This window comes from Ambystoma mexicanum, chromosome 4p, assembly GCF_040938575.1.
Source record: "Ambystoma mexicanum isolate Mex_15411 chromosome 4p, UKY_AmexF1_1, whole genome shotgun sequence".
Taxonomy (NCBI): Eukaryota; Metazoa; Chordata; class Amphibia; order Caudata; family Ambystomatidae; genus Ambystoma; species Ambystoma mexicanum.
In genome coordinates this window covers 724,457,825-724,602,003 of record NC_090927.1, presented here as the reverse complement: position 1 = coordinate 724,602,003, position 144,179 = coordinate 724,457,825, and positions in this window count along the sequence as shown.

Genomic DNA, 144,179 nt, shown 5'->3' with positions numbered 1-144,179 from the left:
AGTCCGCCAACCACCATGGCGTAAACGTAGTTTACGCCATGGTGGTAAAGTCACGGCCCAGGCGGTAACTTACCGCCTGGGTCGTAATGAGGCCCAATGTGGAAGTTTCTCCAAAAATGTGCAACAACTATTACAGGCACACATACAAGCACCTACAAGGGGGAGAAGTTGGCCAGTCATATGGTGATAGTTGAGCTCTGGCGAATGTTCTAGGAGGACGAGGGGGAGGTAGCAAGGTGTCAATGGATGCTAAGCCAGCAGGAGACACCGGGGGTAGCCCCTCTGCCCGCGCTCCCCCACCTTCTCCTGAGAACAAGAAAGAATGAGCTGCAGCAGAAGCACAGGGGTTATACCCTATACAGGAGCTAAAGGCAGTGGTAGGGTACAAAAATCCAACATTTCAGCCTCCACCATATACCAAGGAGAGGAGCAGAAAGGGGTCAGACAGACAGACAGACAGACAGACAGACAAACAGAGAGTGGAAAGGGAGAATGGGGCAAGACACAGACTAGCACCAAGGAGGGACTAGAGGGCATAGCATCAAACAAATGGGTAGGAGGGCAGATACTTTGGAAATTAGATGGGAAGACAACGGGAGAATCAGCAGGGGTGACTAAAGAAATGGAGGGTCATAAGGAGAGCAGCAACGCAAAAGACTGGGCATAAATAATGGAAGAAGTAGAAAGAAAGGTGAAGGAAGAAGAGGAGGGATGTGAGAGATCACGTACGGACAAGCAAAGGGAAGAGAAGAAGCAACAAGAGCAGCGAGAGATGAGGAGAAGGAGAGAGCTCGAAGAGATAGAGAGGCGAAGGGAAGAAGACGAGAAGGAAAAGCACATTTTAGTGAGAAGGGAATGAAGAAAGTGGGAAATAGATTGACTCGTAAGAGAGCGCAAACGCAAAGGGGAGAAGGAGAGCACAATAAGAGATATAGGAACAAAGTGGGCAATGGGCACGGGAGACGACAAAGTGGGAGGAAGTAGGCGAACGGAGCCAGACAGCAGTACCATACAGGACAGGACTGGTACTCTATCGGACAGGACAGACATGGGGTCCTTCGGGAGAAGGGGTAGTGGGGACCTGATTGACTTTGAAGAGAAGCTCAGCAAAGGCACGACCTCTATGAGGCTGACCTCTGCGGACAATTTCAACAGTGATATGTACACTGACTCAGAAAGGGGCAAAGAGGGAAGTGGCGATGAGGGAAGGGGGGCGACCCAAGAATCGGTTGATGGGGAAATGCCAGAGAGAAGCATGACCTGGGAAGCATGGACAGACACAGGGCGATTTAGGGGTGACAAGGGCGATCGATCACACCAGTCCAGAGACACATCATGTCGTATGGACGATCTGATCCCATACATGCAGAGGCTTAGAGATCTTCCAGGGTGAAGGAAGGGGGAGCCAGCAAAGGCATGCACTGACATTAAAGACACTGAGAGGCCTGATAGGAAGATCAGGCTGACATGAGGGGCGAATGGGGAGATCAGGTTCACACAGTTGCCCTTACTGGAAAAGGGAGGGGGCGACTTCAATACATATCATGGAAACACATAGACAAGGAAGACTTGAGGTGTAGGCTACTCTCGTTAACCACGGGTGTGAGGAAATGGATATATGAAATGGAAAGGATGACATTGGGACAGAAATTAGCAGTGGGGGACGTAAAGGGGGTACTTGTGGCAATCCTTGGGGATGCCGCTGATGACAAATAGAAAAGAGCGGGGTACCCAGGAGTAATAGCCAGGACACAGCGCACAATGGCGTGCCATTTTCTAACTGCCGAGCGGCCGTATGGAACGTTCTATGGACACAGCACCCAGACACATCAGACATTAGTGCGATTATGGCACTCAAAATGGAGGAAGACGAAGACCCCTTACACTACATTCAGACGATTCAAGAGCTTTGGCGCCTTGAAACACGAGAACGATGGGACAAAACAGTAGCATTATTCTACCACATATTATGCCAAGGGTTGACAGAGCAGGTGCAAAGGCAACTGAAGAAATTGGTGGGGATGGAGGCAAAGCCCTAGTCTGAAAAAGAGCTCACAATAGTAAACTACTATAGGCTAATGCAAGAGAAAGTGAGGAAAAAGTGAAAGGAAATAAAGCAGGAGGAGGCAAAGTTAGTACAGAAGAAGCCATGCAAGGGGCAGTACTGACGGAAATGGGAGGACAAGGGGCACCACAGATGCAGTACGCACCACCGCCCGCGGGAGGTGGGTTCATGAGGTTGGGGAATGCACAGCATGGGTTTTGAGGAAGATGGGGCCACCTAGAGGAAGTGGGTATGGACATCAGATGCAGTAGAATCATGGGGGATTCCCAGGGGGGTTTCGAGGATATGGGCAACACATGCAACAAGGGCCAGAGTGATTTTTAGGGGGGTTCCAGAGGCAGGAGAAAGAGCCATCCCAAGGCTGGGTGTGTGGACAGATGGGGCAAACCTCGAGGGTGTGCAGAAGCAGGGGAGGGATGTTACAGAAAGGGGGAATGCAATACCAGCCAGCATACCAAGGGGAACAGAATGAGTATTACACGCAGGACCAAACACCACAAGAATGACAGGCACAGAACGCATATCTTCAGACACACCAGCCCATGACTCAGGCACCACAAATGCAAGTACCTATGCAGCAGTATTTGCAGGCACCACAGATGCCACAGATGCAAGGTAACACACAGCACGCATACACGGCACAGCAAATACCACAGACGCAGAACAGCACACAACCAAATGACGGGACAATGGCACGCACAGACTCCGTGACAACGACTCCCATTAAGAAACAGGGGGAGCTCACTGTAGTGGGGGCAAACCAATTCTTGGGGAATGGGATGTCCTTGTACCCTCATTAGGACAGCCCACAGACAGACTTGAATGTGTTCCATCCTATAGATTACACCCAACCCTGCGGAGGAACCACGTATAGGGGTGACGATAGGTGACAAGACTTTTTCCTTTCTTGTTGACACAGGCGCGACCAAATCCTGCATCTGGAAAGGGAAATATAGTATGTCAGGCGATGCCATGAATGCTCAAGGATTCTCTGGGGTGACTGAAATGATTCCTTTTACAAATGATATTGCACTTTCTATAGGGGAGCACAACCTATCTTTTCCCCTACTCTATATTCGACAGACACCTGTAAATATATGGTGGAGAGACATCATGAGCAGACTTAACATGATAATTTCATACACCAACAAGGGGATAGTGTGCTCCACACTGGGGACACACCTTCTAAATGTGAGGAAAATCATTCCATCTTATTGTGGATGAAGGGTACAGAGGAGGGTGTCAGTGGACGAGGAGCTGTTCCTATATGGGACTGAAATGATAATAGCCTGGATTACAGGTATTCAGGGAAAAATGTGGTGCCATCTAAATGAGTACTTATTCAGGCCAGAGATACCATTAGATGGGAAAGAAGGGACGGTAGTCCTACTAGAATTAGAGGCAGTAATCGTGGGGGACAACTGGATAGCAGTGCACGGGACAGATAACACAGGGCGGCCATGACGAGCAGTGATTACCATAGCTGAAGGGTAAAGGTTGACTACAGAGACAGATGACGAGCTATTCAAAGACAACAGATCACATGATGGTATTTGAAATGAGCATCACATATTGGGTGAAAATACATTTTAAGGAAGTAGCACAGAGAATGACGATGGCGCTGAAGGTACTGCCAACCTTTCTAGAGGAGGATTTGGCAAAGGTCTGCATCATCTTATGGACAAGTCCCTATGATGTGGGGCTTCTGAAAGGGATAGGAGCAGTGAAAATAAAGCTGAAGCCAGGAGCAGTTTTACCACGAGTAAAACAATACCTACTATCAAGAGAGGCAAACAAAGGTATCTATGAGACAATTGCAGCACTAGTGAAGCAGGGCACCCTAGTGCCATCAGAATCACCATGCAACACGGCTGTGTACCCTGTCAAAAAGGCTATGGGGGGTCATGGCATTTTATGCAGGACTTGCGCCCCTTAACCATATTGTAGAACCAGAATATCCTTTTCTTCTGAATCCAGAAACAATTTTGTGAAGCTGCCTACTTCACCGTTTTAGATTTGAAGAATATATTCTTCTCTCTACCATTCCACCCAGACACACAGACTTAACTTCATTTCCATTTATTTATTTATGTGTTTGTATCGCGCTGTAAGCTTTCAAGCATCTGGGTGCCAACATATAGACAGATGGACAAAAACACAAAGTCACGAGACAGTGTAACTGATACGTAGGGTGACAAGGACCCTGAAACTGATAGAAGGGATATATTTGAATAGGTAGGTCTTGAGTGTTTTTTCAGAAGCATGCATATTTCTGTTCTAGCCTGATTTGTAGGGAGAAGCTGTTCCACAAAGCGGCTGCTTTGACGTGGATTGCTTTGCCCAATCCGTTTGCTTTCTTGTGTCTGGCTATCTCTATTTGACTTTTGGATTCTGATCTTAGTGCTCGTTTTGTTATGTAGGTCACCAGTTTACTTTTTAGGTAGGCATGAGCCTCCTAACAAATGCAGGTTCTTTCTATCTTCAGTAATGTGTTCCTTTTTTGTTTTCCTCTTTATTTCTATATAGAAATAAGCAGTGGAAACATAGAAGACTTCCTCAAGGATACTGGAAATCACCTTCCATATTCAATAGGGTCCTCCAAATGGACCTAGGCAACGCACAGATGGAAAGCACAGCTATACAGTACGTAGATGACATGCTGATTTGCAGCAAGACAGAAGAACAGTGTAGAAATGATTTAATACATATGCTGACAGTACTAGCAGAAAAGGAATACAAGGCAGACAAGGCCAAACTACAATATTGCTAGACAGAAGTGTTATATATTGGACAGATCATCTCTCAAATTGGCCAACGAGTGACGCCAGAAAAGGCAGAGGCAATACACAGGACAGCAAAACCCACAACAGTCAAAGAGATGCAGCACTACTTGGGGCTCTGCAATTACTTCAGGGCATGGATATTCGATTACAACACTTACATTAGGCCCTTATTAAGTACACTGAAGGAAGCACAGAGAGGGGAGAAGACAATACAATGGACAATGATGACTTAGTCAAATTGATAGCACCCAGGTTGACCACGAATTCAGGGTTGGTCATACTGGGTGACTTCAACCTCTGGAAAAATGATAAAACAGACAAGAAAGCACTCCAACTTCGGAACCAATGCATAATAAAGGACATATCCTTGATTGGATCGGAGGGGGAAACATCCAGTTTGGGCCTATCCTTACTTCTCCATGTATCTGGTCGGATCATTACTTCCTGACATGGCGTCTTGGATTACCAGCTAAATCCGTAAGAGTGCATGCCAAAGCACATACGGTTAAATCACGGAATTTTAAGAATATCACATTTGGTATCTTAAAAACTAGCATGGAGTTACTCTTAAGCACAACAGATGATCGAGACGATCCTGAGAGACTCATTAAAGTTTATAATGATGTCATGTCAGACATGCTAAATAAACATGCACCCATGAAAGACACAACAGTTCAAGATCTGCCCAATCGTCATAAGTGGTTTTCGCCCGCATTAACTGAACTCAAAATCGCTAAGAGGCAAGCTGAACACACTTGGCACAAAAACAAAACAGATGACAATCTGCTAGCTTGGAAACATATTGAAAAGCGTTATAGAGCGATGACTATGGAAGCTAAGAAATGATTCTATGACACGCAAATAAACCAAGCTCGAAGATAAAACTAAAGAGCTCTTTCGTCTCTTTAGGTCATGGGAAAAACCCACTGTTTGTAATCCCTTGATCAGACCCACTACAGATGACTGTAGTAGAGTCCAGAAGGCTTTTGCAGACAAACTGCTGAAGGCACACAAGAAAATTGAACAGGAATTACTTATTTCCCCTCTGCCCAATCCCCTGCTAGCCCCAAAAATATCTAAATTAGGTATCCCTATTAGTACCTCAGGTAATTTCAATTTTGCAGAACCAAATTTAGCTGAAACATTGTTGCTATTGAAAGATATGCATCCTAGAAATTGCCCAGGTGAAATTTTTCCATCAAGATACATACTGGAACATCAAGAACTATTCGCTCCTTTTCTTTGTAGGTTTATAAAGTCTTCTTTCCGTACAGGCTCCATCCCCCACCATATTAAAAATGTGGCTGTCACTCCTTTGATAAAAAAAGCAGGTCTGGATCATTCAGACGCAACTAATTTAAGACCTATTACTAATACACTATTCTTCCTTAAACTCATAGATAAGGCAGCGACCATCCAGCTACAATCCCATGTGCTTAACTCTGGTATATTACATGTGAAGCAATCAGGTTTTCGAAGTTTCCATGGAGCGGAGACAGGTTTATTGGATCTTCAAACACATATGCTGGACAAATTGGAACATAGCAAGTCGGGGCTGCTGATGTTATTAGATCTATCAGCAGCCTTCGACTTGCCAGACCATAACATTCTGCTCAACAGAATGGCATCGGTCGGTGGACTCTCTAAAAATGCCATATCCTGGCTTAGATCTTTTTTTGAGGGTCGTCAATCTCGTGTCCACTGGGGTGACTGTGCTTCTGAGCCACAGGTTATTGCATGTGGAGTCCCCCAGGGAGCATGTCTTTCTCCCCTGTTGTTCAATATTTACATCCTTCCCTTATGTATTGAGTTGGAATCCTTAGGAATCTTTTTCTGTAATTATGCAGAGGATTTCCAACTAGTATTGAATATAACTGGGAATTATGAGGCTGACCAGCAAACGGTAGTCGAAGCATATGAAGTCATAAAGCAATGGATGTCAAATAATTGGCTCTGTTTGAATGCTGCTAAAACTGAGCTGATGCTTTTCGGCTCCCAGCATGCCCAATCCAAACTAAGCCAAGACTACAATTGTTTCATGATAGAAGGTGCTAAACTTAAAACCATAAAGAAAGTTAAGACTATGGGTACCTATATGGAGGAAAGCTTGGATAGCGAGGCACATGTAACAGCCATCTCTACCAATATAAACTATCACCTAAAGGTCCTGAGAAAAGTAGCCCCGTTGATCTCAGTAGAAAACCGCATAAAACTTGTGAGAGCAGTAATATTGCCTTGCGTAGACTATTGCAACGCATTGCTGGGGGGAGCTAATAAAACTGACATCCAACAGCTGCAGAAGATACAAAACGCAGCCGTCAGTATCATCTTTCAGATGAAAAGTTCAGAACACACCAGTGCAGCCAGGAGAAAACTTCACCGGCTTCCAGTGGCAGCTCGGATCCAATTCAAAATACTCACCATGTGTCATAAATGTCTTTTTGGAAATGCTCCCGCATATTTGAAGGAGAAAATCAACGTCTACCAACCTACAAGAAGTTTACGCTCTTCAGCTGGATCTCTGTTAGTTTTGCCCCGGATAAAATGGTCCCGTGGTTTAGGTCAGGCCTTTTGTGTCCGAGGCGCGCAAGCTTGGAACTCTCTTCCGACTCAGATGCGCACGACAGAGAACCTTCTTGCCTTCCGTAAAACAGTTAAAGACCATACTGTTTAATTAGATTAATACCAGCCTAGCTAGTCTTTTACCTCTATCTTTCGGCGCCTGGATGCCCAAGGGCTTTGGCGCCTTATAAGTGCAATTAACATAACATAACATAACATAACATAACAACAGAAATGACTGAGGCACTCAACGAGCTGAAGGAAGCAATATGCACAGCTCCAGTGTTAGGGATCCTATACTATCAAAAGGAATTCTTTATGTTCTCACACTCGGATGGAGTAGTGATGACCACAGTACTGACACAAAAGACCAGCTTGGGGAACAAGCCACTAGCTTATTACATCGGAAAGTAGCCCCAGTAATGAGAGGACACTATCCATGTGAACAAGCATTGGCTGCAACCTCATTTGCAGTGGAAAAATCAGCGAGTATAATCATGTGATGCAGCACCACTCTCTACGTGGAGCATGCTCTCTCTGCAATACTGGAAAGACCAAAGATCACACTGACAACAAAGAGATCCTCGGGGTGTACGGTGTTACTATGTGACCCAGCTCTCAAGATAGTGACTATGCACATGACTGTACAGTGAACCTAGAAGAGTTCAGTGACACTCACAAAGTACAGGAGGACGCACTTGAGGGGGACAGACATACTGGGACAGCAGTCATGAGAATGACAGAGGATGGGACAAGTGAGGGAGTGACAAGTACATGCCTGCCATCACATTATTCAGCACAAGCAGCAGAATTAGTAGCCTTATTATTGGCATTGGAGCATAGCAGGAAGAAGGAAGTGACGACTTATTCAGATTCAACCTACGTGACATCCACAGTACAATCTGGGCTGTCATGTTGGATGAGGAAGGGCTTCAGACATGCTGATGGGTCACCGGTGCAGCACACACTCCTATTGGGCAGATTGCTTGACGTCATAGATCTCCCAGAGTTGATAGCAATGGTGGAATGCCAAGCACGCACAAAAGAGGAGGATCTGAAGGGGTAACGAAGCAGCAGGCGCAGAGGCCAAACACACCATCTACTTTGGGACATTTTAAAAATTGAGACTTTGGCCCCTATTTGCGCTATGGCTGCCTCCAATACCGGGTCCGGCACCGGTGTGGTTGAATGGGGACTTACCGGGTCATTCTGACCCTGGAGGACCCGGTAAGTCCCCATTCAACCAACCATTCCCCATTCCCATTGAGCCCCCACAGGGCTCAATGGGAATGGGGAAGGCACTGTGAATAGCAGGCTGTTATTAGCGCCCTGGTCCCTTAGCGGGACCCGTAAAGGACGTGTGGTCAGACCACACGTCCTTTACGGTTCCCACTAAGGGACCTCGGAATTGGGCGGTAAGGGATTACCGGCACCGGTCTCCTTACCGGTGCCCAGTATCCCTTACCGCACAACTCATAATGACCCCCTTTGTCACACACGCGCAATTATGCAAGAACTATGATACTGAAAGAGGGGTACAACATATTACTAATGACACACATTATGGAGCTGCAGGGATCTGCAACCCGGGAGGAAAAGGAACTGTGGCTTAGGAAGGGAAGGAACAGTATCTCCAAAATATGACCCATTGTGGCAAAACTACACAGGGAAGGTGGTTATGCCACTTGCATTACTGCACACAGCACTGACACAACTACACTATCCAATCCATACAGGGAAGGAGGTGCTTGCTGCTTATACTGGAGAAACATGGTTCTATCCTAACTTGGCAGAAAACATGGTCGAATTCATGATTCATTGTTTGGTGTGTAAACAATATACTGCAGGTCATACGTTAAGAGTAGTGAGAGGAGCCATACCTTGCCCAGTGGGTTCATTCAAACACTTCCACATCAACTATGTTGACATGATCCAAGTCTGCCAAGGGTACGACTACATGATAGTTTTTGTGTGTCCATTTTCCCTTTGGATCGAGGCCGGTCCTTGTTCTCATCCTGATGCCCTTAGAGCAGCGAAATTCCTATTCCGGGAGATATTCCCATGATGGGGCGTGAGTGAGGTCCTGTGGTCTGACAGTGGCCCTCACTTCACCAATGAGATATTCCAGCATATCACAACCCTGCTGAAAATCCAACACAAATTCTCCTGTGCCTATTGTGAGAAGCCTGAGGGTATTCCCCCATGTAGACCTCAAGAATCCCTAATTCAGGTGGCCAGGGAAGGGCTGGCACTCTCAGATCCCAACCCTGGGCGTGCACGAGCGAGGGAGGATCACGTAGGTAGGGGAGCCTGGGGTTGTGCTCGGGGAAAAACCCCAGGTGATACACAGTATTCCATTGAGGAAGAGGACAGATATGGCAAAGTCCTTGAGGCCTTTATAGGCTGTTCCAACTCAACCTCCTTCCTACCCATAGAATCTCCCTTACCCGAATTCAGAAACCCCTCTGCATCTCATTAATCCAATAGGAACTCAAACCACGCTGCTCTAGGAAACTTCATCTCCTAGAATCACTGTTTTCCCGTCATTTACCCGAATACTCCCAGTAATTTTTCCTCACGTCCCTCTGATAATTATTTCCTGAATTCCCAGTCTACCCTGACAAAACACCACCGCCCCCCTATTCATTTCACAAACCCTACCCAATAGAATACTTAGAAACTCTACCCGCCTCCTTTTCCGACACAAACACTTTCTTACACCACGAAAGATAACAGACTAACACTGGAGCCGTTTACCTGACATGTCCCAAAACAAGGGTCAGTCAGAGTCAGGCAATTGACCCGAACCATACACACCTGAAGGCCCTTTCCCTTCCCCACAGGGACAAAAGGTGGAGTACGAGAGAACAATACGAGCAAGGCAGACCGCACAATGAGACAGCTGTCCCAGTACGGCATTCAAGAGAAGGAGAAAGGTGGCGAGAACCAAAGGGGCAACAAGAAGTGTAGCGACCTAGCCCTTTCTGACCCAGACCCTCAAAGCCTCCGTGAAAAGAATCGTAAGACCGCGAACAATAGCTAGCGTGTGTTGAAGCAGATGTTAACGGTACACAAAGCCCTCCTACAATGATAATCAGGACAGGGAGAGACGCTTGCTGCCTTGGTACTGTGCTTGACTCCAGAGACAAGAAAAGCCAATCGGTTCATCACAGCCGGTGAGTCGAGGGAAGAACCGATAAGAAACCAAATTGTGTTGAACGAAAGTTGCAAATGGCAAATTGAGGGAAAATCAAAGAACTGTTAAGACCTAAGGGGAATACCAGCTGCAGAGGGGTCCAGCACCACGTGGGTGCTCATGAGACTCTGGTTAATTCCCCCCCTGTTGAAACTACCAATACCAGATGGCCCTAGGAGAGCCGCGAGGAAAATGTCAAAGTGGTCATACAGGGGTCTAGCAAAACCCCCTCTACAGTTGAAAGTCTTTGATTGACACGTAATTGGAAAGCTAAGGGAGATGAATCCTGCATAGTTAGAAAGTAGAAGGAGGGATGTCCACAGTGGATTGTTTAAAAATACATTAAGACTAGTGAACGGAAAAGGAGAAATCTTGTGAATAAAAACCGCAGTGAACCCAAAAGAGGGAGGCTGCTATTCGAGAAGGGTATGAGCCCAGAAGAGGGAGATCCAAGGCTGAAAAGCCATCACCCAACAACTTGGGAATTCCACATTCGAGAAGGGTCTCAGCCCGGAAGAAGGGGACTCAGAGTTGAAAAGCCATCACCCACAGACATGTGAATGTAACAGATAAAATCATTTGAATACAAGCCATAGTGAACCCGATGGAGGGAGGATGATATTCAAGAGAGGCCTTTGTAGGCTGTTCCAACTCAACCTCCTTTCCACCCAAAGAATCTCCATTACTCGAATCCAGAAACCCCTCTGCATTTGGTAAATCCAATAGGAAGTCAAGCCCTGCTGCTCTAGGACACTACATCTCCCAGAATCCCTGTTTTTCTGTCATGTATCCGAATACTCCCAGTCATTTTTCCTCACATCCCTCTGTTTATTATTTCCCGAATTCCCAGTCTACTTTTACAAAACACCACTGTACCCCCTATTTATTTCACAAACTCTATCCAGTAGGATACTTATAAACTCTACCCCTCTCCTTTTCCCACATGAACACTTTCTTACACCACGAAAGACAACAGACTAACACTAGAGCTGTTTAGCTGACATGCTCCAATTGAAGGCTCAGGCAGAGTCAGGCAATTGACCCGAACCACACCCACCTGACAGACCTTCCCTTCCCTACAGGGATAAATGTTGGAGTACGAGAGCAAGGCAAACCGCACGATGCGACACCTATCCCAGTATAGCAATTTAAGAAAAGGAGAAAGGTGGTGAGAACCGAAGGGGCGACAAGGAGTGAAGTGACCTTGGCCCTCATTACGACCCTGGCGGTTTTTTTCCGCCATCGGCGGACTTTTCCGCCATGGCGCAAAGTCCCTTTACGCCATGGCGGATGGCGGACTTACCGCCCCATTCCGAGGTCGGCGGGGCGGTAAGTCCCCATTGACCCATTTACCCTTCCCCATTCCCATTTCGGCCCCATAGGGTATAATGGGAGTGGGGAAGGAGTTAATTACGCCACCGTAAATTACGGTGGCGTAATTAACACCAAGGTCCCAGAGCGCCATGGATTTTTACGCCCGCAAAAAGCGGGCGGAAAAATGACCATGGCGCTCCGGGAACTCGTAGTTGGCGGTAAGGGGTCGGCGCAGCTAACGCTGGCGCAGACCCCTTAGCGCCAGGGTCGTAATGAGGCCCCTTGTCCTTTCTGATCCAGACCCGCGAAGCCTCTGTGAAAGGAATCGTTAGGCTGCAAACAATAGCCAGCCTTTGTTGTAGCAGATGTCAATGGTACACAAACTCTCCTACACTGATAATCAGGACAGGGAGAGGCGCTTGCTGCTGTAGTACCGTCCTTGACTCCAAAGACAAGAAAAGCCAAGCGGTTCATCACAGCCAGTGAGTCGAGGGGAGAACCGATAAGAAACCGAACTGTGTTGAACGAACGTTGCAAATGGCAAATTCAGGCAAAATCAAAGAACTGTTAACACCTAAGGGGAAAACCAGCTGTAGAGGGGTCCAGCACCACGTGGGTACACATGCGAAAGACTCTGGTTAATTCCCCTTGTTGAAACTACCGATATCAGAAGGCCGTAGGAGAGCCGTGAGGAAAAGGTCAAAGTGGTCATAAAAGAGTCTAGCAAAACCCCATGTACAGTTCAAAGTCTTTGACCGACATGTAATTGGAAAGCTAAGGGAGATGAATCCTGCATAGTGAGAAAGGCGAAGCAACCGTGTGGTTGGCAAGAGTGAACCCGATGGAGGGATGCCGACCAAAAGGGGGAGAAGCATGATGATCCAATGAACGAACATTGTGTTGACAAGAGTGAACCCGATGAAGGGATGTCCACAGTGGATTCTTTAAAAATACATTTAAACTTGTGAACAGAAAAGGAGAAATCTAGTGAATAAAATCCATAGTGAACCCGACAGAGGGAGGCTGCTATTCGAGAAGGGTCTGAGCCTGGAAGAGGGGGATCCAAGGGTGAAAAACCATTACCCAATGACTTGGGAATATCACATTCGAGAAGGGCCTGAGCCCGGAACAGGTGGAACCAGGGGTGAAAAGTCATCACCCACTGACATGTGAATGTAACAGATAAAATCTTTTGAATACAAGCCATAGTGAAACCGATGGAGGGAGGCTGATATTCGAGAGGGGTCTGAGCCGGAAGAGGGGACCCAGGGGTGAAGAACCATCACCCAAGTGCAATCAGAAAGGAACTTTTGTTTGTTATTTTTAACCTATCAGGCACTCAGAAGTAAGAAACGTAACCACTGAAGGTCCTGATATCACTTGGAACTTTTGTGGATGTGAGCCCGGAAGAGGGGTCAAGGGGTGAAAAGTCATCACTCAAAGTACATGCAGAACTTTTTGTTTGTTATTTTGAGCATATCAGGTCCTCGGAAGCAAGAGACTTTTTGTAGAAAAGAGTCTTAGCCACTGTAGGTCCTGATAGTTGAGAACGGAACTGTCACCTCATGCTTGGAATGCTTGAGAGTGTGCTGTGCTCAGCAGTCCCGTCTTGTACTGTGTTCAAAACATGGGGAAGGGAGACGCCCGGCTACCACATCCTGACCCATCATTTGTAAACACGTGTGTCTTTCTTGTGAACTCTATCACACACATTAGTTGTAAGGATTGGCAATTGTTTTTTTTAGTGTAGGCCCTTTTATTTGACTAGACGTCACTAGGACTGCCTTATTATTATTTGATGGTCGTAGCTTGCTCCCATCTTAGATTTAGGTTTACATTAGTCATTTTTCCAACCTGCATATACGATTTAATAAACATCCTTGAACTGTGATGACTTGTGTCTGTCTTTACTGTTGCCACCATGAGTTCCTTACACTATCACCCACAAGCAAATGGGATGTGTGAACGCCTCAACGGCTTGCTTAAAGAAGCTATAGCCAAAACTTAAAAGAGTTTGAACAAGCCTTGGCTGCATTTCCTCCCCTTAGCCCTGTTCTCACTGCGCAATAAGCCGGGTTCGAACACAATTTAACCCCACACGAGGTGGTGAAAGGACAGCGCATCTGATGTCTCCAGGCTCCTCCCACTAGAGCAATAAGGGATGCTGAGAATGTGGCTAGTGTATTAGGTAAGGAAATGTACGAATATACAACTTCCTTGATTGCAAGTCCCTCTTTTATTTCTCACCAGCTGCAAAAAAAACAGGAGAGGCCTGAAGCCGGAGAAGAGAGCGACAACCTTGAAAACCACAAGAACTTACTTAATCAGCCACCCTTATACCCAGCAGACCAGGTTCTCCTACAGAATTTTTCCCAAAGGTGGGATATGCCAAGGTTCACAAGTCCGCACACTGTGGAAGCAGCGACTGAAAGAGCCGTTAAACTGATTGGGAAGAATGTTTGGAATCTCCTAGGCGACATCAAACCCTACAAAGCAGCGGCCTCACCTGGCACCAACATCGACAGGGCCAACGGTCCTAAGCAAGAAGAGCAAAGGGATAAGTCGGAAGCAGCACCACTGCTGAGCAGAGGACATCCAATGGTTACTCACTCACGGGCAGCAGAGTTCGGGCAAGGACTTCTTGCACATCCAGAGTGAGGGTACACTACCTGTTTGTTAATTTTTTTCTGCACACATTTCATCGTGAAAGTGCAACTGTTTTTATTGCTTTTTTCATGCTTCCCACTGATTCCCAACCTGATACCTTCCAAGGCCAATTTGTCCAATTCAGTAGAAGGTCCAACAGGTCTTGAGTGTGCCACCCTAATGTCTATTTCCATGTCTTCATAGCATACCTGTCTCAAGTTTACCCACAACTTGAAAGATAAAACCCATCCATTCTTACAGTCCTCACAGATCCTAGAATTAAGGCTATGTTAGAACAACTAATCATTTTTGCCATGAAAGACTATATGGTCCACGGGGCTTGAACTAATATAACACTAATACATTAATGCTCATTATTGCGCATTTCAGGTGGGAAACTGGTAACTTCAAACTGCACAAGGATCCAAGCAGCACAGGTAATGGAAATGGTTATAAAAAAAATGCTAATCTTGTCTTGTCTCTTATTTCTAAGCAGTGTTTTTGCTTTTCTTTTTTGGCAAATATCCCTTGTATTTAGTGCTTCTGCTGTATCCTCTACTAACATTACCTCAACTCCAGCAAGTGGAGCGACCATGTCAGGGTAACAGGGGAGCACTGTAAGCACAGTAAGGAGAGGTAAGTGCAGTGCTGATACAGATATGGGAGGGGTGGACCTATATCTCACTGACACTGCTCAAGTGTCTAACAATATGTGGTACAAGCACATGACCAAAGTAGGTAAAGAAAAGAAACCACTGGGGAGAGATACTATGTCTACTCACTTATCCCCTATGCCATGAGTGCCTCCAGAACGTTTATAGCAACTGAAATACCAGCAGCAAGAGCAAAAGGCCTTATGTAGCTATCCATGGTTACAACCCGAGGAAGATCCTAAGGGAAAACAGCAACATTCAGATGGATGTCAAGGTCAACGTTCCTGTTAAGACTTGCTGCTTGCGTGGAGTATGTATACCTCCGGCCCTAAGCAAACAACAGCAAGATGTCAATCATTTGCTGTTCGGAGATTAGGGCCTCAGGTGGCAGGAACAGGAACCCGGATCCTCGAAGTGGCTGCTGCAAAAGAATTAGCAGATTAAGTGAATACGGAACAGAATTTGAATAAAGACAAGAAACTTGTTCAAAAATAGAATGCGCCTACCAATGAGTACGAAGCCTTGAGAGCACCTCTCGTACGTGAACCACATATTTGTAACGCTCACCTGATTCTCGCAGAGGCGCCGGTCTTGACTGGGCGACTACCGTATCTTCAAAGGTGATGTGTAGCACCCGGTTGGCTCTTTGGGCTGGACCTCTGTGCACTGTATGCCTGACTTCAAGAGTAAGATGTCTGCAGATAGAAAATATGGGATTAATGAGCTGGGGTTATTGGGGTGTCCCTATCTCTTTCCTTTTCTCCTCTCCTGTAGACCCCCAAAGGTTAACGCTCTCACCTTAGGTAAGTGAATGCCGAGCTCTCCATCTGCCTCGGGGCAGGGTGCTGTAACCAGTTTCTTCACTGGATAGGTAGCGCAGGCCTCTTGACTTCAGAGGACTGCTGTCCGTCGTTTACTGCACGAACGGTAAGTTTCGAGAAATTCTACTGTCTTTAAAGTCTTTAGTAATGATGTCTCTTGTTTTGCAGGGTTCCGGCGATGGCGGATGACGGGCTGAAGTGAGTTGAAGATGGAGCCCGTGTGATGAATAGAAGCGCCTGGAAGCACGTAAGTAAGCGCTTGTTGCCTGCTTCACGATGCGCTCTAACTGTCTTTTTATTTTGCAGGTACAAGTTCGGAGCAGCTGCAGGGTGCCGGAATACCCACTGGGTTAGATGTGGAAAGGAGTAATGGCACGTGAGTATTAAAGTTCCCCAATGTCTTTAAACGCACCTTGTTTTGTCTTTCAGATGCGGGATGCAGCGCCGAAGGCCTCCGGAGCGTGCGAAGAGTTGGTAAGCTTTTGTCTTTCAGATGCCGGAATGCAGTGTGAAGACCTCCGGAGCGCACGAAGAGTAGGTAAGCCTTTGTCTTTCAGATGCCGGAATGCTAACCTGTTCTTTCTTGTCTTTATAGGTGTTGCTGAAGACTGGATTCAGGATGGTAAGCCTTTTTCCTTAGGCCCAGGATCCGATGCAGAAGACACGATGAGCGTTCTGCTGCAGAGGATGCAGAATAACGCAAAGCAAGATTCATCCACCGGGTGTGGTTTAAATAGCCTCCTGTAGTGCTTAGGTGTCTCCTTCCACAGCCACGCCTAGGTAAGAAAAGAGTTCCTGCTTTCCAGAAGAGTTCCAGTGTTCTGAATCTAGGGAGTGGCTCCTGCCCCACCCAACAGGAAAAGTAGTTCCAAACAGAAGAGGATCAGAGGCTCAACTGGCAGGCAAGTAAGCAGCATGGTCTGCTTCAGGTAAGTCCACCCAAGCATTATGAGCCCGGCGCTTCCAGCACTGGGACTGGGCATATTTATGAGCCTGGTGCCACTGGCGCCAGGACTGGGTCCAAAAGGTCCCAATTGGGACTGGTTGGCACTCGGAACCTGGGTTATGGATCTGCTTCCAAGGGAGTTGGGAAAACCCTGACCTTTTGGAAGCAGAGATCATGACAGTACCCCCCCTCAAGGCCCATCCCAAACCGGGCTTCTCCGGGGGTTTTGGCTTGTCAGGAAATGTTCGGTGAAATCTTTTGATTAGGCGAGGAGCGTGGACATATTCAGCAGGTTCCCAGGATCTCTCTTGGGGGCCGTAGCCTTTCCAGTCAATTAGGTAAAATAGTTTAGATTTGGAGATCTTGGAGTCCAGAATGCTTTTGACTTCAAACTCGAGTTCTCCATCAACTAGGATGGGTTTTGGAGATTTAGTTAGTCGGGTTTGAGGTTGCACGGGTTTTAATAGAGAGACGTGGAAGACCGGATGTATCTTCATGTGCGGGGGCAAGTCCAACTTGACCGCTACTGGGTTTACTATGGTAGTGATGGAATAGGGACCAAGGTATCTTGGGTTGAATGTGCGTGGCCCTTTTAGAGGTAGATATTTGGTGGATAACCAGACTTGATCCCCTACTTGATATTGAGGGGCTTCCTTCCGATGTTGATCTGCTCCTTTCTTGTATTGTTCTTTAGCCCTTTGAAGGTGAGAAACAGCTTCCTTAAAGGCTTGGGTGATTGTAGAATGCAGGTAGTCTACTGCTGGTGTTTCAAGATCTTGGAGGGGATCCAACTCCGAGGTTCGAGGGTGACTGCCGTACAAAAGAAAAAACGGTGTTTTCCCAGTTCCCGAATGGACAGAGTTATTGTAGGCATATTCGGCTATCCAAAGGATGTCTTTCCAAGTTTTTTCAGTTTGTTGCAGCATGCAGCGTAAATACTGTTCCAGAGTTTGATTGGTCCTCTCGGTTTGTCCGTCGGTCTGAGGGTGGTGACTGGTCGATAGTCTCACATCAATTTGAGCCGACCGACAGCAACTTCGCCAAAAATGAGAAATAAATTGACTACCTCGGTCCGAAATTAGAACCGAAGGAAAACCGTGTAGTCGGACGATGTTTTCGAGAAATTCTCGGGCCAGAGTTGCTGCTGTTGGCAAGCCTTTGAGCGGAATGAAATGCGCCATCTTGGAGAATAAGTCCACGATTACTAGAATCGTATTGTATCCGGAGCATGGAGGTAGATCGGTGATGAAGTCATAGAAAGCGTATGCCAAGGGCGAGGTGGGATGTCAATAGGGCGTAAGAGGCCTGCTGGTCTTTCCTTTTGACTCTTGTTTTGGGCGCATACTCCACAGGACATTATAAAGTCTCTGATATCTTTTTTCCAAGACGGCCACCAGAAGTAGCGCTTGATCTTTTCTGAGGTCTTGGCCATACCGGGATGACCTTCCATTAAAGAATCGTGATAACAAGAGATTACTTTTTTCTGTAAATCTGTGCTGGGTAGGTATAATCGTTCTTGGAAATACAATAAGTTGTCCTTTACTGCAAAGTCCTTTCCCTGCAGATGCCAATTCTGTATGTCTGCTGGAGTTACAAGTTGCCTGGCTTTATCCTTAACTTCCTCTATGGATTCTGTGGCGATTACACCCAGAATTCTTTGTTCGGGAATGATTGGTACAGGTTTAGGGTTGATCAAGTGTTCTTCCACTCCCATCCGAGAAAGGGCATCAGCTTTACCGTTCTTTGTACCAGGTCGATAGGTAATTATGAAGTCAAACTCGGCAAAGAATAATGCCCAACGGAGTTGTCTAGAGGATTGGGCCTTCGCGGTTTTCAAATATTGCAGGTTTCGGTGATCCGTAATCACAGTAACGGTGTGTCGGGCCCCCAGCAGATAATGCCGCCAAGCCTTAAAGGCAGACTTGATAGCCAGAAGTTCCTTGTCAGTAATCGTGTAATTGATTTCAGGAGGCGAGAATTTGCGGGACCAAAATGCCACGGGATGCAACATATTGGTTACCGGGTCCTTTTGTGATAGAACTGCCCCCATGGCAAGGCTTGAAGCATCAGTTTCCACGATGTAGGGGAGTTCGGGGCGAGGGTGTTTTAAGATTGGTGCAGAGATAAATTTTGTCTTCAAATCCTGGAAAGCTTGTTCCGCCTCGGTAGACCATTCAAAACGTTTGTTTTTCTTTAACAAGGCAGTGATGGGCTGGACTATTCGAGAAAATTCGGGGATAAACCTGCGGTAGAAGTTAGCGAAGCCTAACATGCTTTGCACACCTTTTACGGAGGATGGTGATGGCCATTTGAGAACTGCATCGACCTTCTTTGAATCCATACGTACTCCGCCAGGTGATAATATGAATCCCAAGAATTCAACTTCAGTCACGTTGAAAACACATTTTTCCAACTTAGCGAAAAGTTTGTGTTGACGCAATCTTTCGAGGACCATTTTCACGTGTTTCCGATGTTCAGATTCCGATGAAGAATAAACGAGGATGTCGTCAATGTAAACAACAACACACACATCTATGAGCTCTCTGAGGACATCGTTCATAAAATATTGAAAGGCGGCCGGGGCATTGCAAAGTCCGAAGGGCATGACCTGATATTCAAATAGCCCATACTTGGTGCGGAAGGCCGTCTTCCATTCATCGCCCTCTTTTACTCGTACCAAGTGGTAAGCTCCTCTAAGATCCAGCTTTGTATATATGCATGCTTTTCTGACTTGGTCCAGGAGTTCAGGGATCAAAGGTAACGGATATCTATTCTTAACGGTGATCTGGTTCAGGGAGCGATAATCGATACAAGTTCTAAGGTCTCCTTCCTTTTTTGGAACGAAGAACAAAGCTGAAGAAGCAGGGGACTTGGAAGGACGAATAAACCCATTCGCCAGGTATTGATCCAGGTATTGTCGAAGGTGAAGGTTCTCAGGCTCGGTGAGGGCATAAATTCTACTACAAGGAGGAGTAGATCCAGGTATCAGGTCTATCTGGCAGTCATAAGACCTATGAGGAGGTAGAGAGTTAGCCTGATCCTTCCGGAAAACATCTTGGTATTCTAGGTATTCGGGAGGTAACTGGGGAGTCTCTGAAGAAATTGCTGCCAGTGCAACACCAGGTGGAGGGTGACAAGTAGAGACACATTCTGGAAACTGGACCGTTCTTGCTCGCCAATCGATCAGAGGGTTGTGTTTCTCTAACCAAGGTATTCCTAGAATAATCTGAAACTGAGGGGCCTTGATCACATCGAACACGATCTTCTCATGGTGTCCATCTTGACTTACTAGCGTCACCTCTTGAGTGGTATGTGTTACTGGCCCGGAGGCTATCTCCGTACCATCCACTGTAGTAATGACGTCCTTTACAGCCTTGGGACAAAGAGTTAGATTCATCCTCAAAACCATTTCATGATCCACATAATTGCCGATGGCACCGCTGTCGACGTAAGCTTCAATTGCATGTAATCGATCCGGATTATCAGGGCTAATGAGGACCATAGGTATCACGAAATGCGAGGTCACGGAACTGGTTTTCACGCTCGGCAAGAGGACCTCTATTCTTGTCGGGCGAGGTCGTTTCCCTGCTCAGAGTTTGTAACTTTGGTAACTGCAGCTCCTACTGCCTTCTTGGCAGGTTTCACCGGACAGTCTCGAAGAAAGTGCCCTGAGTTTCCGCAATATAGGCATAATTGCAACTGTTTTCTCCTTTCCCGCTCCTTTTGTGTTAGAGGACCTTTCAGACCCCCTATTTGCATGGGTTCCCCGGAGTCTACTCCTTTGGAAGGAGTTGGCGGTTTGGAAAAAACTCGAGCATCAAACTTGGAATGGTCGGCCTTCCTGTTCTGCAGTCTATGATCTATTTGAACGACCAAGTCTATATAATCCGAACAGTCTTGTGGGGGATTCACTACTTGGGCTAAAACGTCTTTGAGCTCTCCACGTAGACCTCTATAAAACAGCGTAATCCTTTTGTCCTCAGGCCATTGAGTTTCCACTATTAGTCTATTGAAAGATGCAATATAAGCCAAAAGGTCTTGATTACCCTGTCGCAACGAAAGAAGCTCATTGTCCAAGGCCTGCCCCTGCGAATGTCTTGCGAACAGTTTTTCCATACTAAGCTGAAAGGCTTGAAAATCATGGAGAACCGGATCATCTTGATTAACTAGAGGGATCGACCAGTCTGCCGCATTGCCACTAAGGTACGAAAGTACAAAAGCTACTTTAGCTTGATCAGTTGGAAAGGCTGCTGGCCGGCATAAGAAGTGCAACCGGCACTGATTGATAAATACTGCAAACCTCTTTGGGTCACCAGAAAATCGTTCGGGCTGAGCCAGAGGTACATTCCCAGGTAGGTTGATCTGCACTGGATTCATAGAGGATGTTGAAGGAAGATTTGCCCCTGATGCGGTTAACGGGGTCTGTCCGGCTTGTGACTGTAGCAATTGTCTTGCAAGACCGTCTGTTCTCTCCTTGGAAATAATTAGTTCCCTTCTTAGAGCATTTGTTTCCTGACGAGCTGCATGCACTTCTGCCCTTAGTTCCCCAAGTAACCGGGCTAGGTGGTCAGTATCCGAGGTTTCCATAGCGCCTGGGCGAGAGTTTTGCGGTAGGCTTTGCGTTCTGTAACGCTCACCTGATTCTCGCAGAGGCGCCGGTCTTGACTGGGCGACTACCGTATCTTCAAAGGTGATGTGTAGCACCCGGTTGGCTCTTTGAGCTGGACCTCTGTGCACTGTATGCCTGACTTCAAGTGTAAGATGTCTGCAGATAGAAAATATGGGATTAATGAGCTGGTGTTATTGGGGTGTCCCTATCTCTTTCCTTTTCTCCTCTCCTGTAGACCCCCAAAGGTTAACGCTCTCACCTTAGGTAAGTGAATGCCGAGCTCTCCATCTGCCTCGGGGCAGGGTGCTGTAACCAGTTTCTTCACTGGATAGGTAGCGCAGGCCTCTTGACTTCAGAGGACTGCTGTCCGTCGTTTACTGCACGAACGGTAAGTTTCGAGTAATTCTACTGTCTTTAAAGTCTTTAGTAATGATGTCTCTTGTTTTGCAGGGTTCCGGCGATGGCGGATGACGGGCTGAAGTGAGTTGAAGATGGAGCCCGTGTGATGAATAGAAGCGCCTGGAAGCACGTAAGTAAGCGCTTGTTGCCTGCTTCACGATGCGCTCTAACTGTCTTTTTATTTTGCAGGTACAAGTTCGGAGCGGCTGCAGGGTGCCGGAATACCCACTGGGTTAGATGTGGAAAGGAGTAATGGCACTTGAGTATTAAAGTTCCCCAATGTCTTTAAACGCACCTTGTTTTGTCTTTCAGATGCGGGATGCAGCGCCGAAGGCCTCCGGAGCGTGCGAAGAGTTGGTAAGCTTTTGTCTTTCAGATGCCGGAATGCAGTGTGAAGACCTCCGGAGCGCACAAAGAGTAGGTAAGCCTTTGTCTTTCAGATGCCGGAATGCTAACCTGTTCTTTCTTGTCTTTATAGGTGTTGCTGAAGACTGGATTCAGGATGGTAAGCCTTTTTCCTTAGGCCCAGGATCCGATGCAGAAGACACGATGAGCGTTCTGCTGCAGAGGATGCAGAATAACGCAAAGCAAGATTCATCCACCGGGTGTGGTTTAAATAGCCTCCTGTAGTGCTTAGGTGTCTCCTTCCACAGCCACGCCTAGGTAAGAAAAGAGTTCCTGCTTTCCAGAAGAGTTCCAGTGTTCTGAATCTAGGGAGTGGCTCCTGCCCCACCCAACAGGAAAAGTAGTTCCAAACAGAAGAGGATCAGAGGCTCAACTGGCAGGCAAGTAAGCAGCATGGTCTGCTGCAGGTAAGTCCACCCAAGCATTATGAGCCCGGCGCTTCCAGCACTGGGACTGGGCATATTTATGAGCCTGGTGCCACTGGCGCCAGGACTGGGTCCAAAAGGTCCCAATTGGGACTGGTTGGCACTCGGAACCTGGTTTATGGATCTGCTTCCAAGGGAGTTGGGAAAACCCTGACCTTTTGGAAGCAGAGATCATGACAATATTCTTGTAAAGAGGGTGAGAACACTAATATGTTGTCTAAATAAACAATAACAAAGGTATCAGGATGTCGCTGAAGATATCATTCATGAACCGCTGAAACGTGGTAGGTGCATTGCACAAGCCAAAAGGCATAACCAAGTATTCGTAAAGGCCATACCGTGCGCAAAACGCTGTTTACCATTCATCACCCGTGCGTATCCGCACGAGATTGTAGGCGCCTCTGAGATCTAACTTGGTGTATATGAAGGCGTGGGTCAATCGATCCAGCAAAGGACTGATGAGCGGTATGGGGTAACGATTCTTGATGGTTGTAGAGTTCAATCGCCTGCAATCGACACAGGGACGTAGGTACCCTTCCCGCTTTGGAACATACAAAATGGGTCTGGCAGCAGGTGATGTTGAATGCCGAATGTGTCCTAGACTCAGAGCGGTCTTCATGTATTCCTTGAGCGTTTGGTCTTCTGGTGGAGACAAAGAGTAAATCCTCCCTGTGGGTATACTTGTGTTGGTTATGAGATCAATAGGGCAGTCGTAAGACCTATATGGAGGAAGAGTCTCTGCACATCCTTTATCAAAAACCTCACAGAAATCCTGGCATACGGAAGGGATACCTGGTGCTATGACACTCACTACATGTTGGGGTGGACCGACATCAATGGGAGGAGAGTTGTTCAATGTAAACTGAGCGACTGCCCCCAACAGCTGTGATGGCGTCTCTAGAACGTCAGAGTGTGTTAGACAAGTGGATTGGCAAAACGCTGATTCGAAGTATAAATGACCGGTTTCCCAATTAACCACAGGATTGTGCAAGCATAGCCATGGAATCCCAAGAATAAGACCAAATTGAGGGGCAGTGATCAGATCGAAGGTGATGTTTTCCCTATGGGTATCCTGAATTACCAAAGTCAATGAAGCGGTTTGTTGTTTAATAGGGCCAGATATTAAAGAGGTCCCATCTACAGCTTGCACTAGTTCAGGTCTGTTCTTGTTCTGCAACGGTAGGGCCAGATTTGAAAGAAGCCCCATCTACAGCTTGCACTAGTTCAGGTCTGTTCTTGTTCTGCAACGATAAATTCAGTGTGGCTGCTAATGAAATGTCTATATAATTACCTGTGGCACCGGAATCAATAATTAGATGGACAGTGTCTTGTGTCATGGGAAAAAGACATGGTGGCCTGTACCGATATAGGTTTCATTCCTAGTAAAGTGGGCATGGTTACAGAGGGAGACTAGTCTAGGCTCGCCCGTGTCCCCATGGTTAAGGACAAGCCTTCTGAAAACCGGGTGTCTTGAGTTTTGGTCGGCGAGGACATTCCTTGACATAGTGTCCATTAAGGCCAAAATAGAAACATGCATTAACAGACCTTCTACATTCTCTCTCTGTGGCTGTAATGGGACTGTGGACCTCCCCTATCTGCATGGGCTCGCCCTGTGTTTTAGTAACCAGTGTGAACCGGGAAGGAGCAAAACCAGACTCTAATCTTCTTTCCACCCGTCTGGCATCGACCTGTAAGGCTAGGTCTACCAGTTCATTGTATTGAGTGGGTAACGAAGGGACCACTGCTAGTGCGTCTTTGATGGTATCACTCAATCCTTTGTAAAAAACAACGGCCTTCTTATCTTCGGGCCAGGCCGTTTTAACAGCTGGTTGGTTGTATCTGGTGATGTATTCGACGAGAGGATTTTTGCCGTGAGAAAGGTTGAGTAACTCCATGTCTTGTGATTGTGCTTTGTGTCGTATGTCGAATACCTTGGTCATCTCTGTTACCAGAAGGTCAAAGTCAGACAAAGCAGGACTATTGCCTTCTAGTAAAGGATTAGCCCAGGTAGCGGCAATACCACCCAGATGGGACAATGTGAAGGCTGCCTTGGTAGTAGCATCCGGGAATGCCTGTGGTTTACACAAGAAATGTAACTCGCACTGGTTTAGAAAGGTCTGTAATTTGCGTGGGTCTCCCTGAAATTTTTTGGGTGCGGCCAGAGGGAAGGGAGCAGGTACAATAACCTGAGTAGTAACAGAAGGGGCCACCTGGGGAGCACTGGGTTGTGGTGCAGGGTCCCCTAATTCAGGATTAGCGGTTAAAGCATGTCGCTCGCTTTGAATGGTGTCGAGACGCTGATGAATAGCTGCTATAGCAGCCACCATATCGGAGAGTAACACTGATATGGCCTGAACTACCACAGCCACTGGGTCCCCGGCGGAGGGATCCATACTCCAAACAAGAGAAACGGCTTCTCAGTCTGTTAAGACTTGCTGCTTGCGTGGAGCATGTATACCTCCATCCCTAAGCAACCAACAGCAAGATGTGATGACTTGCTGTTCGGAGATTAGGGCCACAGGTGGCAGGAACAGGAACCCGGATCCTCCAAGTGGCTGCTGCAAAGGAATTAGCAGGATAAGTGAATACGGAACAGAATCTGAATAAAGACAAGAAACTAGTTCAAAAATAGAATGCACCTTCCAAGATGTGTACTGCAGGAGAGTTAAATGGGACGCCATGTGGGAGAGTGTTTCAGGAGTAAACCTGTTCCCTCAGTGAGCCCAAGCAGCAACTGACTGGATAAGCAACAGGAAGGATGGTCAGTCACTGAAGTGAGCACCCTGGAAGCACCAGCTTTAGTAGAATGAAGGTTCAGGCAAGAGTCACTTGAGTTTTTCCATAAGTTTGTGAATAAACATGAGCTGGTGAAGAAGTGAAGTCCGTGTATCTCAAAAACAAGGATAATCCAAAAACAATCCGTGGTCCAAGTCTGAGGTCAAAACAAGGAGGAAACTGCAGTTCCGAGGCGAAGTGCCGACAAGGGGAGGGCAGGGGAATCCAATAAACGAAGTCTGAGGTCGAAGAATTCTCTAATCCGGAGCCAGAAGTCACGTAATGCCAAACTGCTGAGTCAAACAGCTGAGAAGCAGTGTGTAGTGGAAGAACCGCAGTTTTAAACGTGTTGCTATGGAATCCCGGATCACATGTTTCCAGACGTGTGCATCGCGTGTCGGGTTACGCAGTTCTCAGACCAGGAGGCGTTGAGGTGACGTGATGAAGGGTTGCTGTAGAAACTGTGTCACGTGATTGCTGTGACCGTCAATCCCTCCTACTCCGAGATCCCATAGACAAGGAAATGCGTGTTCTCGTATGATCATACATATGCCATGGTAATTGCCATTTGTGATACAGAAATGTTCTTCTTTGCTAACGGCGCTGTGGGATAACAGTATGTTTACTCCTGAGAGAGGTGTGTGAATTGGGGGTAATTACTGATTGCGCTAGTGACTGAGATGGGACGTGCATGACAGTTCCCCTATGAAGACAGTTATATAAAGACTCTTGACATGATGAACATTTACTGGAAATTAGACCAAGCTATACAATACATAACTGATGGCCCACAGAAAGGAGAAACAACAACAATAACACTGAAAGAATTACCGTGACTGAAGAGGGGGACCAAGGAAGTAGGTGGAGAACCAGGATGCTGGGAAGGACCACAGATGCTTGTGTATGACCAAGTAAATACAGAAGAAGAATGGAAAGAGGAGTAGTAGGAAGCAAAGCACACACGCTAGTACAAGCACCGGTAAACACAGTGCAAGGGGAAAATGACAAGTGCCTGAAAGAATGGGATGCGAGCACCAAGTTGCTTACCTGGGTAAACAATGAACCTGGACCAGTGCCCATAACACCACTGAAGAAACCAGCATTATGTTACCAGAATGACGGTGCAGTAAAGGTTGGCGATAAACAGAGTGTAGGTAGACAGAAAAGCATCCAGCGATGAAGATTGGTACAGCAGTATTAATGGACCACTATTGGGCGTTTGGTTCCATGGCATGGGAGAAGCTGCCACCCAACTGGTGAGGAGTTTGCTTGTTGGTGCACACCAATATGCCAGCACTGTTAGTGGCACAGAAGGATGTGAAGATAGACAACTTCCCTAAAATGGAAACTCACAAGAGAAAGAAGAAATCCATAGAACTGGGAGAAAAGGGAAGAAGGAAATGGTCAGTAGAAGTGAGTAGAGTGAAAAGAGACAATTATTTCTCATCAGAATCAGAAGCATCACTAGATGATGTACTACCTGAACATCGGTTGTTCAGCGGGACAGAAATATTTTTCGCTACAGTAGTTCCAGCTGTCCTGACGTACACACATGCAAAATTGTTGCAGATAACAAGATGGGAGCTGATGCAGACAATAAACTCTAGAGTGAATGGCTTCAATGCGAAAAAAGAAGAGCACCGAGCAGTACGATTAATGACACTTCAAAACAGATATGTTCTAGACCTTCTCACAGCAATGGAAGGACAAGTTTGTGCCAAGATCAGGAGTTCCTGTTGCACGTTTGTGCCAGAGAATGACTTAGAGAATGGCACACTGACAGAAGCAGTCACAAGATTATCAAAGATGAAAACCAAGATGGAGGAGGAAGCCAAAGGGACAGGAAAGGACCAGAGCTCATGGATGCCAACATGGCTAGTAGACGGACTGAAAGTATTACAAGGTGCACTAATACTAGTACTAGTGGAACTACGTGTGGTCAAGATCCGCATTACAAAATGTTGAAAAACCAATAAGAAGACAATAAGGATAAAAGCGTTAGTGGATGTGAACATGGAAGAAGAAAAGGACAACACAGTAGAAGAAAGAAATAACCTGAGGGAAAAGATAAAAGAATGCCCACTATTCCCAATTGAAATGATTATATTTGACTATCCACTCGACAATAACAGATACTGGGGGAAATGGGTATGGTGCAACCCAGCGGGAGACTGTAGCTATATGACCTGGAGTTTTGATGGCTATGCACATTAGTATGGACATCTTGGATGAGAATCTAAGATATGGCTAACAAAAGGAAGAGTGACAAAGTATGGAGGTTTGGTCGACATGTCAACCAGAGGGGAGACTGTGGAGAGGGTCCCTGGAATGCCCCTCTTCGCCCCCATGAACACACAAAGCCACTCACTATTCAGCCAGGCCCCAGGAGGACCAGTGACTGACACATATGCAGAGATAATTCTCTCAGACAGCCATTCAAACCTTATCCAGTCAATGGGCCTCATTACACGGTAGGCGGTGGACCAAGGTGCTAATAGCACCTTGGTCCATGCCAGTAAAATACCAGCACCGCCTTGGTGGAAAGGGGAATTACCGACCTATTCCAAGGTTGGTGGGGCGGTAATTCCCCCTTCCCCAATGCCCTTCCCCATTCCCATTTTTGCCCCATGGGGCATAATGGGAATGGGGAAGGTGCTAATTACGGCACCGCACATTTGCGGCGCCGTAATTAGCACCAAGGTACCTTAACGGGTTGGTTTTTAACACCTGCCGAAAGCAGGCGTTAAATTCTCCAACCGGCTAAGGGACCTCGTAGTAAGGCGGTAAGGGTTAACGGTCACTGGTACCATTACTGGTGACCGTTAACCCTTACCGCCTACCGTGTAATGAGGCCCAATGTATTTATGGATACAGGTGCTTCAACATTGGTCATGGACCCAAATGCCTCGATGGATGACATTGACTAATGCTGAGAAACCACTGTGCTGACGTCATTAGTGACACCACGACACAGCCACGTTAGTCATGAAGCACACTCGCAACCATGCACCACGTTACACAAACACATAGGGCTTCATCACGACTTTGGCGGTAACCCTTAAATCCGGCGGTCGCGCTATTACTGCTGGATTTAAGGGTCTGCCAAATCAGGACTTCGGCGGATTTCGCCACAGCTCTAATACTGCCGGCGGTAACGCCCAAGTCGTGATGAGGCCCATACTCTTGTACATGAAGAACATGCTTACACATTTCTGTAGATTGAAGACATATACATACTTCCAAAAGCTTTCATTATTTTTCACATTAGCTAAGTGCAGAAACGCTGTACGCAAGGCAACGAAGAGATGCAGAGCCAGCTTGCAGATACTTATGGCAACTAACCCTATGGAACTACAGGATCACATAAGGAGCCTGGCAGGGCCAAAAACGACTAACCTATAGGAAATATAGCACAATATAGATATGCAGAAATCTTAGTATAAGTATAATGAGGATCACATATGGCCACAATCCACAGGACGAGAGACGAGGGGAAGCAGAACCAGGCTGCACAGAAAAGGAAGGCCTGGGCTCACAGCCAAGGTCAGAAACAAGCAGCACATTCCAAACCTAAAACAACAAGGTGCCATCTGCAGAAAAACAGAATAAATTCTCATAAATTACAGACGAGAAGAGCTCAATTTCCTAGTCCTCAACCACGTGATGCGGCCAAGCTAGACAATGCTTATTCACCCACGGTAGGAAGACAAACAGTTCTAAGCACCACAGGCAAGAAGTGAAACATGAACAAGTTAACATCATTGCAACATGGAGAGCACTCTCAGAGGCAAAAGTGATAATGCTAACAGATGCATTGGGAACACATAGTCATTCTCATTACCTTGAAGAGGTGCACAGAGCGCTGAGGACAGAGCTGGGTCCCAGGCCTGGGGAGACCAGTTCCAGCCAATCAGGCGACAGAACCCCAGGGGTGTATGGCAGGGGGCAAGGGCCAATGGTTATCCTGCGACCCTGCAACTATGTTATAGATAGTTTCATGTGGAAGGGGCAGGTCAGTCACCTGACATGGAAGGGCCAATTAGTTAAGATCCATAGGGGAAATACATACTGTATACCACTCTGATCACCCAACCACAAAGTGTGATAGATTTTTGTGGAGGGGCCTATGTTGTGACGAGACTCTGCAACAAAAAAGATTGACACAGGTCTGGGAGCGATGGGTCTGGAGAGTTTTTAATGTCCTATATGGTCCCTGTCGGTTTTTGGAATAAATGACGGTTCTAACTTGCCCTTGGCTGAGTCCTCCGTTTGTTCTGTGGACAGGCTTGTTGGGCCCTTGGAAGCTGAATGCGTGAGCTCGTAGTAACCCCCAGACCTCTGGCATAGCAGACCTCACCAACAGATCAATTCTAGTAAGATCCAATAAACCAAATCGTTCCCATAATCTAACCAATGTATGTGGGCTTGTCCGAGTTTAGGTTGAAGTTTGGGCTATACTTAAATGCAATTAAATAAGAAGGGTTCTAAAAGGCACCCCGCCTTAAAGCCATACTTAGTACTATGAAGCTCGAGCCCTTCCCTTTCATATTTCAACCTACCACAGGTACATATCTTTGAGTGCAGCACGTTAAACAATTGTAATAGGCCCAGGTCTATGCCCCAGTCACATAACATTTTCAGATGTAGGTTTCTATCAATGTGGTAAAAGCCACACTATAGTCAAAACAGACCACATATAGTGGCAATTCACCTAGGATCAATGCACAAGCACTCAGGATAAATAATATAAAGAGATTTTATATTGTTGGCATACCCTCCTCTCTGTAGTTGGGACAGAAAAATCTCCTTAGCTTCAACCCACAAGCTAAGATCGTGAAGAACAGGGCAGCAGAAATTGTGCTGTTGGTGTCCAGCAAGGCAATTCTGTGATCATATTGTGAGTGTTTCTTTCTACTCTTGTTATACATTTGTATAAGATAGCTCTGTACACAAATACAAGGAAGCACTCCAATGTATATTTGTTTAAAAAGCACATACAAGTATCCATGCACATTGCTGAAGTTTATTTTTGTCTACCACATTAGCTGTGTCATCAGGGCCCAGTGTCCAAGAGGGATTACAATGACCAGTGATGCTACAAATGTCTGACCTATTGAAATTGTAAGACCATCTTGAAAGGTTTAGAAATCGAGATAATTACTAGTAATCGGTAGATCAGATTATCTTTCTTATACACACTTCCAAAAACTGTTCTTCATTTGAGGTAAAGTGAACCACTTCCAGGTTAGCATCTTTGTTCTTAATCATACCCCACAAATTGTTTTGTGTCAGAAGAAGCCAATAATAGTCAGCATCTACTGCCACTAATGGTTTATTTTAATTATATTACAGTGCAAGAGACAGTTCTTATAGGAATCTGCTTTTCTGCAAACTATTTGGTGATGTTCAAGCCATGATCATGAGAAATATTCCAGAATTGTTTATTAAGATTTCTCTTGTTTGCATGAAACAATGTATGACTTTGATATTTTACCATGCCATCTAAAGCAGTTTCCTTTCTTATTAATCATTGTTCCACCAAAGTATTTTACCTACAGGTCTTATACTTAGCTTCAGGCATAGAGTTGCACAAGTCCTACTACCATTGGAAACTGTGCACAGTGTTGTTCGACAAGCTAGCACAGATAAAGAATTCTCTAACATGGAACCATTTGAGATCGTTTATCTGGTAAATTCACTTGGAATATCACCAGTGGATCATAATAAACATCCAAACAGTAAGATGTTTCATCAGAGTATTCCAGTTTTATTAAAATTCTTTGTCAAAAAACCTGGGAGTGTCTTCCGTACCATCATTTCATGGCTAGTGCACATTGGGCGTTAAAGTTCACAGCCACGATTATGGGGTGTGACAGGGCTGCTGTCACTGCCTTGTCAGGAGAGGGAGAGGACCTGCAAGTTTGCATGGAGAAGAGAGTGGGTTTTATAAGCCCTTTTAAAGTCCCTAGGCACTACCCCAGTCACACCCCCTGGAAGTCGTTGGACAGGTTAAGTAACCAATCCTGGGAGAAGGTGGGGTATTTAAGTAAGTGTGTGTGAGTGGTTTAGGTTGGGTTATTTGGGTGAGGACACGAAGCAAAGTAGGATGTCCCAGAGAACAGAGAAGGAGAATATGACATGAGTTTGGAAGTTGTTGGAGAGAGGGTGTCTGTGGAGTGATTGTATGTGATTGTGTGTGAGAGTAACAGGTAAGTGTAGTAGGAGTAGTGTAGTAGAATAGTGGTGGGAAGTAGTAGTGGAAGTAGGAGCAGTGGGTGATAGTAGTGGCAGAGGAATAGTAGAGGCAAAGAGGTAATGTAGGAGGAAGGGGGGAAGAGTAGGAACTGTCAAAGGTAGTAGACGGAACAGATAGTCATGAGTGGAGGAATTGAGAGGAAGAAGGAAACGTAATATCTACGTGTGGGTGTAGGAAGGTGGATTGTATTTTGTATTTTTGTATTTATTGTTTTATATAGCGCCTTAATCCAAGGCGCTTTACAGTTAACAACAAAAACACATCCAACATGGAACAGTAGAAGCAATAACAATATACATGAATGAAACCAGAAAATCGGCATGTAGAACAATTTTCATATGAGAAAGAAGACGAGAGGAGGGGGTGGGGAAGGAAGGAAGAGGGAGAGAGAGTAGTGAGTAAAGTGAGTAGTGTGTGAGAGTAACAACTAAGTGTAGTAGGAGTAGTGTAGTAGAAAAGTGGTGGGAAGTAGTATTGTAATTAGGAGCAGTGGGTGATAGTAGTGGCAGAGGAATAGTAGAGGCAAAGAGGTAATGTAGGAGGAAGGGGGGGAGAGTAGGAACTGTCAAAGGTAGTAGACGGTACAGATAGTCATGAGTGGAGGAATTGAGAGGAAGGAGGAAACGTAAAATCTAAGTGTGGGTGTAGGAAGGTGGATTGTATTTTGTATTTTTGTATTTAATAACTATTAAATTCTTTAATGTGGTTTAGTTTACATAATAAACTTTACACATAATAACATATATAAAAGAGTAGAAGAATATAAAAATATAGAACATAAAATGTACAATAAATGGAAAGAGCAAAAAGCAAACACAAAACAAACAATACCGACCAAAACTATGGTAATATAACAATCACAATACTACCATCGTTTAAGTTCAGGATAAAACTTAATCACTTAATTTTCTATCTACAGTTTAGATCACATCTTTATATATTTTCAACAAACCACATTACAGTATTAGAGTCTACACACCCTGCAGGATTTTTTATAAATAGTACATGTGTAACTTCAGAAGTCTCTTAATGGCCTATTCATAGATTGGAGATGCCCCCAATGTTTACAGTGATATGCCCAGTTTTGTTTCTACTTTCAACCAGATTTTATAGAGGGCAGTTAACAAACGCATGTTCTCAGTATTAGTACAATGTATCCAAAAGGGACTCTCCCCAATCGTATCTTTGTTATCTACATATTTGCCAACATGGTTTTTAATTACCTCCGCCATGGTGTGACATTCAATCAGCACATGTTTGGCCGTCTCAAGGATTTCCTGGGTGTTACAAAGACGGCAATACCGTTGTTCCAATGGGACTTTGTCTATCACCCCCATGTTTAATTTAGTGGGGAGCTGTTCCAACCTTAGAGGAAGTATACATCTTCTTAGTTTCTTAGAGGGACATACGTTCAGTTATTTCTGCAGGCTCTTAAATGTATAAAGCCTGAACTGTATAAATTGGTACTTTTTTAATCTATGGAGGTGATCGAAATTCTCCAGCCAGTCCCATAGATCTACCCGTCTCCCTAAGGCATTCAGCATTATCTCTGAGTAGTACCCTGCTCGTTGGTTCCAACCTATCTCTTTCAAAAGAATTTCCATATGTCTATTCAATAGGCAGGTGGTACTTTCTTTACTCAATTCTTGGTGGACTGTAGTAAGTAGTGCATTATCTAATCCAGAAGTCATCTTTAGATATAGCCCAGCCCGCTTTTGCATAACAAGTGCCTTAAGGGAGATCAATCCTAGTTCAATCCTTATGAGGGCCATAGGAATGCAAGCTGGGAGGCCTACCATCCTCCGCCAGAATTTCTCCTCAATACCCTGCAGCCAATTCAGGTCAATTTGACTTAACGCTTCCAGGCCGTGTATCATTATGGGGGAAAATACTTGAATATAAAGTTGGCGGGTTCCCCACAGTGTGTAGCCTCCCTGCTTTATAGTAAAACTTTTAAATAATTCAGTAAACTGTGCTGCTTTGATGGCGCAATTTCACTTACATATGGTAAAATTACCACTAGGTTCAAAATCAATTTCAAGGTATCTATAACACGGTGCATACAGGATTTCAACATTACCAACAAATAGCTTAACACGCACCGTTTTTTTACTGGTATATTTTATGGCTTGAGTTTTCTCCAAATTAATAGTGAGACCATTTCTTTAGGAGTACTCCCAGCGTGCAAGAGCAGATCTACGTAGCCCACTGATGGTATGATCAAATATAACTAGATCGTCTGCATAAGCTAGAACCAAACAGGGAGCTTTGCCGATACTTGGGGGACAATTGTTAGCTAAAAATATTGCAGCAGTTATGTCGTGGACATATAGATTGTACACCAGTGGGGAAGTAACGCACCCCTGTTTTCACCCCTCTAGTCTGCGGGACCTCTTCAGTCATATGGCCTTCCTAATCTAACTTCAATCTCGCTGTGGTATTGTGATGTAACAATCTAAGATAAAATAGAAGGTCATCAGGACAACCCATCAATTTTAGCTTCAGCCAGAGTTTAGATCTTGGGATGGAATCAAATGCGGCCTTAAAATCAATGTACATTGCATTTAAAGGAGGATACCCGCTTTTACGAGCTCTGGTTTGCATGATGTCCATAACTAAAAGGTTATGTACAGTAGAATAACCCTTTCTAAATCCACATTGGAACTCAGAGAGGATATTAGTCTGGTCCACCCATACCTGCAGTTTTTTAAGAATTAGAGAAGCGAATAACTTTCCTGTTGTGTCAAGCATAGAAAGAAGCCTGTAATTATTTGGATCGAGGCGATTTCCCTTTTTAAATACCGGGATTAAAATCGCTGTTTGCCTGGTGTACGGGATTTTACCTTCGGATAAGATTTTTTTAAACAGGATGGTAAGCAATGAAGCCCAAAATTCAGGCTGGCATTTCATAACAATGTTAGCCAGCCCATTGGGTCCAGGAGCTCTAGAGGATTTCAATAATTTGGTCTCGGTCAAAAGTATAGCGAGTGATATATCAATAGAGGTCTTAAGTGGGACCTTCCCTATTGGTATAGTTTCCTCTAGGGAAGTAGTAGCATTACAATGTTCGAGAAACCTTACCCATTCTTCCTTAGAAATAGGGTTCACTAACTGTCCTGTCTTGGACCCCCTTGCCTCACTAAGAAGCGACCAGATATCCCGAGACTTTCTGGAGCAGATGGTCTGAACTTGCTTTTGCCAAGATCTAATTCGTTCATCACTTCTCTTGGCCTTAATCATAGCCCGATATCTATTCTTAATTTCCCTGATCGTCATCAGATAAGACCCTAATGGCATGCAAAGCTTCTTGGCCTGTCGAAGCTCGGCCCTCATTACTCTCTTAGCATCTCGTAATTGTCTATCAAAAGGAGGTTGTTTCCCCCAGTCACAGATCATGGCTTTAACTCGGGTGATTGCATGATTACCCGCAAATGCAAGAATCCAATTTTCAATCGCATTTATTGACATCAAGTGGAATTCTGAGAAATCAGCGTATTCATGCAGTGACAGCGCCTCCTTCGCTAACTGCGCACTCTTACCCGACCAACAAATTCTTGTACCTGCATGATTCACATTTATGTTTCCTATACCTCCCGATTCCTTGTTCCCAACTGAAACAGGAAATGTGCATGCTAAGGTGGCATGATCAATCCATTTATTAAATGCAATGCTCATGTCTTCGACGAGCTGCACCATTGTTGGACAGACAAACATGCAGGTGGTCACTTCTCGTTCTTCCATTAATCATTTCAAACTCCCAATTTTTGCAAAATTGTGACCATCCCAGTCCCTCAATGCCAAACTTTCCATGAACCATCACACATTTAGATTTTAGTTTCAGGTTGTTTACGCTCCCCCCCCCACCATATGGCAGATGAAATCGCCAACAATGCATACTGCTACATTATTTTGGAACATCCACCAGTTTGCCAATAGATCATGCAAGGCATCCTGAATAGTATCTCTCGGTACCGCCCTAGGGGGGTTATAGAGGTTCACTAACAGCAATCTTTCACGGCTTCCGTTGCATACATACTCTATTTCAACTGCTATTATATTATCTTCCTGAAGCAAATTAATTCACCTGGAACTCAAGGCATTTGCTACCCCTATTTGTAATCCCCCATAGGGTCGGCTTCTTTCTCCTGTCTTGGCAAAGGCCTGATACACCTTAAATCCATCAATAAACAAATTGTCCAAAGCCAATGGGCCTCATTACAAGTTTCCTGGTCTGGAATGCAGTGATTCCGCTGCGACAGTAATAAAGTTTCCGCGTCCGCAAGGTTGCGGAAAGATCAGCTGATTACGTGCGGTCGGTCGCGCGCACCACACGGACATGGAAACGGTGTCACCGTCACCTGGGAAACACCCACGGAAATGGACATAACGGTGCCACAAGTAGTGTAAAAACCATGTCAACCGCCGTCATCACGGACACGGAAGTGGAAATACCTTGATCGCGAAAACCGGAAACAGAGAGGCGGCCATCATATAAAGCACAATCCACTTCCATCCAGAGTCAGCACAAGCTAAATCTACACAGTGAGAAGGCTAAAAGGACCACCAGCATGTCTGCCAGGATTCCTGCCCTGAGGAAACGCAAACAGCGCTTCAGTGAGGCGGAGCTCACTGTTTTGGTCGACCATATAGTGCAGCATGCTGAGATGCTGTTTAGTGCAGACCAAAGGCGTGCTACACAGCAGTGCAGGAAGGAAGTGTGGGCGGAAGCTGCACGCAAGTGCACCGCTGTGGGCGTGACTACGAGGAGCGTCAAGGACTGCCACAAGAGGTGGGATGACCTCAGACTGAGGGTGCGGAACCTCATCTCAACACACGGGCAACGCAGCAGTGGGACAGGTGGAGGGCCCCCTTCCCCACTGAGGCTGCAAACATGGGATGAGCGCTGTTAGGGAGAATTCTCATTTTATGGCTAATTTACCTCACCTAGTTAGTCCCCCAGCAGCTTTGCTGGACGTCTGGAGTTTATTTTTTTCACTTGGTAAGAGTGTGAGCTTTTCCCCCACTTTTACCCATGTTTTGCCATGTGTCTTTTACCTGTTTTTATGATTGTGGACTCTGAAGTACACTTCAGGAGTCCCCTTCTTTTGTGTGTTACACAGCACCTTCAGTGCAGTGACACAGAGTTATCTTTTAGACTTTCCACCGACTCCATTTCTGGGGCTGACTACAGTCCCCCAAAAAAGGGTAAAGTTGTGTCATGATGCCTACCCCCGGGGACCCAGACCAGGTCCAGCAACCCCGGAAGCAGGCATCAAGTTATCTTGAGCAAGCCCAAAAACCCCTGCCAGGGGCTGTTTGGGTGCGGTCCTGGCACCTATGGCGCCAGGCTCATATGGAGAATCAGTCCTGGCGCCTATGGCGCCAGGCTCATAGAGTAGAACTTATCTGATGCAGACCATGCTGCAAGCTTACATGTTGCAGACCATGCTGCAAGAGCTCCAAGCCAAATGAGGCTTGGAAGGGACTATTTTACCTAGGGACTATTTTTTACTCGGCCGGGGCTGGGGAGGAATACTTACCTGGGACTACTTTGGAGGCTATTTAAACCACGCCCGAAGAGCAGCACACACTTCGCGTTATTCTGCATCCAGCAGCGTAACGCTCACCGTGCCTTCAAGTCTGCATCCAGTCTTCTGCCACGCCCGCCTCGAGTTTGGATCTCCTAGAAAAAGGGAGAAAGAAGGAGAAAAGGTTAGACCAAGAGCAATACCTTTGATCCTTACCTGAATTCCTGATCCATCGCGCCTTCGAGCTGGAAGAAAGAAGTTATTTTATGCGCATCGCCTCGCCTGCTGCAGCGCCGCGCTGAACTCACCGGCCTTCGCAGCTTCTTCACATTCCACTGCATCCTCCTGCATGTTCCTGCCGCATTCCGGCACCTAAGGAGTAGACAAGAACAGCAAGGTGAGCCAAGGGAATACACAGAGGAATATTAGTTACCCCCCCATAGACTTACCTGATTTTACCACCAAGGGTACTATTCCTCTTCACGGGTCGGCACAGCTTCCACTGCATCTTCGCTGAACCCCGGCCCCTAAGGGGAAACAAAAGGACAGCAAGGTGAAACAAAGGGACTATCAAGGGGAACCCTCCTCACCACAATAGACTTATCTGATTTTTACCGCCGGAGGTATTATTCCCCGAGGCTTCATACTTTCTCTCAGCGCCTGAATAAGGGAGAAAGCAACAGGTTACATATTGACATTATTTATCCAACTGTGTTGGAAATACAAATCCTTACCAGAATATTACCGGTTGCCACGAGGAACTCTTCACTAGGGTCAAGCTGCAATCTGCAAGGAATCTGACAAGAGTGAAAGTCAGGCATTTGAACTCTTACGAACTACATACTTTTCGGAGTCAATATTGTTCTGGAACTCACCAATTCCTTCGAGCCAGTGAAGCAACTGGTTATCAACGCGCCCCTGCGCTCATTGCAGGATGGAGAGCTCATCTTTTCAAACCATCAGCTGAGACTGTAAGAAGAGACATCAAAGGTGATCCGTGGGGAGAACAGCGGAGGTGGGGGGATTTACACTCAACTCCACGGGTGGTTAATTCCCTTTCTCCATTTGCAGAAGAATATTCCTACGGGCCAAGCAAACGAAGCTAGGAGGGCCAGTCCAGTCCGTCATCTCGGCCCTACGCGTCACATTGGTGGAGACCGCAGCTGTCCAGTTCAGATCGACGCCTCTGTGGGAGCCAGGTGAGCGTAACAAGTTGCCATTAACTTTACTTAGTCAATTTACCACAGATCCACTACACCCCATCTTACATGGAGTACTGGAAAGGGTTACTTTGTATCCCTTTTGTATCTGTACCTCCTAGAGCATTGTTTCGCTCTTTTAACATTTAGACTTGGCTGGTGGCAGTGGTATCTACCCTAACTTTTCTACCGCGATTATACTATATAAACGTGGTATTGTTTTAGGCTATTATATTAGCCTCGAACTTAAACCCTCTTGACCAAATACTTTTTCTTTTGGCTCTGGTCGGGCTTATTTGACATTTCTTTTTGTTAAAGTCCTTCTTGTGTTTTACTTTGCGCGGCAAACCAGGTTTGCCTTCTTTGTTCACCGTCCTTTGGCAGGCTTCTGCTCAGAAGCCCTCCTCCAGGCGCCTGGGTGTCTAGGTGGGCTGAATGTGAGGTAGGGGTGTAGTCACCCCCTGTACAGGGTATCCAAGGAAACCCAAGTCACACTTTGCCATGATTGGCTGAGGTGGTTGTCTGGGCCGGACAACCCCCCTGCTGCGTGATTGACAGCCAGGCTGTGTGAATGGGGGATTTTCACATAAAAGGCAGGTCTCTTGAAGAGGCGCAGAGTCGCCACTGGAACTACAAGGAACCGAACAGAAGTGGAGAAGAAGACGGCTGCTGCAACTACCCCGTCCCGGTGAAGCCCTGCTGCAGGTCCGAGCTATCTACCACATCTTCCACAGCCAGAGGATCCTCTTCTTGGTCAAAATCGCTGCACACTGCTGCAGTGGTCCGGATAGCCATATGAAGAGCCTCTCCTGTTTTTAAGGAGCGCACCTTTTATTCATCGTCGCTGCTGCTGGCTTCGTCCCTGGGTGGTGCAGACCCCTCCAGACGTCCTCCTTCACCTTGAAGCTCCAGGAACCGTGGGTCTGCAGGAAACCAACAGGAACAACTGCCAGGGCACCAGCTTCTCCATTGAATAAAGTACTGTGTTCTGCTTGAGGAATTAGGGTGAATCCCTTTTCTTCATCTCCAAGGCTTGCCCTTGTCTTCCCTCCTTCTTATAACTTTTGCTTCCTCTGTTGACAATATCTAAGTACTCCTGGCAACGTTGAATCACGAGCTATCCGACTGTATGATCCTCGACAACAGGAACCCGGTTCCACTTGACACTGGCTCCGGCCTATTGACTCTTGAATTTCGGTCTATGAGTGTTCTCTGATTCTGTCTGCCTTGACAAAAGTATTGCCTGTGATTTTTGCCCCCAACTCTCTCTGGTTAACCCAGGTGCTAAGTGTGTTTTTGCCCTGGGAACAATTCTTGCCACGGATACGCATTTCTTTAGTAAGACCAAACTGTCATTACTGTCAAAAAGTGATCGCAAGAGTATTCCCGGTAACGTCTTTTGTGTCATAACACCGATCCATTGAAACATAGGGTACTTACATTCAGTTAGAGTTGTAGTATATTTTACGTGTGGTTTTGAATTAATAGAAGTGTTGTGTTCATAAGGAATGGTCTAAAAAATAAATGTACTTATATTTTTTACCTGAAACCATGAGTCGGTGTTTGCTTGAATCACAGTAATTGTGGTCCCTTTGTGTAATCTCTGCTACTGCTCATATACTCTTGAGATAAGCCTGGCTGCTCTGCTACTGCTACCACTTTAACATAGTCGTACAGGCTTGTACAAAGGTAAAACTTGTATTGCCACATGTGGTCTTAATTGTGTGTAGTGGTCCCTAAGGGCACTGCACAGGATTCTGCCTAACAAGCGCTGCACCAGTGTCCTCCACCTTGAGGGCATCCATGAGATTGGAGATGCTGAGGCAGGAGCGAGCCCACCTGCAGATGCTGGTAAGTGCAAAAATATGAATGCCATATGAGTACATGTTGAGGCTAGGAGTGCCCCAAAGGACCCATTAACAACCCCCACCCCAGCCAGTGCATGAGTGCCCCAAAGGACCCATTAACAACCCCCCCTCCCAGCCAGTGCATGAGTGCCCCAAAGGACCAATTAACAACCCCACCCACCCCCATCCAGTGCACGAGTGCCCCAAAGGACACAATCATGATCCAGAGGCGATGTCCATCACTACAATACATGACCCTCGACAAGCATATGCGTGTAAAGGCAACTGTTCACTGATAAACCTGTCTGATGCATGTGATGCACCCTTCAGGCACCACCACACAACTAATTGCATGCCCTCTGTGTCCCCACAGCCATATCAAGTGACAGTGACACCGCACAACATCCCAGACAATCAGCTCCTGCACGTGTGCAAGCCAGCTCCCCTGCCCAGGAGGATGCTGCCAGCAGTTCTGCAACTCTGCCCCCAGTAGCATCTGGTACACATGTGCCTGCCACCAGCACCACCATCTCCACCATCTCCACGCTGCCTACTGCAACACAGGTGCCACGGGCACCCATCATGCCTATGCAGCCCACCCCAGAAAGTATCTGCACTGCAGAGGAGGCAGCAGGTAGCGACAATAGTGCCCCAGCACTGCAGTCTGATTTAGGGCCACAGGGGGGGTGCCCAACCTGGATGACTTGGCATTGTTCCATGACCTGGAGTTCAGCCCCACATCACTCTGCAGTCCAATGAGGTCACCTACCACCTCATTGGCTGAGCTCAATGCCCGCATGCAGCAGATGGAGGAGCAGCAGGCTACCCTCACCCAGCTGGTGGAAAGACAGCATGAGGAATACAGGCTGCAGAGGGAGAGCTACAGCACATCTGTACGTCGGCTCTCAAGGTCCATTGGACGCTTCGCCACCACAGTAGTGACCCTGGCACGTCATGTGCGGGAGGGCAACAACAACACTTCGAGTATTGCCGAGTCCATGTTGCTAGCCCACTAGGCATATCTTGCACATTTTCCACCAATGCCAGCAACAGTGCCATCCACTAGTACCACCCCATCCAGCTCCACCTCTGCCAGTCCACGGAGGCACTCAAGTCGCCTAACAAGGCCCTCGGGGAAGGATGCACAAGTGCCGAAGCGCACACGCAAATGATAGCATGTGTGTTTGGCACTGCAGGACACATGGGGACTAGAATGGTGTAAGACACATGGGGACTAGAATGGTGTAAGGGGGTGGGTACGTTTGGGTGGTGGGGGAGGTCCATTAGGGGGTTAGTGTATTGGGGCCTGGTTGGGGGTGGGTACATTTGGGTGGTGGGTGGGCACGGGTGTACAGCTTCCCTAACCATTTCACCTCCTTCCCTGTTGTAACGTTTTCAACATATCATCATTGAAAAAAACATTCATGAGTGGACATCCATCATTTCATTTGCAGTACATCAATTTATTTACTGGCATCGTCATATCCATGCAATGCTGTTAATGTGCAGTATCTCAAAAGTAAATGTGAATCAGTGCATCCCGTGCTCGTTGTCCATCTAGTGCACCCCCAGGAGGAGGTGGAGCCATCCCATCCTCATCCCCATCTCCATCCCCAACCCCATCCCTGTCTCCATCTCCATCCCCATCTTCATCATCTGCGTCTGGGGCATTGGAATGTTCCTGCGCCGCACAGATTGTGCAGCATGGCACAAACGAGCGTAATTTCACCCGTCTTCACTGGGCTGTACAGCAGTGATCCGCCAGATCTGCTGAAACAGCAGAACCGGGCCATCAGTAGTCCAAATGTCTTCTCAATCATGCCTCGTGTGTGGACGTGTGCCCTGTTGTACACCTCTTCATGCCTGTTCCTTGGCCTCCGTACAGGCGTCATCAGCCATGGCATGAGTGCATATCCAGCGTCATCTACATGGGATGTAGATGTGGGGGACATGTCAGTGTTTGTTGTATCATGTCTTCATCAGATGCAGTGCAATCATGTGTTATTGTTCATTCATGCAAATATGGCATGCAGTGGTTGGACCGGTGGGTGATTTCAATTCCTTGGTCATTGTAGTGGATGTTGGCATATGGTCATTGACCAACGCATTGGTGTGCATGTGTACTTTGCCCTGCGGGTGACATTGGTTGGTAAGTATGGCATTGTGCAGTGATGTGCACACATGGCAGAGTCAATCAGTCGACTGTGATGATATTGTTGATGCAGGATGTCTCATGTGCAGACATCATGTGCATTGGGAGGGCAGTGCTGCATATTGTGGATGGAGGTATGCAGTGGCCCCAGGTACATGGGCCAGTGGCAGTATTGGCTTTGTGTGTCATGTGGCAGGGTGTGTACAGGCACACTGTGGCAACCTGTCATGTGTTGCTTTGTGATGTTTGGGTTGTGCTGTATATTCAGTGAATGGGCGGGGGGGTGATGCATGGGCAGTCGCAGCAGCCCACTCACATTGGTCATTGTCCTGGACACACACCCCCCTTTCCACAGGGCCGGGGCATTGGCAGCTGTACTCACCCAATAGCCATGTGCTTTGTCCAGCATAGCGTTCCATGTACCGTGGCAATGTCGAATTCTGCAGTACCATTGAGTCATGTGTTGAGCCCGGGAAACGTGTGCAGCAATGTGTTATCAGTTGTGTGGCATCACATACCATCTGTACATTCAGTGAGTGGTACAGTTTCCTATTGCGGAACACCATCTCAATAGCACATGGTACTGTCAGCTCGATGTGGGTGCAGTCGACTGCACCTATGCAATTTGGCATGCCTGCAATGGCATGGAAGGCCAACTTTGTGGCAATGACCTGGGGAAGGGTACGGGGTAGGGCGATCTGTTCAGACACATGGCGCAAGAGGGCACCCAGTACATGTACCAAGATTTTAGAGAAACAGGGTTGTGATAGCCCGTGCAGCTCACCAACTGTGTGTTGATTGGTTCCGGGGCCAAGAAAATGCAGTACAGACACAATCTTTAGGAGGGCGGGGATGGCGGTGGGGATGTCAATGTGGCTGCTGATGTCGTCCTCTATCATGGTGGTGATGTACAGGATTGTTGGACGGTCCAGCCGGTATAATGTGTGGATCTGTCCTGGGGTAAGGTTCCAGGGTGAGGCCCTGATGTGTGGTATTGCAGGATTGCAGGCTGCCTGTGGGGTGGTGCCGGATGGACAATGGGGTTTGCCATGGCTACAGGGTTAACTAGTTGCCACCTGCACCTCCTACGCCTCCGCCTCCTCCTCTGCACCATTACTGCCATCATGTGCAGTGCTGCCTGTTGGTTGAGTAGGCCCAGTCTCAATGCTACTAGAGCTGCTGCATGCATGGTTCTGTTTGTAGTTGGCCTGGGTGTGGCCCTTTTGTAGGCTCCCAGTGGCCTGCTGGGTGCAGCTGGGCTTATTTGGTGCACCTGTGGCCTGATTCAGGTCACCAGGCACTGTTTAATGTCATGTATGCCGTGGCAGCGATACCACCACCGTGGTCACGGTTTTAGTGCCATTTTTGTGGCGGTGTTTCCATGTCCATGCTTCTTGTGATGCTCGCGGTGTTTAGTATTGCCGGTAATGGAGGGGTTACCGTGCAGGCGAAGTTTACGGGTGCTTTCACTCCGCGGTGGCGGTTTATGGTGGTGCTATTTCCGGGTCCGCAGATCATGATTCGGTGATTGCAGAAACGGTGCCGGTATGGTGATACCGGCAGCGTTGAGCCCGGACCGGAGTACTTGTAATGAGGCCCAATGTCTCTTGTAGACATATACAGCTAGGTGTCCGGTTATTTGGTTGAAAATAAAAGATCGAATGACCATTTGATCGAATCAAAATGGTCGAAAAAAAGGTCGAATTTTTTTATTTATTTATTTATATATATATTTTTAGTTTTGGTTGCTTAAAAAATATTTTTAATAAAGAAAAAAGGGGGTTGGGGGGTGAACCCCCCATAAAATAAAAAACAAAATAAAAAAAATTCAACCTTTTTTTTTCTACCATTTTACTTCGATCAAATGGTCATTCAACCATTTGGTTTTCGACCAAATGACTGGTAACCGCTGCTATACATGGCTATTTGGTCTATAGATCCCTCAGGTGATAATAAATGGGTAATGCCTCGAGAGTTCCATGACAAAATGGAAAAATCAATTTGCTTTGAGATCATCATGGGCAATGAATCCGCCAGCCACTTTAAGACCTGTTGAATATCTGTTATTTCCACCTTCTTGTCAGTAGGTAGACTGTGACAAGATGTACTAATGGCTGGTGCCGTGGTTTCCGTCTCTACGCAATTAGGGTCTACTTGATTCAAGTCAGCATCTACCTCCACATCTACTGCTAACATTTCATCTTTGTAGGTCCTCAACATTGGAGCCGTAGACAGAAATTTACAATGCAATGCTGAAACCTTTGGGTTAGGTCCTCTTAATTGAAAGTTGTCCGATTGCAGTACTCGTAATTGCGGAACTGAGTACAGTCTTGTCATAAATTCTGATCGTGGTCACCATTGAAGATCACTGCTTTGGTATAGGTTTTTGATCAAGCAGATACGATTATCCCAGACTTCTTCCTTATCTTCGCTTGGGGATAATATTGCAGCTGCTCGGGCGTTCGATACTTCGTGAGGTCTGGTGACATTGGACACTCTTGAGGGAGTAAGATCGTCATCTATCCGAGGTACCTCATGGGGACTGGGAGCATTAAACTCTCTAAACAGAGTAGGATCGTCATCTATCCCAGACTTTATGATCGAAGCGTCCAGGTCTTCAGCGAAACTCCTGGATAGTCTCCTGTTCAGGTATCAACCAACTAGTCAGTCGACCCTCACGCAATACATTCTTTTTCTTAGCTCTTGCCGCTCTTTTTTTGGCTTTTTTAGAGCGAGAGGGAACTGCCCCAGAGTCTGCTAATGGGGAAGCCAGAGTGTTAGGTCTCTTGCTCATGGCCACTCTTCTGGCCATTCTTCGTTGCTTACGGAAAATAGTGCCTCGGTATCCTCTGAGTTTTCAGGTTCCTGGGATAAGTCCTGCAGCTTTTGTATCTCATCTGCAATCTGGATAGCTTCCGACAAATTACAATCCGAATCATCATCGGCTTTGCTTCTTTGTACCTTTTCTGTTGCCAATAGATTTGTATTTGCCAGGATACGTCCTGAAATTTGAAGCAATATTCTAAGAGCAAATTGTAAGGAGGCCACTGATGATTGGAGCTCAGCAATTTCCACCGCGCCAGGGTAAGCACCCCCAGCTCTTTCCATTTCAGTATCAAGAGTAGTGTCTATGACTAAATTGGGGGAGGTCGATAATCTATCCATGCCCACCACAGGGCTAATTGGTACTACTAGATCTTTTAACAGACTCTCAGTCAGCGGGATACTCGTGGTCCCCAGGGTCGCTGGAATTTGTGGTGTCATGCCCCTCTGGATATTCAGGCATAATTCCAGTAATGAATTATTGTCAATGTCTTCAAAATTCATGGAATTCACCAAACATGGAGCTTTGTCCTCTAGGGCAGTAGTTTCCTCCATGGCCGTAGAATTAATTTCCACTAAGGGAAAAAAGCTGGTGATTACACCCTGATCTGACGGAACAGTCCTCTTAGGATTCTTTTTTACGTTAATTCTCTCTCCTTTAGGTTCCTCCGCAGAGAGTTCTTTAGCTTGTGCTTTCTTTTTTCTTAAATTATATTTAGACTGGGTGATCTTCTTCGTTGATGGCATTTCGTATTACACAACTCAAAGTTTCAAAGAAGATTTCCTTTAGCTGATTCCTTTAGCTGATTATAAATCAAACACAATTCAGGGTGTAGATCAGTATGGAGTACTTGCACCACTGGGAGCTAGTAGGTGCCAAATGGGAACACACTCAGACAAAAAGAAGTAAAGTCTGCAGTTCACAGTTCCAAAGATTTAGGGACGTTACTGTCCTACCACACTGCAGCCTTTAAATTATCTTTTACCCAGTGTCTCTAGCAAAAGGACTCATGAAGGATATCACTCAGAGGGAGTCCTAAGGCCACTGCCCCTTAGTACCCCAGGAATCCCCCTATCTTACAAGCTGCTATGTATCCTAGCAAACCGTATTTGAATGAAGCGAGCAGGATCAAAGGGTAACTCTCCCCGCAGTCTCCTGCTCACTTCAGTAGTGTTGTGTGTGTTCTACAGATGCTCTTGATGTTACTAGCTCAGAGCAAATACAGAAACACGGATAAACACTACAGGGTGCCAGCCAAACGGTCTGACACTGGTGCACCAGGCAGACTCTCAGCCCGGTGTCAAAGACAAATAACGCATGGCTCACCTGCTCCGCATATAAAGCTATATGCCAGATGTAAAATAACGGTAATGGCGGGGCCGTATTTCCACCAAAGGACGTAATAACACAGCGCACTACAGTGGTTGCTGTCAATCGCCTCCGCGCCCTACCGGCAACACCAAAGATGGGACGTTGCCACTCCAGCCACCCCGACACCCCCTCACGCCTCACACTGTAGCCGCTCGGCTCTTTCAGCACAGCTCAGCTCAGGGATCAAAGAATCAGAGGAACGGACCCTCAGTCAGCGTAACGCAGCACAGCGTAACCAGTGGAAGTACATGTGTCAAGCCGCACCTCGATTGTCTCCTACGAACAGGGAGAGAGGCCACCTCCGACACCGTCTCAAAGAATGACAAGATGAACTATGGGGGCTGGTTTTTTATAGCGCCTTAATCCAAGGCGCTTTACAGTTAACAACAAAAACACATCAAACATGGAACAGTAGAAGCAATAACAATATACATGACTCAAACCAGAAAATCGGCATGTAGAACAATTTGCATATGAGAAAGAAGAGGAGAGCAGGGGGTGGGGAAGGAAGGAAGAGGGAGAGAGAGTAGTGAGTAAAGTGAGTAGTAGGAAGAAAGGACATTTTAGGAGAGAAGGGGAAAGATAAAGAGAACAAAGAGAAGGGTACTAGAAGGAAGGAGAGAAGGATGAGAGGGGGAAAGGTGTCATGGAGCGGAATGAAGGAGAGATTTCAATGAGGAGCGGAAGGAGGAATGGGTGGGGGTGAACGGATAGAAAATGGTAGGGAGTTCCAGTGTCAGGGGGCAAGGAGCTGAAAGGAGCAGAAACGAGAAGAGGCATGGTGTTAGGAGAACATCCTAAGATCGATAGTAGGAGAGGGATAGGTGAGATCAGGCGCATGAGGGGAGTTGGTGAAACCAGGTGAAAGAAGGCACCATTTCCTAACTCGTATAATACTAAGCAGGCTAGGATAGATAAAGTTAGAAGGCCCATCAGGAGTTAGACAGCCATCGATTTAGGGAAAGCCACCTTCAGTCAGTGTCAGATAACAGACAGTAGGGATTACCTTGCACTAGATCTAACCGCAATAAGGACACCTGGGTTAGAGCAGGAGCAATTCTATATCATCACTGCGCTGCCCATAACTGCACCGATGAAAATATCGACTCTAATTACAGTGCGGCGCATTGATCAGATAGATCACCTTTCTCCTGCAATTCTCCAACCCCCGCCCCCCACCCAACTTACCTTTACAGACTCCCTTCTACCCCTGCAGCATCAGTTTCCCACTTACGTGGGGCGGTGCGGACGCCCCTGGGTCCTTTTTGTATTGTTTATTTTTCTTTTTCCTGTCCCCATTTACTGTAAAGGTAAGCGGGGGCCAGTCCCGCATCCCCGGACCTCCATTACTGCGACCAAGGAGAGTGGGGGACACCCCCACAACCCCTGCTCCACTTGGGCACAGTAATGGGAGTCGGAATTCTTTAAAATGCTGACAGCGCAGTAAAAACGCAGTCAGTCTTTTAGAGGCGCAGTGACGGTACAATTTTGCGGAAGCCCAAGGGAAAGTAGAGAGATATGGATGGCCCTAGCGCCTACTCAGCAGGCCCTGTGACTAACCAAGAATCCCTCAGCTGAACACATTTTAAATCCAAATAAAGACCCTTGGAACTTATTGGAGCATCTAGAGTGGTTATTTGTAACACCCTGTCACATGGTCAGTATGGTTTCAAGGCGACCATTTATCCAGGATATGCCTAATGTAAGCAAACCTCAAGCATTCTTTTCCGGTGATCTGGCAGACCATGGATATTAACAATCAGAAGCTTTTCATGTTAACCACCCTCTTATGAACTTTCACTTGTGTAGCTGAACATGATGTGGAATGACCCTATTGCTCTAAGTTGTCATGCTTGTTCTTTGTACCCCTCTATTTGCTCTTCTCTCCCCCTATTCCCGTTCACCCTATCTTCTCCAATTTCTTCTTCTATGAATAACAAAAATACAAAACATTGCATACTCAATCGAGACCCAACTTGAGTCATAGATGCATATTACAAATGAAGAGAGAATCGCTGGAAGTCTTTGGAAGCTCTCAGGCACCTACAGTGCCTTAACAGAAAGGACCACGTTGATGGGTAACATTCAGCTGAAGAAAAGTCCTAGGCAGTGCCCTAACTGGAAATATACAAGTAATGAGCATTTGCAATGCTCTAGCTTTTATTCCTCCACACAGAGCACAGCGAACCAGCAGCCAGGTGAACTCCATCAGGAAACATTAACTATTTTAGGAGAACAGTGATTCTATTTTGAAAGTTATTTTAGCAACAAAGCTCTTATATAATACATGTCATTGTGCAATACCTGTATACAAGCCTGTAAAAAAAGTTCTTATTAAAGACTAGTTGTGAGATTACTGCTGACCTCTAGTTGGAAAATGACATTACTACTGTAACTGTTGAACTGGAGCTCCGAGCCCTTTAAGATGACGTAGCAATACCCTTGAGATGGATCGGGATGCAGAAATTGTTCAAACATCAATAATCGAAACAACTCAGGTAGTTGGCAAAAGGATAACTGTTTTAATATCAATGATCTAAAACAGGGAATAAAACGAAGATCAACGTACCCGCACGATCTTCACACTCGCTACATTTGAAAAAAAGCTTGTTTTTATAACAAAAAATCGTCATAGGTGACGTTAACCCACGTACTACTTACGTCATCCTACGTGGCAACTTACAAAACAAATTGAAGAAAGTGATAGGGCCTAAGGAAACATCTAAATATATGATCCATACTTGTCTAAGTGGGTGAAAGAAGTTGATAGGACTCTTAACATCAGGTGGAGCAATTAAGCCCTTCGCTTAAAACATGTCACTATGAACGTCACTAAATATATGACGTCTCATTGGTTACACAACTATAGGACCCTTGATCATGCGGTCCCCTATTATTGGTTAGTTTCTAACCTCTGTCAGTACTTTCCTACATACATATAGCAGCACTCAGTCTGAGTGTCCAGGTGCGGGTGAGCTCGCTTTAACCATAGCTTGCCACCAATTAGCATATTCATCCATCATCATTTCAGTGGTCTGCTGTCAATTAGGGCTTTGAACTCGGCCTTGAAAATTTTCCATGCTTTGGGAAATTCAGGGAAGTGAACGCAGGCTATACCCTTGTGCGTTGGTGTGACTATCATGCTCGTCCAACTTCTTCTCCCCACGTGACTGAAGACCATGAAATCGGGCTCTTGGTACATTAAATTACTATTTTCTAATAGACCTCTGATGTCTTCTTGTTTTTTTGTCCATGCCTCCTGAACAGGAGCTTCGTTCTTTCACACGATTTGTATCCCACTTGTTTTCTAACTGCGACACACTGGAAAATCGGGCCTTCCTTCGTTTGCTCAGCTCTGCTATTGTACCTAGTGGAAACATCCTTTCTTTATTGACTCCAATATATATGTACATGTTGGCGCATGCTGCAATCTATTCACTAAAAAGCTAGCCTCAAGAGTACTTTGTCTGCTCGCGTTTCTTTGCATATTTACATGTGCAGAACAGCTTGATATTTTCATAATTGTCATAGCATAAGTTTCTTCGTCTTGAGCCTGAAATGTTACTTATCTTCGATATGTTCTTGTTGACTTATAGAGTTGCCTGCATTCTCTAGTCTGCATCTCTTCTATGTAGGTCAGCTCTGCTCTGTGTGATGTCATCATCCTTCTTCGTCATTCAATTGTCCTGTTTTCTTCCTGAATTTCATTCCGACAGCCATCATATTGTTTCATAGGTAGGTATTGTTGTCTCAATGGGAACCTGGCTTCCAGGATTCTCCTTGGTATCTGTAGTTTCAATGGCTCGGTACGTGTCTCATGTTCTGGCTCCCAACATATAGGCAATATGGGCGAAGTCATTGTGGTGGAGGTGCTTCGCTCCTTCTCTACACTATAGTCAATTATCACAGTGGGATTGTGATGTCACAATGTCTGCTCCTTGAGTCAGCACACGGCAGAACTCCAGTTGCCACTGGATCATTTATTTAAAGCCCTGGCCAGCTTTTCAAATTACTTTATTCCAAAATAACTCTCTGTGACACTTTACAGCCATTAATTAACTGTTTATGGCAGTTTCTTTATTTTGAGCACTGCTGTAGTATAACACAGTAGAGCAAGAATCAATGCGCACGTTATTATTTATTTTATACCACAGGCAGCTTTAGATGTATTTAATTATACTGCTCAAACAATTTTTCTGCAAAACATTACAAGCTGCCTACTAGTGTTGTTTTAAATCCAAATGGATTACACAATGATTGTATGTATCAGCAACTGCACGATCTCTTGAATTAGATTAAGCAAGATGCTTTGTATAAAGAGGATAACACTGTTCTGTCATTTATTATAAGGAATAATATGCCTCCTACCATACATAAAAAAAAGATATTCCGAGCCATCTCAGAGTTCTGTGACCTAATACATATAATCAACCTTTGGTTTTGTTTCTCTGTTTGGTTAAAGAATTCCTTGATGACTTGCAGTATCCTAATAACATATGGTAGCGAGTACTGCATACCACCTTACTCCAGCTGCCGATTTTCTTCTGAAGCACCTGGACCATCAGCCCTGTAGCCTACCCTACGAGCAAGACCATCTGCCTTCCAGCCTCCACAGGGTGAGTTTCTGGGTTCTGTGTACTTGGCCCAGTTGTTTCCACCTACCAGCTGAAGCCGCCACCCATTGTCCCACAAGGCCATGTATCCCCTAAGGTTTATCACTTGTGTCGGGTGGAGTGCAGGTCACTTGACCTGCCTTCTTTTCCATATAGTGTGAGGCTTTAGGGTGACTAAGCCTGGTTTACTCAGCAATGGGCAACAGACACAAGGGCACTATCTGGCATAGTCTTAGCTTCCTGTTTGCCTAGGTTGCCATTGAACCTGCTCTCTGCTTTCCTGAAACACAAGTATTGCCTCTCCACCATACTCAGTTTCTTTTGCACCACTCACTTTTGAACTCTAGCAATTCTCTCTGCCACCATGATCATCACTTCCCTTCTCATCCTGTCATCTCCATGGTCTTTCTCTCTACTTCACACCACAGCAATATTTCCTGTCATTCCAATAACTCCAGCTACACCTAATCCATCAAATCCATGTGTACAAAAACATTTTCATCACTTATTCCATCTCTCTCATAACCTAAAAATCAACAAAATAGCGCTTACAGAAACTTGGATCAACCCTCATGACCGCCACTCTTAGGGCTCTTTAAGACTTCTGTGTTTCTTTTATTCAATCCCACAGTTTCTTTGGTAAAGGATGGACAGCCTTTCTGCTTTCCTACGAACTCCTTCTCTCGTCTTCGTCTCCATCGTCTGAATTTCCATTCACTTTTGAGTATATCTCAATGAAAATCTCCTCTTTCGCTACTCATGTTTGAAACTTCTTGATGCTCTTCCACCTGTAAAACACATCATCATTTTAGGTGATTTTACCCAATCGAATCTCTCTTGATCCCAATCTACTGAGATATATTTCTTACTGACTGACCACTCTCTCTCCTCCATCCACAACCACCCTACACACACAAATCTGGCATTTGACTTGATCTGATTCTTATATCTTATGTTTTATCAAACTCTAAACAGACTATCCTACCATCTGCCTCTTATCACTCTATTTTCACATTTGCAAATCATAATCCCTCCACATGTTCAACCGCCTAATTTACTATAACCGATCTAATAGTATATTCTCTCCAACAGCTCTAGATTCATACCTGTTACTCACCGGACGGGAAGTAAACCAATCGGTGGCCGGAAGACACAGGACTGCACTATTGATTGAAGAGCTAGGTCGGGGCCTCCAACCTAGCCTCCTCTCTGTGAGGGCACAAGACCTTTTTAACGATATGACCCTCTGCTGGGTAGGACCAGGCAGATGGACTGATCGCTCAAAAGGGCGGGGAGGACACGCCGCCAAGAACCCAGCTGTAAAGGAAAAAACAAGAGGTGAGCAATTGGAACTTTAAGAAGAATCCTTTCCCTTGATACTTCTTTCTAGTAGTACCTGAGCTATGCCCTCCCCTTGTTTAAGGCAACCGGAACCACCTATAAGTAAGAAAGGAGAATGTAACCTATACTAATGATAGTTGTCGCTAGGCTACGAGGTATAGAATCATAAATTAGAGAACCCTTACCACGGATGTTGTTGTTGAGTCTGAGTTATCCCAAAGGAGTCCAAAAACGGAAGTGCAAAATAATAAACGGGGAAGGTTAGTTAGGGAACTAAACCCGGGCGGAACGAGGGCCGCGCTAGAGTCGAGTGGGTGCACTCTCTGCAAGGCGTCCCTGTGCACTACTGGAGGATGTCCAATGGAAGTCTGATTGTGGAGCTGATGGGAACAACAACCATAAGAATAGTAGGTGATGGTTTCGGTGACAGGCAAATTCAGTCCGTGAGGGCGAAAAAGAGGTCTGGTACACAGGTGACTAGTTTACCAAATCGGCAGGCAGAGGCAGTCCGTGAGGGAGGAAATAGGTCTGGTACACGGTTCAGTAGTTTTTCCAAATCGGCAGGCAGAGGCAGTCCGTGAGGGAGAAAATAGGTCTGGTACACGGTTCAGTAGTTTTTCCAAATCGGCAGGCAGAGGCAGTCCGTGAAGGAGGAATTAGGTCTGGTACACGGGTAATTATAGTAGGATCGAAGACAGAACTTCTAAACACCGGGATGCAACTTTAATCAGAAGCAGCGATTTTCCCGGTTGTGCGGTTTAAATCGGGAAGGGGAAAAGGCGGAACCGGACGAAACCGAGGTTCACGCATCATCGCCCATCTGCTGAGAGCGGGAGACGGAATGCTGGGAATCATAGTTCAGCTCGCCGCAGGGCGCCGCGGAGTGAGCCAAGGCCACTATTTTCCAGGGCAGTTGCCAGTGGGCGTAGAATGGATTTGCAATGTGACGCATGCCCTTCCGAAGGGCTATAATCCTCCTCCGTGCCTGCCGAGGCGTAACAGCATCCACCCCCAAAGGCGGCACCACCCCCCTACGGGCATGAAAGCGGCGAAGCAGGGCCGGAGCATGTATGTTAGATAAAGGCTCCCAAGATCAGGGCCAAATCCTTTCCAGTCAACCAGGTAAAAAGGACGACCCCTCCGAAGTCGGAAATCCAGGATATCTGCCACTTCGTACTCATCATTACCATCCACCCGCACAGGGGCCGGGCGTATTGGCAATCGCATGTTGGCCGGAAAAGGCTTCAGCAAGCTGACATGAAACACAGGATGCTGTTTCCAGGACAAGGGCAATGAAAGACGTACAGCAACTGGATTCAAAACCTTAGTGACAGTGAAAGGTCCCACGAATTTGGGTAAGAGCATCCGTTTTCCAGGCATTCTCAGGTTGCGTGATGACAGCCAAACCTTCATACCTACACGGTAGTCGGGTGCCGGTGCCCGATGTTTGTCAGCAAATTTCTTAGCTTTGGCCTGAGCATGCAGCAGGTGTTGACGAACGACCGCATGAATGGACTTGAGGTCCCGAACACACGCATGAGCCGCTGGATTGTCAATTGGAAGATCAGGATCCAGGGGTAAGGACCGTGGATGGTGTCCGTATAGTGCAAAAAAGGGTGATACACCAGAAGTGGTATGCAGAGAATTGTTATAAGCAAATTCAGCAGGTGGTAACAACGCCAACCAAGATGACTGGAAACGAAGTGTGAGGCAGCGCAGATATTGCTCGAGAGTGGCGTTGAGCCGTTCAGTCTGCCCATCAGTTTGTGGATGGAAGGCCGAGCTGAACCTGTCATCAATGCCCAAGGATGCCGTCAGAGCCCTCCACAAACGTGATGTAAACTGCGGTCCACGATCTGAAACCACAATAGAGGGCAGACCAAAGAAACGAAATACGTTCCTAAGGAACAACGAGGCCAGAGTTGGAGCAGAGGGCAAACCCATACAAGGAACGAAGAGTGCCATTTTTGTAAAATAATCAATTACCACCCAGATGGTATCAAAACCGTCCACAGGCGGCAGGTCCACGATGAAATCCATAGAGACCATGTACCATGGTTTGTGAGGAACCGGGAGTGACTGTAACAAACCCATAGGTTTAGACCGGGAGACCTTACATTGAGCACACACAGAACAGGAGGCCAGATAACGAACCACGTCCTGTGACATAGACGGCCACCAGGCCCAACGCCGAAGCAAGTCCAGAGTCTTCTTTTGACCTGGATGAGCCGCCATCAAAGAGTCATGGGATAAAGCAAGGGCTTGGAGACGTGCTTTCCCCGGAGGCACAAACAGGCGGCCCTGAATATAAGGAAGACCTCGTACCACATCAAGGTTTAGGACTACGCATTCTTCTTTATGTGTATTCACCCAATCCGAGATTAAAGAACGGAGCAAAGGGCGTGGAGTACATGCACATACGACCCTAGAAGGCAGCAGAAGAGGGCATTCGGGTTTGCTTTGCTCCGAGTGAGAGGGTAGACGAGACAAGGCGTCGGCACAAACATTGAGACGGGCTGGCCTATATGTGATGGTGAAATTAAACTGGGAAAAGAAGAGGTGCCAACGGGCCTGTCGGGCAGTGAGACACTTCATTGATTTGAATGCCAATAGACTCCGGTGGTCAGAGAAGACAGTAACCGGATGACGGGCCCCCAATAGATGATGTCGCCATTCGGCGAAAGCGTCCTTGACTGCCAGCAATTCTCTTTCCGTGATAGGATAGTTGCGCTCGTAAGGTGTCAGTTTCCTCGAAAAGAACGCCACCGGATGGATCTCACCCGAATCCTGACAGGGTTGCGACAGAATAGCCCCGATGGCCGTCCCAGAAGCATCAGCTTCCACAAAAAATGGCAGGAGCAGATCGGGATGTTGTAGCACTGGCGCTGAAGAAAAGGCCGCTTTTAAGGTCTCGAAGGCAGATTGCGCTTCTGGTGTCCATCGGTATGGCTTTTTTGAGCTAGTTAAAGCCGTCAAAGGAGCTGAGATGGTAGAAAATGAAAAGATAAAGCGCCTGTAAAAGTTCGCGAACCCCAGGAATGACTGTAGAGCTTTGGTTGTAGTAGGGACAGGCCATTCCAAAACGGCCTTAACCTTAGACTGGCTCATCCGGATACCCCGGTTGGTAAGGTCATAACCTAGAAACTCAACCTCCGATGAATTGAAGATACACTTCTCGGCTTTGACAAAGAGATGGTTCTCTCTCAGCCTTTGTAAGACGGAACTCACATGTCGGGTGTGTTCCCTCTTGGATGAGGAGTAAATCAGTATATCGTCTAGATAGACCACAACAAACCGGTCCAGACAATCGTGAAATACATCATTCATGAAGGCTTGAAAGGTGGCCGGGGCGTTGCACAACCCGAAGGGCATCACTAGGTATTCGAATAACCCATACCGGGTCTTGAAGGCGGTTTTCCACTCGTCCCCTTCTCTTATGCGGACTAGGTTGTAAGCACCCTGCAGATCAAGTTTGGTAAAGATCACGGAGGAACCCAGCTGATCCAAGAGTACTGAGATCAGGGGAAGAGGGTACTGGTTCTTGACTGTGATGGCGTTTAATGCCCTATAATCAATACAAGGGCGAAGGTCACCCTCTTTTTTAGGAACAAAAAACAGTGGAGACGCTGCCGGTGATCTCGATGGTCTGATGAACCCCGTAGCCAATGCCTTGTCAATATACTCTTTTAGCACTTTGTCTTCTGGCAGTGTGAGCGAATAAACCCTGCCGGCAGGTATTTTAGCCCCCGGTACCAGGTCGATAGGACAATCATACGGCCTATGTGGGGGCAACTGTTCTGCTCCACCTTTATCGAAGACGTCCCGAAAAGAAGCGTATTCCACAGGGATGCTAGGTTCAAGGGCATTGGTAATTGCACCAATCAAGGCCATTGAGGCCACCAGGGCTTGACAGGAAGTGCCGGAAATGCTACTAGTCTGAAAACAGCTTTCGTTACAGACAGAGGAAGGAAACTGTACCACCTTCCTGGCCCAGTCAATGTCAGGATTGTGATGTTGTAACCACGGAATGCCCAAAATTACACGAAGCTGGGGGGCCTTAATTAGGTCGAATGTGAGTGTTTCGGTATGTCCATCGTTCGTTTGCATACGGACGAGGGACGTACTTTGAGTAACCAGACCCGAGACCAGAGAAGAGCCGTCTACCGCATGTACGGCTTCAGGTTGTGGTTTAGAAACCACAGGAACGTTATTGCTCAGGGCATAATCATAATCCATATAATTCCCAGTAGCACCGGAATCAATTATAGCCTGAGAAGAGAAAGAACAGTCAGTTGAAGTGGTAAATACCACTGGCAGACTGACAGGCACGGTAACTGCCATATTCGAGTCCAAAGATAATACCCCCGGCATAGGGACTCCTGCTATCGCCGGGTTCTGGCGTTTCCCGCCTTCTTAACGGGTCTCTTTGGACAATCCTTGAGGTGGTGCTCCGACGAACCACAGTACATGCATAAATTGTTGGATCGACGGTGTTCACGTTGTGCAGGAGACAACGGACCACGTACCGCCCCAATCTGCATAGGCTCAGAAGAAGCAGAGGAAGGAGGGTTAACAGAATCAAGGGGAAGGGGAACTGGAGTCATATTTTTCCGTTCTCCCTTCCGTTCGGATCTTCTAGCATCTATTTGTAGTACTAAATCAAGTAACTCCCCGAATGTAGTAGGAATCACCGGCACCGTAGCAAGGATGTCTTTTAGCTCCTCAGACAATCCTTTGTAAAATACCGCAGATTTCTTTTCTTCCGGCCAATCCGTCTCGGCTGCCAGCTGATTGAACCTAGTGAGGTATGTAAACAGGGAAGACGTACCCTGGCGTAAATTCAAGAATTCTAGATCCGTGGCTTGTGACTTGTACCGGGTATCAAATACCCTATTCATGGATGTAATAAGAGCATCGCAGTCATACAAAACATAGCTATTGGATTCAAGCAAGGGATTAGCCCAAGCTGCCGCCGTCCCTCCAAGGTGCGAAAGGATAAAGGCCGCCTTTGTGGTGGGATTGGGAAAGGCCGAGGGGCGGCAAAGAAAATGCAATTTGCATTGGTTGATAAATGTCCGGTACTGCTTTGGGTCACCCGTAAAGCGTTCCGGAGGAGCCAACGGGAATTGGGTGGCCATCAGAACAGGGGCCGAGGAAAACCCCGAGGCGGAGGCCGAATGGGTTCCGGAACCTGAGGCAGTAGCACCAGACGGATCAATTCCCAGTGTCATGGGTGCAGGAAAGGGCCTTATGTTGTCAATCCGTTGGTGTAAGGCATCATGTGCGGCAGACATGTCTGCCCGTAGTTCGGATACCAAATGAACTAAAGTGGCCAACGGATCCGCTTCTTCCATGGCTTCTGATTTTGTTACTCACCGGACGGGAAGTAAACCAATCGGTGGCCGGAAGACACAGGACTGCACTATTGATTGAAGAGCTAGGTCGGGGCCTCCAACCTAGCCTCCTCTCTGTGAGGGCACAAGACCTTTTTAACGATATGACCCTCTGCTGGGTAGGACCAGGCAGATGGACTGATCGCTCAAAAGGGCGGGGAGGACACGCCGCCAAGAACCCAGCTGTAAAGGAAAAAACAAGAGGTGAGCAATTGGAACTTTAAGAAGAATCCTTTCCCTTGATACTTCTTTCTAGTAGTACCTGAGCTATGCCCTCCCCTTGTTTAAGGCAACCGGAACCACCTATAAGTAAGAAAGGAGAATGTAACCTATACTAATGATAGTTGTCGCTAGGCTACGAGGTATAGAATCATAAATTAGAGAACCCTTACCACGGATGTTGTTGTTGAGTCTGAGTTATCCCAAAGGAGTCCAAAAACGGAAGTGCAAAATAATAAACGGGGAAGGTTAGTTAGGGAACTAAACCCGGGCGGAACGAGGGCCGCGCTAAAGTCGAGTGGGTCCACTCTCTGCAAGGCGTCCCTGTGCACTACTGGAGGATGTCCAATGGAAGTCTGATTGTGGAGCTGATGGGAACAACAACCATAAGAATAGTAGGTGATGGTTTCGGTGACAGGCAAAGGCAGTCCGTGAGGGCGAAAAAGAGGTCTGGTACACAGGTGAGTAGTTTACCAAATCGGCAGGCAGAGGCAGTCCGTGAGGGAGGAAATAGGTCTGGTACACGGTTCAGTAGTTTTTCCAAATCGGCAGGCAGAGGCAGTCCGTGAGGGAGAAAATAGGTCTGGTACACGGTTCAGTAGTTTTTCCAAATCGGCAGGCAGAGGCAGTCCGTGAAGGAGGAATTAGGTCTGGTACACGGGTAATTATAGTAGGATCACAGACGGAACTTCTAAACACCGGGATGCAACTTTAATCAGAAGCAGCGATTTTCCCGGTTGTGCGGTTTAAATCGGGAAGGGGAAAAGGCGGAACCGGACGAAACCGAGGTTCACGCATCATCGCCCATCTGCTGAGAGCGGGAGGCGGAATGCTGGGAATCGTAGTTCAGCTCGCCGCAGGGCGCCGCGGAGTGAGCCGAGGCCTCTATTTTCCAGGGCAGTTGCCAGTGGGCGTAGAATGGATTTGCAATGTGACGCATGCCCTTCCGAAGGGCTATAATCCTCCTCCGTGCCTGCCGAGGCGTAACAATACCTCTATGAGGACTCCCTGTCGCTTTCATCTTCACTTCATGCCTCCTCCTTACTCGTATTTACTTCGCTATACATGCACTCTGCTTTCCTGGTGTTGAATAATCCTATTAACTTTCACACAAAAATCCATCCACGCACAACCATGGATCCATTCATACACTCTCTCAAACCTTCATTGTACAAGCACCTCCCAAAATGGTACAGCTCATACAATAATGACAAGCTTCTCCTTTATCAGAATGCTCTTTCCCAACTCACTACTGCTCTCAATTCTGCCCAAAAACAAATAAATAATAAAAACCATTCTTCCAAAAAAGAATACTTTCTTTCCCTCATCTCTGACAAGACACATCCCAAACACCTGCAATTAACTCTTAACTACTTTTCCACTAAAATATGTAAAATCCACAACGCTCTCACAACAATCTGGTCTCTCCTCCATTTTATCTGACTCCACACTTTCCTCTTCCACCTTCAGCTCTTTCATTATTTACACCATCCACTTCAGAGGAAGTTCTTCGACAACTGAAACCTGCTTACCCTTCTTGTGCTCTGCAGGAACCCTTTTGCGCCAAAAGCTTTTAAAACTCATTGCTTCTATCGCATCTCCTAACCTATCGCACCTATTCAACCTCTCCTTGGACACTGGTATCTTTCCTGAAGCCTACAAACTCGCTACGGTCATTCCACTCTTAAAGAAACATGGCTCTGATCCAAAATCTCTGGCTAGCTTCCACCCTGTATCCCTTCTTCCTCACTATTCGAAGATGCTTGAAAGTTGTTTTTGACTGCATTTCTGCTTTCCTTGTGGACTCCAATATCTGTGACTCACTACAATCTGGCATCCGTCCACGAAACTCACTGAAACCTGCGCTCATGAACATCACTAAATACAAATATGACACGTCATATCAAACCCTCATCCAAAATAATTCTCCTTGACTTCTCATCTGTGTTTGATACTTTCGATCACTCTGAACTTGTGCCCACTCTCTGTAATCTTCGTTTCCACGACAAAGCAATTGACTGGATTAAATTCTGCCTTTCTGACTGACACGTACCTCATTAAATGACTCCACTGCTGGGTGTACCCCTCTTCCAGTAGAGGTTCCACTAGGCTCTGTACTTGGTCCTTTCCTCTTCACACTTTACATATCGGCACTGGGCAATCTAATTTCATCATATGCTTTCCCAGGTCTTCTGTGACGTCACACATATCTTCAACTCTTTTCCCTCTATCACAGCAGTCATAATAAAGAAAATCTCTGACTGGCCATCTGCCATCAAATACTGGATACCTTCTCACTCGCTCATGCATAACTTTACCAAAACTGTAATTCTATACTTCGTGGCTTTTCCTACACATTCATATTCACCCTCGCAAATTCTATTTCCCCTACACCTGCTTCCATACCCTACCTTTGCTTGCAATCTGGGGGTCATATTTGAGCTGACTCTTAACTTCTCCCTTTTTATCTCCAAAACTGCAACCAGAATAAACCTTTTTAACAGTCAAAGTCACAAAAAATGCCACCTCTCACCTTCTAACACTCCTAAACATCCTCTCTCCACTCTGCTACTATCCAAACTGGAGTATTGTGCGTGTTTACTTTTTGGCATACAAGAATACCCTTTGGAGCTCATTTGCTTCGTAATTTGGTGTTGCCGGGAGTCATTATGCTAGCACTGCAATAATGTAAATATCCCTGCCAACACATTTTCGTCATTGCATGGTAGAGTGCAGAAGTCCAGGGAAAAGGGTGGTGGATGCTGGCTTTTGCCCTGCACTTTTGCACTCTGCCGTGCAAACTGAATAAACGCTGCATAGCTTGCTTGCATGCCAGGCAGCATTTACTTTTAATTGTGAGCACTGCTTATCATGTTTACTTGACAAGTAACACTCACTATTACAATTAAACCCTGCCTGACATGCAAGCAGGCTGGGCAGGGTTTCATTTTAAATGTGAACATGCATGTAATTGAAATGCAGCCTACCGTACGAACAATGCAGGCAGAGTTTACAAAGGATCCCTATGGGATCCACCTGCTTTATGCTGGTGCAAAAAGAAGGCGGCCCACATGGGGATCTCATGATATGATATGATCGTGTATTTATATAGCGCCTATACACAATGTGTTTCAAAGCGCATCAAGGCAAGGGAGGGAACAAGGGAAAATGCAACCACATTCTTACAGGCCATGAACAGTAAGGATGTGAAATTAACTATCGTACTCAGCCTGGCAACATTTCAGATAGTGCAAGAGCTAAAACAGAGATAAGGAAGGGAGGGGGAGAGTGGGAAGGAAATGGAAACAGACATGCGACTACCGTACTAGGCCTGACGACATTTCTGGTAGAGCTGGAGAAAAACAAAAGGTGAGGGAGAGGGGTGCAGAAAGGGAGGGGAGGAACAAAACAAGAGACTATCATACTAGGCCTGACGACATTTCAGATAGTGCTGGAGGGGTTGTGGGGAGGAAAAAAACAGTAATGGGAGGGTGGAGGAAACAGACGAGGTTGCTATCATATTAGGTCCAGGGACAATTCTGAGTAAGTGCATAGAAGAAAGTAAGGGGAGGAGATAGGAAAAGGGAGAAGGGAAAGGAGGAGAGAAAAGAGTAAGCAGTCAAAAAGAGTGGAGAAGCAAGAGTGGAGAGTGAATACAATTGCAGAAGTCAGTAGTAACACATAGGCCCTCATTACGACCCTGGCGGAGGACCATGGTGCAATTTGCACCATGGTCCATGGCGCTAAGCTGCCAACTCCGCCATGGTGGTTGGCGGACTTACCGCCCCATTCCGACCTTGGCGGGGCGGTAAGTCCCCAATCCCCATTTACCCTTCCCCATTCCCATTTTTGCCCCATAGGGTATAATGGGAGTGGGGAAGGTGTTAATTACGCCACCGTAAATTACGGTGGCGTAATTAACAACAAGTCCCGTAGCGCCATGGATTTTTCCGCCTGCAAAAAGCAGGCGTAAAAATCACCATGGCGCTACGGGAACTCGTACTCAGGCGGAAAGGGGCGCCATGGTTTACGCTGGTGTAAACCCCTTTCCACCAGGGTCGTAATGAGGGCCATAATGTTGCAAGCCAGGATACAGGATGAAGATGGGAACAGCATGATTCAGGGTCACCATGAGCACAAGTGCAAAGGAAGTCCAGCATGAGAGTTGAGAAAGAGTGACACACCGTGAATGAATGAAGTCCATAAAAGTCAAATCCAGCATTGGCCACAAGACAGTGATGGTGAAGGAAAGCACCAGGTGGCTGGGGCTTGCTAAGTGGTGAAAAAGAGCAGCAGGCAGGAAGTTACCAGGTGGGCGGAGCTTAGGCCAGGTGACCTAGATCCACTTGCACCTGCTCCCCATCTGCAAAGGAAAAGAAGCTGGAGGGCTCCTTAAGTAGGGAAACAGAGCGGAAAGCACAAAGGCACCAGGTGGGCGGGGCTTGCTAAGTGGTGAAAAACAGCGGCAAGCCGGAAGGTACCAGCTGGGCGGGGCTTGCTAAGTGGTGAAAGAGCGGCAGGCAGGAAGGACCCAGGTGGGCGGGGCTTAGGCCAGGTGACCTAGATCCACTTGCACCTGCTCCCCATCTGCAAAGGAAAAGAAGCTGGAGAGCTCCTTAAGTAGGGAAAGTGCTAAGTGGTGAAAAAGAGCGGGAACAATGCTGGTGAATAAATCTGGTGGACCCCAAAGGGATCACCAGCATTTGTGTTGACATGTAAATCCATGCCAGTACAATACTGGAGTATTTGTATGGCGGAGAGTAAGAAAGGAGGTGGAAATGGAAGTTGCGTTTCGCCCGTCGACTATGTCATACAAATGATTGAAAATGGGACTTGCAGGAACAAACGTGAAGAAAAGCCTTATGTAAGGCTTTTTTGTTACGTTACACCCCTGTTGAACATGAGCCCCTTTGACTCCACCAGACAAAGTACTAAACGTTGCAATTCACACTTTGTTTAAACTTCATTGCTTCATGCCCACTTCTTTCTTTAGACATCAGATTGGATGGCCATTTATTGTTTTATTTATTTGAATGTTTAAAATGCGCACCTAGTACGAGAGCAGCAAGCACTGTAAAGGTTGTGGATAGCCAGCATTTGGGCTGGTATCTTTTAACAGTAGTGCAGTACTGTGAGTTGTTGGTGTGTGCATCAATTGGGATTAGTCATTGGTCAGGTGTTGTTGAAAAAGCCACGTTTTGAGAGATTTTCAAAACTGGAGAATTGTGCGAACATTCCGAGCTGATATCGGGATCAAGTTTCAGAGGGTGGGTGTGTGGCAAGAAAAGGATTGTTTGCTGGTCCTCTCTTTGCAGACAAACTGTGATTCAAGCTGGTGGGTTGATTTGCTTTGCAAGGAGCTTGTGTGACCAGATATTTAGAGTTTAGCTGCCAGGTATGCTTGTGTGTTACCCTTGACTGCTTTGTAGATGATACATGTAGAAATGAACAGTATCCTGGCTTGAACTGGAAGCCAATGTAGTTCACGTGGGACGAGGCGATTCAGTCAAATTTCTGTGCCCCTATAATAAGATGTGCTGCAGTGTGGTGCACTGCTTTTATGGAAGTCAAATGAGCAGCTGGGAACCTTGTTAGGGGGGCATTCCTCCATCAATGTGCGAGACCACAAGGGCCTGCACTATGGTCTGAAAGTCCTATGGCATGATGAAGGGTTTGATTTTGCTAAGGGTGGAGATTTGGAGCCAGGCTGTTTGGGCCTTCTTGGCTATGTATGGAAGGACAGGCTGTTGTCAATTGTAAAGCCTAAGGATTTTTCTGAACCTGAGGGTTGCCAAGCAAATCCTTTTAGGAGCATATCTTTGAGTCATTGTTGGAAACGTTGCTGTTTAGCAGGGTGACTAATGAGGATAAATTCAGTCTTGGATGGGTTAAATTTGATGTGGGCAGTCGCCATCCAGGACTGGATTATGGCTAGGTAATCGTGGAAACATCTGATGTCCTGTGAGCTTTTTGCTACCATGTACAACTGAGGGGATCATACCAAAATAAAGAATGTAAACATTTTGAAGCCCAAAATACTCAATTACGAGAGTCCCATTTTACTGTATGAATATTTCGGAGGCTTGTGGAATCTGCTTAGATCACATGTTATGCATAGGCCGACATGTAGTGGAAGCTGCAGAGTATTACAGTTGTTGTTTTCGAAACTCAAAAAGGGATGTTGACAGTGCATGCCAGTAATACTATCCCTAGTGTGACGTCCACTGTACCCATGATGCTTCACTCGTCGAGTTCCCCCAGATTGGTTTTCCACCATCATTGTCGGTCGCTCAAAGCAGAGTTCCTTCTGGCTATCGCCTTTGGTTACAACAAAATAATTAAATCTATTATACTCTTTCTGTCCTTTGTTAGTCGTTCTCCTGCAAGATCTTCGGTGACGGCATCGAGGGGTACTTTTGTCGACGACTACACAAGCTCGTACCTAAGAATCTTTCAGACGGCCTTGGAAGGCTGCAACGGGCCCCGGCTCTCAAAGTAGGGACACTAGGGGGTGGTTAATTCTTTAGTCTCCATAAGAGAATACATATTCCCTTCTCTACCCACTTAATTCGCCAGGCTGCCTTGCCCATACACAATGGAGAACACACCTTTTAAGTTTTGCCCATCCTACAACCGTAAATTCCCTTGGAAAGACTTGCACCGGGTGTGCAATCTTTGTCAACCAAGGGATCATTACGAGAGACAGTGCAAATTGTGCAAGCTGTTCAACACTAGACACTTAAGGACTGAAAAACAAACCGCTGGGCCCACCACGCCATGCAAGCCGAAGGTGCTATGGACATGAGGGAGCCTCCAGTGACAGCAGCATCGACGTCTACAGATCCGTCGGATGCCTGCATGCAGCCCCCAACCCAATCAGGCAAGCTGGCGGTTCTGATAAGGGGGTGACACCCAGCGGCACTAGCACGAACAAACACCATCAACAAAACACACCTCCCACGGCCAAAAGTCAACCTCAACACTGACCGCAAAGCCACACACGGTGTTAAGGTGGAGGTCCGACAGTTCCCTGTCCTCTGGGCCATCGCGCTTGCGGTTGCCTCACGACAGGCCCCCCGAAACCCACAGGCAAGTTCGGTTCTGACGCTGTGCACAAAATCACAAAGTCCTCACACGCCGATGACCGAGCATCGAAAGACGCGTTGACGGCCCCCCACGCATGCCGAAAAAAGCGACTGTGGAAAGACAGTTTGAAGGCCCCTGCAAAATCTACACAAAGCTCGAAAATGAGTGAGCTCATTAAAAAAACACATCCTAGACACGCTTTTGAAGAGTCAGATGTCAAAGAACCACAAGGAAGAGGGCTCTAAGTTAGGGACTATGATCCATGGGGAGGCCACCATTTCAGGGGCTATGAGACACAAGAAACCCCATGCACTAGAACCAACACCCACCCCTCCTTCCTCCCAATTATCCCAAGTTTGTCATAATGGTCTGCAGAGATGATTGATAAAGTCATGAGACAAATGTCTTCCCTAGCCACATTCTTTGATGACCACCCTGAAGTCTTAGTAAACCTTCAGGGTGCTCCACAGAGCAGACCAGCTACTATTGGAGTGGGGCTGCAGTTACACAGCCCCCCACCAAGAGAGCCCGCACAGACACCACACACGCCCCACCCCTCAGCAGGGCTTAGGGCAGCTTGCTTATTGCAATCCGTGCAAGATTTCAGAACACTGGAACTTACACTGACCGGAAGACCAAGGGGACATGGGTGAAGTTGACCAATTTTACGATGATGAGGACGTCTACGTCATGCAGTCGCTGGATCATTCCGACCCACCAGTGGCAGACTCACCAGTCGACAATGAAATACAGTACAATGACCTGCTCATAAAAGCGGCAGAACATTTTAAGATCGATACACAGGACACACAGGTAGACAAGGACTTTGTTGAGACCTACTGGGAGATAAAAAGTCTGCTACCCAATTCATTCCCATACTTCAATCAGTACAGGGGCGAATCCAACCCTCTCTAGTTACTCCAAATTTAACACAGGCTGTTAACCCACACATTGAGAATGTTTTCCGGCCAGCTCCCCCAGTGCCCCTTTACATCAGGGGACAATTAAAACCATACTCCTTAGTGGTTACAACCACTAGAAAGCCAGCAGGAACACCTCTAGCCTCTTCTGAAGCACCTCTGGATAAAGAAAGTAAGAAGATGTATACTTTTGGTAGGAAAGTAGCCTCTTCGGCAGCTTACCAGGTGAGAATCGCTAATAACACTACCTTATTAGCTAGCTACCACTGTCATACGTGGGATGAGATGGCAGAGCAAGAAGCTTCAGTCCCAGGGACCCTGAAGACACAACTGTCACTCTCCATTGTGGAAGGTAAAGCTGTTGCAAAGTGCATCCTTAAAAACAACCTAGATGCAGCAGACAATGCAGGGAGAATAACAGCAGAGGGCACATTGATCAAACGCCACGCTAGTATGGGTTTCAGCTCGAGACTCAGGCGACCCTCCTTAATATGCCCATAGAGCCAAATTTGTTGTTCGGCAAGGCGGTGGAAGACGCTCTAAAGAGCACAAAAGAAGAATACGATAAGGTAAAGTCATTAGGGCAACTTACTAATAAACCCTCCGGACAAAGGGGGGGGCTACAATTTTTGCCGCTTTAGAGTGCAAAACTCACAACGGTGGTCAGGTTACAACCAGGGCTTCATGGCGCTCTTCACAGGGGCAGTCCTCGCAAGGCTTTCAAAGAGGCCAGAGAAGGTCTCGCAGCAGGGGTAGATCCTCCTCTTCAAGAGGCGACTCAACACCCCCCAAACAATGACCACCCGCTACAGGTTCCCTCCCATGCCACTCCAGTAGGAGGCTGCATTTCATACTTTACCCACGTTTGAGAGGGAATCACCTCGGACAACTGGGTACTTTCAACCGTGGCAGGCGGTTATTGTATAGAACTGCTACAGCAACCCACCAACCATCCACCAAGACAAAGGAACACATCCAAGGAAGAACAACGCATCTTATTGGAAGAGGCGATAGCACTGCTCTTAAAGGACGCTGTAGAAGTCGTCCCGGCGAACCAGGTAAAAAAGGCCATTTATTCAATGTACTTCCCTGTGTCCAAAAAAGACTTCATGATGCGCCCTGTCTTAGATCTGTGCCGTGCAAACACTTAAATTCTGCATGACGTTTCAGGAGGTAATCCCACAACCAAAGCAGAGGCTCCATATACAGGTTAAGAAGGATTGGTGAGAGGATGGATCCTTGGGGGACTAAGCAGCAGACTGGATGTCAGTTAGAACACAATGGGCCTCATCACGAGTTGGGCGGTATCCCAGCGGTATTCCTGCCGGGATACCACCCGCACTAATAGGGCTACCGCCACCTGGTCCAGCGCTATTAACGCCGGATTACAGGTTTGGTGGAACAATAATCCCCCATTGGGCCCATTCGGCGCGATTACCGTCAGTGGCATTACCGCACAATAATAGCGCTGAAAATCAGAAAATTCCCAGCAGATTTCCCCTCAGCTCAGAGCTAGGGGTAAATGCTGCCAAACCTATGATTTGGTGGACCCTTAAATGCAGCGGTAATAGCGTTACCCCCACATTTAAGGGTTACTGCCAAACTCGTGATGACCCTGAATGTGTTTTGCTGAGCAGCGTGGTGTCTGCCAGAGAGGTAGGAGGTAAACCAATCCAGGACGGACAGTGCCAGAGAATCCCATCCTGTCAGTGAGGAGGTGAGAGGAGAATGCGCTGGTCGACGGTGTCAAATGCAACTTCGAGGTCAAGAAGTATTTGGAGGCACAAGTCGCCCTTATCTATGATTTGCAGGGCATTATCCACTGCCTTGATGGTGGCTGTCTTGATGCTACACTTGGTGCAGACTGCTGGTCATTTAGGAGGTGTAGCTATTCGACTCTGGTGAGAAGTTCTATAGCCACTACGTTTTCCAATATTTGGCCAATAAATGGGAGGTTCATTATGGGCCGGTAGTTGATCAGACCGTCTGGGTCTAAGGTCATTTAAAAAAAAGTCACGTGAGACCACTCTTGAGGGTGCATGGGAATTACTCTTCTGTGAGGGCAGCATTCATGATGCTGAGGAGCGCATTGAGCGCCAGACCCCTAGACTGTTTAGTGATGTTAGATTAGGGAGTAGTTGTGAGGGAGATGATTGTTTTTAGGTGGTCTGTGTGAGAGAGAGGGAAGAATGTGGTCCAGAGATGCAGTTTGCCTCCTGAGGTACCGGGGGGCTAATGCTGTGGGATTTTTTCCTGATTTGATGGCACCTCAGGGTCGCAGGAGGATTTAGTATAGTGTTTTACTACTTCAAAGAGGCAGTTGCTCCTCTTAAAGGCTTTAGAGGCTGCCACAATGGTAGTGGAGTAGTAATCAGCTTTGGCCTTGGTAATCAGAATTCTACAGTTGACATGGAGGGATTGAGGTTGGTGAGATCTCCAGTGTTATGGTTTTTGCACCCCAATTTCTTTAGGACTCTGATCGAGCATTTGTTGGAGGTGACCTCAGTGGTGCACCAAGTGGCAGAAAGGCTTGTTTTCAGCGTGGCTGGTTTTTAGGGGGCATGAGTGTCCAACAGTTGCATTGCAGAGTTATTGAATAATTCTGGGAGGACACAGGCATTCCCTGTGGTGGGGAAGTCTTCGAAGTTTGCTGTTGGCTCATTGACTTGGAAGGCTTTGAATTAGTGATGCTGAGTGAGAGCAATGTTAAGCATGTTCTTTGTGGACCACAGCGGATGACAGAGTGGTCAGACCAGTTAAGTGGAATAGGGTCTATGCAGGTGATGAGGCAGGGGGAATGTAAAGACTCATCACAAGTCTGGTGGTATCCCGGGGTAGTACCCCCAGGATACCGCCAGCACAAATAGCGTTACTGCTACTCAGTCCAGTGCAATTTGCGCCAGATCACGAGCAGCAGTAAGGCAGTAACTTTCCACATTTAAGGGCTACTGCCCAACTCCTGATGAGGCCCTTAGTCTAGGGTGTTACATTTATTTGTGTGGAGAAACACATTATAGTGTGTGCTAATTTGACAGAGGAGAGTAAGTTGGAGATGTTGGCAATGCAAGAGTCACTCCTGTGGTCTTTAGGTGAGGTGGAAGGTGATGGATTTTTTGTGAGATAAAGGGAACCCGCAAGTCAAGACAAGTTCTTTATTAGATCCAGATTTCTCCATTAACAATTAAAACAACAATCACAGATTCAATAAACCAAACAAGTTAGAAGAATTAGAGCTGCATACTATGCTGGGCAATAGCCCACCTTAAAAGAGCTCTTGATACAAAAGCATATAAACTAGACAGAAAGGAGGTATCATTACAATTCATTATTGAAAAAATGCATCTCGATAAAATCTTATATTGTATTCCTTAAAAAAACAGGTTTAAATATTCCTTTCATAGATCAAGATAGCGGGCCTCATTACGACCTGTGCGGAATGCATTTAACGGCGCCGGTAATGGTGTTGGCGCCGTTAAACGCATTCCGCACTATTACGAGGTTCCCTCGCAGGACCCGATGTGGACGTCTGGTTTTACCAGACGTCCCTCGCGGGTCCCGCGAGGGCACCAGGGAGCTAACAACGGGCCGGTCGTAATCGGCCCGTTGTTAGCTCCCGCACCCATTCCCATTGAGCCCTATGAGGGCTCAAATGGGAATGGGTGCGGGAGCTAACAACGGGCCGATTACGACCAGCCCTATGAGGGCTCAAATGGGAATGGGGAAGGTCCGGGCCCGGGTTCCCTGAAGGAGGAATTACCGGGCCCTCCAAACTCGGAATGGTCCGGTAATTCCCCATTCAGGGAACCCGGACCCGGACCCGATTTTGAAGGCAGCCATGGCGCCAATAGCACCATGGCTACCTCCAAAGTCGTAATGAGGCCAAGCATATGTAAAATAGTAGAAAATGGCTCAAATTCTCAACTACACCAGTATTACAATAGCAGTTCCTGTCTATCGCAGATTGGTCCGACGCTCTCCTATCTTTTAGAGTAGGCATGTTCAGTCTAGACATCCGCAACAATCTCCTACATTCAGCAGATTTAATTAAAAATATTTGATTTATTTGATGTGTAGTCCATCGTATGGTCCGTGTCCATTCTTAATACTCTTTGTTTCACAGTGGTTTCCAAGTGAGCCACAGAGAGACAATGAGAGGAATACATATATTAAATTCCCCACATTTCTAATAATTTGCACCCTCCATGTATCAAACATATTTAGAGGATGCAGGGGACCCCTTGGCTTCCCCCAACACCTGCTTCAAATTGGGAATTTTTGGAGTGGCCTCCAGAAATAACATGCAAATCTAATGTTCACCTGTTCTCAATACTGGAGATCCCTAATCCTAACCGCAACACACAGATGGGGGTGCTTTGGGGGAGTTCTACACATTTTTACATGGTTCTATTTTGGATCGTCTCCAGAGAAGAACAATTGGAATAACCCCAGATCTCACTCCCGGATAACAACAGCGTGCGTAGCTTAGCCTTCTAAACGTTGAGACATTTGTGCAGCATATGCCTGCCATACATGCAGTAAAATCTAAGCAGCCACACAAGCCTTGCTGCAGCCTTCAGGGCAGTGTCTTTTAAATGACTTGACCAATTCACATTTCTGGTAAAAAATGAACCAGGGTAGCAGTATGACTCAGCTACCTCGATTTTATTGCCGTTGAGTACCCATGAGGATTGGTTTCTGCCTTTTCCAAAGATCACGACCTTGGCCTTAGCCCTATTCAATTTCAGACCACGGGCTGTAAAGTACTCCTCGACATATGAAAGACTGCATTGCAACCCCCATGGAGACAAATCGAGTAGGGCTGTATCAGCATACAGGACCGCTTCAAAGGGAGTGCCATGCAATGAGCGAGGGTTGAACCTGGGACCTAATGCCCGGTATTAAAATCAGAAAGAAATCAAGTAAATAGCACCAGGGCTAAGTCACAACCCTCCTTTACCCTTTTATTTGTTTGAAAGGTTCCCGACAGCCTTCCTACGCTTGATGACTGCACTGACGCATGCAAGTCCTTATAACATAGTTGTAATAAGTTCAAGAGCGCTATTGGTATTTTAGTGCAGCTAACTTTTTTGCATAACTTATGCCTTGGAATTGGGTCGAAGGTTTTTTCTAAATCAATAAGAGCCACTTTGACTTCCTGGCTCTAATTGCAAAATAATTGTTGAGCAACGAGTTTAAAAACAGACAGTGGTCAATAGTTGAATTCCCTCTTCTAAATCCTGCTTGGGCAGGTGTTGACAAATTCTGAGCGATGCCCCAGTCTTCTGATCTGGTTAGCAGACATTTGAAGAAGACTTTACCTGATGTATCTAGCAGGAAGATTGGCCGATAGCAATTGGGGCCATTACGGGTCCCTTTCCTAAAGATGGGGATTATGATACTCCAAGCCCATGAGCATGGTAAAACCCCAGAATGGCTGATGGAGTTAAAAAGCTTGAAAATCGGAAGCCACCAGTTTGAGAAGCCCTTAATAATGTCTGAGTGCATTCCGTGTAGGCTAGCAGCTTTCCGGAAGGGAGAGTTTTTAAAATCAGAGAGATCTCCTCCAAGCTGAACATGATTTCTTTGACACTTAGGTCCTCAGTGGTTTCTAGGGCCACATGGTCAGTCCCAAAGACCCCCTGGAAATAGGAGCTCCAATTATCTAATAAAATGTGATCAGATATATTTACTCCTGCGATCGCAAAGCCCCTGGCCACCAACATCCAGAATTCCTTGTAATTGTTCGATTGGACTGCAGTCTCCAACTGTTCCCACTGTTTTTTTAACATGCTCTGATTTTTTTCCTTTTTAACAATTTTTTATAATCCTTGTTTGTCTTCCATAAGAGTCCTGGCTGAGTACTCCTATCCTTACTTGTGTTAAAAATGACACTTTTCATAGTCCTACACTCCCTATCAAACCAGGGTGCATTGCTTGCTCAGTTAGGGTTTGGCTATTTATTTATTTATTTATTTATTTATTTATTTATTTGAATTTATGACGCATGCAACGGCCTTGAGGCATTGTGGCGCTGTTACAGAAGATGTATGAAAGATTCACTTAGGTACATAAGATACAACGTGGTGCTGAAATAAGCGGGTCAAAAACAAAACATTTGTACAGACATTTACAGTATTGGGTTACCTGGGTACTGCCTGAGGGAGGTGCCCAGTTAGCTTGGTTTGCTGTGCTTTTCGGAAGGCAGTGTGGGAGGTTTCCTTCCTGAGATGGAGTGGCAAGGCATTCCAGTTTTTGGTGGCTAGCACTGTGAAGCTCGCTCCTCCGACTTTGGCTCTTTTAAAGGTAGGAGCCATGAGCTGGTGCGAGTGCTGGGCCCACTTTGGTCTAAAGGAGTTTAACCGGTGTATTCTTTCTGACAGATACTGGGGTGCAGAGTAGGATAGGCATCTGTGGGTGATAGTGAGGGTCTTGAAGAGAATGCGATCTTTCACTGCGAGCCAGTGCGCGTCTCGTCTGGCTTGAGAGATGTGCTCCCTACTAGGAATGCTTAGTCCTGCTCTAAGGGCATTGTTTTGTGTAATTTGAAGTTTATTCAGGTTTTTTTGCTGATGTGCCTAGGAACAGTATGTTACAGTAGTCCAGCTTTGCCCTGATGGTGGCTCTGGCAATAGTAAGGCAGTTTTTTGATGAGAGGTAAGGTTTGACTGCATTCATGATTTTGGTTGTGAGTGCAGCTGATGAGGAGATGGCGCTGACTTGGCATTTCATTGAAAGGGTGGAGTCAAAGTATACACCCAAAGTTTTGACTGCTGCAGAGGCCGTGATTGCGGTATCCTCAATGCTGAAGGACCTGTATTTACTGTCGAGCTTGTTGAGAATTTCCTTAGGTCCTACTAGTAGGATTTCTGTTTTGTCTCCATTGAGACACAACCCGTTTGCCGCCATCCAGGTCTGGATGAGGGCATAGGTTTCACTTAGGGTGGCTGCATCCTGTTCACAGGAGCCAGAGAGGGGGAGAACTTGAGTATCATCGGCATAGTTTGTAAATGCTATGCCGTGCCCATCGAGATCATTGAAGAGGGGTAGGGAGAAGATGTTGTAGAGGGTAGGTGAAGTACATGATCCCTGCGCGACTCCCCAGTGGATGGGGGACAGAACAGCACAGGCCTGATCAGAGAAGACTCTCATAGCCCTTCCTTCAAGGAAGGAAGTGATCCAGGCGGTGGCTTCCTGGGGAAAATGGGTGGCTTCCCTGAGGTATCTGCAGAGGATCTTACGGTCCACTCGATCAAACGCTGCAGACAAGTCAATGAGAGGGAGCAACGCTAGCTTACCTTTGTCCATTGTTTCCTGTAGTTGGTTCTTAAGGTCGAGCAGTGCTGACTCATTACCATGACGGGGACCGAATCCGGATTGCCTTTGACCCAAGATATTGTTAGTTTCTAGATATTTCTGGATTTGCAAGTATGCAGCTTTATCTACTATATTTTGTAAGAAAGGCACGGTTGTGATGGACCTGTAGTTATTTGGTGAGTCAGGGACCGAGGAAGTTTTTTTCAGCAGTGGTCTGACCCATGACTCCTTAAGGGAGGGAGGGACGATACCAGTGGTGAAGGATGCATTGACAAAATGCTGTGAGAAATGGGGCTAGTGAGTCTGCACATTCTTTTATGAGGCTGGCTGGGCAGAAGTCGCCTTTACATGGAGAAGGCTTAATATGTTTCATGATGGTCATGACTTCTGCCTCGGTCACTTCTCTGAACGCAAAGGGCTGTGTGTCTTTGTTGTCCTTAGTGACAGTAGGTGCCGGGGGCACCGTTGCTTTAGGCAGTGCGTTGAATTGGGAATTGATTTTATTCTGAAGGGTGTTTGTTTTGTTACGCATGGCAGTTTGAATATTATTGCACCGTGCTTCATCTTACACTGTTCTCTGGCTGTTAGTTGGAGGTACGGCCAATTCCCTGAATATTGCAAACAGCTCCTTTGACTCAGATTTGGCATTGGCGATTCTGAGATGGTAGGCTGATGATTTTGCAAATGTGATGGCTTTTTTTATAGGCCTCTACTGTGGAGTCAGTTGGGCAGGATTGCCATTCGGTGAAAGCTGAGCGCTTAGGTCAATTAACTCTTTGGTAAACCAAGAGTGTAGTGTTGATTAGATTTGCCTCTTTTTCTCTCAGGTGGGGCAATGGCTTCTATTGCTATTTTGAGAGTGCTGTTGTAGATTTCTACCAAATATAGTGGGCTGTTGGAGAAGGGGGGCCTTAGCGCTCAGTCCTCTAGAAATGGCAAGAGTCTGTCTTTGGTGAGGAGAGGTGGAGATCTGGCCATGGCAGAGGGCACAGGTGATGTAGGTTTGGTGATGTTTGTAGTTGGGATGTGGAAGTGTTGGAAATGATGATCAGTCCACAGGCGTGGGGTGTTAGAACTGATATCTACTGAGCAGTTATGGTCAGCAATCAAGTCTCATATGCACCCTTTGGTGTGCGTTGGGTCGGTGACTCTTTGGATAAACCCCATATGAAGGAGTTCTTTGAAAAGGCTTTGCCTTGCTTGTCGTTCGGGTCATTGAAACCCAAGCTGAGGTCTCCCAGAAGGAGTGCTCTGGTGGTTTATCTCATAAACGGTGGAGGAGATTATTTATCAGCGGGCCAGGGGGGCGGTAGATGATGTGGAGCATTAGCGTATTGTTGGGTGAAAGGGATCGTTTCACTGATAAGGCATCACAGTTCTCAGCTACTGAGGAATATATTTGTCTGATGTCAAGAGTTTTTTTGAGGATGAGGGCAACACTTCCTCCTTTGCTGGTGGTTCTGACCTGGTGGAGTATGGTGAAGCCCGGAGGGAGGGCGAGCAGGATTGCTGGTCCAGAAGCCTCATATGTAGCCATATGTAGCCAGGTTTCCGTGATTGCGAGCACATTGAGGTCCAGATCTATGATTAAGTTGTGGATCTTGATGGCATGTGCTGGTAGTGAGAGTGCATTGATAAGAGCACATTGGAGTTGGCTGGGGGGGGCGTTTGGTGGTGTTTTTCGTTTGGGCGTGGTTTGGTGGTGTAATGTTCTTGGCGCCAGTTGGTGGGACAGTCCGCCTTGGTCTAGGTGTAGGCAGAGGGGTTTGCTTACTTGCTTCAATTTGTGGAAGGCTGCGCTAAGTCCAGAGCGGGTTCCTAGCAATTGATTTCTTATGTATGTAGGCCTGGGATGTGTGAGAAGCCGTGGGCGTACTGGTGGGCTTTGTGGATTCAGTGGGGTATTGGGTAAATGATATGTGAGGCTGTGGGAAACTGTAGGTCTCCTAGCAAGAGGAGCTGGAGTGGGGCTGAAAAAAGGTGGCAAAAAGTGCATAGGGGGAACATCTTTTCACTTAGGCAGTTTGAGATCCATATTAAAGCACACGCAAATATACCAATGATTTACAGGACAGTGCTATGGGTGAACATATACTGCAAAATACAGCAGATAGATAGGCTTACCAATGCAGTGCACAGATATGAGGGTTACATAATATCATGTGATCAAATTTCTGATGATAAACCTAAATGCAATAGGCACGGCTAGAGGGGCTAGGCAAGGAGCAATTAGCTGCAGAAACATGATAGCACGTGCATCACAGGGAACACATCAAGGTAAGGTAATGCATTTAGACACAGCAGTTGCTATATGATACAGGTAGTGACGTAAAACACAGCAGTTATAGTAGGATATAGGTCAATCAGTTGGACACTTTGATCAGGGAGGCAGATGGGAACACAGCGGCCACAATGTGGTATGTATATTAGATACAGGCAGTTAGATACAATGATTGCAATGTGGTGCAGTGAGTGCGCCACAATGGGTGGGGGTGCTATGGCAGTTGGGCACAGTTCAGAGTGGCAGAGCAAGTGTTGTAAATGGATGTCACGCTTATTGGAGAGGTTGGTGTGTACGCCGCGAAAGGCTACAGCGTGTGGTTATGAGGGGAGAGGCGATAGGTTGGCTTCTGCAGCTTGTCGCTGCTCTGGGTAGGACGGGGGCTGGAGCCGTCGGGGGTGGCGGATGGCAGATGCTAGCACAGCGAGGTGCTTATTTAGGCAGGGGAATGGGTCTGACTGCACAGTAGGGAGGCAAAATCATGGGGGCCAGTGTGCAGAAATACAACATGACCCTTAGGAGGGCAATCATACTGCCAGGCAATGCTATTGACGGTCGATGCGGCATGTGGAGAGGCAGCCCGTGTCCATTGGTAGTGCGCAGAATGTGGTGGCGGGATCCTCCAGTCCTCCGGCTCCGACAGGCTCGGGACAGGGGGCCTTTTGCTCCGGGCCTTCAGCGATCGGGCCGGCTTCCGCCTGCCGGCGGCTGCAATTGGCTCTTGTGGCTACCTTGATCAGGTTGCCTAGGAACCAAAGAAACAAATGTGGATCGGGCGGGTGGCAGTGATCTTAGGAACAGCTGATGGAGACAGCAGTTGGCGCTGGCACTTCTTGTGTCGCACGCTGCCTGGTGCCAAAAGCTACACGCTACACATCAGCGGCAGAGCGGGCGGGTGCGGGCTGGTATGCTGAATAACGAAGTGCAGGCTGAAAAGCTGTTGTAGATGACGACGATAGTCTCACAAAGCTGGTGTGTCGGCCATTGTAAATTCCACATGGAATGCAGAGTGATCACATAGTCCTCGCTGAGGAGAGGGTCTCTGCAGCAGCAGAGCGTGGGTGTAGGGGGCTCCTGCCCTATTGGTGACAGATTCACGCTTTAGGTGAGTGATAAAAACAAGTTTGTTCTGGGAAAGGGGGTGATGGAGCATGCCCGGTCAGCATGTTGAAGGCATTCTGACCCCAAAAATGTATGCTGCCCTACAATGTGCTTGTTTTGGCCTTCCAGGCAATACAATTCTGATTTTCGCAGGACTAGAGTCATTGATCAACCCGACAAGTTATCTGCATTCAGTTTGAGAGGGGTGGGGTCTACCTCCTATACATTCAGTTTGAGGGGGGGTGGGGTCTATTCTCTGTACACCTTGCTTCTGGTGCTCTCAATATATGAAGATTCAATTACCTCTTGTGTACAGTCTGTCTTTATCCTTCATCAGAACTCCCTACTTTCTCTAAAATCGACTGGTTTACAGATATAACTCTCTTTCGACTTGCCTGAAGCATACGTAAGATGGCTCAAATTACCTGATAGTAGTTAGGATAGTTAATGTTTCTCCCTTATGTCACTTTTCCATGAAGTAACAACTAATCATGGACTTCCAAAACATGGCAAGGTGTCTGCTGGCAGATTGGGCTTGGAATTCGTTCTTCTGAAAACTTGGAGATTATATTAAATCGAGGGAATATTTGGAATGTTTTATCTGCTGTGCCGAGACTTATAACACTATGGGCCTCATCACGAGTCTGGCGGTAACCCTTCAATGCGGCGGTAACGCTATTACCGCCGCATTTAAGGGTCCGCTAAATCACGGGTTTAGCAGGATTTACCCCCAGCTCTGAGCTGGGGGTAAATCCGCCACAGATTTGCTGATTTTCGGCGCTATCCCGCGGTAGTAGCGCCGAAAATTCCCCATTGGGCCCAATGGGGAATGGGGAATTCCCGAATGGGCCCAATGGGGAATGAGGAATTATTGTTCTGCCAAACCTGTGATCCAGTGCTAATAGCGCCGGGGGTTTGGCGGTAACGCTAATAGCCCCGGCGGTATTACGGCCGGGATACCACCCAACTGGTGATGAAGCCCTATAGCTAAGGACTTTGACCAATTAGAATTTCTTGATTCACGAAGAACTGACATTGTAGTTATGCACATTCATGCTAAGGTTGTATAAGACTAATTATTATCCCCAAAAACCCACACTGCTGGCAACAGGCTAGGATTTATTTGAAGAAACAGCAGATTATGACAATGGGGGTCATTCCGAGGTTGGAGGTAAGGGATTACCGGCGCCTGTAAGGGCACTGATGGCGGTAATCCCTTACCTCCGTATTCCGAGTTCCCTTTGCGGGTCCCTCTTTACCTCCTGCTTTTAGCAGGAGTAAATTACGGGACCCGCAAAGTGACCTTGGAGTAAATTACTGCACCGTAATTTTGGTGCCGTAATTACCTCCTTCCCCATTCCCATTGAGCCCTATGGGGGCAGAAATGGGGATGGGGAAGGGCTATGGTGAATGGGGAATTACCGGTCCATCCAACCTTGGAATGGACCGGAAATTACTCCATTCACCATGCCGGTATTCCATGGAGTAAATAGCTCCATGGTTGCCAACCATGGAGCTATTTACTCCATGGTGTAGTCCTAACTCGGATGTCTTCACTATCGCCAACAGTAGTGAGGCTGTTAAGTCCGATTCTCCCATGCAGATAGATTTAAAGATGCAAATTGAGAATGGGAGCTCGGCCCATAGGATTGTTAAAATTATTGATCAAGAAGACCCTCTTAAACCTAAAGAACGTGATTGGTCTTGTTTACCATCAGCATTGTTTTAATAGGTCCCATTTACATACCATATGGTCTGAACTTGGGCTTTTTATTTAAGCAATATGACCCGAGCAGCGGGGGCATTACCGACTCAGGTAATGCACCGGGGCCCATAGTTACTTAACGAAGGCCCTGGGGCATTACCTGAGTCGGTAAAGCTCCCGCCGCGAGGGTCATAGTGCTATTAGTACCCCGGGGCGCATTATGAGCACTAAAAGCATTTTTTTCTGTCCCGAAACGCCGCAGCGTTTCGGGACAGAAAAAAAAAACGACCAAGAAAATGGCCGCCGGGAAAGGGAAAACGGGAGTCCGTTTTCCCTTTCCATGGCAGCCATCGGGAGGTAACGAGCTGGGAACACAAGTGTGCCCAGCGCGTCCGCTCCCGAAAAAAAAAGAAGCAGAAGGTAAGTGGGCTTGGGAGGGCAGGAGGCAGGGGAAGGTTACAAAAAAAAAAAACGTACCTGCGTCCCTGCTAGGGGACAATGGAAGCCTCCAGCCGTGTTTCTCCACACGGCTGGAGCCTTCTATCGTTCCCCAGCGGGACGCAGCAGCAAAAAGCTAAGTGGAGCGGGGAGGGCAGGGAGGAGGGAGGGAGGGAGGGTAGGAAAACAAAAAAAAAGGAAAAGCTTATCCGAGTTCCCAGCGGGGGTGAAGGCACCCTCTCAGCCGTGTGGAGGCTCGGAGCGGGGATGGCCCTGCTTCGAGCCTCCTCATTGGCTGAGGGGCTGCCACGCCCCCCCGCAGAAGACAAAGGCCGTGGAATCCTGACGGAGGGATTCCTGGCCTGGTAATGACTCAGCGAGGGCCAATCAGAATGGCTCTTGCATTCTGATGCGCCCTCGCCGGGTACTAATAGGGAATAGAACAGCTTATAATCACTTGTTACAACCCCGGAGTGATTTTGTGTGCTATTCCAATTTTTAAATCATTGCTTCACAAGTGACATAGACACAGGACCTTTCATATTTGGATGGCTCTCTGGGGTTTATACAGCCCGCTCTTAGCCATGGCTGCCTGTAACCACCATTAAAAACAATATTGGTGTCAAATGCAAAAAAACGTGTTGATACCTCATCCTTGGATCTTGGAGGTTGACTTGTCTAAATCTTCGGACCACTTTTTTATGTCCAACAAGCTTTTGATCATGAACATATACTGAAGTGAGACCGAAATCCAAGAAAACATTTTTTTAGACTGATTTTCTAGTATTCTTTCAGAGTGGTATAGTGATGGAAACCCCAACCATTTTAACATTGCGGGAGATCTGAACTATAACTGCTGTAAATATCTTCTCGCTTGAAAGTACAATTCGGTTTCTATGCCAACTTTAAATTCTCAAAACTGATGTACTCTTATGCCGAGTTAGCACCTTCTAAGTCTCAATAGTGAAAGGAACTTTGGTCTCCCATTTTCTCCAACTTGGCTGAGGAGTGCCCAGTCATCTACTACTGATCACATACTTGTATCCCTATACTTGTACAACATATGTAAACAATTCAATTTGATTCACTCTAATTACAGTGATCATTTGGGTCCTGAATTGTGTTTTCATTAATGTTCTTGATCATTGCAGAATTCACTGTCCCAGGTCCCCTACATTTGATGCTGGGGTCCGACCTTTAGTGTGAAGACATCATTTGAGTTATAAGGTTCAGCACCAAACTAGCTGTATTTTATGATTGAGTCATGAAGAGCTGGGAAAAAACCTTTGGGGCTTTTATGTTTTCAGATTTTTTTTTACAAACTAACTACAAGGTTTGCTCATCGAGTGCTATTTCAGCCTACAAACAGTAATATAATCGCTTAATACAGGAAACGAAATGAGGATTAAGGTATAAAATACATGCCCACATAAAACAGCGACCATAGATTCTTGGTTCGATATTAGGCTTTTTAAACAAAAATTAAACACTTGGCTGAGGAATTATAAACCTACTGTTTGGCTGGAAGACTGTAGCCTTATGTTTAATGTCATCTCAAATATGCAAGAGCAAAGCCTTTGGAAATGGATTAACGCAATGGAGGTGAGTCAAGAGTTAAATCAAATTATTCCAATATCAGAACCGAAGATTGATTTGGCTGAGACACTTTGGTGATTTATACTGCTCCTAAGGGGCTGTCATTGATCCCTCGGGATACTTTAGTTACTGGGGATCAAATCCCCTTTTGTATGATGTAATTCTTGAAAGCATTTTAAAACTGAACCCATCACAGGCCACAGGGCCTGATGGGTTCGCAAAAGTCACCTTGAAAGCTAACCCCAATCCGTGGATGACTATATTTGTTTTCCTTTTTAAGGACATTATCTGTACTGCCTAAATCCCATCTACTTGGAAACCTTGGGCCCATCTTCAAGAAGGGCAACAGATCAGAGCCCTCGAATTATCGTCCTATTGCTGTCCTGGATGTGGCCAGTAAGGATTTTGCATCCTTAATTATTTCCTGTTTGAATAAATTGGCCTTCACGCATGATCATTGGGACAAACATCAATCTCCTCATTTGCTTGTCCATTTATTTTTTAATATGCCAGCTAGGCCTTTTGTCTCTTGCTTCAGTTGTTGCATGGAAATTACTTATTTTGTATAAGAAAGTCATCGTACCTATGCCCAAAACTTGTCACGGTTCCTGCCGTCCCTCGCTGCCGTGTGCGGGACCAGAGCCCCGGTGTCCCTCGCCTGAGTGTGCAGGACCAGAGCGCACACATGACTGGCGCTAGACGCTGGCAGTTGCCATGGCGTCTTTGAGACCATCACAGTCCAGACGGCCCGGGCTTCCTCAGCGACCACCCCCTTCACACTGCCGACACTGCGCACAGTCACGTCATCAGAAAGGGCATTCAGCCGAGACGCTTAAATATATGTTCTATTCATTCGGCTAATGCTTCTGATTGAAGTTTTAATATGCTTCCTGTTTCCTGTTGTCCAACGTTCCATTGACTTCCATTGTTCTCGACCTCCTGCTCTGTTCCGATTTGCATTTCTTCTATGATTTCGACCTTGGTTCTGGTAAACTCAACCCTGCTTTTGAATTAACCCTTAATAGTACAGTTTTTCTTGCTGAATTCCTGGCTCCTGACCTATTTTTGAATTAAGGATTTGCTACTGGATTCTGTACTTGTTTCCTTGTCGGTAACTTACTTTTCTGATATATACTGGATTTCTTACTGTATTACCCCTTGTCTTCTCTCAGAGCATTGAACTTGGACACCTTGCTGTTGTCATTGCTTATCTGTTTACCGTTAGTGCATTCTCGTTCCACCCAGGAAATAAGATCCTTGCTAACCAAATTAACTACTCCTCTCTTTCGATCTACCTCCTAGAAGACCCCTTGAAGTTTTGCTACTACTCCAATCCAGGCGATCTGTCAAAGTACCTTCTCCACAAAGAGTTTCTTTTTTACCACTAACACCTGATCATCATTTAAAGTCTATTCACAGCACGTTCACGTTAGTCTCCAATTCAATTCCCTATTATATTTACCTTATGGTTATTGCTGTACTAAAACTCTCCTTCATTTAGTTTCAGCCTGGTGAATACCTGGTGGTATTTGTTGCTCTTCCAGGTGAACCGCGATCCTGTTTGCACCTACCAATCAAGGACGGGGTGGTATTTCATAGGGGAGGTCGCCCTCACTGAGGAGGCCTCTGCTGGGTATTTTTATCATCGTTACCATTACTGAACTCCAGAAGTGTTACGGTTTGTGTGAGTATTGTTACAAAACTTTGTTTTTGGACCTAAAGTCTTTACTGACAGAGGGTAACTCCCAAGTGTTTAATAACTGGGGTCTGAAGTGTGAAGAACTGTTGAAATCTATTAACAAGTTCTCTCAAGTTTTGATAGATAATCCTCTGACTGTTAAGAAAGCTCTAAAAACCCATGAATCGTGAAATACAAGAGAAATGGTCTGTACATATTGGCTTTTATCACACTGTTGCAGCGGAGGTGAAGCCATACAATGTCATGCATATTATCTGAAACATTGGCCTTGTCATAAGTGGAGATCTATGTTTATGCAATTCAGATAGGATCTCCTTCTCACCTTTGAGGGAATCGGAGTGGGATCGAAAGATCTGAGTTGTCAGTCACATTTCTGCTTTTGCATGGATGTGGTGGATGAGGAATCTCTAAAATATCTAATCGCTGGCTGCACTGTGCTGCAGTACAAAAGCTATGAAGTTTTTTTTATTGAAGACATCTATATGACAAGAACCAATGTATGGTCTCGTATATGTGCCAGAAAACAGAAATCTCTTAATTTGGCTACTCTAAGATAGCTAACGGAAATCAAAGAGGTAGAATTTGTATAACACAATGATGGATTGGGTTTTAGTAGGATGTGAAGACCGAATATTCATCAGTTAGGACAAGTTAGGATTAGTGAAATTACAATACAGTTTTAAGTACTAGTTTTCTTTTTCTTCTTTGTATATTTTTTATTTTGTATTTAATGTAAACAAGCAACACTAAAAAACTATCTTTGTAACTAACTTCTACACCAAACCTTTATTGACCTGTTTCTAACTCTCTGCCTCTTCCACTGAGGTCTTGCTCCCTCACTTCTTTCTGTCTTCCTGTTCTAAGCTCCTTTTTCATCCATTACTTCTAGCATTTATCCAAGTTTTGCGGTTATATTTTCCACTTTACTCAATTGCTTTCCATTTATACTTTCTCATCTTCATCCTCCTCCTACCTATACTATCCTCCTTTCCCATGCGCTCTACTTTCTATTCTTCCTCTCTCTGCTCACCACTTCCTTACTTCAGATGTTCCCAGCACTCCTACCCTGTCCTTTCCTGCCCCAAATCATATTGTCATTTTTATGTGTACTATGACTTTTCTGTTGTGTGCTAAGAAGCCCAATTTCACGAGTGACGCCTTCAGCAGTTCTGATTACTTAGTCTGTTAGAATTTATTTCATCGTAAAAACTATCTTCTGAATGTAACTTACCTACATTATTTCACTGAAATCGGTACACACCGCAACTAAATACATAATAGATACTGTGCAAAGCAATCGTGCATGAATTAATGTCAGGTGAAATACAATATTACATTTTACCCTGTACTGATTTGCAAGTAGCCGTAAAAGGCTGCGGCGCCCTTAACCCATTAGCGCCTAATTACGAGGTCCCTTTGCAGGACCCGACCTTAACGGCTGGTCTAGACCAGCTGTTAAAGTAGGGACCCGCAAAGGGACCTTTGCGGTAAGTACGGTACCGCAATTTGCGGTACCGTACTTAGCACCTACGCCATTCCCATTATGCCCTATGGGGCAAAAATGGGAATGGGAAGGGCCATGGGGAAATGGGCAAATACCGCCCCGCCAACCTTGGAATGGGGCGGTATTTCCCCATTTCACCATGGCGGACACGTTACGATACCGGCACCAACCATGGTGCTAATAGCGCCATGGTTTACCGCCGGTATCGTAATGAGGGCCATAGTCTAAATTAAATTGCAAGTCCCAGAATTCAAAGCATGCTTGTTGAAAAATCTAGAACTGGCAGCGTTACCCTGACATGTGTTTATTACTTGCTTCCTTTGATAATTTTCTTTTTAATATAGCATTGTCACCATCTTCAGTTTTCTGTTCATTTTAGAGAAATTTACATTTCTGTTTCATTCACTGTTAGTCCTCTCTTGACTTCCATATGTTGATTCAAATGTTTTTAGCCCCTGCTTCATTTATAAATAAATCAGTGTCCGGTACCAAATATTTTGTTGCATGCTTGTGCATACTGAGCCGCACCTCTCCATCTGCTGCTGTTTCCCTGAGTGTCAATATATTTGCTGTTGCAGCTGCAACGCACAACCGCTCATTGAGGGGCTGTGCGTAGTACCCATGGAAGATAACTTAACATTACATAGTATTTTTGTCTTGAAATTAGGTCTCAAATCATTGGTCCTCATTACGACCTGGGCGGTAAGGGAACAACAATGCCGGTAAAGGATTACCGGCATCGCTTACCACTCCGGACGATCATGATCCGCCAATTCGCTATTAGCGGCACCGTAATTAACGGTGTCTCTAATAGCGGCATGGGCGCGGGCACGCAACCCTCCATGTCGGCAATACCGTCATGGCGTAACCAGGAGGACATCACAAGTCAGGCAGCCATGCAAATAACGGCCCACTGAAGGCCGATGCCGCGATGCCGGCATGGAGCAAATACGGGCATCGCGGACCACCCGTAAACGGCCATGTGCAGTGTTCCCAACTGCCACAGGTGCACACAATCAGCACAGGTGGAGGAAATATAGACTGGGCCAGCACAAAAGGAGCACACCCCACCCCTTCCCACACCCAGTCACACACCAAAATGATTCCCATACTACTAGCAATGCTGGGGCTGGAGGACATGATTGCAGTGGAACTCCAGCTACAACAACAACAACAACAACAACAACAACAACAACAACAGGCAGCACAGAGGAGACACAGGAGGAGAATGAGCGTTAGGCAGGCCCAGCATGCCCCAACAGTGCAGCCAGTGGTACCACGCAGGCAGCCCCCAATCCCTCGCATCAGAGCCAGTCCATACAACCTAACCCCTGAGCAGATCCACACCCTGTACCGTCTGGACCGGGACACCATCACCACCATTGTGGACATGATACATGACGACATTGTCAGCCTTTTTGAAACACGCACTGCCATCCCACCCCTACTGAAGGTAGAGTCTGTGCTCCACTTCCTGGCCACAGGCACCTACCAGCACACAGTGGGGCACATGCTTGGCATATCACAACCATTATTCTCACGTATGCTGAATCAAGTGCTTGATTCCCTCCTGAAGCACACAGGTGACCACATTTACTTACCACGGACTGGCCAGGAGATCTCAAACACCAAATTTGGTTTCCATTCACTGGCCGGCATCCCTGGTTGCATTGGCGCCATCGACTGCACCCTGGTGGTATTGGTGGTCCCACATGCCATGGAGGTAGCGTACCGCAACCGTAAATTATACCACTCCATCAACGTGCAAATGGTATGTGACTCAAACAAGATCACCACACATTGTTGTGCCCGATTCCCCGGATCAACCCATGATTCAATGGTCCTGCGGAACTCCACGATACCACGCTACATGGAGCGACATGCAGGGCAGAGATCCTGGCTTCTCGGTGAGTTGCATGTTAGGCTCATGGAAATGCAATGTGGGTAGGTGATTGGGGGAGAGATGCATACTTCACCTGGCTGAGGTGGGGGGGGGAGAGATGCATACTTCACCTGGCTGAGATGGGGGGAGAGATGCATACTTCACCTGGCTGAGATGGGGGGGAGAGATGCATACTTCACCTGGCTGAGATGGGGTGGGGGGAGAGGTGCATCATTCACCAGGCTGAGATGGGGGGGAGAGATGCATACTTCACCTGGCTGCGAGTGCCTGAGAGAATAACCATGCTCATACCCCAAAGCAAGCCAGACCGGACTTGACATCTGACCACATAATGCATGATGTATGCAGCCCTACCATGTGAATGATGCAGCGCCACAACCATTCCATAGCCATTTACATGTGCACTGTAGTCAACCAGACCGTATCCCCCGCAACACAATGCAGCTACAAGCAATAAGTATGGCCAATACACAGCACCAAATACCATCAACAGAAAGGACCGTCCTCCATTACTGCGTACAAAGGAGTTACATGAGGGTCAAATACATTAATACTCCACTACACTGACACAGAGGTGCAACAAAACTGCATGTCACCATTTGTTGTGCATAGTGAGATCATCATGAGGCTGCCATCAATGGTGACACACCTGTCCATAAGTGGAATACACACATAGCAGTCACATCGTGTGTATTTATTCATGCATGGAAATGTGGTTGCAATCAGGAAATAAATGCATGCCATGGTGTCATTGATACAGGTCCCATATGATGTGATGACTTACACATATACATTGTTGCCCACATGCAGGTGATGCAGCTATCCCCTGAAGAGGTGGCTCCTTACCCCAGTCTGGAACCCACAGAACAGGCACGAGGAGGACTACAATCATGCGCATACACGTACTCATGTGGTGATTGAGCAGACATTTGGCCTCTTGAAGGCACGGTTTCGCTGCCTCAGAAGGTCTGGTGGTGCACTCCTGTACTGCCATGAGAAGGTGGCCAAGATCGTCATGGCATGTGTCATGCTACACAATATGTGCATCAGACGGAATGTGCCTATGCCCCCTGACGCTGAACTGCAGCCACCTGACGATGAGGATGAGGAGGGTGGAGATGGGGCTGCACTTCAGGGAGGCAGCGATGCACAGGAGGGACGTGCCATGCGTCAGACTCTGATCAACCAATGTTTCTAGCACACATGGACGGGGAGTGTGACATGGAGGTGGCCCTCAGGGCACTGGGTGTGTCAGGGACATGGACACTGTAGACTGTTCACCAATAAAGCACACGTACACAATAAGCAATGTCCACACATGTGAATTATGATTTCCCAACAGGTGTATTAAAGAAATATAACAAAGTGCACAAGCCCTCCACCCCACACACCCTCTTCCCCTCCCCCCTCAACTCCCCCACACACCCTCTCCCCCACCCCTCAACTCCCCCACACACCCTCTCCCCCCTCCCCCTCAACTCCCCCACACACCCTCTCCCACCTCCCCCTCCCCCCTTGACTTCCCCACACATGGTGTGCAGTAGCGTGCAACATTAGTCCACATGGCACCAGTATGCCTGGCTGTACCTACAGCCCTCCCCCTCCTCCAGCACCAGGTGCACCCCTGTCCGATCTGCGCAGGTTCCGGGCAGACCTGCGCACGGGGCTCTCCTGGTTGAACTTGCATTCGAAGATGTCCCAGGTTGTTCTAGCAACTGTGGTGGACGCATGGCCTGCATTGCTGCCACCATTTCAGAGAGGACGTCCCGCACTGCTGCCAATTCGGCGCAAATGTCCTTCGAGGTGGTCTTGATTGCTGTTTTCAGGGATGCAGCACATTCCCTAATGTCATCCCTTGCCCGGCCACATTCCATTATATGCTGCGTCAACAGCCCTGTGAGCTCCTCCTGGCCCCTCTGAATAGCCCTGATCCCCTCTTGACTGGTTGGAACTGGGGTGGATGTGTGAGGGGTTTCCACCATGCTTTGTCCATCATGCACAGTTGGCTTGGGGCTGGCACTTGCGGGCCATGAATCACCAGGTGACAGCCCATGCATGCTGCTGTTCTGCAAGCTGCATGGGGATAGTTGTGGTGAGTGCAGGGGGCCTGTGGCGGGTGTTGCGCCATGCAGCTGAACGTCTGCCTCATCGTTTGATACGGCTGCTATGGCAGCTGTGTCACCCACTGTGCTGCTGGCAGCCGATGCTGTGCGTTCTGCCACTGCCTCCTGGGTGATGGTGGCTGGTGTGGGTGCTGTTGTGGGGGCCGTATTGCACATTAGTGCTGTGGCCTCTGGGGTTTTTTCTTGGCCTTCCGCAGTGGTGCAGGTCTCTACCCCTTGAAGTCGAGGGGGGGGGTGTTCTCCTTCCTCGCCCCTGGCCTTCTTTTGTGGTGTGGCATCTTCCTCCCTGGTGTCCTCATCACCGCTGTCTGAATGCGTGCCTGTGGGGGACCAATAGAGGGAGAGGGTTAGTGATGGGTCTGCAGGCATTGGGCATGCATTGGGGTGGCTGCATTCATATGGAATGGCAGATGATTGACATTGGGGGAGTGACATACGGGTTGCTTGGCTTTTGGGTGGGTGATGCATGGAGGCGCCTGGGTTGAAACACATATGGGGTGCATTATGCATGTGGAAAAGATGATGCTGTGCACTGCCTGTAGGCAGTCTTGTACATATGTGTCTGGTGGACCCTGCTCTATATCATTGCACTGTCAGTTCAGGTGCACATCATCGTGGTGGTATTAGCATTGTTACCTTTGGGACACCGTCCTGCATCGGCTGATGATGGGGTTCCTCAATCCATGTCCCCCACTGCCTCAATTGCCTCTGCCCCTATGGTGCTGGCGCATATCTCCTGCCATGTTTGCAACTTGATGGGGGACTCCCCACCTACGCCTGTCGCCATCCCCAGGTTGCGGTTGGCAGAGAGGATGCTCCGCACGAGTAAACGCAGATCGTCCCAGCGCTTACGGCAATTTTTGGGAGTGCGGGGTGTGGTGCCAACGGCACTTACTTTCTGGGCGACCTCCGCCCATATCTGTTTTTTGCGCTGCACTGCAGGGCGGGACATGTCAGAGGAAAACACAACATCGGCATGTTCCTGCAGCGTCTCCGCCAGCATGGTCAACTCCTCTCGGGAGAAGCGCTCCTTGCGCAGGCGATCTGTGTTTTTTTAACAGCTTTTGGCATGATGAGATGCAGCAGGTAGTGTTGGAGGTGTGGCAGAGTTCTGGGAGTCAGATGGCTCCTGGTTGTGGTGGATGGCAATGGATTGTGTTTTTAAAGATGGCTGACGTGCTCTTTCCTGTTCCTGTGCGATGACACTACTTCCGGTTCCGCTTATTAGCGGTGACCACTAATAGCAGTTACCGCTATTAGCGGTCACCGCTAATGCCGATGGCTTGGATGCCGGAGGAGCTATTTGCACTACGTACAATGCCGGAAAGGGGGATTTTTCACCCTTTTACGGCATGGCGGTGGGGTCATTACCGGCATGGCACAAAGCTCGTGCCCGCGTACTTTAATAGGCTGCTTTTAGCGGTACTTGCGCCATGCCGGTAATGACTGGTACTTAGCACCCGGGTCTTAATGAGGCCCCTTAACTGCTTCTTTAAACACATGCTCCTCGTTTTCATTTTCCTCTTATTCTGTAGGCGGCAAGTAGAACATTTTGACAGTGTATCCATAGAAAATAGAGCAAAACTGCTTTCTTTCTATTATAACGAGATGAACAAATGCAGAAAAAATAATTTTCTTGAACTGAAAAACTTGCCTGTCAAACACCTCTGCAAGATCTATAGGTTTGCTGTTAGCACAGGCACAGTGGCCTTGACCTGGCCATGTTCCTCTGATAGTGCTGTTGACTGGCGCGTGCCCTGCTGCTGTCCTCTCTGTGCCATGCACACTCTGCCCCACTAATTGCAATCGGGACTGTATGGCACCGATCGCAGTCATGTGTCAATGTGTGTGTAACACTCATTGAGCTAACGGCCTGGACACACGCCTGGATTTTGGGGCTCTGCCTGCCCATTGAACCAGTAAATTGCACCTGGCATCCCGGCTGCCTGGCTGCTGCCTGCACCACACACCTATGCCTCTCATACTGCTGTGGCCATACTGGCAGTTATTACAGTAATGGAGCTGCACCAAAGCTATGTAGGCTGACTCGAGCAATGTGCTGGCATGACCAGTATGACCGCCCAGCGCCATCACCTTTCGACTCACTGCTTTTTCATTAAACTGGATAAATAGCAGAGCCGGGCTCATGCGTGTTCTGTGACTATGACTGACTGATAGTTAAACAAATAGATCTGCCAAAACACCCCATCATAACTGACCTGCGTCTTAGACAACAAGTGTCAGTGCTCAGAAATAAGTCTGGGGTCTCAGGACCCCCACAAATTAAGCAATTCTTTTAGCAGTGCACATAGGTACACCTTTATGACTGTTTAGTTATACAATGTAGCAAAGTTAGGATTGGGCTATAGGCAATAGGGCAATGCCCGAACCAAAAACTCAAAATGCTAGTGTGGGCCAGTTTTTGTTGGTGAAAGTGGGCCACTTTTTGGACGATGTGGGGCAGTTTGATTAGTTAATTCACTAGGTATCTAGTCGTTTTGGCCATTGTTGCTGAATAAATATTCTATACATTGCACAATTTGAATTACATTTTATCAAAAAACTCCCACTTGGGTGCTATTCAAAAAGACTGTCACAGAAGGAATTAATTGCCTTTTGGAACTGTGGGCCACTTTTTCATTGGTGCCCGAGTCAATTTTATGCCCCAGTCCGACCCTGAATCTGGCATATTAATGGAAGTTTGACATTGAAGTAAATACATTTTGCAACAGTGTTTCCGCTTCAGTAAAAGCAAATGAAACAACTAGGTTTTGCTTTTTTATTCATACTATATGAACATTTTGCCAGTAAGGCCTTTTCCCAAATGTGATCCTTGTGTGAACGAGAAAGGAGATTGACAGGTTGGCTTCTAATTTAGCATAATGTGGTGGTAATGAGGCTTCTGGTATCCAATGACTCTAAAGTATTTTGTTAGGTCAATTTAGATGGGGGTGATTTGAGCGTGGCGCTCCCACCTGTTGCCACAATTACAATGTTTGTGTTTTAGAAATCACACCCACCGCAGCCCATGACACTCATGTATCCACATGAATTATGTGAGCAAGACAATAATTTCAAGGTGTTTGAGATTTTGTTTTGTTTGTATTGCAAGTCAAGTCAGCAGATGCTCATGCCCCTGGCCACGTTTTCTAGGCAAAGACCCTCCTTGGTGAACAGTGATAGACAAAAGACTGGATGTCGGAGGAAAGAGTTGAGAGCAATTGCAAATCCGCCACTGCACGCACCAAGGGTGAGTCTTGCCGTGACCTAGAACCCTCACCAGGATTATCCGCACATGGTAACCATCCATCATCTTGAGAGTAAAGAGAACTCAATTTGAGCAGCTAAGTGATCTCGTTTACCCAAAGACACGCTTTTTAGGGAGATCTCAACCATTCTGAAGCTCTCTATCTGAGGGTATCATTGTATCTTGTGCGACCTGAGGACTACATACTCAATGAAAGAGCTTCATGCCCCTGCCCAGTGAGATGGGTGAATCAGATCAAGCCAACTGGTTGAGACTGTGAACTACCAAAATGACAGCAGCTAATTGACTGCCTATGATTCTCGGCATTAAGTTAGGACTGCGACTGCATGGTGCAGTTCTACTATCAAAGACACACAAGGACTACAGCAACAGCTTGATTGTTTCTCTAAACTCTGCAGTGCAAAACGTCTGGTCATTACTACTAAATTTACTATCTCAGAGTCCGCTTTGCCCAGAGGGGCAAGTGGAACAGCAAACTAAGGAAAAGTTAATTTGCCTTGACAACGAGCTGTGGAAGTATCTTGAAGTTTACTAAGAGTTGGACAATAAGATTGTTTCAGTCAATTTCCTTTATTTGGAAAATGAAATCTGCATCAGAGTACAAACATTAGCAGTAACAAACACTTACAGAGATAAAACTTAACAATAACTACAATACAAAGTAAGACTTAAATAAAGCACAATAGTAAAATCACACGCCAAGAATTGAGTTCATTAATTTCTCCCTCAACTTCAATGCACACCATGGCTACTAAATGAGATTTAACCGACAAAATAGATATCATAGTGGTCTACATTGCCTAAAGTGCATATTGTGGAGAAACAATTTGATTGTACTTCTCCTAATCGGAGTGTATGATGGACAGTAACATAATACATGCATACAATCCTCCAATGTGCATTACATAACAGAGAGTTTAATCCATTTATAGGTTCTCGTAGAGTCGCAGGCCACTTCCTAGTGACAACGCTGAGTGACGTTGTGTCTCCACTGTAGGTATATCCAAGAGAGGTTTAATGATGCCGGTTGAGAACCTCTAGTAGGTGAAATGCCCCGGTGTAGAGGGTAAGAGTTTTCTGGTGTCTTTGAGCAATAACAATGATTGGGCATGTTGAGACTGATATGTCGTCCTTTGTTGGACCTTTGGTGTAGAGGTGACTTTGGAGCACAACAAAACACACACATGAATAAAATTGGCATTTATAGCTAATTTCGTGTTTTTTTGTTGCAGCTTGTGCGTATATACACATGACAGCTTCATTTATTCTCCCCTCTTGATCAGGATGAAGCAACAGTGTTAAATTGCTATGAACACCAGTATTTGTTGATTTATAATTTTCACTAATGTTTAAAATAGTTAGAATTTAGTTTGTAAGTGAAAAGCAGCTCCTTTTATTTTGGCCCCTGAAGAATGTTCCACATTCATAGATTATGGAACTAAAACATGACATGTTTGGCTCACTAGAGATGTATTGATACACTTGTCTTTGATAAATGCGAGAAACCTGAAAGTGTCTCCCTAGTTAGTCCCCGGGGATCTGTCAACCTGGTGGCCAGGATACAGCCATCGCTATTGGATCCAGTTCCTTGGGGTGGACCAGTGAGGGAGGATCACCTGAATGGGGGATCCTTGGGGAGTGGGAGGAGGACATAGACGGGCGTGACGCAGTATCCTCTCCTTTTTTTTTTAAACATGTCTTTATTGATTTCCATAACAACTTACCATAACAAGTAAAATCCCCCCCCCCCCCAACTTCCCCTTCCCTCCCTTAGGGGCACGCAAGTCCGTCTTTTCAGGGTTACATTAAGCATTGAAAATGTCCGACACTTTAATGTTGTGTGGGCACCATTGTTCTATAAAATCAGATTGGAGATAATCCAAGACCCCTCCCCATTCCTTTGCAAACCTGTCCCTCGTTCCTTGGATTGTATGGGTGACTTTTTCCATCGCCAATTGTGCCCATACTTTTTGTAGCCACATAAATGTCAGTGGGGTGTCTTTCCTCCTTCTTTTGACACCTTTTCCCATCCTATCACGTAGGACATGCCAAAACACTGCCGCTGCCTTTTCCCACAGGAACACTTTCGCACAATGCGAAAGACAACAGACTAACACCAGAGCCATTTACCTGACATGTCCCAATACCAGGGTCAGGCAAAGATAGGCAATAGACCTGAATCATGCACACCTGAAGGCCCTTTCCCTTCCCCACAGGGATCAAAAAGGTGGAGCACCAGAGCACAAGAAGAGCGAGGCAGACAGCACAACGAGACAGCTATCCAGACCCGGCAGTTCAAAAGGAGGAGAAAGGTGGCAAATATGGAGAAGCTGACAAGGAGAGACGCAACCTTGCCCTTTTAGACTCAGACCCGTGAAACCTCAGCAGGGGGAATCGTAAGGCCGTGGACAATAGCCCAAGTGTTTTGCAACAGATGTCAAAAGAGCATGTCTACGCTGATAAACTGGAGTGAGGGTAACTCTTGCTACTGTGGCACCAGCCTTGAATCCAGATCCAAGGAAAGCCAAGTGGCTCATCACAGCCGGTGAGTTGAAGGGAGAACCGATAAGAACCCGGGCTGCGTTGAATGAAAGTCGCAAAGAGACATATGAAGAAGAGTTCAAAGAACTGAATAGTCAACGGCACCACGTGGGTGCTGACTCAGGAAAGCCTGGTCGATCCCATGTCAAATATGACTACAGATACCAGAACGCTTTAGGAGGGCCACCAAGATAGGTCAAAGTGGTCATACAGGAGGTCGAGCAAAATCCCTGTACGATCAAAAGTCTTTGACCGACAAACTGTTGAGAAAGAAAGGGAAACGAATCCTGCAGGTGAAAAGTTAATACATGAACTGTATATCGGAAAGGTCGGCGAGAGTGAACCTCACAGAGAGAAACCTGTTTAAAAAGACACTGAGATTTGTGAAAGCGAGAAGTATTGCGAGACGAGGGGAAGGAAAGTGTCCCGCTTGTCCATTGGGATCCGAGCCTGGTTGAGGGAGATCCAGGGGTGAAATGCTAGCACCCAAAGTTCAATACGAAAGGAAGTGTTTTTGTGAAATTGTTAATACCGATATTGTGAGGGGTCTGCGCATGGAAGAGGGGGACCCATGGCTGAAGTCATCACCCAAAGTCTATGTGATGCAGAAATTTGTGTTTGGCTACATCATGCTTCGAAGGAAAGAGACTCTACCATTGAAGAATCTGATAGCTGGAACGGAACTATCAGCTCATGCTGAACAGGCTAGAGCATGTGCGGTGTGCCAAAGTCCAACCGTGTCCCGTGTTAAAAACGTGGGGAAGGGAGACCACAAAGCCATCACATCCTGATTTATTATTTGAACACTATTTCCTTTACTTTGATACCCTATCCCACACTCTTTCTGCAATTAGTTGTAAGGAATTGGCAATATGTTTTTCTTAGCATAGGCCTTTTATTTAGAAACAACGTCACTAGGACTGCCTTATTTTTCCTTCGATGGTCGACGCTTGCTCCCATCTTAGATTTAGGTTTAGGTTAGGTGTTTTTCCACCTCGCATTTATAGTTCAATAAACACCCTTGAACTGTGATCACTTGTGTCTGTTTTTACTGTTGCCACCATGAGTTCCTTACATAAAGTACACAGAATTCACCATATTATTTTTGAATTTAGGTGAATAGGCTCTTTTGGAGCTCAGTAAATCAGATTTAGGCATGAAACCTCAGTGTTTGTCAAGGACCCCATGATACTAAGGAGCTATCATAGTGGTCCTCTAATCTAATTTTTTGAACAGATACAATTTTAACTGTGTTATTAAGCAGTGATTTAATTGTTTAGGAAGGTGAAGGTTTTCACGAGTGTAATAAAAGACATTTTGGTGACTATTCATTTTTAGAAAAAACATAAAATTGTATGAAATGTTGTGCATTATGTATAGTATCTAGTCCTACATTAGGAGACATTGGGCCTCATTACAAGTTTGGCGGTAGCCTTGCCGGTAAATACGGCAGGCTGCCGCCAAAGTTGCAAGAATTTCTGACACCCGCGAATGGGCAATTACCGGGTCATTACGGCCACGTCAGAACCGGAAATTGACCATTCTTGTGTCTCGGAATAAAATGCTCCCCATTCCCATTTGAGCCCCATTGGACTTAATGGGAATGGGGAGATCGGATGCACCGGCACCATTCGTGAATGGTGCCGGTGCATGCAACATGCTCTGCTCGCGGGTGCCGTTACGCCCGCCAGGTCAGACCTGGTGGGCAGAAAGGCACCCGCAAGCAGAACTCGTACTTTGCCGGTACGGTATTAACGTTGCCGGCAGCTTACTGGCACCGTTACTACCGGACCTGCAAACTTATAATGAGGCCCATTGTCAATTTAATAATTTTGTAATAAGAATTATGTCCATAAATAAAACAACTATCGTATTGTGCTAAAGGTGTAGTCCTCGCTGCAACACATATTATGATACACAGATCATTTAGGAGTTCATAATAAATTGAACCTTGCCATTATTATTGGGGCAAGTTCACATTTAAATTTGGTCCACAACAAGTAATCTGGGAAACTCTCTGCAGACAAACAGCATGGAGCAATTAGAAGCCATCTTTAATAGCTTCTTTTGTTGATGGTTTAACATCAACAGTAGATAAAGATTTAGTAATAACGTTTTCTTACCAGACAAAGTGATGTTCAGTAGGATATCAAAACAATGAGGTGTGTTTGCAACAACCAGTTGCCTCTTAACAAAAGAGATCCAAGGGATCAATAGATGATTCCCCTCTGTTGCTAGAATGTGCTTGAGAAACAAGCGAGAAAGACTTGCTTTTTCATGAAACCAAACTCTACACCAGAGTCTAAATTTAGGGGTAGAACTGACACGCACACACGTTCACCCACTCTTTCGCACATCATTCATATAACTCCTTGCATGCATACATTTATAAAAACCAACACAAACATACAGACATGCATACAATCCACACATACTTTACATAAAAAAACACCTACCTTACCTGCATGTGCCCTCCAAAAGTGTCTGTGCCACCACACCGAGGACCAGATGGCCCTTCCCTCCTCTCTGCAATGTAGCCATGCTGACTGACAGTAGAAGACTCCTCTCCTGTCAGTGAGCGTGTTAACATTGCATATCTCTGCATCTCACAACGTGAAAACACTAACAGGAGAGAAGCCATCTGCCTGTCAACATGTCTACACTGCACAATAATGAGAGGCCTTCTGATTCCCAGTGCCCTCCCATTATTATGTTCTACATTTGTTGCACAGTTGGAAGGGATCCGAAACAAACAAACAAAAAATAAATCCTTAGCAGGGACGCTTACTTGCTCAGGGGCAGGCAGCACGGCCCCCCACGCAAAAAAAGCAAACAGGGGACTGTGCTGCCTGCCACTCAGCAGTGGGTGTGGCCTGCCACTCTGGTGAAGGGGAGGTGCCCCCACACACACATAGTAGCAGTCCACCACTGTGTATACAGTTATAGAATCTTGCCCCATGTGTAGATAGAAGCCCTGCTCTTGTTGGCGATGATTGACAAATGTACTGCCAAAGTATTCCAATCAGGTTTTGATCTATTCCATCATAGTGAAACAGGTGAGAAGAAACATTAACATCGGAAATCTACCACTAATAGGTATGGATTGTGTTTTTTATCTTTGTTTGAAGATTGTATTCATCTTAGTGACTTTTCAAGGAACAACTAATGCACACAGAGGAAATCAATTAATAATCAACAACTACAGGAACATTGAGAATATTGAGCACTGTTGCATGTTGGATACTGTGGTGAAAGTGAACTTCAGAAACATTGAACATACTGGGTACTGTTGCATGGTGGATACTGTGGTGAAAGTGAACTTCAGAAACATTGAACATGCTGGGTACTGTTGCATGTTGGATACTGTGGTGAAAGTGAACTTCAGAAACATTGAACATACTGTTGCATGTTGGATACTGTGGTGAAAGTGAACTTCAGAAACATTGAACATACTGGGTACTGTTGCATGGTGGATACTGTGGTGAAAGTGAACTTCAGAAACATTGAACATGCTGGGTACTGTTGCATGGTGGATACTGTGGTGAAAGTGAACTTCAGAAACATTGAACATGCTGGGTACTGTTGCATGGTGGATACTGTGGTGAAAGTGAACTTCAGAAACATTGAACATGCTGGGTACTGTTGCATGGTGGATACTGTGGTGAAAGTGAACTTCAGAAACATTGAACATGCTGGGTACTGTTGCATGGTGGATACTGTGGTGAAAGTGAACTTCAGAAACATTGAACATACTGGGTACTGTTGCATGGTGGATACTGTGGTGAAAGTGAACTTCAGAAACATTGAACATACTGGGTACTGTTGCATGGTGGATATTGAAAGACAGCTAAAGTGGCACTGAAAATACTAAGATCCTAATTCACAACAGCGTTTTATAATGGCAGACCCCCCATTGGAAAACGCTTTGTGAATAAGGGCCTAAGTGTTATACCAACTACAAGGACACTTAGAATACAAACTAAGAACCATCTAATGAGCCAGTTAAAAGATAAGGCACTGTTTGCTACTTATTGTAGTGAAAACTATCCTGAGACAGTGAGAGTACTATCCTGAGACGGTGAGAGTACAGTGCACTGCATTCTAATGAAAGCCAACTACAGGTTCTTTGAGATGAATCCCAGTGGAAGGAAAGTCCAAGATGGCCACCAACCCAGATTGCCAAAGAACACAAGAGTCGTACTTCCTGCCAAAATATCCAAGAAGGGATGAGAATCCTGACTAAAGACAACATGAAAACATGTATTGGAATGGTTGCAAGACTGTCTTTCAGGTGATAGAGGACTGCAGCAACCTAAAAAAAAGGAAAGGACATTTTAACAGGTGCAAGAACACAGGGAGATTGAACCCATGGGCACCACAACCGCCCACTTGTCAGAAATCTGAAATTGTAATACTCACAGTTGAACTCTGACAGCTAGTACTCTTATGCAGGGTTCCAAGAAGATGAGGCTTACGTATGGGCAATACATGATGCATTTATTTTATTTGTTATTCTCTTTCTTCTCCCCTACAGGATTTGCATAGAATACATGCACGAGTTGCACACTTGCATCGCAGTTAGAGGAAGGATGGTTTTAGGACTGATCGGCCGTGTTGTTTTTAATCAAATTGGGGCTGCTTGCAATGTGCAGCCCTTCATTTACACTCACATTTAACTGTGTAGACGGGGAAACGTCGGCTACGGAGTTATTTTCGTGACAATAAATCTGCACTTTCAACGTGTGTTTTCAAACTACAGCAAGTTATAATTTCTCCTGTTCTCGCAGGGTTATGCTGAACTGTTGAGCAGCATCAACTAACACAGCTATATAGCTGGGATAACCTGAAATGAATTATAATTCAAGGCAACATGTGAGTGAAGTAAAGAAATGCCCATGGTTAGGCGGCTAAAAGTGTGTCAGTAGTGCCATTCTTCTATCATTGTTCATGGGTAACATGTATTGATGTGTTTATTTCTCTATGTGGAAGTTTTATACGGCGTAATAGTGGGTCATTTAAAAAATGTTATGTTATTAGTTTAAAACAGCCAACAAGGCTTTATAAACATTTAACAATACAATAACAAGGCCATTAGGGCAAATTCATCATGCATCAATCGAGCGCTTTCACCCGACCCTGGCCTGCTTACTGATCCCCTCTCCCTCCTCCCTCCATCCCGCCACCAACACAGTGATTGGCCACTAGGGCCATGGCAACCTGCAATAGGGAACTAGTCCCCTTGCAGGAACTCGGCACGGATGACCCTCAGCAAGCCACAGATAAGGGTGTCCAGGTCTCGCTCTCGCTCCCACCAGAATCCATCTTTTAAAAAAAAAAAAGAAAATAAAACTGAAACAAACACACTCTTGAACGCTTTCACTCGACCCCGGTCTGCTTCCTCATTCCCCTCTCCCTCCCACTCCATCCCGCCCACAAACACAGTGATTGGCCACTAGGGCCTTGGTAACCTGCAACAGGGAACTAGTCCGCTTGCAAGAACCCGGCACCAGTTACCCGCAGCAAACCACAGGTAAGGGTGCCCAGCTCCTGCTCGCTCCCTCCAGCATCCATCCTTTTTTTAAAAAGGAAAAAAAACTAAAGCAAACGCACTCTCGAGCACTTTCATCTGACCCCGCCCTGCCTCCTGATTACCCGCTCCCTCCTCCCTCCATCCCACCCACCAACACTGTTATTGGCCACTAGGGCCTTGGCAACCATCAACAGGGAACTAGTCCCCTTGCAAGAACCCGGCACCTGTTACCCACAGCAAGCCACAGGTAAGGGTGCCCGGGTCCTGCTTGCTCCCTCCAGCATCCATCTTTTTCTTTAAAAACTAAAAAACGAAAGCAAATGTGCTCTCAAGCTCTTTCACCCAACCCCGGCCTGCTTCCTAATTCCCGGCTACCTCCTCCCTCCATCCAGCCCACCAACACAGTGATTGGCCACTACTCCCTCTTCACACATCCTCCCAGGGCAGCCCCAGCGGCTAAGGGCCCCTAGGCATAGGCCGTCTCCAGACAGTGTCTGCAGGTGTCAGCAGGGGAAGCCAGTGGCCAGCCATCAACTAGCAGCGACTATCAAGGTAGGTGTGGCCGGGGTGGAGAGTAGAGCAATCATTGTACTCCGGAAGCCCTGCCACTCTACCCAACCTCAGAACATAACAGACCAGGCTAGTAATACTAACCAGCCTCACAACTTGTGAGGATTATGATTATCACCCGGGCCACATTACAATAGTACTGTGAATACTAACCTGTGTTGCAATCTTAGAGAATTTTTGATATTGTCTTGAGTCACATCTAGATTGGGTCATGCCGCTTCGAAAAAACCTAACATTGACCCTAACATTCCCACCAATTATAGGCCTATCACAACAGTTCCTTTCCTCTTAAAAACTATTGACGGTGCTGTCTATATCCGAATCCAAAGACACCTCAAAGACAATAATCTACTAAGCCTCCAACAGTCCGGCTTCCGCCCAAGACACGGTACTGAGACGGCTCTGTTAGATCTTAAAATACAGATGGATGAACTGAAAGACAAAGGCAGCCTGGTTTCGACTTGGTAGACCATAAAATCCTGACTAAACACCTAACCTCATCAGCTGCCTTCTCACCAAGTACTGCCAGTTGGATTCAATACTTCCTCTAACAGAACCACCAGGGTTTTTGCGCCCTGAGCCTCTGCGCCACCAGTTCCCAGCCATTGTGGAGTTCCTCAAGGCTCTTGTGTCTCGCTTATGCTCTACAATATATTTATGAAGCTCCTCTTCGACTGTCTTGACAATCTGGACGTCACCTACACTAATTATGCGGATGACACCCAGATTCTCATCACACTCACTGGCTGCTATACTAAAGACACCAAATTGTTCAACATCTATCTAGAGATCCAAGCCTGGATGGCCACTCACAGTCTATGTTTAAACGATGACAAGACTGAACTTCTGATCATTGGTTCCCAAGCTCGCTTAAACAAATTAGACAAATGTTACTCTCCATTTATCATTGTTGGGAACACCATACAAGTTTCGAAGGAAGTCAAAACGCTGGGGGTTTACCTATACTCTACTCTATCACTAAAGAAACAAGTTAACACCACAGCTTCCTCCACGGCCACACTAATAAACTCATAAATGCCTGCAAACCATTCTTATCTACCAACAGTTGCATTACACTAGCTAGAGCTAGAGCACTGATCCTCTCAAAGTTGGATTTCTGTAATACTCTATTCCTTGGGTCTTCCGCGCGAACCCTAAACAAACTTCAAGTTCTTCATAATAATGCCTTAAGATCGGCCTTAAATATCCTTCGATCTAGTCACATATCATCCTTCAGAAGAGAAGCACTCTGGCTACCCATACGCAACAGAATCACACTACGGTCGCTAGTCATCACTCACAAGTGCCTCTTTAATACGGCCCTGAAATACTTGACAGATAAATTCTCTAGACACCAGTCAATCAGACCCACCAGATCTAACTACCTCAACCAACTCAATATCCCAAAAAACAACTTAGAAATGGCAGGAGGCTCCAGTTTCCCAGTGCTTGCGGCCAAGTGCTGGAACTCCCTCCCTCCAGACATCAGAGCAGAACCATCTTTTTGGTCATTCAGAGCCAAGTATAAATCCTGGCTCTTCGCCCAAATGCCCACCTAACTCAGCTAACTCTCCTGCCACACAACTTAAGGTATCTACCTGCAGATACTTACTGTACACTCTGTGCTGCGCTTGTACCTTCAGATACTGCAACACATTTATTTTCAACTGTAAATATGATACTATACTATTTTTCTCTCTCTGATCTTGTATCTCTGTAAAAAACGTTTTGTTAGTAATGCGATCTGTAAATATGAATGTCGGTTGAATCTGATACTTTGTTAAACTTGTTGAAGCTGGCTGCAAGGTGATCTGTAACCCATCTTGTACCCAAGATATTTTGTGAAACTTGTTGTTGTTTGCAAGGTGATCTGTAACCCACCATGTACTTAAGTATAAGCGCCCAGATACCCCTGGGTGAGGTGTGCTATGTAAGTAACTAAACTAAACTAAACTAAACTAAACACCACTTTGAGATAGAAGTGTGAATATTAGCCTGTGTCACTTTGGGATAGTACTGTGAATATTAACCTGTGCCAGATTGGGATAGTACTGTGAATATTAGCCTGCGTCGCACGCTTAGAGAACTGTTAATATTTCCTTGGATCACATCTAGAGAGTGCCACATTAAGATAGTACTGTGAATATTAACCTGCGTAGCACTCTTAGAGAATTGTTGATATTGTCTTAAGTCACATCTAGATGGCACCACTTTGTGATAGAACTGTGAATATTAGCCTGGACCACATTGGGATAGTACTGTGAATATTAACTTGCGTCACACTCTTAGAGAATTGTTGATTTTGTCTTGAGTCACATCTAGATAGCGCCACTTTGAGATAGAACTGTGAATATTAGCCTGGGCCACATTGGGATAGTACTGTGAATATTAGCTTGCGTCAAACTCTTAGAGAATTGATGATATTGTCTTGAGTTACATCTAGATAGCGCCACTTTGAGATAAAACTGTGAATATTAGCCTGTGTCACTTTGGGATAGTACTGTGAATATTAACATGTGCCAGATTGGGATAGTACTGTGAATATTAGCCTGCGTCAGACTTTTAGAGAACTGTTAATGAGAACTGTTACCATTGCCTTGAGTCACATCTAGAGAGCCCCACTTTAAGATAGAACTGTGAATATTAGCCTGTGCCACATTGGGATAGTACTGTGAATATTAGCCTGTGCCACATTGGGATACTACTGTGAATATTAGCCTGCATCATACTTTTAGAGAACTGTTAATGAGAACTGTTAATATTGCCTTGAGTCACATCTAAAGAGTGCCACTTTTAAGCTAGAACTGTGAGTATTAGCCTGCGTCGCACTCTTAGAGAACTGTTAATATTGCCTTGAGTCACATCTAGAGACTGCCACTTTTAAGCAAGAACTGTGAATATTAGCCTGCGTCGCACTCTAAGAGAATTGTTGATATTGTCTTGAGTCACATCTATATAGGGCCACTTTGAGATAGTACTGTGAATATTAGACTGTGCCACATTGGGATAGTACTTTGAATATCAGCCTGTGCCACATTGGGATAGTATTGTGAACATCTGCGTTGAACTCTTAGAGAGTTGTTAATATTGCCCTGAGTCACATCTGGATAGCACCATTCTAAGATAGAACTGTGAATATTAGCCTTGCCACTTTGGGATAGTACTGTGAATATTAACATGTGCCAGAATGTGATAGTACTGTGAGTATTAGCCTGCGTCACACTCTTAGAGAACTGTTAATATTGCCTTGAGGCACATCTAGAGAGTGCCACATTAAGATAGTACCGTGAATAATAACCTGTGTCGCACTCTTAGAGAATTGTTGATATTGTCTTGAGTCACATCTAGATAGCGCCACTTTGAGATAGAAGTGTGAATATTAGCCTGTGTCACAATGGGATAGTACTGTGACTATTAACCTGTGCCAGATTGGGATAGTACTGTGAATATTAGCCTGCGTCGCACTCTCAGAGAATTGTTAATACTGCCTTGAGTCACATCTAGATAGCACCACTTTGAGATAGAACTGTGAATTTCAGCCTGGGCCACTTTGGAATAGTACTGTGAGTATTAGCCTGTGCCACATTGGGATATTACTGTGAATATTAGCCTGCGTTGCACTCTTAAAGAACTGTTAATATTGCCTTGAGTCACATCTAGACAGCCACACTTTAAGACAGAACTGTGAATATTAGCCTGTGCCACATTGGGATAGTCCTGTGAATATTAGCCTGTGCCACATTGGGATAGTACTGTGAATATTAGCCTGCGTCACACTCTTAGAGAACTGTTAGTATTGCCTTGAGTCACATCTAGAGAGTGCCACTTTTGAGATAGAACTGTGAATATTAGCCTGCGTCGCACTCTTAGAGAATTGTTGATATTGTCTTGAGTCACATCTAGATAGCACCACTTTGAGATAGAACTGTGAATATTAGCCAGTGGCACACTGGAATAGTACTGTGAATATTAGCCTGTGCCACATTGGGATAGTACTTTGAATATCAGCCTGTGCCACATTGGGATAGTACTGTGAATATTAGTCTGCGTTGCACTCTTAGAGAGTTCTTAATATTGCCCTGAGTCACATCTAGACAGCGCCACTCTAAGACAGAACTGTGAATATTAGCCTGCGTCGCATTCTTAGAGAATTGTTAATACTTCCTTGAGTCACATCTAGATAGCGCCACTTTAAGATAGAACTGTGAATATATTTGCCTGTGCCACATTGGAAAAGTACTGTGAATATCAGCCTGTGTCACACTTAGAGAATTGCCTTGAGTCACATCTAGAGAGTGCCACTTTAAGATAGAACTGCGATTATTAGCCTGCGTCGCAATCTTGGAGAATTGTTAATACTACCTCGAGTCACATCTAGAGAGTGCCACATTTAGATAGGACTGTGAATGCTAGCCTGGGCCACATTGGGACAGAACGGGGACTAGAAGGCTGTGCACACTGGGATAGAACTGTGAATATTGGCCTGAGCCACATTAAGACAGAACTGTGAATATTGTCCTGCATTTCACCCAGAGGGAATTATTAATGCTGCCTTGATTCACATGTAGAGATTGCTAAACCGAGATAGGACCGTGAATATTAGCCCATGACACATTGAGACAGAACTGTGAGTGCTGACCTGTGCCACACTTGGACAGAACTGTGAATACCAGTCGGTACCAAAGTGAGATAGAACCGTGAATATTGACCTACGTTCGCACATCGAGCGAACTGGGAATGTCGCATTGAGTCACATCTAGTAAGAACAGCATACCAAATGGAGATAGAACTGTGAATATTGACCTGCGTCACATCTAGTGAGGACAGTGACCATTGGCCCCAGCCACACTAAGAATAGAATTGGGAATGCTGCCTGGAGTGACATCTACAGAGAAATGCGACCACTGGCCTGGCCACATTGAGATAGAACTGTGTATACTAGCCGGCACCACACTGAGACAGAACTCTGATAGAACCAATTGAATAGCTAGAGAGTTGCACTAGCTATATAACCCTGAATAGATGATCCCCACAGCCGCTAACTACACATAGCTTGTTGATATTGGCCTCCTACTGAACCAGACACGTTATCTAGCAAGTCACACCAACAGACAGCCCGCAAGCCGGTATCGGACAAACCTCTATCCAACCCAGACTAACCCTGAAAGATAGCCAGACTCAGCATGAAAGACTGACTGTGCTTGACGACAGCACCACACCCACAATCATACAAGCAAGAACCGAATGAAACCAATCCGAATAAAAAACGTACAATCGTACAATTATAACAAAAACTGAGCAAACTGGCAAAAGCGCTGTACGTGGGCTACCGCCCCCGCAACCCCAACCTCAAACCCGAAGGAAACCGCAAGGAATTATAAACCTACCAATTTTACAAGGAACCCGACCACGACAACTGTCATGATCTCTGCTTCCAAAAGATCAGGACTTGCCCGACTCCCTTGGAAGCAGACCCATAACCCCGGTTCCGAGTGCCAGCCAGTCCCAATTGGGACCTTTTGGACCCTGTCCTGGCGCCAGTGGCACCAGGCTCATAAAGATGCCCAGTCCCAGCGCTGGAAGCGCCGGGCTCATAATGCTTGGGTGGACTTACCTGCAGCAGACCATGCTGCTTACTTACCTGCCAGTTGAACCCCTGATCCTCTTCTGTTTGGGACTACTTTTCCTGTTGGGTGGGGCAGGAGCCACTCCCTAGGTTCAGAACACTGGAACTCTTCTGGAAAGCAGGAACTCTTTTCTTACCTAGGCGTGGCTGTGGAAGGAGACACCTAAGCACTACAGGAGGCTATTTAAACCACACCCGATGGATGAATCTTGCTTTGTGTTATTCTGCATTCTCTGCAGCAGAACGCTCATTGTGTCTTCTGCTTCTGATCCTGGGCCTAAGGGAACAAAGGCTTATCATCCTGGAATCCAGTCTTCAGCAGCACCTGTAAAGACAAAGAAAGAACAGGTTAGCACTACGGTCTTCAGTGGCAGCGCATCTCTTACCTGGTCCATCGGCTGTCACCAACGCCTCGAGCTGCATTCCGGCATCTGAAAGACAAAGGCTTACCTACTCTTCGCATGCTCCGGAGGTCTTCGCACTGCATTCCGGCATCTGAAAGACAAAAGCTTACCAGCTCTTCGCACGCTCCGGAGGCCTTCGGCGCTGCATCCCGCATCTGAAAGACAAAAGAAGGTGCGTTTAAAGACATTGGGCAACTTTATTACTCACGTGCTATTACTCCTTCCCACGCCGAATCCAGTGGGTATTCCAGCACCCTTCAGCTTCTCTAAAGCTCCGAACTTGTACCTGCAAGATAAAAGGGACAGTTAGTGCGCATCGTGAAGCAGGCTACAAGCGCTTACTTACGTGCTTCCAGGCGCTTCTATTCCTCACGCGGGTTCGATCCTCAACTCTCATCAGCCCGCCATCCACCATCGCCGGAACCCTGCAAAACAAGAGATATCATTACAAAAGACTTTTAAGACATTTGAAGTGCCCAGAACTTACCGTTCGTGCAGTTAATGACGGACAGCAGTCCTCTGAGGTCAAGAGGCCTGCACCCTTATCCAGTGAAGAAACTGGTTACGGCACCCTGCCCCGAGGCAGATGGAGAGCTCGGCGTTCACTTACCTAAGGTGAGGGCGTTAACCTTTGGGGTTCTACAGGAGAAGAGAAAGGGAAGAGGAGAGAGGCACCCAATAACCCCAGTTCATTAATCCCATATTTTCTATCTGCAGACATCTTACTCTTGAAGTCAGACATACAGTGCACAGAGGTCCAGCCCAAAGAGCCAACCGTGTGTTACACATCACCTTTGAAGATACGGCATTCACCCAGTCAAGACCGGCGCCTCTGCGGGAATCAGGTGAGCGTTACAACAACCCAAATGAAAATCAAAAGGGGGAAACACTCCGAGATCAACTCCACAACCTCCACAAAATGCCACAAAAATGCCACGAAAACAAATAGGACCACGAGAAAGACAAAGAGAAGAGAGAACAAACCCAACTGAATGCCACCACAGATCCACAACTGCAGAACACACCCCCATCGACAAGACCGAAAACAGAACTACCACACAAAAAAGAGAAAAGTCCATATACCTCACACCATACCTCGCAAACAACCACTCACCGGAACGACCCAACACAACTAATGAATTAAGAAAGACCTACAACAGAAAAAAAACATGCCGAAGAAGAACTGACAAACCCAGAGAGAACAAAAACACGATTGACGCCCTAATCCCATATATCACCAAAACAAGAGGACCCACCCTTCAACATCCACAAAATGTAGACGAGGAACCTGAAGAAAACAAAAACCTAAGACTTAACCTAGAAGAGCTATTTGACAATGACACATACACAATTATACCAACAACACAACCAGAGATATAGTCATGATTCCTGCCCCTCATGTCCCCAGCCCTCCAAGATGTCCGGCTGGAGCCAGGCCACGATCACCTACATGGCCCTCAAGGGCCTCTCCATCCCTCCAAAGACCCACTTGGAGTCAGACTTGGCGCTTGTGGCACCAGACTCACTCACTCCCATAGGATAACATTGGGGATTGGACTTGTTGTGCATTGATGGGGACAAGATGGATGCCCCCACATATTTCGGTTCCCAGAACTGCATGTGCGGTCTAGTCTTTTGGGTGTGGTTCAGCACAGAGATACCTGGGATACCCAGAGACTATTTAGGCCACTCCCAGGCTGAGAAACATGCTTTGTGTTTTCTGCACCTGCAGCGTGACACTCACCGTGTTCGGATCAGTCTCCCATAGGCCTGCATCTTTCTTCTGCGCTCAGCTCCTGCAAGAACAAGAACACTGTTAGGAACAGCCTTACCTTGCGGCGCTTCTGCCCATCATTCATTGCTCCTTCTGTTCTGCGTGCATCTTCGGCGGTGTCATTCCCATCCCGGCACGCCACTTCCTAAGGAAAAGGGAAAAGAACAGAAAAAAGGCATTAGTAAGCATTCTGAAAATCTTCGCTTATTTTTAAATACTGTACGAGCTTCAAACGCTTACCTGAATCCCAGCCGCTCTGGTTGAACTCTGTCTCCGGAACTTCTCAACCATCTGCAAGAGGGAAAAGACACTCCAGGTTAGTGTGGAAACATCTAGAGGCGCCGCATACCGTGTTTACCCACCGCATTTGTTCTTCATAACCGGCATCCACGCTGAAAACGTCACGGCACCTAAAAAACACAGAAAAATAACTGAGTTCAATGCAAATACGAGAGGGGTGTATCGCGTATCACGCTCTCACTCACCTTCAGCGCTGCTCATCTCAGCAGCACGCCGCCATCCCCGGACGCCGGCCATCATATAAGGAAGGAAAGGAACGAAGTTAGAGAACTGTTCAAAAGACTCATTACACTTACCTGTCGGACTCTTGCCAGTGAAGTAACTAGGCAGCAACGAGCATGCATCAATCAACGCACCCCTGCGCTGAAAGCAGGATGCAGAGCACACTATCCAAGAAAACAAGGTGAGCTGTGGATCAAAGGGAAGGGTTGGACCCCGGGGAAGAAGCGGTTCAAGCACACAGAGACAATAGGGAGTTAAACTCTACCAATCCTGTGTTTCAGGCCCAGTCTCCAGTCGAATAGCCTCCAGGGAAGGGTTCGAGGTCGTAAGAGGTCAGAACAGGCTGAGTGATGTCCCTGTGGATACCAGGTCAGTGTTACAGAACGTAAAGCCTCACATCAAAATCCACCTGGGCATCATGGAAATGTCAGAAACCGACCAGTTAGCCCACATGTTGGGGCAGCTACGTTCCACAACATCCTGAGGAGAGAGCTGATAGTATCCAAAGAATGCACTGATGATTTAAGCCGGCAACTTCTCCAGTCACAAGCAGGGCATGCATCATTGCCGGGAAGCGTAGCCTCGATGCCAGCGCCATCAGCCAATCCCATTCAGATAACCCTTCCTGGGGCAGTTTCCTTCGCCCCCGCCTGAACAATTTACGGGGGATCCCAAGAGGTTTGCAACGTTCATGAACCAGTGCCACCTGAACTTCCTTTGTAGGCCAAGGACCTTTCCGAATGATCAATCACGGGTCGCTTTTTTGTGCTATCCTACCTGAGTGGTAGTGCCGCAGACTGGTCTGTACCCTTTGTGGCCCAAGACGATCCTTTGCTGCATGACTTCACGGGCTTTCAGCAGGAGATGGAAAAGCTGTTTGCCCGTCGTACTCATGGGCAGGCATTAGACAGCGAACTTCTGTCCCTACGCCAAGGGAATCAAGACCTATTAACATGCATAGCCACGTTCAATAGACTCGTATTTGAAGCAGAATGGCCAGTGGAGAAGAGAACCACGTTATTTCATCAGGGGTTGCGGGGGGAGCTCAAGGATGTTCTCGCACAAGTAGTGAACCCCCCGAAAGACTGCTCAGAATTCATTGACCTTGTTGTTCAACTGGATCATAGGTTGCAGGACCTAAGAGCAGATCGAACCAGACCGGACCCTCGCCCTATGTATGTGCGTTCAAAGGACAATACTGCCCGAACAACAGAAGGTTCAGGAGAACCAATGCAAATGGGGGGGTTCAGATCCCCCTTGACTAAAGCGGAAAGGGATAAAAGCAGACAGCAGCAGTTATGTCTGTACTGTGGAAGGTCAGGTCATTTCCTTAAAGAGTGACCTGTGAAGCCGCCGAGGAGGACGGTAGGGGCCACGGACAAGGAAGACACCATCAAGTAATCAGAAAACTCCCCAGCCCGGCAAGTGTAGGGGTCCTCTTGTCGAGCAAAGAAAGTGAACTACAGACCTCCCATTTTGCACTATCTGTGGTCTTGATCAATCACCAACAACCATCTTGGATGCACGCAGTAAGAGCGTACATAGACAGTGGAGCCATTGGGAATTACATCGACCAGGATCTTGCGGCAAAGATGGGGCTTCCATTACGCCCTAAATCAACCACTGAGACTGTTACCACTGTCGACGGCACGGAAATAGCTTCTGGTCCAGTATCCCAATGCACTGCAGCTTTAACCCTTCTGTGCAAGGATGGACACCAAGAATCTATCGTTTTTGACCTCATTAAGGTACCACAGTTCCGGTTTATTTTGGGAATGCCATGGTTGGCAGCTCACAATCCTCAAATCGATTGGCGAGCAAAAGAATTAGCCTTTCCCGAGACTTGCGCCCACACATGTTATCGCCAAGAGAAACAACCAATAGACACCAGAACCTCCACGCTTGTGACTGTGGCAATCGGCACCCTACCAAGTGACTACCAGGACTTTCAAGATGTCTTTCAGAAAGAACAGGCTAATACCCTGCCACCGCATAGACCATACAATTACCAAATCGACCTGATACCCGGCACACAAATCCCTTGTGGGCGAATTTATGCACTCACAGAACCAGAAAACCAGCACCTGAAGGCCTATCTTGACCAATACCTGGCCAACGGGTTCTTCCGTCCCTTGAAGTCTCCAGCAGCCAGTCCTCTATTCTTCGTACCGAAAAAGGAGGTGGACTTGAGAACGTGCATCTACTATCGCGCACTGAACCAGATTACTGTAAAAAATCGCTACCCCATGCCACTGATCCCTGAATTCCTTGATCAAGTCAAAGATTCCCAAATCTACACAAAACTAGACCTGAGGGGGAGATATCACCTTGTTCGCGTAAAACAGGGGGACAAATGGAAAACCGCTTTTTGCACTAAATACAGCTTGTAGGAATATCAAGTAATACCCTTTGGCCTTTGCAACGCGCCTGCTGCATTTCAATACTTCATAAACGATGTCCTACGGGAATTGATTGATGTCTGTGCTCTAGTGTACATCGATGATATCCTAGTATATTCCGCATCAAAGCAGGACCATGTTAAACACGTCCGATCCGTATTGGAGAAACTCTGTCAACACCAGCTCTACGCCAAGCTCGAAAAGTGCTCATTCCACGTCTCCGAGATGGAATTCCTGGGCTTTGTTCTCAGCCCAAATGGAACCTGAATGGATGTACACAAGGTAGATGCTATCCTGAACTGGCCATCCCCAAATTCATTCAAGGAGGTTCAAAGTATGCTGGGTTTTGCAAACTTCTACCGCCGGTTCATCCCAGGATTTTCGCAAATCGTGCATCCCATCACGTCATTACTAAGGAAAAGCAACAAAAAGTTCCAGTGGACAACAGAAGCCGAGGAGGCTTTCCAGGAACTCAAAGCAAGATTCAGATATGCCCCAATCTTACACCACCTCGCCCTGATCTCTCGTACCTGGTGGAAAGGAACACCTCAAGCATGGCTATGGGAGCCGTCCTCTCACAAAAGGACCCCGGAAAGGGCCAGTTACACCCTGTTGCCTTCTGGTCACGTAAATTCACCCCCCCTGAACTCAATTACGCTATCACAGACAAAGAACTCCTGGCCATTAAGTCAGCCTTTAAGGCATGGCGGCACTACCTCTTGGGCGCCAGACACACAATCACCGTAATAACTGACCACCGGAATCTCCAGTACCTAAAAACGGCAAAGGCCCAATCCTCACAACAACTACGTTGGGCTCTTTTTTTTGCTGAATATGACTACGTGATTACATTTCGACCAGGGGTGAAAAACGGGAAGGCCGATGCCCTTTCCCGTATGTGGGTGGAAGAGCAAAGGTATCAGACCCCTGACCCAATAGCAATCATCCCGAGTGACAAGCTCCTAGGAATCACAGCAACCATAACTCAGAAAGAATTACATGAAGAAATCCAAAACCTGATGAGTCCGGAGAAATTACAAGCGTGGAGTGCACAAGGAGAACATTACATGATAAAAGATCAGTTGCCCTACTTCAGGAATCGTTTATTCTTACCAAACCAAGAACTACGAGAACAAGTCATGTCCAGTTATCATGATTCCTTGATCGAGGGCCACCCCGGAATCGCTAAAACCCTAGCCAAGGTAAAACGAAAATATTGGTGGCCCACGTGGCGTAAAGATATTATTCAATTCATCCTATCTTGTGGAGTGTGTGCTCAAAACAAGTCATCCAAGCAGAAACCGGCTGGGCTATTACAACCATTGGAAATCCCACCAGCACCCTGGCACACGTTGTCCCTCGATTTTATTACTGACTTACCACCCAGTCAAGGGTTTAACACTATTCTTGTGGTTGTGGACCTATTTTCAAAAATGGCACATTTCATTCCTCTTAAGGGGCACCCAAATGCTTCCACTCTGGCAAAGGTATTTCTTGAAGGCATCGTACGGCTCAATGGGTTTCCTGCAGTTTTGGTCTCAGACCGACGTACTCAATTCGTATCTAACTTCTGGAGAAAATGCTGCTCTATGGCCCAGATCGACATCCGGCTATCCACCAGTCACCATCCCCAAACGGATGGTCAAACTGAGAGGACAAATCAGACGCTCGAGCAGTATCTGCGTTGCATGTTACACCAAGCTGAAGGAAGTTGGTTCGACCTATTATGGATAGCTGAATATGCTTATAATAATTCCCTACCCACCAGCACTGGGCAGACATCCTTTTATACCATTTATGGCAGGCACCCACGTACTTCCGAGTTGGCCGTTCCTACAACCCTGGAAATGCCAGCAGTCAAAACCTTGCACACAACCATTTCTCAAACCTTTAAAAGGGCAGCTGAACACCTACTTCAAGCTAAGAATCGGCAAAAGAAGTTTGCTGATCAACACCGAGCAAAGGCCCCCAACTACCAAGTGGGAAACAAAGTCTGGCTGGCGTCTAAACACGTGTCCATTAAAGAAGCCAGAACTTTCCGTCCAAGATACCTGGGTCCATTCACCGTCACCTCCGTGATAAATCCTGTGGCGGTCAGACTAGCTTTGCCGTCAAACATGCAGATTCATCCTGTGTTCCACGTGTCTCTCCTTAAACCTGTTCAACCTGGAACCCGTGTAGCAACGCCACCGCAGCCAGTAGTAATCGCTGGGGAGCCAGAATTCAAAGTCAAGGACATCCTAGATTCAAAGTACGTCAGATCCAAATTATACTACTTAGACTGGAAGGGGTATGGTCCACAAGACAGGACATGGGAGCCTTGTGAGTACATCCATGCACCTCGATTGCTTAGACGATTTCATCAAAACCATCCAACCAAACCAGGACCAGACAGAAGAGCCACCTTGAGAGGAGTCTTGGGGGGGGTGCTGTCATGATTCCTGCCCCTCATGTCCCCAGCCCCCAAGATGTCAGGCTGGAGCCAGGCCACGATCACCTACATGGCCCTCAAGGGCCTCTCCATCCCTCCAAAGACCCACTTGGAGTCAGACTTGGCACTTGTGGCACCAGACTCATTTACTCCCATAGGATAACATTGGGGATTGGACTTGTAGTGGATTGATGGGGACAAGATGGATGCCCCCACATATTTCGGTTCCCAGAACTGCATGTGCGGTCTAGTCTTTTGGGTGTGGTTCAGCCCAGAGACACCTGGGATACCCAGAGACTATTTAAGCCACACCCAGGCTGAGAAACATGCTTTGCGTTTTCTGCACCTGCAGCGTGACACTCACCGTGTTCGGATCAGTCTCCAGTAGGCCTGCATCTTTCTTCTGCGCTCAGCTCCTGCAAGAACAAGAACACCGTTAGGAACAGGCTTACCTTGCGGTGCTTCTGCCCATCATTCATCGCTCCTTCTGTTCTGCGGGCATCTTTGGCGGTGTCATTCCCATCCCGGCACGCCGCTTCCTAAGGAAAAGGGAAAAGAACAGAAAAAGCATTAGTAAGCATTCTGCAAATCTTCGCTTATTTTTAAATACTGTACGAGCTTCAAACGCTTACCTGAATCTCAGCCGTTCTGGGGGAACTCTGTCTCCAGAACTTCTCATCCATCTGCAAGAGGGAAAAGACACTCCAGGTTAGCATGGAAACATCTAGAGGCGCTGCATACCGCGCTTACCCACCGCATTTGTTCTTCATAACCGGCATCCACGCTGAAAACGTTGCGGCACCTAAAAGACACAGAAAAAGAACTCAGTTCAATGCAAATACAAAAGGGGTGCATCGAGCATCGCGCTTTCACTCACCTTCAGCGCTACTCATCTCAGCAGAACGTCGCCATCCCCGGACGCCGGCCATTATCTAAGGAAGGAAAGGAACGAAGTTAGAGAACTGTTCAAAAGACTCATTTTACACACCTGTCGGACTCTTGCCAGTGAAGTAACTAGGCAGCAACGAGCCCACATCAATCAATGCGCCCCTGCGCTGAAAGCAGGATGGAGAGCACACTATCCAAGAAAACAAGGTGAGCTATGGATCAAAGGGAAGGGTTGGACCCCGGGGAAGAACGGGTTCAAGCACATAGAGACAATAGGGAGTTAAACTCTACCAATCCTGTGTTTCAGGCACAGTCTCCAGTCGAATAGCCTCCAGGGAAGAGTTCGAGGTCGTAAGAGGTCAGAACAGGCTGAGTGACGTCCCTGTGGATACCAGTTGAGCGTTACAGATATACATGGAAGAAAACCAAAACACCAGTCAGAAGACAACACCGATAATAAAGCACAAACCAAATTATACCATAAAAATCCACTGCAACCTAATCAACACAAGATCAATGTCAAAACACTCAACAGAGATCTTCGACCTGCTGTGCGACAATGGTATCGACATCCTATTCATCACAGAAACATGGCTGGACGACAACTACAAAATCACACTCCAAAGCTTCCTCCCCATCAACTTCACATGCCTACAGTTAAATAGCAAAGGAAAAAAAGGAGGAGGCCTCGCAATAGCATTAAAAGAACACCGGAAAATAAAAATAGACAAACCTCTAAACATCGAGAACTGCGACTCCATGGTCATACACTTATCAGCGAATCCAAAAACAAACATTAAATTCATACTGGTTTACAGACCACAGTCATACGATGCAACCTTTGTCAACAACTTCATAGAAGCCATCACCAACATAGCCATCCAACATGAGCATCTGATAATCTTAGCGGACTTCAACATATGGTTTGAAGAAAAAGACACCAACTCCCAAAGCTCACTAATTGGGCAACTAGCAACCATGAAACTACAACAACTGGTCAAATGAGCATCACACTCGGCAGGCTACACACTTTACACAATATTCACCAATCTAAAATGTATCAACACCGCAACGCCAATGCAGATACTTTGGAGCGACCATCTCCTCATCCCATTTGTGATCACGCTACCAAATAAAGCTACCAACCAGCCCCTCACACTCCCAACCACCACAAAAAGAAACTGGAAAACCGTCAAAACAAGCAACCTAATAGAACAATTGGAGCTGACAAAACCATCCGCAACCAACTGGAGAAGGCTGACCTAAACGAAAAAACAGACCTACTACATAAATGGATTGCTGACACAATCGAAAATATTGACCCGGAAAAACCGCTTACCCCTCAAGAAAAAGCATTGGCAAAATGGTTTACTCCACTACTAAGCACCATGAAAAAGAACAATCAGAAGCTGGAACTAGAATGGAGGAACGAATATAACAAAGATAAGAAAACTCAGTTCCAGTGACAAAACAGATCATACAAGATGGAAATTCAAAAGGCAAAGAAAAGGCAATATGACGACAGAATCACCAAAGCAACCAACACACAAAAAGAAATGTTCAATATCATTAACGAAATGAGAAACCCACCAGGTTGCGACAACACTCCAATACCTTTTTTTTTTAACTTTGTTTTTATTGTTTTCTCAACAATACAACAAAGAAGAACCATTACCTGGTCGCTTACAGTAACCTAATAACTCCCTCCCCCCCTCTCAACTTTCAAGATCATACAGTTCTGCACCGCAAAATTCGTGCACCGAAAGTTATCATGGGCTATTCGTATCCTCATAGGAGGAGCTGTCCGCCTTCGGGCTGAACAGAGTCACTGTGAGCGCCACCCATTGTAGTAGGTTGTTAGAAGTGTCTAGTCTTTGTTGGCGTTGGGCAGTCTCCCACGCTCCCGTTTCGGCCGTTGACCATCTCCGGAGGTCTTCCCACCACAGTGCTAAGCTTGGGGCTTTGGGGCGTTTCCAGCACATGGCGATGCGTCTTTTCGCAAGAATGTACATTAGGCCCTTGAGTCTATTCAAAGGCTTGTTCTTTTTGTTTTCTGGGGTATCTTCCCGGGATGCATGCTTTAGGTGTGTTCACCTCCAGGGTGATGTCCACCTCAGCTACCTTGGCTTTGATTTGTTCCCAGAAAGTCTGTATTGCAGGGCATCCCCAGAACATATGGGTCATTCCCACACGGGGTTCTTTGCATTTGGGGCACCCCGCAGCCTCAGTTACACTGAATCTGGAAATGATGTCTGGGGTGAGGTATGCACGATTCATAATGTAGAATTGTATAAGCTGAAGCCGGGCATTTCTAGATACTCTTTTGTGGTAGCGTGTTATGGCCTCCCACTCTGTGTCTTCGAGCTGTAGGCCACATTCTAGTTCCCACTTCTGCTTGCACTTGAGGTCATGTTGGGTGATGCAATCGAGCAGTATTTCGAAGATTCTAGAGGTTTCATGGCCCCCTTCAGCAGCTCCCAGCAGGCTTTCGGTGCTCTCGTAACCAGTGTCACAGTTCTCTGTTGTGGCCCAGCGGCCTGCTACACTTTTTACCACAGCGTTGTGCAGTAGGAACTGTCCTGTCGGAATCCCAGAGGCCTCCTGCAGCTCAACAAACGTTAGGATACCCTGATCATCCACCAGATCTCCTAGAGTAGCAACTCCACATGGCTCCCATATGTCTCTTATTATCTAACACTCCAATACCTTCAAAGAAACTATGCAGCAACCAAGCAGACCATTTCAAAAATAAAATCAACAATATCAGACAAATCATACAAAACAGACCAACCAAACACACAACCAATTGGATCCAATGAGGAGACAGAGCATAAACTCCAAAACTCAGTGGAGACATTCATCAAGCTGGTAAAACATAGCAAAAGAGCAGGCTCAAATATGGATCCGTGCCCTCAAGACATCTACAAATCAATCCACACACAAGGAACACCATCAGAAAAGTACAGAAATCTATTGAATCTCTCCTACCCGGAAAAACTAGAAACCTAAGTATACAAACTAACCCAAGAGCACGTTGAAAAACACCAACTTCTAGACCAAGCACAAGTCTGGTGCAGACCTGCAAGAGGAACAGAATTGGCAATCCTATCTATATGGGATCACCTAAAGACAAACGCCGATTCCAACACAACCTCAGCCCTAATTCTGCTTGACCTCTTGGTAGCATTCGACACAGTAAGCCATGACACCCTCATCAAAAGACTCAAAGAGATAGGTATAACCGACTTAGCACTACTCTGGATAAAATCATTCCTAGCAAACAGAACAGAAACTGTCTGGATAAAGCCCTTCAAATCTGCTCCACAAGTTAACGACTGCGGAGTTCCACGAGGATCCTCACTATCACCACTGTACTTTAACATCTACCAGACTGCAAATCAAGATCTTCAAATAAATACAATCTTAAGTGCTAAAACTACACAGACGACACTCAAATCATCTACAAAATCGAAGATGCACAAGAAGAACACTCAGCTCTAGGAGAATGCCTCAAAGAAATCTATGACAGGATGAATGCAAACAACCTACAAATCAACCTAGGAAAGACAGAAATCATGATTATATCCAAAAATCAAGAGAACAACACTTACATACCGTGGCCAATATAGAATTGAGAACTGCGCCCACACCATCAAACGTAGTCAAAAACCTGGGAGTCCTAATGGACAACGCACTTACATTGGAACCACAAGTAAATGCAATCATTAAAAAATGCTTCTTCCTCGTTCACTCAACAAAAAGAATCCTACCATTCCTGTCCTTCACCCACAAAACACTGACAATCGTTGCCCTCATCATGTCAAGAATCGACTATGCCAACAGCCTCTACCCCGGAATGCCGGAACATCTACTGAAGAAACTACAACGCATCCAAAACGCTACGGCCAGACTCCTCCTCAAACTATCCAGAAGGGATCACATCACACCAGCGCTAAAAATGCTACATTGGCTTCCATTCAAACAACGCATTACATTCAAAACCATGTGCATAGCACACAGGGCAATCAGCAGCCAGGGAGCAGAATTCCTACAAAAGAAAATAACCATCTACAAGCCAACAAGACTCCTTAGATCGAGCAATGAAATTCACCTGGAACCAAAGCCATACACCAGAAAAAAACCTGGGGGCTCCAGCAACAACCCAATCAGGACAGAACAACAGCTAACAAAGTTGACACAAACAGGCACAACTACCAACCTTACCCACTACAAACATCCCCTCTGATAGACATGACTACATGAACCATGGGTAAACCCAGCCCAACGCAATCATGCATCCACACTATCCAACTTCTTCCTCATGCTCACAAGACAACCATCCTCCAACTAATCTCACTTTATAAGCTAACCCGCCAGCCAAATGAGATTAGCTTGCGTCACCTTTAGACATGATTGTGAATGTTAGCCAATGCCACATTTCGATATGATTGTTGAATATTAGCTTGCACCATTTCTAGACAGGATTGTGAATCTTAGCCAATGCCACATTTAGATATGATTGTTGAATATTAGCTTGCACAATTTCTAGACAGGATTGTGAATCTTAGCCAATGATATATTTAGATATAATTGTTGAATATTAGCTTGCATCACATCTAGACAGGATTGTGAATATTAGCCAATGCCACATTTAGATATAATTGTGAGTATTAGCTTATGTCTTTTCTAGACAAGACTGTAAATATTAGCCAATGCCACATTTAGATATAACTCTGAAGATTACCTTACGTCACATCTAGATTGGACTATGAATATTAAACAGTGCAACATTTAGATATAATAGTGAATAGTAGCTTGCATCACATCCAGACAGGATTGTGAATATTAGCTGATGCTGCATTTAGATAGAAATGCAGAGATATTCACGCGCCACATCTAGAAAGAATTTGGAACTTGGAATATACCACATATAAATAGTGAGTCCACTAACCAACCCACCAACAATCTCCCCCTTCTGCATACACCTCTTAAACTCTAACCAAAAACAAGCACACCCCTAAAGCACAGCAAACCGCACAAACTTCACTACACTGCAACAACTAAACAAACCACAAATCACGCATAGCTCTGCACAACAAAACACAACGGCTACCAATGGAAAAGCACACCTAAGCTCAGCGAATAGTGCTAACCGAACTGAAGCAGCCAACAGCACATTATTGCTCACTTGCACTTTGACCGCTCAGTCCTACTAATTCACGCCACCCCCTTTCCTTTTCAGATCCACCAGAGTGCCAGGGGACCATTCAGGTCGTGATAGTGCATGGTACAAATATCCTTTAAGATTAACATATACTTAAATGCAATCCACAGTCAACAATACAACCATAATCAATCATAATACCATGATTAATTGTTAACAATGTCTAAAATCTCTGATGTTAATCCACATTTTGACCAAGTGGTATAATATTAGAAAATGATTGCCCCCCAAACATACTTCCCAAATATCATCAATGTGATTAGTCTCACGCACACCGTGTCCAATGGCTCTGAGCATCCTTCTTCTTATAGCTACCAAACTCTCACAGTGTACCAACAAATGTTTCATACTTTCAAGAGACCTGTTACCACACAATCTGCACCATTTCTTTTTTTTCAGAACCCTTCTTGTTCCCTACCCACTTGAGCATATTGACCAGGTTGAACTTAATCCAAAGGTACTCGGTGGCAAACCTATTGTTCGAATAATCGATAAAATAGCAGGGTTGTTTAACACGCATGGTAACATGGCATAAATATTCATCACTATGTGATTTAGTCAGTAAATCAATCAGCGTCTGCTCTAGATCTATAAAAATGCAAGCGTTTCTAGTCACGCCCCTAAATTGCTGGTTTGAAATACCCAAAGGATCAATACCGAGAGAAGTACATCTGCTCCGGCCCTCGTCCATGAGCATTTTAAAACCAGTGCCAGCCAAACCTCTAGTAGGAAGTTCATCAGCTAGGTGAATAATGTGGAGTATAAAGCTTTCAGAGCATTTTTCCATTTTCAGTACAATAGAGCACACCGTAGTTTAAATGCACTAAAGATGCTTGATGTTCCAAATTCAGAAATGTACAGGTCAATTTACTATCGATGGTGATTCCTAGGTACTCATAAGTATTAACAATTACAAGAGAGTTAGACTCCAGCTGTCATCTTAAGCCCTTGGGAATACCATTTTTTTTTAAGAGTAGTAAATCATTATTTTGGTTTTGTTAGTATTGATTTTCAACCATTTATGTTCAAGAAAGCCATCACGTTTATCTAATTGCAGTTGTAGTCCTTACTGGTAAAATCAAGCAAAACAAGGTTGTCAGCATAGCCAAGCCACTGTAGCCTATTCAAACCAAGTGTAGGTGGAAATCTTGATTGGCCGCATAAGATGTGGGGAAGGTCGGTTATCTACAGATCAAACAGTGTAGGGGCAAGTAGGCACCCCTGCTTAAGACCAGCAAATGCAGGGATGGAAGCAGTGACCCTGCCAGCTGCAGATGTTCTCACTTTTACCTGGGTATGACTATGCAATAGCATATTTATACTAATCAGGCCATGCAGGATGCCCCATTTATATAACTTGCACCACAACACATCTCTCAGAACTGTATCGAAAGTGACGCTGAAGTCAATGAATGCCACATATATAGTTTGATTCAGTACCCTCCAAGAATATTCAATGGTGGTGACCAGTGCAAATACATTTGTGAAGGTACCAGAACTTTAATGAAATCCTGTTTGGTTCATGGCTATGATGTTATTGTGTCTAAACCAGTCATTGACTTCCTTAAGTAGGACATGAGCAAATATTTTGGAGGCAGAATCCATCATTGATAATATGCTTGTACCCGTCTCTGCAAGTCAGCAGAAGCTCGACTCTCCTAGCGCATCCTGCATGGGTCAAATTGGAGGATCCATCAACCTTCCGACCAACCAGAACCAGAGCAAGATGGCAGTCATCATCTCAGACGCTGCACAGATACCTTCAGTCCCTCCCGGCACCCCAGGCTGCTCCTGGTGCAGAGCAACACCATAACGGCAAGCCAGCAGGCACAGCTGGCCAACCCCAAAGGCGACCTCACAAGTCCACTTATACCTGTCTCTGCGAGTCTCCACCAGATGAGCCTGTTCCCAGCTACACCAGCGGCAATACATCCCTTCTGGCTCCCTCATGATGCTGTCAGCCACCACCTCCATCTCAAAGGTAAGCCTATGTACAAGCTCTCAGCTAGCGCTTTGTTTTTTGCCTGCCCCACTGTGAATCTCAGCTGTGCTGCAAAGTTACCTCTGTCCCGTCCAACTCACTTCCAACCTCTGCTCCACTTCTCACCTACCTATTATGCACCCTGCAGCTGGTTACCTCCAACACCACATGACTACTACTTTGCTTTGCACAGGAACAGACCGATCCTAACTCGTTGCAGCTTGCACACAGATCCCTACTATCCCAACAGAGGGTCTCCTCCCTCCAGTATCGATACATAACTCCAATCTCAGCTACTGTCCATCACCCCCTCTCAGCTCTCTCCCACTCCCCACACAGCTAACTCCAACTCCATACAGAACAACGTCCAATATGATGCTACTGACCTCAGCCCCACGCTATCACCACCCTCTGGTGCACTCTGATTAATGCAAGATCACTTTCACCCACGCCCCTGACATCTTGGATCTTATAATCAATAACAACATTGGCATCATGCCCATTATCGAAACATGGCTCAACCCCACAGCTGGCCCATCACTCTCTACTGCAGTTTTCTCAGGCTATGCAATACTTTGATGCAACAGAACCCTTAGTAAAGGTGGCAGAGTCACCGTCATTTACAGGAACTCCATCCCACTTCGCTCTATCACTGCCAACATGCTCTCACACTGTGAATCCATATTTGCCAAACTAAACTGCTCGCCCAAATCCACCATCACCCTCCATCTTATTTATTGACCCCTAGAACTCATTGCTACATTCAAAGACAACCATATCCTACTCATCTCCACTAACCTCAAACCCACCACCCAGCTTATTATCCTGGGAGACTTCAATCTCGGCTTCAATGTTCTCACCAACTTCAGCTTGCACGAAATCTACCTCCGCCTTGGGCTGTAGCCAACGCATCCTCAACCCCACCCACTCACAAGGGTTTACCTTAGATTGGCTCCTGGATCACAACTGTAACATCCCCATCCTCTCCAAATCACCCTGTTCCCTCCACATCACCTTCACCATCCCTATTCCAAACAAATGTGCCAAAACCTTCACCACTCTACCCTCCACCTTAGCCCACAGCACCCATACTCTCACTAGTGCTCGTCTCCGCCCCCTACTCAGCCATCAACCACCCACTCTTCTCCACCATGACATTAACTCCCTTGTCGATCGTTAAAACTCTGTGCTGGCTAACACAGTCGACTTCTTCTCCCACTTAAACCTCGCAAAGCAAAAACCACAAGACACAAAAACTCCTGATTCACCCTGGAACTACATGCCATCCGTACCAAAAAGCAGGCAGCTGAAGCTTCCTTGCACTAGGACCCAAGTGCAGCTAATAAAGCCCTCTTCTAAGCCATCTCACTGAAACACAAACAGGCGATCCATGCCTCCAAAGCAACCATCAACAAAAACAGAATAGCTGTCCCAACATCAAGTTCTTGAGAACTGTTTGCTATTCTCTGCAAACTGGAACCCCCCATTGCCCTTCCATCCACCATCTCAAAAGACAATCTTTGGTGCAGCAAATTCCAAGTTGCCATCATTGGCAAAATCTCACAACTGCAAAACAAAATCAATTCCAAACTAGCATCAACTACCACTCTCCCACTAAACAACTCCAAGACCAACACATCAGCTGACATCCCACCCTTCAACTTCCACCTCATCTCCGAACATGACCTCACCTCCTTAATCAAAGGGCTCAAACTTTCACGTTGTAAAGGTGAAACTTCCCCAGACTGACTTGTAAAAGAATGTGCAGAACCTTTACTCCCACTTGTACTGCTATCGTCAATGCCTCCTTTGCCTCTTGTTCTGTCCAAACCTCCCTTAAAGAATCATGGATCATCCCTTTGCTCAAAAAATCTCATTGGCCCCAACCATCCCCACCAACTAACACCCTATCACCACCATTCCCTTCCTCCTGAAAATCTTCGACAGAGCCGCCTACCTACAAATTCAAGAATTCTTCGAAACACACTACATACTCAGACCGCTCCAATCAGGCTTCTGCCCCAGATACGGAACAGAAACAGCCATCCTCGATCTAAAGAACCAACCTGATGACACCAACGATGCCAGCAAACTCTCCCTCCTCCAGCTCCTCGACCTATCTGCCACCTTTGATCTCGTTCACCGCCAGATGCTATGCCATCACCTCACTTCCTCTGCCCACTTCTCCCCTGAATTACCAAGTGGATCTCCTCCTTCCTTCCCAACAGAACTTCCAGAGTCTTAGCAGGTGATGCTGCCGCTCCTCCCACGCCGATCTCTTTTGGTGTCCTCCAAGGTTCCTGTGTCTCCCCTACCCTCTACAATGTCAACACAAAACCTTTATTTGACCACCTGGACTCCCTTGGAATTTCTTACACAAACTACACGGACAACGCCCAAATTCTCATCTCAACTCTCTGATGTCCATTCTCAAGACTCCCACATACTGAACACTGCCAGACCTCTGCGTTCCATACACAGCCATTGCTTCATCATACCAAGATTCAATCACAAAAGTGCTGGGGGCGTTCAGTTTCCCAGTGTCTGCTGCCACACTCTGGAACAATTTACCACCCCCTTTGCATTAAACCCTCCTACCCTTTTTTCAGAAAAAAGCTCAAGACATACTTGTTCAATTAACATCATAATGTATACCACATGCTCTCCACCTGTCATGACTGTAACCAGTCCCTAGTTGCCCAAGGGCTTTCCACGCTTCTACAAATGTAAAAATAAAATAAAAAAATAAATGCTGTCATTTTTTGGATTACTGACCATGCCCCTCTTATAAATGGGAATAATAATATCATTTAGCCATCTCAAAGGGAATGTACTGCTATGGCTTATAATAGTAAACAGTAAATGCAACAGCCGACTCCACCAAGAGGGGTTTAGTTTAATCAAGGCATTGCATAAGCCATCCCGGTAAGGGGCACATGAGTTTTTAAGAGACTTGTTGATATTAGGTATAGACTATACGTCACCAGAGTAAGTCCACCTAGCCATTAATTCAAATGCACCATCAGTGTACTAGGCTGCCAAATGGTTTTGCTTGTATAGGAGACCCAATCAGATTTAAATGCTCCTCCCATAAGACCTTTCTCAGAGGGTTTGTAGTTAACTAATTTCCAGAACCCTCAACTATCATTTGCCGAGCCACTAGTGCAAGTGATTTCGAAGTTTGCGATCCTCTCGTAGCCATTTTCGATAGATAAACTTTTGTTTGGATAGTGGCTACGCCACAATCAATATTGTTGGGTATAGTCCGACATATCCAGCGTAAAACACGTATAAGTCTGCATTTTGTGTCACATATTCTTGTCACATATTCTTTTGTCATAGCTGTGATTGTGTGCTGTTCAGTTATTCCCAAAAATCCTAGCAGCAGTTCTCAACAATCCTAGCAGCTACCCAGACAAGTGCCAGTAATCATTTCAGTAATGCTGGTTATAATTTAGCCGGAGATGAAACACTCAGAGGGATTAGCCAGACACCAGTCAGTATCGTCTACAGGACAAGGGGGAAGTGCAATAATGGCAGTTGTTCTATCCTGGGCAAATTCACTATAAGTGTACAGAGATTCCCGCTGCCTGTGACTAAACGATGTAGGGCCTCATCACAATGGGGGCGGTATCCTGGCAGTAAATACGCCGTTGATACCTCCCCATGCAAATTGCGTTACCGCAACTCGTTCCGGCACTATTAGCGTAGGGTCCTGAGTTGCGGGGGTGGTGGTAAATCCCCATTCACGTTGGGTCTGTTGGACCCAATGGGGCATTGTGGGCGCTATTACCGCTGGCGCTAATAGTGCAGTGAAAATAGCACCCCAAATGGGTGGAATGTGGCAAGATATTCTGCAACTTTCCGCCCAACTCGAGATTGGGCGGAGCAGTAATAGCCTTACCGATGCATTTTTACTGCTCCACCCTAGCTAGCACTTTTCTGTGATAATCTCAGGAAGATTCCCAGATTATCTCCCTGGCAGCTCCCATTCACAATGCATAACCCAAAAGTTTATCCACTCCAACACTCTTGTGTTGTATGTAGTTTACTTGAGAGTAGACACGGGTACATCCTCTTGGGCATCTAAGCTAGCAGAGAGCTTGGAGTTAAAATCGCCCAGAATAATGCCTTCATCCCAGCCTGTGACTCCAAAAGTGTGTAAACGTCAAACATGAGCGAATGGTTAGGATTGCAACCACGAGGGTCATACATGTTAATAATGAGCGGTGGGTCATTTCAGGCTACACGTGGCACATGATAGCCGCTTCATGTGTGGGGTTACACCTTATCATCACATTAGCATCTATAAATGACCTATGAGAGCCTAGCCTTTTGGCTTTGCTAACAGGGTTGGACTGGGGGCATACAATTGTCTCAGGCACCAATGAAAAAGTGGCTCATGACAATGCATTCTTTTTGTGACAGACTATTTGAGTAGTACGCAAGGGGGGGGGGGTTGATCAAATGTGATGTTAATTGTGCGTTTTAAAATATATTTATTCAGTAACATTAGCCAAAACTACTAGCTTAATGGTGAAGTAACTTATCAAACCGTCCGACATGCTCCAAAAAAGTGTCCCACTTTAACCGAAAAACTGGGCCACGCTAGCATTTTGTGTTTTTGATTCGGCATTGCCCTATTGCCCTATAGGCCAGTGAGAGCCTTTTTGCAAAATGCTTCCTTTCTTTTCCTGCGCCAATACAGTATTGCATTTGTCCTGCAAGTAAGTTCAGTGTATGTCCTTGTTTTATCTTATGAATCTGCCAAGATACAAAGAAAGATTATGGCATGGCATGTCCGTACACTGTGTGTGTGTTTCACCGCATTAATAAGTGATGTAAAATGAGCCACTCCTCTGAAAAGAATTCATGCATTTTTCATGCTGCCATTTCTTGCACGGGGGCCGTTTCTGAGCAAGTCGTTCTCAGCACCTCACACCACCGCGTCTATCTAGGGTTGAGACGCTTCTGGTACGTTTACTGGGGCGAAAGGCACTCTCTTCTAAACTGACTACCTCCAGTCACCGACTTGAAAGGAGAAGATTCTACTTGGCAATAACTTTATGAAAATATGGATCCGGCGGGTAGAACGCGAGCTGCTCTTTTAAGTACAGCCTTATGCAATGAACATAATGCTGACATAGTCACGTCAAATATTAGGTGGGGAAACCGGATTTGATCTTAGAGAATGTCAAAAGCCCTCAAGTATGCGTGAAAACATCCCATAGGCACTGACAAAACATAACGCTTCCAGTTAGCAACACCAGGTTTACTGGTGCCTAAATGCAGAATTAATTTAGTAGATGATTTCAACACACAAACTTTTAAGTTTGGTCTGTCTGTCAAAAAGGCTCCGTCAGATGCACATTTTGATCCAACTACCACACACCTTTTATTTGTCCTAGTTCTTCCTTCACGGGAGTATGCCAAGGACCAGGTAACCAAGCTACTCCATTAAATGTAGCACTCAGGAGGTCTGTTTGCAGGTTATGCAAATCCTTAAGAAAGAGCACATTCGCCATCGACTTTGGTAGTGGTCGATCTTTCTGCCTGATTTTGGACGCTTCCCTTGTGACTTGGCCTTTTCGCATGAAACAAATTGACGCTTTAAAGACGGCATCTGGGTATGCACATTTTTGTTTCTGCCAATACCAAGCACCCGGAACCATGTCAGTGGCGTGTCTAGACTTTTTTGGTTGCGGTGGCCTAAGTGGCGCACTGATTTATGCAGGGGTGGCATGAAGTACAAGCGCATGCGCATGCCACACCCACACACGCGCGTGCGATAATCGGTTAGCACCTGGGGTGCCCAATCTGATTCCAGGGGTAGCAAGTGCCATCCGAGGCCACTCCCTGGACACGCAATGAGCCAAGGATAAGGAAGACATATGCCAGAGAGATTACTTGAATGCTCCTGAGGCCATTGACTGTCCCCCCTCCAGCTTCTAGCTCTGCTGTCTGACACTTGTTGACATCCTGCTTGCCCCATCATGCTCCCCCCTGTTACGCCCTGACCTGACACCTACAGCCTAACAACTCCCTGTTCATGTTGCCAGAATGTGTGACCTTCTCCCTGCTAGACCAGCTGACCTCCTTCTTCACCCCACACCATCAGGCAGCCACAAGGACCGTGCTAAAGGGACCAAGCTGTCTCTCAATGAGCTGAAGGTCCTGATGGAAGGCATTGTGAAGGATGCCTTGCTCCTCATGCGGACGAAAACATGATGAACCCCAAATGCCAAAACTCCAACCTTTGCAAAGCCATGTGTGATCAAGTCAGTGCTTTGGTGACCACCTCCTACAACATAGTTGAAATCCAAAAGTGCTAGCAGGCTAAAAAGATGTGTGCAGGAGCTGGTCATTGCACACCACAGGGAGACCATTGCCACAGAAGGAGCTGTGGCCATGGGAGGAAAAAGGTCATTGACCGGCAGAGAATTGTGAGAGTTTGAGGAGTCAATACTGGAGATGAACGTGAGTTCTCAAATGGCATGCATGCCAATGAATGATGATGTCCATGGGCATGTGTGTAAGGGGCCAACACCAATAATCTGGGCTCTGATGTCACTATTTTCTACACCTCTGAGCCATTTCCCTCTTGTCACTACGCACATGTCGGGAGACACATCGTCCAAAGTGCCCTGTGCTTTTGGCCAGTCGATGACTCCTTGACTATGGAGAAAGAAGTCAAAACTCTTAGGTCCAAATATATATTCTCTATGCCTTTTGATATTTGTAGTGTGTTATACTGTAAGTAGGGTCACACAGAAATTAATTCAAATGAACTTAAAGCAACGCATCCAACAGCTTAAAATCAAACTGTCGGACAGTTGTCACCGGTGGGAGGAATTGGAGGGGAGTGAAAATCATTATTTAACTTGGCAGACAGTCAGTGCATGTCTTCTGGCCACCTCCTGTCCTCCACTTTACCACTCTCCCAGATGTCATTCATAACTCCACAGATGGCCAAAGTTAGAGGGGGTACCACATCCCTTGACATATTCATGTATTTCAGGCTATGCTACACCCTACAGTCCCTATTTCCATCATTCCCTAAACAACCAGCGACTTGGGACCTACTACATAATGTAATTCAGGCGAAAGGTGAGGGAAGACTAGTATCTATGATATATAGGTCCCTACTAATAGACACAGTAGCCATAGAATCCCGTGTGAAACTAAGATGGGAAACAGCCATCCAAGCCACAATACCCGAAGAGGACTGGACCTACATCCTCGCCAAACCCAGAAAGTTGCCATTAACACCCGCTTCAAGCAAATTCACTTTAATTTCGTGTATCAAACCTACTATACCCCTGCCAAAAAACATAAGCATCATCCAGAACTATCGGCACAATGTGAAAGATGTGGCGCCACCGCCGCAGACTTTCTCCACCTCGCCTGGAGCTGCCCCGAGATATCTCAATTCTGGACTTCAGTCCTGCAAACGATTACCGATATACTACGGGAGGAGCTGTCCCCATTCCCGTAGATAGCCCTTCTAAATCCGACCAAATATCTGCAGCCCTCGTCGAGGAAACTCGCAGCCCTTCTCCTGGTGCTGGCGCGCAGGAGGATTGCTATGACATGGGGTCGTGGCCCTGTTCCCACGATAACAGCATGGAAAAAAGATAGTATGTACTGCCAAGATATGGACACTGAATTTATACAGATATCGGGTCCATACATCGCATATCTACTTTCCAACCCTGATAACGCAGACTCTCAAACACGGTTCCCGTGAATATGGAGCTCAAACAAGAAACCATTAATGTAAACATGCGAGGCAGTCTGAGACAGCAGGTACAAGTCGTCAATAACAGCTTCTTTGAGTAACTTCATGGGTCGGGGGGCATTAGAGCTGAGATTCTTGTATGGTGTGACAGTCATGACTGCACACGTTTAGTGCAAATCTGTGTGTTTATGTATGTAAACTTCAAAAATAAAGTTTAAAAAAAAAAGATGTCATTACTGGTCCAGTCTCACTCCCGGACTCTGATGTTACCTCCTCCCTTGTTTTCACTCTTGCTGCATCCGTCTCCTTCATCTCTACTTCTGTTAGTATTGCTGTCCTCCGCATTCCGTCTGGTGCCTTCCAATCCTCTCCAGGTTTTACATCCTCCCAAGTTTCCTTTGCTTGCTACCTCCTTTCACACATCTGTAGGTTATATCTCTTCCACCCTTTCCTATGCTGTTATCACCTCTTCCTACTCAAATCCACACCACTCTAAATGTTATCTCCTTCCTCCTTCCTATGCTATTATCACTTCTTTCGACTCTGTTCCCAATTGTATCTCCTACTTTCCTACCACCACCCCTTACCTACCACCACCTCCTTCATCCCCCCTTCAGCTGTCACCACCACCTCATGATCCCGAAGCCTCCTGGTCTTCCACCGTCTTGAATATCCATATATTCCTCAATTCAAGCTTTTTCCTCCTGTAACACACTGCCAGCAACTAAATGTGGTTGCCTTTATATTCTGTTCCCTCCTGGGTGTGCATTCAAATTAGGTTCTGCACCTTTGAGGGGTGATTGAGAAAGGGCCGTATTTGGCTGGTTTCGCTGAGCCTACCTGGGACTTATTTGACCACACAAGGTTAGACCCAACCTATATTTGAGCTGAGAGCTTCTGAATTACCACTTTAGGAATTTAATATTGGGAACATGCTCTCTGTCCGTCTTGTTTCTCTCTATCCGCCTTGTTTCTCTCTGCCCGCCTTGTTTCATTGAGTATTGTGTATGCTTGAGGAACTTGTAATATTCTCAGCAGCGGAGCGGATATCTCATTGAAGAGACATATTTTTTCAGCTTGATTTATTCTCTTATACAATGACCTGGCTGGACAGCTGTTGAATCAAAACATTGTATCTGCAGGACTGCCTTATTCATCCATTGTTCCTTTTAAGTGTTACAATGACTTCCCTGATGTCCTGTGCGCAGATGTAACCATGTTGCCATGCACACTGGCAGTATGTGGGGAAGGGAAATCATTTCCCTTAGAAGGAAAGGTGGATTTTTCTAAATGGGAGGTAAATGTTTATTTAAAGGGAGCTACGGATTCTCTCAATTGTGGCAGGGGGATCCTATCATTACCCTACACATTAATGTAATGGCCTTGATTAGGAATTAACCCTTTACGCCTGGTCTGTTCTGATGGGTTAGTGGAAGGGGCTTAGTAGTGGTTGGCCCATATTGAGGAGGAGAATGCTGGCTCAGGTGTGACTGTCCCCAGCCAAGTGTCATAGACAATGGGAGTGTTCCCTGGAGATCCTCCCCATTCAATTCTAGGCCAGTTATCCACTAGCTCAGGGAGACATCTGAGCGCCAAGGCCTCTCTACACACCTGCTTGTAGAGTCAGGATGCCTTTGAACAGATGCTTCCAGTGTTATATTGATCAAGTTCTAACAAGATGGGTAAGCCAGAGATGAAGAATGTTGTTTTGCCTAGTTTGTGTAAGCCGTTTCAGGTGTTTTTAGGCCTTTTGTTCTGACTCAATTCACTTTATCTTGCACATAGTTTGATATTAATTACTTCTAGTTTGTGCATAATCAGAGCACTTCTGAGCAGAGTCTGGCCATTTTGCCTGTCAGCAGTGCCATATTAAACCCCATGAAGGCCCCTAGGCAGTCGAAATTTCGGGCCCCCTACCGCAAACTATCTCCTAATATGTTTTACATATTACCAACCAACAATTTTAATAAACCAATTTTATTACAGTCTGTACATTACATGTACGTGGTTTGCACCCATTTTTTATCACTGACAGCTGCCCGGAGATGAGCCTGTAAGAGACACACTGTTATGTAAATCTGATGTCTCTGGTTTATGTACTTTAAGTTGTTAATGGGTAAATTACATTAATACAATATTTTCTCTATAGAGACATTAATGTGAAGTGTTTGTTTCTTTGAGTTGATAATTTTTTTCCATCTTATGGAAACAATTTAAGAAAGCTTGTAATTTTCTGTCAAGGTGAAACCAATAATATCTTGATTCGTTGTTGCGGCTTCCCCATAAGGAGTGGTACTCATAGGCCTTGCCTCCTTCGCCTATTTGGTACTCGGGAACTGTCAGTTGTGTGCAAGAGATAGTGATGATCTGTATTTCTTTCCATTATCTTTTTCCTCCTTTGCTCTTTCTTTCCCATAGTGTCTACTCCTCTCTGGCATTTGGTCTTTCTTGTTGTTTTTTGGCTCATTTGCTCTGCTGTCCCCTCTTTATTGATTATGTTCTTGTCTTCTGCCTCCTCTTGGTCTTCCTCTTACCTTCTTCTTACCTTTCCATTTCCTACTTTCCGCTGTGGTAGACCAGCATCATTTTCTCAAAAAACTTCATGTAGATTGGTCTGGTTTCACGTTCTATTTCTCAGCTCTCAATTGCTAAGATCAATGTGTCATCTAAATTGATGTACAGTGATGATGATGCAATTTGAACTGAGTAGTGTGTAGTTTTCTGCCATGAATCAAACCTGTTGGCGAGTGTATACACTTGCTGTGATTACAAAAGAAATAAATAAAATACCAATGTGAAAATACAATGCATGTTCAACAAGGGAATGGGAGGATAGCTCAGGGGAACAGGAGGATAGATCAGCGGCAATGTGCTCGCCTTGGAAGCAAGACGACACGCAGCAAGACAGGTTGGATCCCTGGTTCCGCCCTTAGAAACCTCTGGGTATTACGCGCGTTATAAATAACCTATCATATCATATTAATGGTAGGTACCTCTTGAAAATGATGCAATGGATTACTGCGTTTTAAAGTAAACCAATATAATGCTGCTTAGATTACCTAGGCAAGGACAATGCAAATGTGCACTGACCTATGTTGGAGTGCAAATCCCTGTTTTCTGCAAGATGCTCATTCGGCTTGCATGCCTTTACATTTGGAACACATAACCGAGGATTCTCTTATCATATTACTCATATTCTACACGGTTAGCTTATTTGTTTGAACTTGCACCATTATAATGTTGTGGTCATAGCCACATGGCTCTGTTGTTATAGTCAAAAATAGATAAAGCTGCCATATTCCAATTATACCTAGATGCTTCTGCTTATCGCAGTGAGTCACCTGTGGGATGTTTTAACCCACTAGTCCAGGCCCTGCAACATTACTGTGTGCTGTTTGCATCAGAAACATCAGAATGGCCGCCGGAAAGCATTATGCGCACTAAAAATCACCCAGAAGTGCGCAGGAAAACTCGAAAAATATGCCGCCAATCCACTTTTGCCTATGTCAGTGGTAACACAGGAGACCACTGCCTGTCACGCCACATTGGAGACCGGGGTCCGCCGCGCCCGCTCTTCCCTTCACCTCCTGGCGAGTCTACCCGCGCTTCCGCGCCTGGGGGCTCGCCAGAGGGAGAGCGTTGGGTGTCGGGGCCAGAGGGCTACGGCGCATGCGCGGTGGACCTCTGTCTCGGTTCCGCGCATGCGCCGTGGACTGGGCTCAAGCCCTAGGAAGGGCTTGCCTTCCAGGACTCGCTCTGGGTACGCCGGCGCCCGGAGGTGAAGCGGCTTGCGTTCCAAGCCTCACGGGCGCCGGCGACCCATAAAAGGAGCCGCAGATCGAGGCAAGCCGCGTCTCAACGCGGTTTGCTTCGTTCTGCGAGCTTTCCAACCTGGGCTGCCTGCCACTCACCTGAGCCCGCTCTGGGCTGCCTGCTACCTCCTGAATTCCTTCCTGGGCCTGCAGTATTCCTTACCTGAGTTCCTCCCTGGGCCTGCCAGCTTACCTTACCTGGGTTCTCCCTGGGCCTGCCAGCATTCCTTACCGAGGTTCTCCCTGGGCCAGCCAGCTTACCTTACCTGGGTTCTCCCTGGGCCTGCCAGCTTACCCTACCTGGGTTTTCCCTGGGCCTGCCAGCATTCCTTACCGGTGTTCTCCCTGGGCTGCCAGCTTATCTTACTTGGGGTTCCCTGCTCAGCCTTGGTTCCTTCCTTTCCTGTCCGGCCTTACCCTCTTCATCCGTTCCTGTGGACCAAGAATACATCTGCCATGCCGGAATCTTTGACCTCCGCTTCAGTTCATGTACTTTGGACTTTATTCCATCGGACTCCATCCTTGCCCGTGATCTGCAACAAGACCGTAGCCTCTCCTGCCTGTGCTTGCACAGTCCCTTCGTCACGTTAATCAGGAGAGTGCCTTCCGTGACATTGGGAATCGGCCCATCCTCCACCCAGTGTCAGTTTTTGGGTGGCGGAGAGGCTGGTCTCTCGTGCCACAAGCTCGTCTTTCGACTGGATACAGACTGGCGACCTCGGCAAGATCAAAGACCAAGAAACCAGGTACGCAGCCCTCTCGTGCTTCCCAACTTGACACATTTAGACGCCTGCCTTCAGACATGGAGATGGAGGATTCGCAAGACCTGCGGAACGAGTTACAAGCACCTAGGGCTGAGATGGCCGCCATGCGTCAGGAGAATCAGACGTTACGTCAAATGATAACCCAAGGAGCAATGAGTACTTCACAGGCGGAGGGTTCTTTGGCTCATACAACACCAATCAAGTTTGATGGAGACCCTAGACGGGTGGCGGAGTTTTGTAACCACTGCCGAATTCATTTTCTTTTCAGATCGACTCATTTCAACAATGATAAGGCCAAGATCGGGTACATCTTGGGGAACCTAACTGGGAATGCCTTAGCCTGGGTAACTCCTTTTGTGGTTTCAAACAGTCCTATTTTGAATGACTTCGCAGGCTTTGAAAAGGCATTCCTGGAGGTGTTCCAAACGCCAAATCTGGCCTCTGCTGCACACAATCAACTGATGGATTTCAAACAGGGAAGCGCCGACATCATAACCTATATCAGCCGCTTTCGACTATTAGCAACCGATTCTCAGTGGCCTGAGATCACGCAGAAGACCATGTTTCATCGAGGCTTGAGAGAGGAGTACAAGGACGAGTTACTCCATATCCCTGAACCAGAGCGTCTCCAACATATGATTGATCAGGTGTTCCGCATTGACCAGAGGCTAGCCGAGCGGAAAGCCGAAAGACGGCGGCTCGAAAAAAACAATCCCAAAATGACCAGTTTACCCGCCGGATCGTTCGGTCCTACTGAATCCGGATCAGAGCCAATGCAGTTGGGAGCCATGAGAGGTCCATTGTCTGAGGAAGAAAAGAAACAGAGAAGAACATTACGCCTATATCTTTATTGTGGAGCTGCCGGGCATTATCTGGGTACGTGTCCTTTACGGCCACAGAAGAAGAAGAAGGGAAACTAAAAGACCTGTCGTGTAATGGAAGGGCAGCGACAGGTCCTATTCCATCTTCAGACCTTTCCACATTTAGTTCTATACTTCTTCCCATGCAACCTGCGGTATTACAGACCTTGAAGATCCGAATCAAGTTGCCTGATAAGAATCTGGAAGTGTTTGGGCTGTTGGACAGCGGAGCTTCCGGTAATTACATTGACAAGGCTTTTGCTTCCAGTCACAAGATTCCGCTCTTGTCTAGACTCACCGCCCTACCAGTAGAGGTCATTGACGGGACTCCTTTGTCCTCCGGGCCCATCCGACAGTTTACAGTGGGTCTAATCCTCCAGATCGCTGGTCATTCTGAGGAACTCGCCTTGGATGTTATCAAGTCTCCTACCTATAATGTGGTCCTGGGGTTACCTTGGCTACAACACCATAACCCGGTTATAGATTGGAGAACATAGACCTTGACCTTTTCCTCCGCAGTTTGCGCCCAGAACTGCAAATTATCAGCTCCTACCCAGGTTTTCTCAACCGCTCTGGAAACATATGGCAGTGGGGTCCGTCTTTGTTCCACTTCTCTGATCCCACAGGAGTACGTAGACTTTGAACAGGTATTCTCTGAACCAGGCGACATGCCTCTTCCGCCACATCGTTCATTCGACTGCTCCATCGAGTTGTTGCCAGACTGTGTCATTCCCCATGGGAAACTGTATGCTTTAACCCGGGACGAAAGACAAGTACTGCAGGATTACTTGTCAGATTGCTTGCAGAAAGGATACACCATTCCGTCCAAGTCGCCCGCAGGATTTCCCATGTTTTTTGTGAAGAAGAAGGAAGGCACCTTGAGACCCTGTGTGGATCACCGGCAACTAAATGACATAACTGCTAAGGACCGTTATCCATTACCATTAATTCGCAGTATCCTAGAAACTTTACACACAGCTCGGATCTTCACCAAACTGGACTTACGCGGGTCCTACCACTTGGTCCGCATTAAGAGTGGAGATGAATGGAAAACGGCTTTCAAGACACCTTTTGGGCATTATGAATATAGAGTTATGCCATTCGGTCTATGCAATGCCCCCGCTATCTTCCAACGGTTTATGGATAACATCTTTGGTGATCTTATTGGTTTGTCAGTCTGGGTGTATTTGGATGATATCCTGGTTTTTTCCAAATCCTTTGAAGAGCATGTGGAACACATTGGGGAGGTCCATCGCCGGTTGACCTGTAATCTTCTATTGGCAAAGGCGGAAAAATGCAGCTTTCATTAGCCTAGTATCGAGTTTTTAGGATGTGTGATTAACCAAGATGGGATAGAGATGGATCCTAAGAAGGTGCAAGCAATACAAGAGTGGAAACCACCCCACGACGTGAAATCTCTTCAACGCTTTCTGGGATTTGCTAATTTCTACAGGCGCTTTATTCCACAGTTTTCTCAGATCTCAGTGCCCCTTACCAGGCTGACCAGTAGTAAAGTGGTTTTCAAGTGGGATTCCTCTGCTTCTCAGGCTTTTGACACCTTGAAGTCGGCTTTTATGGCAGCCCCGATTCTGCGCCATCCACAGGATGATCTACCCTACATTGTGGAGGCCGACGCTTCCAACTTCGCTGTCAGAGCTGTTCTCCTACAGAAAGATCCAGCGACGTCAATAGAACATCCAGTAGCCTATTTCTCTCGCAAATTGAATCCCAGCGAGAGAAACTACGCGGTTATTGAAAAGGAACTGTTGGCTATTAAGACCGCTTTTGAGGAATGGAGACATCATCTACTCGGAGCTCGCTTTTCTGTGGAAGTTCAGACTGATCATCGCAATTTGCAGTACCTACGCTCCTTGCAATGTCGAACGCCTCGTCAAGCCAGGTAGGCCTTCTTTTTCTCTCTGTTTGTGTTTCATGTCACTTACGTTCCGGGAACCTCCAACCTGAAAGCAGATGCTCTCTCCCGTTCCTTGGAGAAAGAGGTAGAGACGGCCTGTCCGGATCAGCCACTAATTTCCCCTCAGCATTTTTTACTGACTTTGTCACCTCACCTTGAGTCAATCGCTGACGCCACCCGGACGGATCCTGAAAGGTCGGCCCTTCTTAGACGTCGGTCCGTGTACGAACATGATGGGCTCTTGTTTTTCCGGAAACGGCTGTACATTCCTAAGGGAACAATCCGAGATAGCATATTGCATGGATTTCACGATTCACCTATCGGAGGTCATCGAGGAATGAGAGCTACACGAGAATTGATATCCCGACAGTTTTGGTGGCCTGGATGGGCTACCGAAGTTCAGAAGTATGTCGAAAGCTGTCCTGTTTGTGCCCAGTGCAAGATTCTGAGAAGACGGCCGTTGGGATTGCTGGTACCTACTGAAGCGGCACCCTACCCGTGGCATACCATCGCCACGGACTTCATTGTGGATCTGCCCCCTTCCGAAGGATTTACCTGCATAATGGTTGTTGTGGATGGTTTCACCAAATTAGCTCATTTCATTCCATTTAACAAGATTCCTACGGCGACCCAAATGGCTTCAGCGTTTCTGCATGACATCTATCGGTTACATGGCCTTCCGGAAAAGATCATTTCAGATCGCTGCTCCCAGTTCATCTCTTCTTTTTGGAGTAAGGTGTGTGGCCATCTAGGAATTCATAGAGCTCTAAGCTCGGGTTATCACCCACAGACCAATGGGCTCACCGAAAGGACTAATCAGACGTTGGAGGAGTACCTCCGCTGTTTTGCTAACGCTACTCAGTCCAATTGGAAGGCTGGGTTAGACCTTGCTGAGGTATCCTATAACAATACTGTTCATGCCTCCATTGGGGTCAGTCCGTTCTTCTGCTTAACTGGCCAACATCCCAAAGTGATGCCCTTCCATCCTGTACCCGCCAGTACTGTTCCTTCCGCTGATGCCCTGGTCTCAAGCATCCAACAGCAACAGGAGTTGGCACGCAAGATCCTGAGAGAAACCAAGGATCGGATGAAGGCTCAGGCGGACAGGAAGAGGAGTGGGGAACCAGATTTTCAAGTCGGGGACAAGGTTTGGTTATCCTCTAGGAACCTGCCGCTTCACAATTTGCCTGCCAAACTGGCTCCCCGTTATTTTGGCCCGTTCACTATTACCAAGCGGCTGTCCTCAGTAGCGTTCCGTCTCCAGTTACCCCCCTCTTGGCATGTACACCCAGTTTTCCATGTCTCCTTGTTGAAGCCTTATGTTGTCGATACTTACGGTCGCTCCTGCCCTCGCCCAACCTCAGTCATTGTGCACGGCGTCCCGGAATTTGAGGTTCAGGAGATCTGCGATGCTCGTTATCGCAGGGGGGTGCTCCACTATTTAGTGGATTGGAAAGGGTACCCAGCTTGTGATCGTACTTGGGAACCACATCGGCATGTACATGCTCCCCGCTTGGTGTGTGAGTTCTATAGGCAGTTTCCTTGGAAACCCGGGGCCCCAGGCCTTCCTGGGAGGGGGCATAGTGTCACGCCACATTGGAGACCGGGGTCCGCCGCACCCGCTCTTCCCTTCACCTCCTGGCGAGTCTACCCGCGCTTCCGCGCCTGGGGGCTCGCCAGAGGGAGAGCGTTGGGTGTCAGGGCCGGATGGCTACGGCGCATGCGCGGAGGACCTCTGTCTCGGTTCCGCGCATGCGCCGTGGACTGGGCTCGAGCCCTAGGAAGGGCTAGCCTTCCAGGACTCGCTTTGGGTACGCCGGCGCCCGGAGGTGAAGCGGCTTGCGTTCCAAGCCTCACGGGCGCCGGCGACCCATAAAAGGAGCCGCAGATCGAGGCAAGCCGCGTCTCAACGCGGTTTGCTTCGTTCTGCGAGCTTTCCAACCTGGGCTGCCTGCCACTCACCTGAGCCCGCTCTGGGCTGCCTGCTACCTCCTGAATTCCTTCCTGGGTCTGCAGCATTTCTTACCTGGATTCCTTCCTGGGCCTGCAGCATTTCTTACCTGGATTCCTCCCTGGGCCTGCAGCATATCTTACCTGAGTTCCTCCCTGGGTCTGCAGCATTTCTTACTTGAATTCCTCCCTGGGCCTGCAGCATATCTTACCTGAGTTCCTCCCTGGGTCAGCAGCATTTCTTACCTGAATTCCTTCCTGGGCCTGCAGTATTCCTTACCTGAGTTCCTCCCTGGGCCTGCCAGCTTACCTTACCTGGGTTCTCCCTGGGCCTGCCAGCTTACCTTACCTGGGTTCTCCCTGGGCCTGCCAGCATTCCTTACCGAGGTTCTCCCTGGGCCAGCCAGCTTACCTTACCTGGGTTCTCCCTGGGCCTGCCAGCTTACCCTACCTGGGTTTTCCCTGGGCCTGCCAGCATTCCTTACCGGTGTTCTTCCTGGGCTGCCAGTTTATCTTACTTGGGGTTCCCTGCTCAGCCTTGGTTCCTTCCTTTCCTGTCCGGCCTTACCCTCTTCATCCGTTCCTGTGGACCAAGAATACATCTGCCACGCCGGAATCTTTGACCTCCGCTTCAGTTCATGTACTTTGGACTTTATTCCATCGGACTCCATCCTTGCCCGTGATCTGCAACAAGACCGTAGCCTCTCCTGCCTGTGCTTGCACAGTCCCTTCGTCACGTTAATCAGGAGAGTGCCTTCCGTGACATTGGGAATCGGCCCATCCTCCACCCAGTGTCGGTTTTTGGGTGGCGGGGAGGCTGGTCTCTCATGCCACAAGCTCGTCTTTCGACTGGATACAGACTGGTGACCTCGGAAAGATCAAAGACCAAGAAACCAGGTACGCACCCCTCTCGTGCTTCCCAACTTGACACTGCCAAAACCTATCATTTGGCTGCCCACAGAGCAAAATGAAACTATTTAAAAAAGCAGTCCTACATTGCAAGGGAAACACAGAGCTGTTTAAAAATCCGTTTTTCCTTGACTGTTAAAAGTGCAAAAAATCATGGTTCTCAAACATCACAAAAGATCCAGCATCCTTGGTGGGTGATCAACAACAATTTATTTAAAGAATTCACCTAAGCACCATGTCAGCAGAAACATATTTATCAGAAGAAAATCCACATTTAAAGATGCTTGCTTGGAAGAGTATGTCAAAAATGGGCGCAGTACCGCTACTCGCCTGTGTCAGAAGCTGGCAATTACTTAACCTGTCAATTTAAACTTCTACATTAAGATCTAAGTATGGAAAAGAACTCTTATCAAAAGAAATAGAGGTGGATACAATTCAAAACTATATTTTAAAAAGGCTGGAATTAAGAGATTTGTGGATATATTTGTAAAAATGTAATTTGTATTTTAGGACAAGCCTATTTAAACACTGTTTTAAAAGTGAGTAAAGTTAGCCACACTGAGCTTCAAAGACATTCCACACCTTCTACCGAACAAAGGAATCTTCCCCCCTGCTCTGCTGAGAAACTGGCAGGGGTCTGTGAAAGGAACTGGGAAGGGGACTTTGGCCTGTTGCTCTGAGTTGAGACAAAGGTCTCCCTTGAACTGAAAGGAAATGCTAATTTGGGGCATCAATAGAAACCAGCCCTGGCAGGAAGAAGCTCAAGTTACTCCCTGGCTCAGCCAAGCCTTGGAGGCGGGCCCAGACTGAGATGTGGATTTTAAACTGGAGAAAATATATGTTTGAGGAAAAGATGAACTGGCAAAAATATGGAATTTAGAGGTTATTAAAATGAAAAAGTTGCTCACAAGTAGAGACTACTCTGGAATTTGTGCGATGTGCAGCGACTGAACCATGAAAATGTTGATATTGTAGCAATTGTGATTATGCTAGGAATAGGAAAATTTACAGGAATATGTCCAGATGGTATGTGCATGTATGTGAGAAAATTGATACAGAACTGACACTGAGTAACCGACCAAAAGCGTGAAAAACTGTGATTTGTGAACCAAAGCTATCCAGAAGATAGTACTTTGACAGACACATGCCTTAATTAATCTGTAATGTAAATATGTAATATTAGCAAGTTTGGGATATTGTGAATATGATTTTTATGAAAAATAGATTTTCTGGTTAGACATGAAGGGGAGTTTTTTCTCCCTGGACCATAAACATGACACATAATGACACACTGTTTCCTTCTCGAATCAGGAGAGAGGGAATACTTAGACCAATCAGTTTCCTAGAGGGTGGGCTTAGTATAATCAGCCTCCCCACCCCTTTGGGAAATACATAAATAGGGACTGTTGAGGGCACAGACACACACATTCACCCATCAACTGATCAACTGGCGAAGCGCTCTGCAGGAAGAACCCATATCCAGACTCCAGAACACATATCCAGACTCCAGAACCCTGAAGCAAAAGGCCCAATCCAAAAAGCTGAACCCTTCTCAGCTGACCTTTAAAATCTTGAAACCTGATATTAACCCCTAACTTCTAAGGGATACAACCAATCCAACAGCCTGGCTGTGCTGTTTTGCTGCTTCTGGCTAAGAACCCTTCCTAGAACCCAGAGATCCAGACCAGTAGAGCAGAGCTGTACCCAGAACCAACCCGTCAGATCCAGTCCAGGAGGCTGTGCAGACCAGAGTGCCTTGCTGAGAGCAGAACCAAGCGCCTGAGACCTGTCCGGAGGCGAGTGAATTCCAGTCCCAACCTTTGACAAGATCTTGACGGCCCATTCCAAACCCATAGTTGTGAGTATTTAGAATAGAATTGTCCATAGCCATCTCTTAACCTTAAGTAATCCTATCCAACCCATCCGCACATATCCAGATTGTATTGCAGAATCTCTTTTGTCTGTCCTGAATCCTTCTCTCATCCACATAATCCTGTGATAATTGTAGTGATAAATCATCTTTGCGCTAATATAGTTGCTGAAGAAGGCAAGTGTCACAGCAGACAAAGATCAGACAGAGGCGCCTCTGACTGGTGGCTGTACCGTTGGTATCTCGCATCTTCATAGCCCATTTGTGTTAAGAAATCCTTGTTTGTAATCTTCAACAGCGCATCTCTCATTTGAAATCTTGACTCTTTTGAGAAAAATCGACCTTTACTAAAACCTCTGTAACTTTTGAACCGTACATGCTAGGAACGAAATTTAAGTGTCAAATTGAAGCTTTCAATCAAACTAAAAACCGCATTCCAACTCCTCCAAGTTCTTCTGGAATCGCATTTCTCGCACGCTGTAACGTTTGCTGAAAAGTTTGCTGCGATTCTGCTTTTGGCTCAATTTCATTCCATATAAAATTGCTATTTCTTGCATGCAATCTCTTAATCTCTGAATTCAGTTTCCTATTTGCCAGTTTCCTATCTGCCAGTCATTCAAACATCATTGCTAGTGTCTACCTGAACCTATTCAAAGCAGCTCCGACTAGTTTTGAATCCCATTTAGCGAATTAAAATCCATTTTTAGCATTTTTCCCATTCCTTTCAAATCACATTTAAGCACATTTGACCTGTTTAAAAATCATTCCTGTTCTCTAAGCTTGATGGGGAAATTGGGATTGAATTTGCATTCATTGATTGTACATTCCTGAAACCTGTGTGCCCTCATTCCATCTCTTCATACTGCATATTAGGGGGGATTGAGTAGTATCAGGGGGAAAGAGTGATTACATTGTCTTTGATTGAATTCATTTCAAGTTTTATTTCTGTGCTTCATTAATTTCAGATCATTGCATGTCATTGAACCCACACAAAGTTTTTATTCTCTGCTTTATTATTCTTCTCATCCATACTCCTATTGATTAAAGAGATTGTTGATCATTGTCATATCACCCATTGCTGATCAGTTTATAAATATTAATACGTGTGATATCTAGATATTGTTCATATTCATAAAAGTGTGATATATGTATATTGTTTAATTCATCAAATAAATCTTTTAACTTTGCAAAACAAACCTACTTCTTGATTCAGTGAGACCGGGGGGGGTATTCAAAGAGAGGGGCGTTATATAAGGCTACATCATCCAGAAATAAAAGAACTTTAGACATAAAAATATATAAATAAGGGTTCCAACTGGGCATCACATACTAGGCATTGACTTAGGTGGAGTGCTGGGTTGAAACCACTTACAGATTGGGGGCTCGTCGCAGGATTTCTGGATCAGATATACCACTTATGACAGCTTAACACAGTGTGCTAACTAATAGGATACATAAATACTGTTGGGCTACCACGCTGTGTTACACTGTAAAAGCACCCCTAAAAAGGGAACGCTCTAAGGAAACGGTCTGTTTTGTCTGTTTTACAAAAATAAAATAAACTTCTGTAAGTCAGAAAGGAAATCAATGTTTCCAGAATGGCGACATTGGTAGACATCAATATGGATAGAGAACACCTTTTGCATAAGTTATTTGTGAGCGGTGAATGGACAGAGCAGGATCAGAATGTGTGGTTGCAGGCAATCACACAACAGATCACTGCAACAGGGTTAGATACATGGAAAGACCAGGGTCCCTTACATGTGGCCCTGAGTGAACTATATATGGCCCCAGAGGCCAAGGAAGAACAAAACAAGTTTGCCAACATAGCGGCATACCTATATTTATCTATGGGAGCCATACAGGAGAAATATGCTGAAGGCCAAGATCTGGCAAGTAAGCAATTGCACGCATTAGAAAGGGCCCAGACTGATCTGGACTCTTCTGAGCTGAGGCTGCAGAGGAGCCAGGAGTCAGAAAATGAAAGCAGGCAGTATATAGTCAAAAATAAAAGAGGACATGGGTATCCTGCAGCAGGAAAAGGCAGAACAGGATACCAGAATTCTGGCCTTGCAGAAGGAGTACCAAGAAAGTTTGGACTCCCTACTGCAGAGCCAGAAAAAGCTGGAGCAACAACTAAATTTCAACAGTGCATGCGCAGAGGAGGTAGTCACCCTGCAAAGCCACCTAGATAGAGAGAAGGCAGAGAGCAACACATTATTTCTGAAAGACCTGGACACCCAGGCAGAATTTGATGAAGAGCACCAGAAAGCTGGTGCGCTTCAAAGACAGAGGGACGACCTGGCAGCACAGGGGCAGGCTCTTGCTCAGGAAAGGGACACCTTAGGCCAGGAAGTCTGTCACTTAAAAGGGAAACTGGAAGAAAATCACCTGCCCCTCCAGGGACTGGGTGACCTCCAGAAAGACCATCAAAAACTGTTAGAGCACACCAGGAGGGTGGAAGAAGCTCTAGCAAGAAAGGACCAGGCCAGTATGGACAGGACTCAGGAGGTAACCCTCTTGCAGCAAAGACTGGCCCAGTACTCAAAAACAACCCAGGAAGCACAGAGAGAAAATGAGGCTCTCTGTGAAACCAATGACAGGCTCCACAGGCAGGTAGCCATGCAAGAGAGACTGATAGAGACTAGTAAGGCCTTGATTGAGGAACAGAAAGCTCAGGTTCTTGCATGGCAACAGGGAGCAGGGCAGATAGAGATGAGGTTCGCTGGGAAAGGGAAACACCTGAGCATAACCTCAGGAACCCTAGTACCAGAGGCCTTCATCTCTCCCAGTCCCTGGACTCTGCCACCCCCATGTCCACTGGCACACATGAGCCCAGGGCCGCGGGGATGGCAGATTTCAATCCAATCAGAAGTATGGGGCTCATAGACCAACACCTCCCAGGAATGGATGGGCGGGCATCTGGGTATGGGTACCCAAGCACTGTGAAATTTAGTGGGAAACCCCATGAGAGTAGGCCCACTAAGGGCATCCTGAAAACCTCTGCCCAGCTAGGACAGTGGGAGGGGTACCCATCAAATCCTGGAAGCAAGGGGGAATCAGAAGACTCCTCTGAGCGCCCCAGGACACAGGAGACTAGGTCCCCACATTCTGCCAGCCATTCCCAGGCTCACAGAATCCGGGAGAACCTAGAAGACCAGACGGGCACCTCTGGGATCAGTGCCTCTGAG